The sequence below is a fragment of the Bufo gargarizans genome, chromosome 5 (genome assembly GCF_014858855.1).
Source record: "Bufo gargarizans isolate SCDJY-AF-19 chromosome 5, ASM1485885v1, whole genome shotgun sequence".
NCBI classification, from domain to species: domain Eukaryota; kingdom Metazoa; phylum Chordata; class Amphibia; order Anura; family Bufonidae; genus Bufo; species Bufo gargarizans.
This window is the reverse complement of record NC_058084.1, coordinates 328,508,787-328,652,965: the sequence shown is the minus strand read 5'-3', so window position 1 is coordinate 328,652,965 and position 144,179 is coordinate 328,508,787. Positions and strand designations below refer to the sequence as shown.

Genomic DNA, 144,179 nt, shown 5'->3' with positions numbered 1-144,179 from the left:
TACTGGGGTGAAAAAACCCTCTAATATATCGCACATCTGGGATTACACATGCATAAGTGACTGTCACATTTAGGCCATAAATACGGCTTTGGCTTACTGGGGTGAAAAAACCCTCTGATATACTGCACATCTGGGATTACACTTGCATAAGTGACTGTCACATTTAGGCCAGAAATACGGCTTTTTGGTTACTGTGGTGAAAAAACCCTCTAATATATCGCACATCTGGGATTACACATGCATTAGTGACTGTCACATTTAGGCCATAAATACGGCTTTGGCTTACTGGGGTGAAAAAACCCTCTGATATACTGCACATCTGGGATTACACATGCATAAGTGACTTTCACATTTAGGCCAGAAATAAGGCTTTTTGGTTACTGGGGTGAAAAAAACCTCTGATATACTGCACATCTGGGATTACACATGCATAAGCGACTGTCACATTTAGGCCAGAATTACGGCTTTTTGGTTACTGGGGTGAAAAAAGCCTCTAATATACTGCACATCTAGGATTAGACAAGCATAAGTGACTGTCACATTTGGGCCAGAAATACGGCTTTTTGGTTACTGGGGTGAAAAAAACCCCTCTAAAATACTGCACATCTGGGATTACACATGCATAAGTGACTTTTTAATTTAGGCCATAATTACAGCTTTGGCATACTGGGGTGAAAAAAGCCTCTGATATACTGCACATCTGGGATTACACATGCGTAAGTGACTGTCACATTTAGGCCAGAAATATGGCTTTTTAGTTACTGGGGTGAAAAAACCCTCTAATATACTGCACATCTGGGATTAGACAAGCATAAGTGACTGTCACATTTAGGCCAGAAATACGGCTTTGGCATACTGTGGTGAAAAAAATAATAATTTGTGCAATACCCTACATCAGGGTTTTTATTGGCGGTTAATTATTTTTAACAGACTTAACCACTTACTTTGCTTTGTAAACGCTAACTATGAGTCAAACATCTAATAAGGAACGCGGTCATGGTCGTGGTGTTGTTGGAGCCTCTAGTGCAGGGAGAGGACGTGGCCGTTCTGCCACAGCTACACGTCCTACTGAACCTACTACCTCAGGTCCCAGTAGCCTCCAGAATCTACAGCGATATTTGGTCGGGCCTAATGCCGTTCTAAGAATGGTAAGGCCTGAGAAAGTACAGGCGCTAGTCAGTTGGGTGGCCGACAGTGGATCCAGCACGTTCACATTATCTCCCACCGAGTCTTCTGCAGAAAGCGCACAGGTGGCGCCTGAAACCCATGCCCATCAGTCTGTCACATCACCCCCGTGCATATCGGGGAACCTGTCTGAGCCTCAAGTCATGCAGCAGTCTCTTATGCTGTTTGAAGACTCTGCTGGCAGGGTTTCCCAAGGGCATCCACCTAGCCCTTCCCCAGGGGTGGAAGACATAGAATGCACTGACGCACAACCACTTATGTTTCCTGATGAGGACATGGGAATACCACCTCAGCACGTCTCTGATGATGACGAAACACAGGTGCCAACTGCTGCGTCTTTCTGCAGTGTGCAGACCGAAAAGGAGGTCAGGGAGGAAGACTGGGTGGAAGACGATGCAGGGGACGATGAGGTCCTAGACCCCACATGGAATGAAGGTCGTGCCACTGACTTTCAGAGTTCGGAGGAAGAGGCAGTGGTGAGACCGAGCCAACAGCGTAGCAAAAGCGGGAGCAGGGTGCAAAAGCAGAGCAGCCGTCGCCAAAACAGTTTGCCTGCTACTGGCCACCGTCACCAGGGACCGAGCACACCAAAGGCAGCTTCAAGGAGTTCCCTGGCATGGCACTTCTTCACACAATGTGCTGACGACAAGACCCGAGTGGTTTGCACGCTGTGCCATCAGAGCCTGAAGCGAGGCATTAACGTTCTGAACCTTAGCACAACCTGCATGACCAGGCATCTACATGCGAGACACAGGCTGCAGTGGAGTAAGCACCTTCAAAACCAAGAAAGGGCTCAGGCCCCTCCTGCTCCCTCTTCTGCTGCTGCCTCGGCCTCTTCCTCCTCCTCTGGAGGAACGTTGGCACCTGCCGCCCAGCAAACAGAGGATGTGCCACCAACAACACCACCTCCGTCACCAAGCATCTCCACCATGTCACACGGAAGCGTTCAGCTCTCCATCTCACAAACCTTTGAGAGAAAGCGTAAATTCCCACCTAGCCACCCTCGATCCCTGGCCCTGAATGCCAGCATTTCTAAACTGCTGGCCTTTGAAATGCTGTCATTCAGGCTGGTGGAGATGGACAGCTTCAAACAGCTCATGTCGCTTGCTGTCCCACAGTACGTCGTTCCCAGCCGCCACTACTTCTCCAGGAGAGCCGTGCCCTCCCTGCACAACCAAGTATCGGATAAAATCAAGTGTGCACTGCGCAACGCCATCTGTGGCAAGGTCCACCTAACCACAGATACGTGGACCAGTAAGCACGGCCAGGGACGCTATATCTCCCTAACTGCACACTGGGTAAATGTAGTGGCGGCTGGGCCCCAGGCGGAGAGCTGTTTGGCGCACGTCCTTCCGCCGCCAAGGATCGCAGGGCATCATTCTTTGCCTCCTGTTGCCTCCTCTTCCTACTCGGCTTCCTCCTCCTCTTCTACCACCTCCTCATCCGGTCAGCGACAGACCTTCACCACCAACTTCAGCACAGCCAGGGGTAAACGTCAGCAGGCCGTTCTGAAACTGATGTGTTTGGGGGACAGGCCCCACACCGCGCAGGAGTTGTGGCGGGGTATAGAACAACAGACCGACGAGTGGTTGCTGCCAGTGGGCCTCAAGCCCGGCCTGGTGGTGTGCGATAATGGGCGAAATCTCGTTGCAGCTCTGGGACTAGCCGGTTTGACGCACATCCCTTGCCTGGCACATGTGCTGAATTTGGTGGTGCAGAAATTCATTCACAACTACCCCGACATGTCAGAGCTGCTGCATAAAGTGCGGGCCGTCTGTGCGCGCTTCCGGCGTTCTCATCCTGCGCCGCTCGGCTGTCTGCTCTACAGCGTAACTTCGGCCTTTCCGCTCAACTGCCTCATATGCGACGTGCCCACCAGGTGGAACTCCACCTTGCACATGCTGGAGAGACTGTGCGAGCAGCAGCAGGCCATAGTGGAGTTTCAGCTGCAGCACGCACGGGTGAGTCGCACTGTGGAACAGCACCACTTCACCACCAATGACTGGGCCTCCATGCGAGACCTGTGTGCCCTGTTGTGCTGTTTCGAGTACTCCACCAACATGGCCAGTGGCGATGACGCCGTTATCAGCGTTACAATACCACTTCTATGTCTCCTTGAGAAAACACTTAGGGCGATGATGGAAGAGGATGTGGCCCAGGACGAGGAGGAGGAAGAGGGGTCATCTCTAACACTTTCAGGCCAGTCTTTTAGAAGTGGCTCAGAAAGAGGATTTTTGCAACAGCAGAGGCCAGGTACAAATTTGGCCAGCCAGTGCTCACTACTGGAGGACGAGGAGGATGGGGATGAAGCATGTTCACAGCGGGGTGGCATCCAACGCAGCTCGGGCCCATCACTGGTGCGTGGCTGGGGGGATACGGAGGACGCAGACGATACGCCTCCCACAGAGTACAGCTTGTCCTTACCTCTGGGCAGCCTGGCACACATGAGCGACTACATGCTGCAGTGCCTGCTCAACGACTGCAGAGTTGCCCACATTTTAACGTGTGCTGACTACTGGGTGGCCACCCTGCTGGATCCCCGTTACAAAGACAATGTGCCGTCCTTAATTCCCTCACTGGAGCGTGATCAGGAGATGCGCAACTACAGGCGCACGCTGGTAGACGTGCTCCTGAGAGCATTCCCGACTGACGCCGGGGGACAAGTGGAAGCACAAGGCGAAGGCAGGGGAGGAGGAAGAGGTCGCCAACGCAGCTGTGTCAGCGCCAGCACCTCAGAAGGCAGGGTTAGCATGGCCGACATGTGGAAAAGCTTTGTCACCTCGCCGCAACAACCGGCCCCAACTGCTGATATGGAGCGTGTTAGCAGGAGGCAGCATTTGAACAACATGGTGGAACAGTACCTGTGCACACGACTACACGTACTGACTGATGGTTCTGCCCCATTCAACTTCTGGGTCTCCAAATTGTCCACATGGCCAGAGCTTGCCCTGTATGCCTTGGAGGTGCTGGCCTGCCCTGCAGCCAGTGTACTCTCTGAACGTGTATTTAGCACGGCAGGAGGCGTCATTACAGACAGACGCAGCCGCCTGTCCACAGCCAACGTGGACAAGCTCACGTTCATTAAAATGAACCAGGCTTGGATCCCACAAGACTTGTCTGTACCTTGTGCAGAATAGACATTTATACCACCATCAAACATACATTCTTGTACTCAAGTCAAGTGCAATGATTCTTTGTTGTTTTTTTTTGTTTTTTTGTCCCAATATTTTGGGGGCTACCTTCCCCAATAAAAAATAAAAAATAAACATTGTTGGCTACCTCCTCCTCCTCCTCCATTGCTGCCTCCACCTACAACACCACATTCACCGCCTCCTCAACCTCCGACTCCATATCCACCTCCTTCTCTGAGTTGCAAGTTAATAATTTGTAATTTTTTGTTATTTTATTTCCCTATCCACATTTGTTAGCAGAGCAGTGTCCATGCTCTTAAGCACATTTTACTGCCTTTTACATCCCTCTAGTCTTTTCAAGGACTATTTTAGAGCAATTTTAATGCAAAAAATACCAATTTTAGTGCCCTAAATTGAAAAAATTCTTATTTTCAATTGTCGGGTGACATTTTACCATTTTTGGCGTATACAAACCCCTGCTGTGCCTGGGTGACAGGGGCCTAAATCTCTCAAAATACTCTGTTCTATTGCTGGGTGACATGAACCCCCTTTTGCCGTGAATTAACCCCTGCTGTGACTGGGTGACAGGGGCCTAAATCTCTCAAAATCCTCTGTTCTTTTGCTGGGTAACATGAACCCCCTTTTGCCGTGAATGAACCCCTGCTGTACCTGGGTGACAGGGGCCTAAATCTCTCAAAATCCTCTGTTCTATTGCTGGGTGACATGAATCCCCTTTTGCCGTGAATGAACCCCTGCTCTGCATTGCTGACAGGGAACTAAATTTAGTGAAAACATCTGTTACTGATCGGAAGATGCACGACTACAAGCACACACTGCTGATGGCATTCCCACCTGACAGCGGGGGCACAGTGGAAGCACAAGGCGAAGGCAGAGGAGGAGGAAGAGGTCGCCAACGCAGCTGGGGCACCACCAGCACCTGAGAAGGCAGGGTTAGCATGGCCCAAATGTGGAAAAGCTTTGTCAGCCTTGGAGGTGCTGACCTGCCCTGCAGCCAGTGTATAGTGTGAACGTGTGTTTAGCACAGCAGAGAGCATTATCACAGGCCACAGCCAATGTGGACAAGCTTACGTTTATTAAAATGAACCAGGCATGGATCCCACAGGACTTGTCCGTACCTTGTGCAGAATAGACATTTATACCAGCCTCAACCATCCATTCTTGTACTCAAGTGCACTTATTCTTTGTTTTATTTTGCTATATGTCCCAATATTTTGGGGGATACCCCAATTTAAAAATAAAAAATAACACAAATCAGTGTTGGCTACCTATTCCTCCTTCACCGCCGCTTCCACCTACACCGCCACGTCAACCTACACCGCCACATACACCCATCCACCGCCTCCTCAACCTCCTACTCCTAGATCCAGATTGTTATTTTTACTTTTTCTATATTTTATGTTATTTTAAGTCATTTCCCTATCCACATTTGTTTGTAGAACAGTTGCCATGCTCTTAAGCACCATTTGATGCCTTTTGCAGCCCTCTAACCCTTTCCTAGGACTATTTTAGAGCCATTTTAGTGCCCAAAAGTTCGGGTCCCCATTGACTTCAATGGGGTTCGAGGTCAAGTTCGGGTCCCATACCCGAACCTTTTTTTTAAGTTCGGCCGAACTCGTCGAACCCGAACATCCAGGTGTCCGCTCAACTCTATTCATAATGCAATATTTATGGAAAATCCTAAAGGGAGAGACATAACCAAATGCTTAGTGGTTGTAATAGAAGGTTACCTTACACTTCAGATGGGAGGTTTTCATGATAAAAACCTATGGGGATAGATGGCAAATGGATGATGACAATTGGAAGCATCTGTGAGACGTATGTGAAACCAATAAAATAAATTATATGGTAAATGTATGTTTTTTAACATGAGCGTATGGACCCCGGAAGACCTTCAAAGGTGTATTACAGTATGGCAGGGCTCATTATCGTGCAGAAAGTGGTAACTTTCATTAGAGAATTCTGTTGCCATGATAGGTTGTCAAAATGCAACAGTAAAAAAACAAAAAAAATGTAGCTGAAAGTTGTAGTTTCACCACAGCTGAATTAGAAGAGACCTTTGGTCGCTGTATTTCAGATTGTTATAGTCGTTGTTAGCATTGAACTATTCTTCAGAGCATGTAATATTTATATGCTGAATGAAGTCAGTGTGCAGGTGAAAAACTATTTTGATCGAATATTCTCTGAATATTTGAAACCTTAAAGCAAAATAATTTCCTACAGTTGCAGTTTACTGTTATATGGCTTTTTATTATTTTATGATACTACTCATTGGAATGATCGGCTATTAAAGGGGTTGTCCAGGTTCAGAGCTGAACCTGGACAGCCCTCCATTTTCACCCAGGCAGCCCCCCTGACATGAGCATCGGAGCAGTTCATGCTCCGATGCTCTCCTTTGCCCTGCGCTAAATCGCACAGGGCAAAGGCATTTTTCAGAGTTCCGGTGACGTACCGGGGCTCTCCATGGGGCTGACAGGAACCCCGGTGACGTCACCGGCACTGATGGGCGGGATTTGGCTCTGCCCTAGCCAGTAAAACGGCTAGGGCAGAGCTAAAGCCCGCCCCTAAGAGCCGGTGACGTCACCGAACACACTGCCGGGCGGAAGTTACCGCCCGGCAGTGTGTTATTGTAAACAAAAGAGCCCGTGCCCTGCGCGATCTAGCGCAGGGCACTGGAGCGCATCGGAGCATGAGATGCTCCGATGCTAGGCTCAGGGGGGCTGCCGGGGTGAAAATAAGGGTATGTCCGGGTTCAGCTCTGAACCCGGACAACCCCTTTAAGGAGGGCTATTGGCCAAGGACCTTCATCTAGTCATTGTCCGGTAGCCCCTAACGTATAATGCTGTACATGGCATAATGTGCCTTCAATTGCACAGAGCAGGCTGCTGCATTGAATCAGCTCTATACGCAGCGGGTGCCAGCTGTATAATAAAGCATGTACCCGGCCACAATGACGTTGAACGGTGGCCCGTGCCAAACCCCGTCACTTAAGCCCTCAGATGCTGCGATCAACAGTGATCATGGCATCTGTGAGTTAAGGCAGAGGGTGGTGGCTCCCTCTGCCTTTTGATCAGAACCTCTGCAGTGAAATCATGGGGCTCCGATTGGTTACCATGAGAGCCTGGGGCCGGCTGAGGCTTCCCAGGGCTATCACAGTAACCTCCCTGCTAAGCTGTGCATAAAGCACAGCTCAGCAGGGAACATGTCAAAATCCCATTCATCCTAATAGATCTCTATTAGTGTGAATGGGATAAAAGAGCAAAAGATCCCAGGTTCTAACCCCCTAAGGGGGCTTACACTTATTAAGTGAAAAAACATTTAAAAGAAATAAAACCGCCAAAATATTAAAAGTTTAAATCACCCAATTTTACATATAAAAATATATAAACAATAAAAAAATAAACATGTTGGGGGTCATTAATTATATTGAAATACGCCCATATTTCAGGCGCTGATTGTGGAACAACGATTAGTTTCACCACAATCTGCGACTTTTCCCCTCTCACGTCAGGTCTAAAAAATTGGGCGTGGTATGGGTGGGGAAGAGCACGGGCCGTCTCATATATCATTTTCTACTACTGTTTTAGGCTAAATGTAAGCCAGCAAGGAAGCTAGCTTACATTTAGGGTCCATTCACACGTCCGCAAAATGGGTTCACATTCGTTGCAACCCATTCATTTTCAATGGGGCCGCAAAAGGGCCCAGACAAAAAATAGAACATGTCCTATTCTTGTCTGCGGCCACAGACAAGAAAAAGCATTTCTATCATAGTGCCAACCATGTGCGGTCTGAAAAACATGGATCGGACATGACCGTTGTCTGTGTTTTGCAGATCCGCAATTTGCGGACCGCAAAACAGTTGCAGACGTGTGAATGGACCCTGGATAGTGCTGGATATGCCTAAGTTATGTAGATGCCTGGGCCTCTTGATAACTGTGGCGGATCCACCACCAGAGATAGGGGTTATTAAGAACGGCCTCTAAAACGTCGGTCTTAGTAAATGAGCCTCATTAGGTATTGCAATGTCCGAAAATGTCTGAACTACTAAAATAAAATAAAAAATTCCTGTAGTGAACACAGTAATGAACCCTTGTCTCCTCAAAAAAATTAAACAGTGAACAACAAGTCGTACATACCACAAAAATAGTACCAAAAAAACCTACAGTTCATTCTGCAAAAAACATACAGCTCTCTAGACCAAAATATATATAGTTATGGCCGTCAGAAAATGGCGATGAAAAGATTTTTTTTTAAAGTTATAAAATAAAAACTATACAACTGTGGTATTGCCGTAATTAAATTGAGCTGCAGAATAAGGACGTCATGTCCTTATTAGTGCACATTAAACGCTGTGATGTAAAAACCCTATAAACCTTGGCGGAATTTATTTTATTTATTTATTTTATTTTTCAATTTTCGCCCACAAGGAATTTTTTTCCTGTTAAGTTCAAGACATGGTAAATTAAATGATGCCATTAAAAATGCATCTTGTCCCGCAAAAAAATTAGCTATGTGAATGGAAAAATACAAAAGTTATGGCTATTGGAATGTGGGGAGGAAAAATCAAAAATGCAAAAATGAAAATAGGCCCGGTCTTTGAGGGGTTAAGCAAGTGCCCATAGCTTTTCCCTTAAATATAAGGTTCATACTTACCTGCTCCACGCTGCTCTGGTCCTCCATGCTGCCTCTGCTGGTCCCCGCACTATTTACATCTGGCAGTGCATGAGCATGGTCACATACAGGCTCGGACTGGTCCACCGGGGTATAGGTGGATCCCGCTGTGGGCCCCTGAGCAAGGTGGACCTCTTGTTTCCCACCCCCTGCACAAATGGCACATAACACAGTAGACTTACTGCACTATATACATACATTCATTGTACAGCACTTCAACCAGCCTATGTTCATATAAAAAAAACTGGATAGATTATTAAAGAATCTCCCAGTTTATTATTATAGACCTGATCAGAGCTGAGATGACTTCTAGGTATAGAGGAAAGCTACCAGTGTCCACTTCTCCCCAGGACCTACCTTCTAAAAGTTGCTGCAGGGACCCCCATATTTAATCATCTGGTAGCATCTTGCTGCTGTGTGAGTAGGTAATATTTGAATGTATCAGTAAAGTGTTTTTTACTGGTGAGCCCTGGGCACCCCAGTCCGACGCTGATTATGAATCTCTCTATAACTTAAACAATGACCATTCAATAACTCAACCTAACACAGAAGCAATCCAGTCATTTCTGGACTCGGTACACTTACCCAAACTCTCCACTTCTTTCTTACCTGTTTGGGACACATGATGTACCAGTACGGCATGATGTCCCGGTACTTAAGGACACATGACGTACCGGCGGGCGGTGATCGGAACAAGGTGCCTGCTCAAATTATTGAGCAGGTACCCGGGGACAATGCACGGGGGGGTGTCGGTGATCGCCCCAAACCGCAGGTCAATTCAGACCTGCGGTTTGTGGCTTTTACAGGTTGCGGCGGGCGGCGGTGCCATCGGGTCCCAGTGGGTCTGTAGAGGCATCTATTAAGATTAGTGATAAGCAGCAGGGGCAATATTCAAATTTGTGATATATCATGAATATTTAGGCGAATATTTGCCAAATATTCGTGATTTTGTGATATTCGTCATATTCTCTTCGATTGCGATATTATGCGCGCACGTACACAAGCACACACTATTAGTTACATAAATTATGAAAATGGTTGGCAGCAACTTTCGAGATAGTGAGGAAGAACTCCTGATCACGGTAAGTAATTGTACAGTACATTACAGCACTGTTGTAGATTAAAATTCCATGCATGTCATAGCAATAACTTTATATGCAGATAGAGTTTTTCAAAGTATTCGAGATCGCGCAAATCGCCACTATTGATTCAAATATTTTATTGCAATACATACAACTTCACCTTTAATCAAGTCTGACAACATAATACTGATGCACTATGTATTGTTGTGACATCACAGCACTATTTCTGTAGCATGTATGTATGGGCATCAGAGAAATCTCTCTCACATGCACATTGCACATTTATTTTCCTGCCGCGCACTATACCAGGCATCCTCAAACTGCGGCCCTCCAGCTGTTGTAAAACTACAACTCCCACAATGCTCTGCTGTAGGCTGATACCTGTAGGCTGTTCGGGCATGCTGAAAGTTGTAGTTTTGCAACAGCTGGAGGGCCGCAGTTTGAGGGTGCCTGCACTATAACCTATACTATCTAACACTAACTATATGGATTATATTTTTCAGCTAACTATCTCTATAACCTACACTACATCCTACACTGGACCCTATCAGTTATTCAGCTACACAATTCCCTATTCCTATCTAATAGTGATGGACGAACATCGGCTGGGACAGTTCGCGAACTCGATCAAATGTTCATGAACCGCAAGTTCGCAGCAGGCCCCATTCACTTTAATGGCAGGCGAACCTGAAAACCCTTCAGGTCATATTTGCAGCCACCAAATACTTAGTAGAAGTGTACAAATAGTCCCACAACATGGACAGTGACATACCAGATGGGGACCAATGACAATTATTCCAACAAAAAATATTTATCTTAATCAGAGGACATTTGTATGCGTCTTAAAGGGAAATTCTATAAAATGTGTCCTGTTGTAGCCTAGAAAAATATTTTTTTAGGCCACGGGAGTACGTTGTTCCAATGTCGTTTGTCCCTATCTGTAGCTGAGGTAACGCAGCAAAACCGCAAACCAATGCTGCACTACCCAAATGCACTATATAGAAAGTATATAAATGGTATATAACACTCCTGCTTCAATCAGTGTTTTGGGGGACACTAGTATATCACACCAGTAGACATTATTTGTTCCAATAGCTTTGGCACTCTGTGTGGCTGCAGTATCGCAGCATAACCGCAAACAAATGCTGCACTACCCAAATGCACAATATAGAAAGTATACAGGTCCTTCCAAAAAAATTTGCATATTGTGATAAAGTTCATTATTTTCTGTAATGTACTGATAAACATTAGACTTTCATATATTTTAGATTCATTACACACCAACTGAAGTAGTTCAAGCCTTTTATTGTTTTAATATTGATGATTTTGGCATACAGCTCATGAAAACCCAAAATTCCTATCTCAAAAAATTAGCATATCATGAAAAGGTTCTCTAAACGAGCTATTAACCTAATCATCTGAATCAACTAATTAACTCTAAACACCTGCAAAAGATTCCTGAGGCTTTTAAAAACTCCCAGCCTGGTTCATTACTCAAAACCGCAATCATGGGTAAGACTGCCGACCTGACTGCTGTCCAGAAGGCCATCATTGACACCCTCAAGCAAGAGGGTAAGACACAGAAAGAAATTTCTGAACGAATAGGCTGTTCCCAGAGTGCTGTATCAAGGCACCTCAGTGGGAAGTCTGTGGGAAGGAAAAAGTGTGGCAGAAAACGCTGCACAACGAGAAGAGGTGACCGGACCCTGAGGAAGATTGTGGAGAAGGACCGATTCCAGACCTTGGGGGACCTGGAAGCAGTGGACTGAGTCTGGAGTAGAAACATCCAGAGCCCCCGTGTACAGGCGTGTGCAGGAAATGGGCTACAGGTGCCGCATTCCCCAGAAACAGCAGCAGAAGCGCCTGACCTGGGCTACAGAGAAGCAGCACTGGACTGTTGCTCAGTGGTCCAAAGTACTTTTTTCGGATGAAAGCAAATTTTGCATGTCATTCGGAAATCAAGGTGCCAGAGTCTGGAGGAAGACTGGGGAGAGGGAAATGCCAAAAGTCCTGAAGTCCAGTGTCAAGTACCCACAGTCAGTGATGGTCTGGGGTGCCATGTCAGCTGCTGGTGTTGGTCCACTGTGTTTTATCAAGGGCAGGGTCAATGCAGCTAGCTATCAGGAGATTTTGGAGCACTTCATGCTTCCATCTGCTGAAAAGCTTTATGGAGATGAAGATTTCATTTTTCAGCACGACCTGGCACCTGCTCACAGTGCCAAAACCACTGGTAAATGGTTTACTGACCATGGTATTACTGTGCTCAATTGGCCTGCCAACTCTCCTGACCTGAACCCCATAGAGAATCTGTGGGATATTGGGAAGAGAAAGTTGAGAGACGCAAGACCCAACACTCTGGATGAGCTTAAGGCCGCTATCGAAGCATCCTGGGCCTCCATAACACCTCAGCAGTGCCACAGGCTGATTGCCTCCATGCCACGCCGCATTGAAGCAGTCATTTCTGCAAAAGGATTCCCGACCAAGTATTGAGTGCATAACTGAACATAATTATTTGAAGGTTGACTTTTTTTGTATTAAAAACACTTTTCTTTTATTGGTCGGATGAAATATGCTAATTTTTTTAGATAGGAAATTTGGGTTTTCATGAGCTGTATGCCAAAATCATCAATATTAAAACAATAAAAGGCTTGAACTACTTCAGTTGGTGTGTAATGAATCTAAAATATATGAAAGTCTAATGTTTATCAGTACATTACAGAAAATAATGAACTTTATCACAATATGCTAATTTTTTTAGAAGGACCTGTATTATAGGTATATCACACCCCTGCCTCAATCAGTTTTTTGGGGAGGGCAACTGGTATATCACACCATTTGCAATTATTTGTTTCTATCACATTTGTCCCTCTGTATAGCTGCAGTATTGCAGCAGAATCGCACACAAATGCTGCACAATACAAATGCACTATATAGAAAGTATATTATAGGTATATAACACCCCTGCCTCAATCACTTTTTTTGGGGGGGGGGCAACTGGTATATCATACCAGTTGCAATTAGTTTTTCCAATAGCGTTTGTCCCTCTGTATAGCTACGGTATCTCAGCAGAACCGCACACAAATGCTGCACTACCCAAATGCTCTATATAGAAAATATATTATTGGTATACAACACCCCTGCCTCAATCAGTTTATCACACTAGTAGAAATTATTTGTTCCAATAGCGTTTGCCCCTCTGTATAGCTGCAGTATCGCAGCAGAACCGCACAGAAATGCTGCACAATACAAATGCACTATAATATACTTTCTATGTTAGAAAGTATATTATAAGTATATTACACCCCTCAGTATGTCACACCTATTGATAGAACACCTTTACCAGTCCTTTTGTGGCCCTATTAGCTAGGGTTTGGTGTCCCTAACAGTCTGTCCCTGCTCCACACAGCAACCTCTCCCTACACTGACAAAAGACTGAATGTAAAATGGCGGCCAGATCAGGTTTATTTATAAGGTAGGGGGTATGTCCATGTGCTGAAAGGTCTCAATTGGCTGTCCTGTACCACCTGATGGATGTGTCATGAGTCAAAGTTCTTCACAATGTAAAAGAATATGGCACCGGCGGACATCTCCATATGTTTGCCTGTTCGGCGAACCGCGAAAGAGCAAAGTTGGCCGCGAAACGACCGCCTGGCGAACCGCAAGGCCATCTCTACTACCTAACACTAACTATCTGGAATATTTATCGGCAATTTGGAATGTAATTTGAAAAAGCACAGCACAGTATTCAAGCTCCTCTCTCTCTCACATGAAGCGCCACAAAATGCCTGATGGGGAGTGTCTTAATTTATATAGTGAAGGGGTAGGTAAGCATAGCAGGCAATTGGAAGTCAGCCACAATTCCAGATACCTCTCATATAATCAGGAAAGTGAATACTAATTGCAGACACAAAAAAATGTCAGCTACTTACGTACTTGGGCACTGTGGACATCTTCAAGTCTTATGTCACAGATGGACTATAGCTTGTAACCTGGAGATTAAAGTACAGGGTTACCCACCAATTATGGTTGACAGTTCTTTTTCCCCTCGTTCTCTTACCTCTGCAGATTTTTTTTCTTTTTGTTTTGTTAACTTTTTCTTCTTCCTGTTTATCTTCGTTTATTTCATCCTTTTCCCTTCACATGCATATAGAACATCCAATCTTTTAGAGAATGCCTAAGAAGACATAGGTTACAAACTCTCCTGAAATTACATATAGACATACAGTTAAAGGGAGTCATGATATCCATTACATTCCCCATATTATAATCTTACCTTTCATATTGCTGTCCGTCGCCTATTCTCTCTTAAAAACGCTTTTAATCCATATGCTAATTAGGTTCTGAAGGTGCCCAGGGGCGGCGTTTATGCGGCCGGTGCCCAGGCTCCACGGCGCTGTTCAAATCAAACCCCTCCCCCTTTCACCCCTCTGGCCCGCCCTCGGTTCTTGAGATACCATCCTCCAGTCAATGACAGATCCGGCGCCTGCGCCTGCGCACTCCATTACCCACTAGGGCAGAGGCAGCAGAGCGTTTAATCCGCATGCGCCGGCCCGATCGAGCCGGCGGAAGTAAACTGCCAAAATATCGGCATGTACGGGCCGGCGCATGCGCATTAAACGCTCTGCTGCCTCTGCCCTAGTGGGTAATGGAGTGCGCAGGCGCAGGCGCCGGATCTGTCATTGACTGGAGGATGGTATCTCAAGAACCGAGGGCGGGCCAGAGGGGTGAAAGGGGAGGGGTTTGATTTGAACAGCGCCGTGGAGCCTGGGCACCGGCCGCATAAACGCTGCCCCTGGGCACCTTCAGAACCTAATTAGCATATGGATTAAAAGCGTTTTTAAGAGAGAATAGGCGACGGACAGCAATATGAAAGGTAAGATTATAATATGGGGAATGTAATGGATATCATGATGTTTGTGGTGTATAATGGTCATTTTAGGTGAAAGACTCTCTTTAAGTTATAAGTAAGAATAATAATTTAGACTTGTCAACATAAACAAAAAAGTATTGTCAACCTACTAAATCACCAGTCTATTATGTTTACGCATCCGTCTTAGATTTCTTCTTGGACTGTTGGGTCAAGATGGGACAACCAATATAAATGGATTAATATCGGGATCTGATGAGAGTTTCGCTGTAAGGATCTATCCTTTCTTTTGTACTGAAACTAAATGTATATGTTGTATTTTATACTTCTCGTATTGTCAAAACAATAAAAATTATTGAACCAGAAAAGAGAAAAAAGTTATGGTTCCTGAATATTACTTTTATTTTAAAGATTTTATTGTGCAAAAGTATTAACACTATTATGACCAAACTAAATGACATCCTTAGAGCTCATGCACATGGCCATAGCCGTTTTTGTGGTCCGCAAAAGGCGGAGCTGCAAAACACAGGTACCGGCCGAGATCCTGGTGCCATTTTTTATTTACTCCTTCAGAAATGTCCTATCCTTGTTCTCAAATTGGACAACAATAGGACACGTTTAATTTTTTTGCAGGGCTGTGGAATGAACTTGTGGGTGTGAACAGCCCATGGATGTGCTGTCCACATCTTTTGCGGCCCCATTGATATGGGTCCACATCTGCTCTGCAAAAAATGCTGATCGGATGCGGACAAAAACCATGGCTGTGGGCATGAGGCCATAAAGGAGTTGTCCCATGAAAAACATTTTACAGTTTTCAAACCAGCACCTGGATCTGAATTCTTTTGTAATTGCATGTAATAAAAAATTTGCACTGAGTTGCGCATTTAAATGTAAAGCGCCACCTGCTGTTTGTTTTTTTCTTATTTCTTTGACCTGCTCACTTAGAAGGCCGCACATGCTCAGTTTCATACTTCAACTGCCTCCTGAATTGTGATAGGGAGAGCATGGACACGCCCCTGAGCTGCAGCAGAGAATACACTCCCCTTGAGCTGTCAGTTTGATATAAATCTAGCAGAGCAATGAATATGGAGATCTCTGGACCCATATGAGGTACAGGGCTGGTTCTAGCTTGTCATGTACTAGATTATGTATGATTTTTGTTTTTTACATTAATCATGGGATAACCCCTTTAATATGACAGTTCCCCTTTCAGAAATAAAACTGCCGTAACTATGAGAAGTGATGTCGTCATAGCAACCAGGCTATTGTCTACTATTGTGTAATAGGTTCTAGAACACGGACACCTAGAACATATGTGAATTACACGCAGCTTTTCCTCAGACCACACACTACAGGTGACGCGAATACTTACCTACCGTGTGATTGCTGCAATATTACCAGAAGAGAATTTACTAAACATCTACTCACTAAGACAAAAGGGATCTCTGGAGCTAAGGAGGTAAAGTATAATAAGCGTAATGTACCGTAATATATAATCAGATATTGGGGGAAATGTATTAAGACTAGTGTTTCATATGCTGGTAATAATATGTATTGCATTGTAGTGAGATGTGTAAAATTTCTTAGTGCCACCTATAGGGAGCTACCCTATACGTCTGTGTCCTAAATATGAATACAGTAGCTCCCTCTAGTGATGGCTACCATTTTTGCGCATTCATTTCAGTGCATTATGTTGTGGATGTGTTAGTCGCTGTGACTGGTGAATTCTATAGAAATTACATAGCTGCCAACATAATTTGGGATATATAAATGCTGCCAGAAAGACGTCCAGGAAACTCCCACAAATTGCTCACTTTGGGATACATTTTTTACAAACCATGCCCTTTGTCATTGGCTCCACCCCCTTTCTGTCAATTTACTGGGACTGTTGGCTACTAACTTAAAAGTAAAACGTACATTAACTAAACCTTTAGCAGTGTTGGTATTAAATTATTGAAAATTCTCTTTTTTAAAACCATGAATAAAATCCTCATCTGATTGTACAGGAAAGTTGGTGTTACCATGACAACCAGACCACTCGCTATTGTTTTATAGGTGATTCTAGAACTCACTGGTTTACATTTCTCTGGTAACTTAGTTTCCATAAATGAGAGATATTCGTTGTTTGATGAAAATTATAAAATGTCTCAATATACTTTCTATATAAATTAATTGCATTTTTTAAGATCTCTGCTTGCTGTTATCCAGTAGGAACCTTATTGGTTATTCCCAGTGTATGAATAACTGTCCTGGTAATGTGATGGGCACAGGGCTCTATCACCTGTGTATGTATCACATGTATACCAGGACAGATTGTATTTTCTTGCAGTAAACAATGAGTGTGTATAGCAATTGATGTCCAGTTTTGCTGGATTTTACAGTTTTTTAGTTATTTTTTTTTAAATGTGATTATTGACTTTGTCATTTTTGCAGGTAAAACATATAAAAACATGTGGCTGATTACTGCCTGGCAAAACTACAACCAAACTGCATGTTATTTTGAATGCAGTTCTAACTGCACCTCTACGTAATAGTACAGCTACACCACATAAAGTTTCTGATAAGTGAGGGGGCACGCCCGAAACCCACACCTATCTAAAGAACGGGGCCCTGTCTTGCGGTCGCAGTGAATGGAGAGGTGCATTGCATTTGCTGCTCTCTTCCTTCACTTCTATAAAATAATAATCAGACGTGCTTACTCAGCTAATTTTGACACCCATAGATTGTGAATGGAGGGAGTCATGAATGTGCGGCCTAGACAACATTCACTGTAGCTTCTAGATGTGGCCCTGTTCTTGAAAAAAGGTGTGTGTCCCAGTGGGGGAAGCCGCATGTACTGAGCTATTTCATGAATTTCTACATGGAAATACTCTTTCAATGTATACCAGAAACCAGGAGACCAATCCTTCACATGACACCACCTTTACATTGACTTGGATGGTCCATCACATTCTTCTATGGCCTTTGTAATTATAACAGGAAGAACAACTCTGCATGTGTTATGTGACTAGATCCTCACATAGTATTTTATTGTCTATAATGTATTGACTTGTGAGCGTTATATTGTATATATTGGATTTTTGTCTTTGAAGGGAGTGTGAGCTGCTATATAACAATGGCGGACAACGAGCCTCAGAAATCCAGGAAGAGACCCTACTGCTGTCCTGAAGTACCAGCCAAGCGGCGTCTGATTGACCAAGCACAATCATCCCAGAGACGTCTTGTGCTGTACACCCCATCCAGTGAGCTCCTGAGGTGTCTCGGACTTTTTCTACGTCGGAGATGTTATAAGATCGATCTCTCCCCTACAGATCCTGTAAGATGGCTAAGGAATATTGACAATTATCTCCTTAGTATGGGCTACCAACCCGTAAGTTTCCTGAGCTCAGGCAGTGTCGTCTTCCTCTATATGCTGTGCCGAGACCTCATCTCCCCAGAGGCAGACACCATACAACAGCTTCAAGTGTCCTTCCTTACCTGCTACTTCGTCACCCACTGCTACACCGGCAATGAGAATTGGTACCCAGTAACACCATTCCTGGTGGGCTCAAGGATGGCCTTTTGGGACCGATGCTTATCATACATCAGAATCATGAGCTCCAAGATGATGCAGATCAATGCCAACCGACAGTTTTATAGTGAGACACTCGCTGAGCTGAAAGCTGTAGGAAGATGAGGAACATCCTGTGACCTGAAAGGAGGAAAGAAAATGTACTGGAAAATTAGTGTCCGGAATGTGAAATCTTGTTTTGAGGAGGTATGAACATTGGAGGTCTCCAATTTACTATGAGATGAAGGCGCCTGGAGATTTAATATCAGGATATGAAAGGACTGCATGGTGCATGATATTCTGTATGAACATCTGGTTTATTACATGTCCCCCTCACAAGCCACTCTGGTACCAATTCTATGACTGAGGAATTTTTACTTTTTGAGTTGATATCTCTTAGAGATTTCAGCATAGGAATGATACTGTATAGCTCTCTGAGCAGACATTGATTTTATTTTAATTTTTTACTGCACCACAGTGCAATGACATGAGTAGTCAGACTGGACTTTCCAATTAATGCATGATTTTTGTCTCAGGGCATTTCCTTATATGTAGGTGACAGCTGGAGAATCCCAATGACCAAGCTAGTAACTTTGTAATTACCTTACATTACAAAATTGGCCCCTGTTCCAGTCAAAATAACAAAATAACGTGGTCATAAAAGTCAGAAAGATGCTCAAAACCCCACATGAAGTTGCACATATATAATCGGGGAGCAGATCCTGCACAAGTGATCCGTTGCTAACAGCAATCCCCAGGAATAATCCATACAATGGAGGATACATTTTAAACTGATACTCTCTACAACTTCAGAGCCTGGGTGTCAGCAGACGGTGCATGACAAGGAGGCAGATAGCAATGGAAACATCAATTAAAAACAAGTGAAGATTAACACATTGTCTTCTGAACAGAAGAAAGCACCTAGAAGCTTTGATGAGACCTGAACTGTGTCCTATATACATCCAGTGGACTTAGGTTACTTAGGTAACTTTGCTTTTGTAGCATGCTGTATTTTCTTTTATTAAACTTAAACAGCGTTTTACCATTTTAGTTGTTTCTATTTTCTAGAATTTTAGGTTTTCCGAAGTTCTGAGTAATAAAGATAAGATATTAAAAACCACACACTATATGCTAAATAATGAATATGTAGTGCAATCATGATAAAGAAGTATTCTTAACAAGACAACAACCCGTTACCTGTATAAAAACTCTCGGGGGTCATTTAATGTGGGTAGACTTATATTATCAGGGCTCTTCAGATCACCTCCCCTGCAATAATCGCTGTAGTATTATTAGGACTGGACTATCATGACACGAGCGGGGTGAGTCTGCTGGAAAAGCGGTTGTGAGAAAACTCCTGAGAAAAAGTGAATTCTTCAGGATAGCGTTCCCCGGACAAGAGGAAGGGGAATTCATTAAAGGCTGTATGAACTGTCAGACAAACATTATAAATATTAGTGCAAGCAGCATTTTACACCAAAAAAAAATTCTACTTTTTTTCAATTTTCCACTCCTGTTATGAATTTTTTTAAAAAGTAGTCAGGTCTAAGCAGGAGGTGGTAGAGGCGTCCGTCAGTCAGTCAGTTACTGTAATGTAATGCCAGCTCTTAGTCACCAAATATTGGCTTTCTTGGTTCAGACTGTCTGAAGATGATAATAATCTTTATTTATATAGCACCAACATATTCTGCAGTGCTGTACAAACTAGAGGATACACGTACAAACAAAAGTAATCACCAATTGATATAATAGGAATGAGGGTCCTTCTCAAAAGAGCTTGTAATCTACGAGGGAAAAAAAGGTAAAAAATGCCCCAAATTTATTAGGAAGCCTTCACACATCACATAACAAGACCAGTGTTTGAAATGCCAGTCGTAAAGGGGTTGTCTCACTTTAGCCAATGGCATTTATCATGTAGAGAAAGTAAACACAAGGCACTTACTAATATATTGTGATTGTCCATAATGATTTCTTTGTTGGGTTGATTAATTTTTCCATTTCATTATACATTTCTCATTTCCATGGTTACGACCACCCTGCAATCCAGTAGTGGTGGCCATGCTTGCACACTATAGGTAAAAGTGCCACCTCTGCTGCATCATCACAGTTTCACAGCACAAATTCATATGCATTATTCATAGCAATTGAAAAAACTGCAGCATCTGAAAACAGTCCAAGACACTCCATTAGTTCTTATCCATTCAAAAAACCAGTTCAGTTCAGGTGGAGAGGCAGCGTGTTCACACAGGCAGTCTCCAATGTTTTGGGCCTTTCTCAGGCGTGAGCTGTATTGGTCCTTTAGGATCCCTTCTATCTTCATTCAGCAAACAAGCGCAGCAGGACCTGCGCTTGTTTTTTTTAACCCCTCAATCGATATTTTAGTAAGCATTCTGTATTAAGAATGCTATTATTTTCCCTTATAACCATGTTATAAGGGAAAATAATAGAGTGAATTTACTTTAATGGGGTTTAGGGTTGCTCATTCCTATCATCTCCTAGCAACCATGCATGAAAATCGCACACAGACGCATTCATTTCTATGGGGCCTGCATTGCGTGAAAAATACAGAATATAGAACATGCTGCGATTTTCACGCAACACATTCATCTGCACAGCCCCATTGAAGTGAATGGGTCCGGATTCAGTGCGAGTGCAATGCGTTCACCTCACGCATTGCACCCGCGTAGAAAACTCGCCCGTGTGAAAGGGGCCTAAGTATTGTTATGACATCACAGCACTATGTCTGTAGTATGTATGTAACACATATGTGTGCACAGTAATCCCTATCACACTACCTAACACCCTGCGCTACACTATATCACTAACTCACCTACACTGACTATCTGTATTATATATATATGAGCTAACTAACTATGTAATGTAATTCAATAAGGATCTAGATGACTCAGCAAAGCAGAGAGCACAGCAATGACACTGCTCTCTCTCTCAGAACTGCAAAAACTGTAGAAAAGGACTGCTGGGGAGTTTCTTATATAGTAAAGGGGTAGGCAACTTTCCTATTGGTTGCTAGAGATGTTGCTCTGACAAAGATATTGCAGCCTTCTCATTGGCCCACAAGCAAGAACGGAGGTTACTGATGAAAAATAAATCTAGAATATTCGAGATTACGAATATATAGCACTATATTCTACATCGTCGCAAATTCTCAAAGTGTCGATATTCGCAATAAAAATTTGCAATCGACACTAATCTGCAATAATTTAAAGGTTTTAATATAGGGCAGAAAGATGGTGATTGAAGAATATTTGTTGGTAAGGGATACATAGCTGTCTGCTCTGCTAAGGCAAATGTATCTGTGGTCAGTTATGGAGGCAGACATGGGCGTAGCTATGGGGGGTGCAGAAGTAGCAGTCCCTAACGGACCCAGGAGCCTGAGAGGGCCCAAAGACCCTTAAGACACTGGTATTATAGAAAGTGCATTCTGGTCAAGTTACATCTATGGCTGGAGGGAAGGGGTTAGGTCAAGAATTTGGCATGGGGGGATTGCCGTTTCAATTTTTGCCTTAGGCAGCATTAAGGCTATGTGCTTCCCTGCCCCTGGCTACAAAGCACTGAGGGAACTCTTGCACCAGGGCCCATGAGCCTTTAGCTATGCCCCTGGAGGCAGATATACCATATGTGTAATCTGTCCAGTTGCACAGAGGTCCAGTAGGTTAGCGGTTACATTAAATAATGTTTTATCACCATTGTTTTTTGTTATTTATTAGCTCAGCAACAGATTTGATGCAGAAATGAGTACAATGGTTCCATGTATCTGAATAAGTCATGCAGAAATACAATCCCATACAGATATATGGAATGGATTGGCACTAGGAGAAATTTTGGCAACAAATCTACTGCATGTAAACTCTTATTGGACAAAGGTTACATTATTTTCCGTTGGGAGAGGATATGTTTAAATACTCTAAACAATATTCAGACATATCCTTTAATTGATTCTGAGATGTGCCTGAAATGCGGATAACAACCTAATGACCACAACTCTTTGGTACAAACATGTTTAATGTTTCAAATTGATTAGCAGTTTAATCTTAAAGGGGTTTCCATGGTTAAGACCACCCTGCAATCCATCAGTGGTGGCCATGCTAGCATACTATAGAAAAAAGCACTAACCTATGTGAGCTCCCACAGTCCCAGCCACCAGAGAGGCCAGAGCTTTTTCCTATAGTGTGCCAGCACAGCCACCGTTGATGAATTGCAGGGTGGTCGTAACCATGGAAATGAGTAGCGTGCTGATCCAGGGACTCTGACCCCTTCCTGGCCAGTAATAGTCTTGTTTGGGCTCACTAGCTAGGTTCCTGGTTCTTTGCTGATTTGGATTGCTCATCTTTTTTATCTCTGCTCGTCCTTTGACCACTCTCTGTCTCTCGTGGTTTGTACTGTGCCGTATGGCTCTGACCTCAGCTTGTCTTTTGACCACTCTCTGTCTCTTGTTTTTCTACTGCGTTGCCCTTCTGGTTCTGATCCGTTTAAATACAACTCTGTCTTTGTGTTGTTTGTCTCTAGGTGTTTGTCTGTCTCTGCACCTTAATGTAGGGACTGTCGACCAGTCGCGGTCTTGCTACCTAGGGCTTGCACTGCAAACAGGTAGAAAAAGTGGGCTGGGTTCTAGGTTAGGGCTCACATATTTTACTTTAATTATTTACAAATGGTCAGTGAGACCAAAAGAGCCTACTATTACATGTGCCTATTAGCTACTCACATAAAACGTAACTTTTATTGTGTCTTATACACCTATTGACTACTAAAAATGTAAAAAATATCAGCTGTGTCACTTGGTTTCTTTGGAATTATTATTTTTGTAACACGATTATAGGGATGTGACGAGCTGTTTTACAAACTTGCTACTATCATCCTCTTAATCTATACCTGCGCTACTTGTATTTATCCTTATTGTTCTATTCCTAATACCTAGTGCACACACGGTCTAAAAACAGATTAAGCACTGCCCCCCGACATGTTTCACCAGCTGATCTGGCATCTTCAGGGGATTCGGGCAGAATGTGTGTTGTAGGGACATGGATGGTCTTTTAAATCCTCTGTTATGACCTCATTTAATTCTACCTCGTATCGCTCTCCTTAAACGGGTTGTCTGGGTTCGGTGATTATTAGTAAATAGTGGGTTCTACCTTTATTTCTTTATTCTGATTCCCCAATTCCTTAGACTGGATTTACGGAACGGAAGTGTTATTTTTTTGTTCAGCTGGTGACGTACCGGGCTCCTTATTGGTGTGCTAAGCCTTGTCTTCCGCTTAGCAAAGAGCCCGGTGACGTCACCTGCACAGATTGGAGTTCTAGAGCGCTCAAGGAGGCTGTTTTGTGGGAGGGAACTGGCATCGCTAGAGAACGCTCCTCTGTGCCGGTTACATCACCGGGCACAGATGGGCGTTATTCTGGGCTGAAGAAGGTTGATTTGGAGGCAGGGGACGCTGTTTAGCATAGTGCATGCCTCCCATCTGCATTTACACTCAATAGGGCCGAATGGATTATGCATATTCAAGTACTGTAGGCACACCTCCCATGTCCTTACAGATGAGCGGGAGGAATGGCAGGAAAAGGAATATTGGTTGGGATTGAGACGTCAATCTACAGAGTCGTACTGCCTTGCGGGACCTATAAGGCAGTGCGGCAGGAAATGACATAGAGGGAGCGCTGCAATGTAAATAATACCGAGCACAGCTTTGGGGACCTGTAGGAGCCCTGGAGGAGTGAAAAAAAAAAACTTCGGGGGACCTTATAGATACATTTAACGGTGAATACTAATGTTAGTTAAAAATACTGTGATCCCGGACAACCCCTTTAATGCTAGTATTGGAACCAGTGGAATGAATAACGGGAGCGCTGATTGTAGCTCTCTCGTATTATTCCTCCCTCTTCCTAAGTGTGACGTGCCGCTTCGCTTTTGCAAGCCCTTCCTTCCCTTGATTGCTGCGCATGATTTGGCACTTATACATAAGAGTGAAATTAGATCCAAGGCGAGGGGGCATACTCTACATAAAAAATTACAACAGGAGGAAACAAAATGACTTAAAAGTCTTACTCCCCTGGGACTAAATGAGGGATTTACGTATGTGTCTTTTCTCTGTCTCTAACAGTCCTTATTCTGTACTATGACGTTAAATTAATGAAAGGTGAATAGTTCTATCTGACTATAAGGATAAATAACAGTAAAAATAAGGGTTGTTTTAGTTGACACTTTGGAAAAATAGAGAGCTTCCTACAAATCCTCCTATCTGCAATGATAAACATCAACAATGATAAAATTACTATCTATACTAAAATATGTGTTGGGATCGTTACCAACCAATCAATTCAAATAAAACAATAATTCTGGGAGAACAGAAAATCAGAAACAATAATAAAACACAAGAAAAATTGTGGAAAATATCATAATTGAATAAGGTGTAAATAATGAACCCATGATTGAAAGAAAATAAATGAGATAAAATATACTGATTAAAAGCTATAAAAATAATTTATGAAAAATAAGGGATGATTGATATGTTGACATGAAAATATGGGAAACCATAATACAAGCTAAATATAATTAGACTTGCAAACTTCAAAAACAGAGAGATAAAAGAGCTAATGTATTGGAATTAATGAGAAGTTAATATTTGAGTACAAAAATGTAGGTACTCAGAGTGTATATATAACTCATGGTAACCTATTTTAACTTAGAGAGCTATGAATACATTAAGTCTCCCTGTGTAAGAAATACATGTATCCTAAATTATGGGAATAATAACTAAGAGTCTATATATGTCAGTAAAGTATATTCTAAACATGTATGATCCCAGTTTCCATCGATAATAAATAATAGACAAGTTGAAGGTTTGTCCCTCAGAAATGAGACTAAGTTAAAAGGCATGCGCAGAAGTGACCCTTGATCGCTAATGGTAAAGTATGAGGTCGCTGAACAAACCCCTGGACAAATCAAAGTCCTTTGACATTCGCATGATACATCTAAGCACAGCGCGATGTATAAGTGCCAAATCATGCGCAGCAATCGAAGGGAGGAAGGGCTTGCATAAGCGAAGCAGCACGTCACTTAGGAGGAGGGAGGAATGATACGAGAGACCTACAATCAGCGCTCCCGTTATTCATTCCACTGGTTCCGATACTAGAATTTAGGAGAGCGATAGGAGGTAGAATTAAATGAGGTCATAACATAGGATTTAAAAGACCATCCCCGCCCCCACAAAGCACATTCTGCCCGAATGATCTAAAGACCCATCAGGATCATGTGAGACAGGTTTTGACGATCCTTCGGGAGAATAAATTATATGCCAATTTGGAGAAATGTTTGTTTTCGGTGCAGGAGCTTCCGTTCTTGGGATATTTGCTTTCTGATTCTGGTTTTCGTATGCACCCCGAAAAGGTCCGGGCGGTTCTGGAGTGGGACCGACCAGAGAATCAGAAAGCTTTGATGCGGTTTTTGGGGTTTACGAATTATTATAGAAAATGTATTTCGAATTATTCTACCATAGTAAAACCTCTTACTGATATGACCAAGAAGGGCGCCGATGTCTCTGTCTGGTCAGATGAGGCATTGCAGGCCTTTTCGGCTATTAAGGAGCGTTTTGCGTCTGCTCCCATTCTGGTGCAGCCGGATGTGTCTCAGCGAAACATGTCGGGGGGCAGTGCCTAATCTGTTTTTAGACCTTGTGTGCACTAGGTATTAGGGATAGAACTATAAGGATAAATACAAGTAGCGCAGGGATAGAGTAAGAGGATGATAGTAGCTGTAATCGCTACACTACACTGTGTCAGTAGCAGTGCTACAAAAATAATAATTCCAAAGAAACCAAGTGACACAGCTGATATTTTTTTAATTTTTTAGTAGTCAATAGGTGTATAAGACACAATAAAAGTTATGTTTTATGTGAGTAGCTAATAGTCACATGTAATAGAAGGCTCTTTCGGTCTCACTGACCATTTGTAAATAATGAAAGGACCTATTCTGAGGCCCTGACAAAATGTCTGAGACAGTCCATTTTTCTTTCACAGACCCAAAACATTAATAAAAATAGCTGAAACTCAATGTCACTGTGTTTAGTTTTCACAATCCATTATGGGCACTTTTTGGCAGCCTGCAGTATGAATGTTTCTTTACCGGAGCCCTGCATCAGTCCTCCGCATGGTCCTTTAGAGGAGGATGTTTGTGACTTTTTAAAATAATTTAATTGTTTAAAATATTGTGAAATCTTATTCAACAAACTGAGAAATCTTGGAGTGAGAAATTGGAAGAATGATCTTTATTCCTTCTGATGTAACAGAATCCAAATAACAAAGGTCTTTTTGTTTTGGATGATTTATGTAACTTTAATCTTCTCTGATCTTGCATGAAGCTTTACAATCCTCAGCCTGAAGTTCTTGGGTGCTTTTAATTAGCACAGGAGAATCAATTTCTTCCAAAGCTGTTTTTTTTTTCCCGTCAGATTAAAACTCAGTACCCCTCAGTGGTTCCCATGAGACAAGTACAGCAAGAAGAGCTCAAGGGACAGCTGCTGAGTAGTCACTAGGCCTCTTTATTATATTGCTGCATCATGGCCACTGCTGTTCTCCTTTTGTACCACTTCTCTGTGTTTAGCTGGTACTTTTTTCTTGCGTATTGTCTTTTAACAGTTAGTTCAACAGAACAACCGGCTGGAGTTTTCTTGTATGGTGGGCCGTGGAAATACTTAACAGTGCTTAATGTGGTAAGTTTTATGTTTCATTGAAATATAGCATTTGTTTTAAAAGCTATGGACACCTTTGGGGTAATTATTTTATGATTGCATTCGGTTTATCTTGGGCTGAAAATATTTTTTCCAAATGGGCTTTATTAAAAATGTTCAACAGTTTGTCTTCCACAACCTTCATTTTTACTTTGGAAGGTCAATGTGTGGCCATTATCTCTAGCTCTCTAAAGGTGCGTTTAGATGGGCTGAGGAGCACTCGATTGTCAGGAAGAAAGCGTTCCTTCCGAATAGTAGGCTGCTTGTTAAGTGAAGGTGAAGTGGTGCATTTAAATGCAGCGATCTCCCCCACAGTATGAGAATGAACAATCGCTGTTGTGATCCCTCGTCCTCATACAGCTGTATTGTTTCTGCACAGCAGAGTGTTGTTCAGATCTGCACAATCTGCTGCCCAGGAACTATTATTTACTTGCAAGCACTAATGATCATTTCACCTGATGAACAAGCGTTTTGATCATTCATCGGGTGATCACCTGCACCTTTAGACAAGCAGATTGTTTGCAGGAAGATTCTTTCCTGATAATCTGCCGGACTATCACCCAGTCTAAATCCATCTTAACACTCATTTAAGATGAAGGCTGAACAAACTGATAAGAAAGCTTAAATGGGTGTCAGAAGTAAAGAGATAAGAGATAAGCTCTTGCAGCAGGGCCCTGACTCCTAGTGTTTCAGTTGTATATTAGCCAATTACTTTTGTTTTGTACACGAACCCTATGAATTTGCTAAGCGCTGCGGAATATGGTGGGGCTATATAAATATTATTATTATTATTACTACACATAGAGCCTCCAGAGCAGCTCTCTGGTGGAATTTAATGACAATGAGAAGCAACAGCCTGCAGATGCAGTGAAGCTAGAGACTGTAGAAGACAAACTGTTGTACATTTTTAATAATGTCTAATTGGAAAAATGATTTACAGCTCCAGATAAGCGGAATGCAAATAATAAAAAATCGTCCTTAACGGATTAAACCAAACATAGGAGTGGATATAAAAGATAGAAGTATACGTTTTTTTCTTTTCCTTCCTTTTGGGGTCATTCATATGTATGGCTGGTCTTAAAAACTGCATTTTGCAGAAAAATGCCAACCTGAAATAGCTAGTCTCGAAAATGCAGTGATTTGAAAAAATTAAAGTATATCAAGAAATTGCTGATAACACATTACCCTAACACATTAAGGGCTGTTTCACACGAGCGACACTGTGATTTCGTAGTAAAGAGATCACAGAGAGGCACAGAGCATTATCAGTCATGTTAATGCTGCATGCCTCTGCAGTCTGCATCGGGTTTTGGCACTCTTTCACGGAGCGGATGCCACGCACGGCATCCGCTCGTGTGAAACAGCCCTAACACTGAGAAAGTACCTCTCCTATAAAAGGTTACCACCCATGATGGCAGCTTGTGGTAATTATAATTTGCTTATACAGTAAATTATTTATTGTTTATTCTTCTCATTTAATTACTAGCCACAATATACTTTTACATTTTTCACTTTGTCTCATATGAGACATTTGCTTTTAGAAATTTCAATTTCAGTATTTCTTCAGTTCTTTTATTCTCCTTTAAGAAAAAAAAATGCTTCAGTATATTTTCCCTCCTGGCATGTGGCATTTTTGTGACACTATTTTAGATGTTCATAAGAAGATTTAGGAATTCCTGTTCAAACATTTTTAGAATTATCTGCCAGTTGTTTGAAGTCAGAAAATATACTATATACAGTACTGATTACTACTACTACTTAAAGGGCTTCTGTCACCCCACTAAAGTGATTATTTTTTTTTGGGCTACTGAAATTAGTTGTATTGCGATATATGACAATATAATTATGTTACTTACTTTGATCCAGCAGTTTCTGCAAAAAACGAAGTTTTATAATATGTAAATTCGGTCTCTACCAGCAAGTAGGGCGGCTACTTGCTGGTAGCTGCTGCAGAAATCCGCCCCCTCGTCGTGTTGATTGACAGGGCCAGCCGGGATCTCCTCCTCCTGCCAGCCCTGTCTGCATTTCAAAAATCGCGCGCCTGTGTTGATTCGGCGCAGGCGCTCTGAGATGAGGAGGCTCGTCTCCTCAGCACTCCCTCAGTGCGCCTGCGCCGATGACGTCTTCTATTTCGGTGATGTCATCGGCGCAGGCGCACTGAGGGAGTTCTGAGGAGACGAGCCTCCTCATCTCAGAGCGCCTGCGCCGAATCAACACAGGCGCGCGATTTTTGAAATGCCGACAGGGCTGGCCGGAGGAGGAGATCCCGGCTGGCCCTGTCAATCAACACGACGAGGGGGCGGATTTCTGCAGCAGCTACCAGCAAGTAGCCGCCCTACTTGCTGGTAGAGACCGAATTTACATATTATAAAACTTCGTTTTTTGCAGAAACTGCTGGATCAAAGTAAGTAACATAATTATATTGTCATATATCGCAATATAACTAATTTCACTAGCCCAAAAAAAAAAAAATCACTTTAGTGGGGTGACAGAAGCCCTTTAAAAGGTCAAGATACATTTTTGCTTATATTTTTTAAAATATTTTAAATGTAATGCAAATTAACTAAAACGCTGGTCTTAATAAATGACCCCTTATATACAGTAGGGAAAATAAGTATTTGATACACTGGCGATTTTGAAAGTTTTCCCACCTACAAATAATGGAGAAGTCTGTAATTTTTATCGTAGGTATACTTCAACTATGAGAGACAAAATCTAAGAAAAAATTCAGAAAATCACATTGTATGATTTTTAAATAATAAGTTTGCATTTAATTGCATGTAATAAGTGTTAGCCCTGTGGTCTGTGCCGGCGCTGCTGCCCCTACCCGTGGGCATGGCCGCCGGGCTCCCTCTTTCTCTCCTGCTGCCATGCACCGTGCTGACAAGCGCAGGTAGGTTAACTGTTGCATCTGTGCTCCATGCCAGAGTTTACTTCTTGCTGGAGACCTGTACTGTTTGTTAGGGATTGCATGGGTGTGTCTCTCCTCCCTTGTGTGACAGCACATATACGCCCTCTGTCTCACCAGCCTATGGCTGGATTGCAATAAGTATTTAAAGGTGCTTCCTACCACAAGAAGATGCTTGAGCAACTCATGGTCACTAGCTTTTTCAGCGGGCTATTGCCAGTGTCTGGAGTATCCCTTGCCCCTTAGGAGGTTTCTATGAAATATGTGCCTCTTATAGAGCAAGTAATTGTGACGCCAGTTGCACTTAAGCAATGAGGACATGGAGTCCCCTTTGTAGATGGTAGTGTGGATACCCAGATGTAGGGTTGCCAGAGTGGTGTAAAGTGGCCTATGCTCTCTGAAGGTGTTGTATGCCCATGTCACGGTGCTCCTACCTTGATATCCTTGGATCCCAGACGCAAGTCCGAAGCAAGTGCAAAAGGAGGTTGTTGAACTTGGGTGATGAATAAGTTGAATAAATGGAGTCTAGACTTTGCATTATACCATTGAACACTACTTTACTGTCACGGACGGTGTACAGAAAACAAGACAAAGCAACATGCATATATGACTCACTGGATCCAAAGCTAAGGAACCAAAAGGGAGACCCCTGCAACAAGACCTGGCACTTTCCCTGGCTGCTCAGCCTATGCAAAGATCCCAAAGGTGGATGGTTGCATATCCACGTACCTCGACTATATAACCCCTGAACACCCTACAATAGTGAGGGGTCACGACCACCGGCTCCCTACACCAGACACGGAGGGAGTCAGGGTCACCTGGGATCCAGCAAACAGAAAATAACAGATAAATGTACAGCACTTAACTTTGTAGCAGACTGGGAAACAGGATCAGTATGCACACACACTCCAGGAAGAAGTATAAGCCGCCCAGTAATGCATTATGGGGCGGAATTTAAAGGGATGCAATCAGTCCAACTACATGACAGCTGAGAGAGGCTAACGAGATGAGGAACTGAACATAACAACAAAGAAAACTCAAGGAGGAGGTTCTGAAAGGCTTCTTTCAGAGCTTCTCAGCTGTCTGGTTGTGACAGTACCCCTCCCTCTACGAGTGGACTCCAGACACTCAGAGCCCACCTTCTCAGGATGGGACCTATGGAAAGCCCTGATGAGATGAGAGGCCTTAATGTCCGTCACTGGGACCCACATCCTCTCCTCAGGACCATAACCCTCCCAATGAACAAGGTACTGGAGAGAACCGCGGACAAGCCGAGAATCCACAATCCTAGAGACCTGAAATTCAAGATTCCCATCAACCATAATCGGAAGAGGAGGCAAAGGCGAGGGTACAATGGGTTGAACATAAGGTTTCAATAAGGACTTATGAAAAACATTATGGATCTTCCAAGTCTGAGGAAGATCAAGACGGTAGGCAACAGGATTGATGACAGACAGGATTTTGTAAGGCCCAATAAACCTAGGACCCAACTTCCAGGAGGGAACCTTCAATTTGATATTCTTGGTAGACAACCACACCAGATCACCAACATTCAGGTCCGGACCAAGCACACGTCTCTTATCTGCCACACGCTTATATCTCTCACTCATGCTCTTTAGATTATCCTGAATCTTTTGCCAAATAGATGACAAAGACGAGGAGAATCTGTCCTCATCAGGTAAACCAGAAGACCCCTCTCCCGAGAAAGTCCCAAACTGCGGATGAAACCCATATGCACCAAAAAAATGGTGACTTATCAGAGGACTCCTGACGACGGTTATTTAAAGCAAACTCAGCAAGGGACAAAAAAGAATACCAATCCTCCTGATTCTCCGCCACAAAACAGCGCAGATATGTCTCCAGATTCTGATTGACGCGCTCCGTCTGGCCATTCGACTGCGGGTGGAAAGCAGAAGAGAATGACAACCGAACACCCAAGCGAGAACAGAAAGCCTTCCAGAATCTGGAAACAAACTGCGTGCCCCTATCAGAGACTATGTCTGAAGGAATACCGTGCAATTTGACAATGTGATCAATAAATGCCTGCGCCAGCGTCTTAGCATTGGGCAAACCAGGAAAAGGGATGAATGCACCATTTTGAAAAACGGTCCACCACCACCAGAATCACAGTCTTCCCCGAGGAACGAGGCAGGTCCGTTATGAAGTCCATGGACAGATGTGTCCAAGGACGGGAAGGAATGGATAAGGGAAGGAGAGGACCTGACGGCCGTGAATGAGGGACTTTGGCACGAGCGCAAGTCTCGCAGGCTGCCACAAAACCCTCAACCGACTTACGAAGTGCAGGCCACCAGAATCTCCGAGCGATGAGATCCAGTGTGGCTCTTGCCCCCGGGTGCCCAGCAAGGACCGTATCGTGGTGTTCCTTAAAAATCTTGTGTCTTAAAGCGAGAGGCACAAACAACCTCCCAGGAAGACAAAGATCAGGAGCCTCTGACTGGGCTGCCTGCACCTCTGCCTCCAATTCAGAAAAAAGAGAAGCGACCACCACACCTTCGGCCAAAATGGGACGCAGGTCTTCAAAATTCCCGCCTCCCGGAAAACAACGTGACAGGGCATCTGCCTTCACATTCTTAACCCCAGGGTGGAACGTGACAACAAAATGAAATCTTGAAAAGAACAAAGACCATCTGGCCTGTCTCGGGTTCAGACGCTTGGCTGACTCCAAGTAGGCCAGATTTTTATGGTCAGTAAACACGGTAATAGGGTGTCTGGCTCCCTCTAGCCAATGGCGCCATTCCTCAAAAGCCAACTTGATGGCCAACAATTCCCTATCTCCCACATCGTAATTTCTCTCTGCGGAGGAGAGTTTTTTCGAGAAAAAGGCACACGGTCGCCATTTGGCAGGAGAGGAACCCTGAGACAAGACCGCACCCACATCCACCTCAGAAGCATCAACCTCAACTATGAAGGGTAAAGAAATATCAGGTTGCACCAAGATGGGAGCGGAAGCAAAACTCTCCTTGATATTAGAAAAAGCCTTACGCGCCTCTACCGACCAAGAAGAAAAATCTACCCCCTTTCTGGTCATATCAGTGAGTGGTTTAACAATAGAGGAATAATTCAAAATAAACTTCCTGTAATAATTGGCAAAGCCCAAAAAACGCATCAGCACCTTCTGATTCTCAGGAAGCTCCCACTCAAGCACAGCGCGGACCTTCTCGGGGTCCATGCGAAAACCAGAAGCGGAGAGAAGAAACCCCAGAAATTGAATTTCTGGAACCGCAAACACACATTTTTCCAGTTTCGCATATAATTTATTCTCCCGCAGAATGAGCAGGACCTGACGTAAATGTTCCTTATGAGTTTTGAAATCAGGAGAAAAAATCAAAATGTCATCCAAATACACTAATACAAATTTTCCCATCAAATGATAAAAAATGCTGTTCACAAAATGCTGAAAAACGGCTGGGGCATTCATCAAACCAAAAGGCATAACCAAATTTTCAAAATGGCCCTCAGGGGTATTGAAGGCCGTCTTCCATTCGTCTCCTTCTCTGACCCTGACCAGGTTGTATGCCCCTCTTAGATCTAATTTGGAAAAGACTTTAGCCCCAACAACCTGGTTAAACAGGTCCGGGATCAGAGGAAGCGGATAAGGGTCACAAATAGTAATACTGTTCAGCTCCCTGAAATCCAGACAAGGTCTTAAAGAACCATCTTTTTTCTTAACAAAGAAAAAACCAGTGGCAACAGGTGACTTCGAGGGTCGTATGTGTCCTTTTCTCAGACTCTCAGAGATATAAGTACGCATATCGATCCTCTCAGGTTGGGAAAGATTGTATAAACGAGATTTAGGCAGCTTGGCGCCTGGGATGAGATTAATAGGGCAATCGTACTCCCTGTGCGGGGGCAAATCCTGAACTCCACTCTCAGAGAAGACATCCGAAAATTCAGAGAGAAAAGATGGTACAGTCTTAGTAGCAACCTCAGAAACAGATGTCGTGAGGCAATTCTCTCTGCAAAAGTCACTCCAACCATTTATTTGCCTCGCTTGCCAATCAATGGTGGGATTATGTTTAGTGAGCCAGGGTAGCCCCAACACTAGAGGAGTAGGCAAACCGCTAAGGACGAAACATGACACATCCTCAACATGAGCATCACTCACAATTAAACGGATATTGTGAACTATGCCCTTTAATGATTTCTGAGAAAGTCGAGCGGAATCAATAGTAAAAGCAGGAATATCCTTTCCCAAAGTGTACACCTGGAAACCATGAGTTATTGCAAATTGATTATCAATGAGATTGACCGCTGCTCCACTATCCACAAAAATCTCACAAAAAATTATCTTGCTCTCTAGCGCCACCCTAGCAGGCAGGACAAAACGGGAACTACAAGCAAACGGAAAACCTTCAATTTCCGCCTCAACCCTGCCAATAGTAACAGACGGAACATTTTTAAAAGATTTTTTCCTCTTTGTTTCTTTATTACTCCCAGAGAACTGCCTTAATCTTCTAGAGGGACAAACATTTGCCAAATGATTTATACCTCCACAACAAAAACAAACCCTCCCATGCGGGCTGAATCTTCTATTGTCAGAAGCAATCAACCCCAGCTGCATGGGCTCCTGCTCAGAAGGGGCTGACAGCGACTGAGACCCCTGCGCACAGAATGGGACCGCTGCACTGTCCTGGGACTGAGTATGACAGGAAGGAGAGATCTCTCCTCTCTCTCTAAGACGCCTGTCAATACGAACGGCCTGAGACATAGCAGAGTCCAAGGAAATAGGCCTTTCATGAAAGGCAAATGCATCTTTCAATCCCTCTGAAAGACCATGGCAAAATTGACTTCGGAGTGCAGCATCATTCCAACCAGTATCAGCTGCCCATCTCCGAAATTCTGAGCAGTATATCTCTGCGGATTGTTTACCCTGGCATAATAGACGTAGTCTAGACTCAGACAGAGCAATACGATCCGGATCATCATATATCTGACCCAGGGCTAAAAAGAATTCATCCACTGAACGGAGGGGCCGTGCCCCCTCCGGCAGCGACAAGGCCCAGGACTGAGCGTTACCCCTGAGCAGCGATATAATGATCTCCACCCTCCGTTCCTCATCACCAGAGGAAGGGGGAAGAAGGCGAAAATGGAGTTTGCAAGCCTCTCTAAAACGCACAAAATTCTCACTACCCCCGGAAAACGTATCCGGGAGCGAGATCTTAGGCTCAGAACAAACTCCATGAACGCCAGCTGAACCGGTCACTTGAAGCTGAGAAAAAGTCCTGCGGAGATCAGCTACCTCCAATGAAAGACCCTGAAGGCGTTCAGCCAAAAGTGAAACCGGATCCATGCTTGAGATGGTTTTGGGCGGCTTATAATGTCACGGACGGTGTACAGAAAACAAGACAAAGCAACATGCATATATGACTCACTGGATCCAAAGCTAAGGAACCAAAAGGGAGACCCCTGCAACAAGACCTGGCACTTTCCCTGGCTGCTCAGCCTATGCAAAGATCCCAAAGGTGGATGGTTGCATATCCACGTACCTCGACTATATAACCCCTGAACACCCTACAATAGTGAGGGGTCACGACCACCGGCTCCCTACACCAGACACGGAGGGAGTCAGGGTCACCTGGGATCCAGCAAACAGAAAATAACAGATAAATGTACAGCACTTAACTTTGTAGCAGACTGGGAAACAGGATCAGCATGCACACACACTCCAGGAAGAAGTATAAGCCGCCCAGTAATGCATTATGGGGCGGAATTTAAAGGGATGCAATCAGTCCAACTACATGACAGCTGAGAGAGGCTAACGAGATGAGGAACTGAACATCACAACAAAGAAAACTCAAGGAGGAGGTTCTGAAAGGCTTCTGTCAGAGCTTCTCAGCTGTCTGGTTGTGACATTTACTTTGCATAAACGGTAATCCCAACCGTTTCCAAACTTTATCTTGGTCATCAGCAAGGCCTTAGGACATACTCAACCTTGGCTAGACACAAGGTGCAAATTAGGAGGAGGAGCCCTTTCTCCTACTACTCCAGACACACATAATAGCAGCGGGTCACCCTTAGCGGTGTTAGATCTGCTTGGCACATAACCACTTAGTTTTATAATTGTACTCAGAGGCAATCCATAATGAGCAAGGCGATGTTAGATCTGCTTTTGACGTGCCAGCCGTCCTCAGAGGCAGTCCATAATACTAAGCAATACAGTGCGGACTATCTGGTGATCTAAAATAAGTGCAAACATAATCCATACAATAAGTGCATATAATATATCATATTGTTGTACCTGAAAGAGAAATACACAATGGGCAATATTCTTGAACGTTGCTGAAAATGTAAAACGTTAGTGCAAATTTTAATAAGGCACATTTTTAATGCAAGAAAATAATGCAATAAGGTAATAGAGTCACTTTAGAGTCTCTTCTTTGATGTTTGAAGGTAAAGTGCATCACACTGTCACTTTAAGTGCAACAAAAGTATTTTGTAATCCATGGGAATAGCAATGTCACTTTTTGTAATCCAAATGAGGTAATAGAGTCATTTGTAATCCACATTAGGCACAAAGTCACTTGTAATCCACATGGGTGTAAATGTAGCAGCACAGGTCATGAGAATTGTTAGCAGAGGCTCCCAAATAACCTGAAAAGGGGGGAAAAGAAAGGAAATGGGCACTATCCAGTGCAACTGGGATGTAGATGATAGTTGGGGGGAGTCCTAAGAAATGATGACCATCTAGGTGAGGGCTAAAAACAAGGGGCAACCTGTAAACAAGAAGCATATTAAAATACATAGCATATGCCAACAGGCCCTCACACTTCAGGAGTAGTCCATGCGTTGCCTCCCAAAGTCAATGTTGCTTTAAGATGAAGGTGATGAGGCTCCTTAGAAGAAGGACCTCAGGTCCTCCTCGCTACTGAAGCTGTCGCTGGAAATGGACATCAAGGGGTCTGTCCTGCATCCTGTAATCAAGCTGTGCCTGGCTAGTGGAGCGCCACTGCTCTCCTGTGGTGGAATTAGGTAATGACCGGGTGGTCATCTCCCTGACTGCAGCTGACATCCTCTGTTTGTAGGCTGCGGCTGCTCTTTTCATCCCAAAAGGATCCAGCAGGGGCAGGTAGGCCAGGGATGAGCAATGCCGGCTCTGAGCGGGGTTGTTGGCAGCAGCGGCTCGGTCGCCATCTTGCAGCACTCTTCTTTTGGTAAGATAACTGGAGAAGGAGGGGCTTTTGCTTCAGGGAGCTTATTCTTCCCGCTCAGATGAGGTTCCGCCATGTTGTCTTCTCTGGCACTGGAACAGGCAGGAAATGAATGCGGGACTTCAGAGGCAGAGTTTATTCTTTCCTCTTCCATACAGTGAAGTGGTTCCCTGTAGGCAGGGCTAGGTTTTCGCGCTTCCAGAGGGAGCGTTACTTTAGTTTCCCACTTCTGGGCATGAAGAATATACTGCACCATAAGTGTTAAAGATGGCGAATTAACTCTTCGGACGCCAGCGCACAGCGTTTTGTGCCGGTCGGTCCGCAGTAAACACATTAAAGTCATTTTCAAAGGTAATTTGTAAATCCAATAGGCTAATAAAGTTGGTAGGCACACAATCTTGTTGTTTGTATCCTGTTCTCAATAGCACACAGTCTTAACATTGCACGAATCCTGTTCTTATCTAGTGATGAGCGGCTGGGGAGATATTCAAATTCGAGATATCTTGCGAATATTTTGTAGAATATTCGCCATATATTCACGAATTCGAGAATTCGCAATTATATTCTTGTTTGCGAAAATCGGCAATGTAATTTGTGCGTATTGAATGCGCAAAACAGGCATTGGTCACTTATGCTACATTTTTCAAGCTGGCATAAGTTTCCTGAGACTGGAAAAAATGGTTGGCACAGCAGAACATTACAATAGCTTTATATGCAGATAGAGTGCTCCAATATATTCACGATTGCGAAAAACGGCAATATAATGCGCATATCTTTTCGCAATACGTGCAACTTGTGACATCACAGCACTATGTCTGTAGCATGTATGTATGGACAGCAGAACCTATCAGCTACACCAGTGGTCCTCAACTCCAGTCCTCAGGGCCCTCCTGCTGGTCATGTTTTCAGGGTTTCCTTAGTATTGGGCAGCTGATGTAATTAGTGTCTATCCATCAGGATTTCCCACAGGTATTCATTCTGTGAGATACTCCTAAATCCTGACCGGCAAGTGGGCCCTTAGGACTGGAGTTGAGGAACCCTGAGCTACACTATATATCAATCTAACCTACACTGACTAGCTCCCCCTAACTATCTGAATTATATATATTAGTTAACTGTCTAATGTAATACAACAAAGCACAGAGCACAGCAATGACCCTGCTGTCTCTTTCATAACTGCAATAAACTTTAAAAAATGGCTGGTGGGGAGGGTCTCATATAGTAAGGGGTAGGCAACTTTCCTATTGGTTGCTAGGGATGTTGCTAAGCTCTGAAAGAGATATTGCAGCCTTCTCATTGGCCCACAAGCAAGAAGGGAGGTTACTGATGAAAAACAAATCTAGAATATTAGTTTTTACGAATATATAGCACTATATTTTGCATCTTTGCGAATTCTCGAAGTTGCGATATTCACGATTAATGTTCACAATACAAATATTTGCGCCCAACACTATTCTTATCCTGTTTGTGTGACGCCAATTGATTGCAGCGGGCTAGTTCCAGCGTCTGGGGTATCCCTGGCCCTTTAAGAGGTTTCTACGAAATATGTCCCTCTTATAGAGCAAGTAATCGTGACGCCAGTTGCAGTTAAGCAACGAGGACATGGAGTCCACACTGTAGATAGAAGTTTGGGTACCCAGATGTAGGATTGCCAGATTGGTGTAGAGTGGCCTACGCTCTCTGAAGGTTTTGTATGCACGTGTTATGGTGCTCCTACCTGGATATCCTTGGATCCCAGGCGCAAGTGCAAAAGGGGGAGAGGAGTGAACTTGGGAGAGGAGTGACCCAGCCGTTATGAATCTACAGGCCTTCCTAGAGGCTTTCTGTAGGGTGTTTGACGAGCCAGGATGCACCACCTCAGCCGCGTCTTCTATACTGCGGCGGCTCCAAGGAAGTCAGTCGTTTACGGACCTTGCTTGATCGCTGCCTGCCCTGACCCCAGACTTCCTGATCACGTACTTCCCTTTGGTGCTTGCACTGGTATCTCTGACCCCCTGGTCAGCTGCCACTGACTTGGGGACTGCTCTGGAGTAGAACCTGGCAACTACCCTAACGGCCCAAGACTATCCTCACCATCAGAGGCTCTAGTAAAGACCAGGTAGTTTCTTCGTCGTGCCCCTCCAGAGTATAGCCAGTCAGTGGCTCAGTGGGTTGTCCATGCCCGCTTGCATAACAATAAGTATTTAATCACCTACCAACCAGCAAGAATTCTGGCTCTCACAGACCTGTTAGTTTTTCTTTAAGAAGCCCTCCTACTCTGCACTCATTACCTGTATTAATTGCACCTGTTTGAACTTGTTACCTGTATAAAAGACACCTGTCCACACACTCATTCAATCACACTCCAACCTCCCCATCATGGCCAAGACCAAAGAACTGTCTGAGAACACCAGAGACAAAACTGCAGCCCTGCACAAGGCTGGGCTACAGGACAATAGGAAAGCAGCTTTGTGAGAAGGCAACAACTGTTGGCACAATTATTAGAAAATGAAAGAAAAATAATATGACTGCCAATCTTCCTTAGTCTGGGGCTCCATGCAAGATCTTTCCTCATGGGGTAAGGATGGTTCTAAGAAAGGTCAGGAATCACCCCAGAACTACACGGGAGGACCTGGTCAATGACCTGAAGAGAGCAGGGACCACGGTCTCAAAGATTACCATTAGTAACACACTACACCATTATGGATTAAAATTCGGCAGGGCACACAAGGTCCACCTGCTCATACCATCACATGTCCAGGCCCGTTTGAAGTTTGCCAATGACCAGATTGATGATCCAAAGGAGACATGGGGGAAGGTCATGTGGTCAGATGAGACCAAAATAGAACTTTTTGGTATCAACTCCACTCGCCGTGTTTAGAGAAAGAAAAAGGATGAGTACTACCCCAAGAGCACCGTCCCAGCCGTGAATAATGGGAGTGGAAACATCATACTTTGGGTGGTGCTTTTCTGCAAAGGGGACAGGACATCTGTACCGTATTGAAGGGAGGTAGGATGGGGCCATGAATCACAAGATTTTGGCCAACCACCTCCTTCCCTCAGTAAGAGCATTGAAGATGGGTTGTTGCTGGGCCTTCCAGCATGACAATGACCCAAAACACAGCCAGGGCAACTAAAGAGTCGCTCCATAAGAAGCATTTCAAGGCCCTGGAGTTGCCTAGCCAGTCTCCAGACCTGAACCCAATCAAATCTTTGGATGGAGCTGAAACTCAATGTAGCCCAGCGACAGCCCCGAAACCTGAATGGTCTAGAGAAGATCTGTATGGAGGAATGGGCCAAAATCCCTGCTGCAGTGTGTGCAAACTTGGTCAAGAACTACAGGAAACATTTGATCTCTGTAATTGCAAACAAAGGTTTCTGTACCAAATATTAAGTTCTGTTTTTCTATGGCATCTATTGCAATAAAATGCAAATTAATTATTTAAAAAGTTGAAGTGTACCTACGATAAAAATCCATTCTCTCCCTTCTTCGTAGGTGGGAAAACTTGCAAAATTGTCAGTATATCAAATGCTTATTTTCCCCACTGTATATATATTGAGATATAGTTTTATGGGAAAAGATTCAGTAAAAATTGTGGTTTATTCATTTAAATGTCTGCTCATTTTGTGCTGAGGAGTCATGTGGGCGGTCTCAACTAACTTCATGACACAGAGATAGCTGTCAACCAGTAAGTAGAACTACCCACACAACTCTTAACTATAAAAGAGCAGAGGTTTAAATTGTTCTACTGAATCTTTTCCCATAAAACTACAGTATCTCACAAAAGTGCGTACACCTCTTGCATTTATGTAAATATTTTATTATATCTTTTCAGGGGACAATACTGAAGATATGACACTTTGATATAATGTAAAGTAGTCAGTGTGCAGCTTGTATAACAATGTAAATTTGGTGTGCCCTCAAAATAACTCAACACACAGCCATTAATGTCTAAACAGCTGGCAACAAAAGTGAGTACACCCCTAAGTGAAAATGGCAAAATTGTGCCCAATTAACTATTTTTCCTCCTCTGTGTCATGTAACTCATTAGTATTACAAGGTCTCAGGTGTGTTAAATTTGGTGTTATCCCTCTCACACTTTCTTATACTGGTCCCAGGATGTTCAACATGGCACCTTATGGCAAAGAAGGCTGAGGATCTGAAAAAAAGAATTGTTGCTCCACATAAAGATGGTCTAGGCCAGGCATGCTCAACCTGCGGCCCTCCAGCTGTTGCAAAACTACAACTCCCAGTATGCCCGAACAGCCTACACCTATCAGCCTACAGCAGGGCATTGTGGGAGTTGTAGTTTAACAACAGCTGGAGGGCCGCAGGTTGAGCATGCCTGGTCTAGGCTATAAGAAGATTGCCAAAACCCTGAAACTGAGCAGCAGCACAGTGGCCAAGACCATAACAAGACAGGTTCCACTGAGAACAGGCCAAGCGAATTGACCAAAGAAGTTACCATATTTTCACCCTATAAGACACACCTAGGTTTTAGAGGGGGACAATAAGAAACAAAGATTTTTCATTACACCTCAGGTCAGACCACCAATCAGACTTCCAATGTTAATCAGATCTCAGCTGATAGCCCCAATAAGACCCCCAATGTTAATAAGACCCTAATAAGACCTCAGATCAGACCCCCAATCAGACCTCAGTTCAGACCCTAATGTTAATGACCCCCAATTAGACCTCAGATAAGACCCCCATGCTTCTCATCAGCCCCCAGTAGCTTCATATCAGCCCCCAGTAGCCTCATTTCACCCCCCAGTAGCCTCAAATCAGCCCCCAGTAGCCTCATTTCAGCCCCCAGTAGCCTCAAATCAGCCCACAGTAGCCTCATTTCAGCCCCCAGCAGTGTTTAAGCTCCATCAGCCTCATATGGGTTAAAATAAAAAAAACACTTACCTCTCCTGCTCCGGATGCCGCCGCTGCTCTACTCCAGCGCACTCTGTCTTCCGGCTGTGCTATGAAGGCTGCACACAGCGTGAGATCACAGAGCGCAGTCACGCTGTGTGCAGCCTTCACAGCTGACAGCCGAGGACAGAAAGCGGTGAGTACAAAGCCTTCACCGCTTCCCGGTCCTCCGGTACTAATGAGCACTTCCATAATGGAAGCGCTCATTAGTATTCACCCCATAAGACGCAGGGGGAAAAAATGCGTCTTTTGGGACGAAAAATACGGCAAGTGCGCGTGCTCAGGATTATATCCAGAGGTTGTCTTTTTAAAATAGACGTATAAGTGCTGCCAGAATTGCTGCAGACGTTAAAGGGGTGGGGAGTGGGCTCCGCCTGTTAGTGCTCAGACCATACGGAGCACACTGTATCAAATTGGTCTGCATGGCTGAAGGAAGCCTCTTCTAAAGATGATGCACAAGAAAGCCCACAAACAGTTTTCTGAAGACAAGCAGACTAAGGACATGGATTACTGAAACCATGTCCTGTGGTCTGATAAGAACAAGATAAACTTATTTGGTTCAGATGGTGTCAAGCCTGTGGTGGCAACCAGGTGAGGAGTACAAAGACAAGTGTGTCTTGCCTACAGTCAAGCATGATGGTGGGAGTGTCATGGTTTGGGGCTGCATGAGTGCTGCCAGCTGTGGGGAGCTACAGTTCATCGAGGGAACCATGAATGCCAACATGTATTGTGACATACTGAAGCAGAGCATGATCCTCTCCCTTCGGAAACTGGGCTGCAACATAATAACGACCCCAAACACACCTTCAAGACGACCACTGTCTTGCTAAAGAAACTGAAAGTAAAGGTGCTGGACTGGCCATGCATGTCTCCAGACCTAAACCCTATTGAGCATCTGTGGAGCATCCCCAAACGGAAGTTGGAAGAGCAGAAGATCTCTAATATTCACCAGCTCCGTGATGTCTTCATGGAGAAGTGGAAGATGATTCCAGTGGCAACCTGTGAAGCTCTAGTTAACTCCATGCTCAAGAGAATTAAGGCAATGCTTGAAAGTAATGGTGGCTATACAAAATATTGTCACTGTGGGCATAATTTGGCCATTTTCACTTAGGGGTGTTGCCAACAGTTTAGACTTTAATGGCTGTGTGTTGAGTTATTTTGAGGGCACACCAAATTTACACTGTAATAAAAGCTGTACAGTGTCTTATATCAAAGTGTCTTATCTTCAGTGTTGTCCCATGAAAAGATTGAATACAATTTTCAAAAATGTGAGGGGTGTACTCACTTTTGTGAGATACTGTATATATTAGCTCAAGTCCTCAGGCTGCCTGCAAATTAAACTGCATGTTCATGGTGACAGGTTCTAGTTAAGGCTGGGGCTACATGGCTTGTGACTCGTGTGGTCAGAAACATTTGTGTAACTTGTCTGCAACTTGCTATTACATGACTATTTTAGATCTGTGATTTGGCTGTAAAGGAACAGCCAAGTCATAGAAAAGTTGCAGGCAAGTCACATGTGACATGGTGGTCTATGATGGCAAAGTGTTGCATTTTCGTTGATTACTGTGTTGTAATCATGGCATATCATGTGTCACATTGCAGCACTATTGTATTCATTAGATGCAGTGTTGTACAATTTCCATCTAGCCCCGACCTAAAGACTAGTGGCTTTTTCTTAGGATAGACAATGTTTGTTTTATTGGTGAGGGCCCCAAACTCTGGGATCCCTGCCAATCAGCAAAATGTTAATACAGGCACAGTTAATACAGACACATTACTGCAGCTTAGTAACACTTCTAGTAGTTGGTCTAAACATCTAGTAGTTGGTCTACATTAAAGGCGTTTCTGAGATATTTTTACTGATAACCTATCTTTTGGATACTACTACTGCGATTGCCGAAGCCTTCTACAACAGCTGATCAGCAGGGATTCCGGGTGTCATACCCCCCAATCAGATACTAATGAAGTCATCAGTAAAAAAAAAATATATATCAGAAAACCATTTTAAACAATGTAACGTTATTTTTTTCTAAAAATAAAATTTAGGTAATGTCTTATAAAGTACTAGTGTTTGTAAAATCTTTTTCTTTTTTTTTTTTAGGTTTTGCAGACTTTATTCCATGCTGTCACTTTTCTGACGGATCTGCTTCTTCCAATAAGAGGGATTAAGTTAGTAAAGTGTATTATCTATTGCAGAGACCTTCTCTTCTCAGTTTTGGCTTTTCCAGCAGCAACTGTAAGTTTCAATTGTATAAAATGTAAAGTGGTCTCCGCTTAGGATTAGCATCAGTGTCAATCATATTGTAGCTTCCAAGGCTTCTATATTGATATCTTGATTTCGCATTGAGAACTTCTTGTTTAAGGACTCATACTTGAAGTTATTGATTACTGCTGAAGCTTTTCACTGACACAACTAAAGATGGGAGCATAGGAGGCTAATAAAGGAAGGCACAGGTGCCAGCCAAGAAAGTTTTTTATAGCTCATATCCTATTGTATCTGAAGAATGAGTTTTCCCTGAAACATATTATATGTTGGACCACTAAAAAACTTTCTGGATCGTTCTTGGATGGCTCCTGTGTAGTGACTCAGAGGCCATTGCTAAAAATAGGAGTTATCCTACTGCCCCCGATAGCCAAGTCTGACATCAGTTGTGCCCATTTGCTGTCAAGGTGAGGGGGCAGATGGCATAGGAAGTAGGCTCCACAGGTGCTCCAGCCTCAAAGCCTATAGTGATAACATTTCACATCTCCAGCAACCGGACTGGAAGAAAGCTCCTTTGACAGTATGATAAGCCTGCAGGGGGGCCTGGGCTGGCTACCTACAACGAATAAAATCCCTAGACATCATGGAACTGGGAGATCATAAGGAATTATGAAATTACCCCACATCTTAGCAATACACTGTTTACATCTTCAAGACCCTGGGTCTGAGCCAAATGTTGCCCTACACCTCGCTCGCTTATAGCACCCAGGGAAGGGGATATATGGATAACTTATGGTAGAAGTGCAGCAGCAACGCCGTGTTTGGTCTCTACATGTACCAGGAATATGGCCGCATCCATTGGCACCAGAACCATCTCCCTTTGACCCTCTGGTTAGGGGGTTAAGATCCGTATTGGGTTTTTGGTTTTCTACCTACCTTACCCAAGGAGAGGGGGAGTGGAAGGGGTGTGACCGACCAAGGGTTCCGTGCCCGTGCTGGGCAGTAGCCATGGTCTTACTGTGAAGGGAGGTCATGCCGTGTATCGTGTTTGGAGAGACCTGGGAACCCCGCTGACATCACTGCCGCCCATGTGAATACAGCATAAAAGTAGTATACCCATATCCGGTAACTGACTTTCATATTATCTGTTAACTGTGACTGTACCATCACCTGTATTGGCACATCTGACCATTCTATATATCCTGTGTGTATTGTGGGGATTTGCTCTGGTAGACAGGGTGTGCAGAGGCAGTACAGAGGCAAATTACCCATTCTTAAATCAAACTTCAGTGTTTATTCACACATAAAGCAAAAACAAAACGCCACTTTGCAGTCTTGGTGTTCGTTCACACACAATGGAAAGTCCACAAAGCAAAAAATTACCTTGTTGGCAGTTCTGCCTCCAGCAGTCCATAGCAGGCTTTAGGGGGCCCGTTTACCTTACAGACAGGTCTCATCACAGCAATCCTAAGCTCCACTGTCAGACTGAGGTAATCCTCCTTACCTGGCAGTGCTGGCTGGTTTTTAGGCCTGGCCAAACCCGGCCTGGATCATGGGGAGTAGTCACCAAGCCAGCACTTTGACTACTCCCAGTAAGAGCCGTCTCGGATCAGCTATACATCCATACTAAGTATCAAGGTGTCAAACAGTAACTGCTGCTGACACATAAAAACCGGCTCTTACTCTACCGAGGCCAGGAACCTTGGTGACACGTACCTATCATCCACAATGATTCCTTGTACCTTCTTACAGTATATAGTGTTGTGTCTAGTGTGACCTTAAGGCGATTAAATAATTTAATTTTGCGCTGTTCTTTTGACTCGATACGCGAATCCCACAAGTCTATTTCTCAGTATAACATTATATGCTACCCGGGCCGCTTTCTGGCCCGATATAATACTATTAATTGACTGGGCTTATATCTAACGAGGAACTTGTAGCAGTCTACCAGGATGACAGGGCTCTGTGTCACTGGGGGAGTGAAAGGGTTCTCTCAGATGTCAGGTTTGTGAGCTAGTGTTGTGTCACGCCGAAGGTTGCATGGCCCACCCTCTCTCACACCACGTGCCTCCCTGTGCCCGTGTGGACAGGGAGTGTCTGTGTATAACTGTGCCAAGCTGACCTTACGTAAGTGTGGGTAGATATAGTACCATGCAGCAAACAGTAACGTAACTTATACATTACTGACATATTCTTGAGTACTTTGCCATGTTATATTTACATAGTTCAACAGTTTGTAAATGAGGTGGAGTGGCCACAACAGGGTCCGATGGTAATCTATAGCAACAAATTAGTAGTAAAAGATATAGTTAGTTTGCAAGAGGAGTGCATTTTATTTCAACCCTCTTACAGACAGTATTAGTCTACTGACATTTTTCTGACCAATATTTCCCATTAATTTCAGCTAACATAAAGCATGCACCCTGTTGGATTTATGTGCTTCCAATATACCGGTAGCCACCCAGGGAAATAAATGGCTAACACATTATAGAAAAATACATTATTTTTATCCTGATCAGACTAACATCTAATCATGAAATAAAATGACATACGTACATGAGACATTCTTTTTAGGGATATTGAGGCCATAGATAAATAACAACCATGTAATCTTTTTCTACCTTATTGCAGCTCCATTGAACACATTCCTAACTAATTCAGTAACATTGCACTCAAGATCTTGTGTCGTCACATATCCTGCAAATATTGCATGTGAACAGAACTAAAATACTCACTTTACATATACTCCTTTTTATCTTTAACTTTTGATGTTGTGTGATTTGGATGAAACCTGCTCAGGGCTTGGACTCCATACGCTGCTTTGGACTTTAAAGGGGCACTTCCATCAGAAAGGGGTATTTTTTAATCTCAGAATTTACAAATAAAGAAAAAAAATGGTTTGTTTTTCATTTTGGAAGTATTATTGAAAATTAAATAAATACAAATATTGTGCTCCTGGGGTAGTCAGCAGAGAGAGATAAAACTCCAATTTAGATAGGTAACCCGTGATTTAGTTTACTGCTGCTGTGAGGGGGGATGTTTTTTGCTAGTATAGTAGTATATTAGTAGAATTTGGATGACAGTATGACAGTTCTTTTGGTCTATTGATAGACATAGATAAAGATGCTGCAGTTGCAGAAGACCTTGTTCTGTGGCTGGGATCCTGACCTCCGCTGACAGGGGTCCTAGCATCTCCTGTGCATGCACAGTGAGCGCTTGAAGCCGAGGTGTATGCACCTCTGCTCTCTGCACATGTCAGGATCCCGGAGGTGGAACAAGGTCTTCTGCGCCTGCACAAGATTTTGCACTGCCAGGTGCTGACGTTAGGAAGCCAGGGGAGGTCTGTGAGAGTAAGATGACCCGGCTAGAGGCGATGACTCTGTGACTCGCTTCATCCAGTGATACGCCCCAGTGACTCCCTACGCTACATTCTGATGACATCAGGTACATTTTAAAAGTGGATTTTTCACACCAACACCCTAATTGTGAAATTCAACAAAACCAGTTTCTGAAAGCTGGCAGCTTGAACAGTAGGAGCATGTCAATAGTTCAATAGGCCAGTTCTGATGACAGTGCTGATCCATTTCTTAATAACTAACACTCTGTTGGAGACCTTCAGATCCAATATAGTAATATTTCTAGTAAAAGATGTAAAAGAAGATAAAAGATGTGTAGGCTGTGTTTTATTTTACATATGATATGAAAGAACACCATAAAGTAGTGATCTCCATGCTGTGATTCTCCATCTATTGCAACACTAAGGCCTGTTTCACACGGGCTTCCCGGATTTGCTCTGGATGCGTCGCGTGTGCATTGCGGGAAATCCGCGCGAGTAGGCACGCAATTGCAGTCAGTTTTGACTGTGATTGCGTTCCGATGTTCAGTTTTTTCCACGCTAGTGCAATGCATTTTGCACGCGTGTGAGAAAAAGCTGAATGTGGTACCCAGATCCGAACCTGGACTTCTTCACTGAAGTTCGGGTTAGGGTTAGGTGTTCTATTTATTTTATTATTTTCCCTTATAACTTGGTTATGAAGAAAAATAATAGCATTCTTAATACAGAATTCTTATTAAAATGTGCCTTGAGGGGTTAATTTATTTATTTTTTAAATTAACTCACCTCACCCACTTGTTCGGGCCGCAATGCATTGGCCCCGGACCGTCGGTTCCAATATAACGTTGGAGCTGAGTCCGGATGTGGAGTCAGCTCAAAGGCAAAAAGGGGAGCGAAAAAGCCTCTTTTCATCGCCTGCAAACACTAGGCCCCTAGTCAGGGAGGATTGAGGCCATTATCACATGCCATCAATATCGCTCCCCTTTTTGCCTTTGAGCTGACTCTACATCCGGACTCAGCTCCAACGTTATATTGGAACCGACAGTCCGGGGCCAATGCATTATGGCCCGTACCGCGGCTCCTTGACAACCACATTTCAGCTCCCCATGTTTCCCCTGATGACTGTTCTTCTGAAGGTAAAACATACATGTAGGGATAGATAGGAGCAGGGCTTACTAGGGCTACTTATTTCAGGGCAAGGTTCCTGACAGGGTCGCCCTTATCAGGGCGGGTGCTCTGCTGTTAGGCTGCTACCTTTGTTTAGCTATCAGGGCCAGAACAGTACCCCCCATTTAGGGCTCAATTAGGGATTTTTCTCCCCACCCTGTCTTATACAATTACTACGTCATCTAGCCCAGGGACAGCTTCTACCTCAGTTTCAGCTTCCTTCCTGGGATCGTCGATGATCATTGGAACCTCCCGGGTTGTGGTAGGACATTTGGTTATCGATATTAGGTGCCGCCGTGCACCGGCCTTTTCCTACCACATTTTTGGTGTATTGTGATATATCATTTTCAGGGATATCTTATATTAATAATATGTATTAAAAGTTATGTTTTAGGCTTTACATACTTCACATGATTGCCTCTCCAGGTTGTTTTCCTCTTTCACATGAGCGTGACGGATTAGGTCCGGATGCGTTCAGGGTGCGTTCAGTGAAACTCACACTATTTTGCAAGGTCAGTCAGTTTTGTCTGCGATTGTGTTTAGTTGTTCAGTTTTTTCCGCGCGGGTGCAATGTGTTTTGATGCGTTATTCACAAGCGTTATAAAAAACTGAAGGTTTACAAACAACATCTCCTAGCAACCATCAGTGAAAAACGCATCGCACCCGCACTTGCTTCAGGAAGAAATGCGTTTTTCACTGAAGCCCTATTAACTTCTATGGGGCCAGGGCTGCATGAAAAACGCAGACTATAGAACATGCTGTGTTTTTCACGCAACGCACAATTGATTTGTGAAAAAAAAGCTCATGTACACAGACCTATTGAAATGAATGGGTCCGGATTCAGTGCGGGTGCTATGCTTTCACGTCTCGCTTGTGTGAAAGGGGACTAACTCCCAGCATCCTCTGTCTGGGCTTTGTGGGATTTTTAAATAGCTGAAAAGTGTTTGGGAATTTTTTAACAGCTCGAGTCACAGGTTGGAGAGCACTGTTCTAATGTAAGTAACCTATATACGAATGTGTTATGAATGAATTGATGGGAATTTTACTGCTGTAAACCTATTCAATTTCTCTCTTTTGTTACAGTTTGTCTTTCTGTCCTTTTGGGCTTTGTATTCCTATGACAGACAACTGGTTTACCCTGAAGGCCTAGATAAAGTCATTCCTCAATGGCTTAATCATGCTGTGGTAAGAACGATTCAGCGTGCCTTATTTTACAGTTTCCACCAACTAAAATGGTGTAGGCTAATATGGCCACAGTTGGATTTATAATGTTGGTTCAAAGAAGTTCAAAACTTTGGGGCTCACTGAACCTTACTAATAATGTCCTGCAGGATCAGGAGCAGACATGAACAATGAGCAGAGGTCTCCTGTGAAAATAGTATACAAGGGCCCCTTATTCTCATACAGTTCAACATAGAACACTCCTCTTGTGTCTCCATATCAATGTATCTGAAATTGTAAGCTCTGTCCTTTATATGCAGTGGGTAGCTACTTTTAAGGTGTCATTGACCCTCCAATCTACTGTGCCTTTGTGTAACTGCAATGGTTGCACACATGGTATATCTGTCTATGACTAGCAGGAGATATACAGTATATATATCTGTAATCAACGCAGGCTAAGGTATCAGGCCCTGGCCTAGATGGAAGATAGCCTGAAATTTAAAGTGGTTCTCCGGGAATGATTTAAAATGGCCGCAAGCAATCAGGACCGCTTGCCTCCACTTGCAGAGCTGCCTACGGGGTTAGGGGGCGAAGCCAAACTACACTACAATACATAGTGATGATGTGATCCTGCCAATGATATGTCATTATGAATGAGTAGCCTGACAGGAACGCTCACCAATGTGAAGTATATGCAAGTGAAGCCCACAGTGTAGTGAGGCCCTCATACTCCTAGGCAGCTATGCAAGTGGGAAGTAACCGGTCCTGCTCACAATGTAGGACAGGTTGCTAGCAGCCATATTAAATAATTCCTGGTTAACCCCTTTAAGAGGTTTTTTAGAATGAGAAATGTTTTTTTTTTTTTTCAATTATCCAAAAAAAGAGAAAAACACATCCACATGCTATGCATTGGTCTATCACTGCTTCTCAGCACAATTAACATCGCTTCTCAGAGTAATAAATAGTATACAGCCCCCTGACATACATACTGTATGTGAGGGATTGGTATAGGTTTTGATCAAAATACATAAGCCCAGGCCAGGGTTGCCTCCTCTAATTGTACCTACTTTAATTTGGCGTAGCACCAAGCAGCAACTCCAGCCGCTGCAGCACTGCACCAGCAGGCGGCAGGACCTAGCAGTCAAACAGCACCCCTGCTGCTAGATAAAGCCACCCTGGCACTGGGCCCACCAACCCGCCAGCATGGCACCACAGGAACAGTGGCAACTATGCAGTACCGCACTGAACGGATGTCAAAAGCTCACCTTTCCATGTTCTCTCAGGAACTCCAACGGAGAACTGGTAATTTATTTAACCTTATGCAGTCTCCTGCTAATTAAAATGCCTCCAATGCCTCATGTATGTTATGTAGATTATGGCTTGGTATACCATTATTTACACAGAGCAACTATATGAATTGTGCTGAGAAGCAGTTATAGATCAATGCATGATATGGAGATGTGCCATCCATGCTTTTTTCGCTTTTTTTTTTTTACCAGGGTCTGTCTCTTTCCCATGGTATCAGCACTCCTTCCAGTTGCCCTAAGTGATTTCAATACCTACTAGGCCTCAGTTTGTAGTTTATGAGACCACATGAAAAAGTGAGATTTTGATATCTGTTCACATGGTACGGTGCTGCATGGTGGCTGTTGTTGTTGGTGCTGTTCCTGTGGATTGGTGCTGCCCAGTGCCAAAGGAGGCTAAGTCTGAAACTGCTGTTGGACAACTGGGTCGCTCCACCTGCTGGCGTAGCGTTGCAGCAGTTGCCATATGGTAGCGGCCACCTTGGCGTGGTGAGTGGGCCTATGCATTTAACTCAAAACGTATACTAATGCCTTATGTACATTATGTAGATTAGGGCTTGCTATACTATTATTTATGCTGAGAAGTGATATGAATTGTGCTGAGAAACAATAATAGATCAATGCATGGCATAGAGATGTGGAATCCATGCTTTTTTCTCTTTTTTTCTTTAGTTTTTAGTTTCAATAACTACACTCTTGCCCATGGTTGTGCCTGGTGTAGCAGCTCATCCCAATTCAAGTGGATGAGGCTGAACTGCAGTACCCAACGCACCCAATGAACAAGAGTCCCTGTTTCTGGGGGGGGGGAAAATCCAGGGCAATCCTGTTTTGTTTGGTAAAATTGCCATAGAGTGCTATAATACCACTTATCATTTGAATTAATAGGGCTGGGGGTTGTATCAATGAGTTGACAGAGATGTAACAGATCTCATCCATATTTTGCAGATGCTTTTCTTTTTGATCCCTGCATGGGAGGTTTTACTGTTCCCACCTTATTTGTTTATCCAACAACCTGTTGAACCAGATGCAGAACACTTTTATTTTATTGGCATGTTTCGAAAGGGTGTGCAGCTAGGAATCCATATAGTCAGGTAGACAGATATACTTAGCTACATTGTGGAAAAATGTATGTTCTTCAACAGGAACATAAATGAAAGCAGTGAACTGGAACGAGAAGTTACTTACATCTGAATGCGCAAGTAATTTTAACTTCCATCTCTTTAATTCCTTCACACTAGATAAACACTGCCACAAATCCAGATTTTTTATTTATTTTTATGGAGAGCACTTGAGTCTATCTTTTATATAAGTATCTAATACCAGGACAAATGAGAACATTTTTCTACAGCAATATTTTCATATTGTGACATTTAGAGAAATCTATTCAAGTGAATAAGTAGTCCTCTGCAAATGGCAGATAAAGTTTTCTAAGACTGTGAATAATCATGTAAAAGAGCAAAAGTCATTGGGATTTTGCACTTAAATAGCCATCCAAATAGTGGAAAAAACTGAAAGAGTTATAATGAGAAATATATGACTGTCCATCACAGCGCTACATATCTCGTCAACATAAATCATTTACGTAAATACTCTTAAAGGGGTTGTCTGGTTTCAGTAATAAACCAGACAAAACTGGGAAATAGGCTGCAATAAAGGAGAGAAATGTCCTTAGTTAGCGTATCTAGTGCCATCCTTCAGTTCTTCCAGCAGGCCCGGCTGCAGCAGTGACGTTGCATGAAGAACACATGACTGCTGCAGCCAATCACTGGCCCAAAAGATGTACCCTTTAAAATGGATGTCTCAAACAGACTTTCATTGTCCGATTGGTAGAGGGCTAAGGGCATTAAAGGGTTTCTGTCATCAGAAATAACGTTATGTAGCTGACTGACATTAGCGATGTGCTAATGTCAGCAGTACATAACAGCATGCTTTATAACTCCCTGCCTGCTGCCGTTCTCTTAAATAAAGACTTTTGAAATATGCTAATGAGCCTCTAGGTACTACTGGAGTGTTGCTTCAGCTCGGTCTACTCACCCTTTGGCACGCCCAGGTCCCGTTGATTGACTGTCGAGTTCTCCTCGTCGTCACGTAAATCCCACGCCTGCACTGTCCCGTTTAGTATTCGGCGCAGGCGCAGTGAGTGAAGGACGCGCTCCTGCTGCCAGCTTACTCACTGCGCCTGCGCCGAAGGAAGGAAGCCGGCACCAGGAGCTATAATACGACACCGTAGAAATATATAGATCCACCTGTACCTTTCATAGTGTTTATTTTTTACAAGCATTGTTGGCGTTTTATTTAAATTTATTACATACGCAACATGCATTTTTCTGCCATTATTTATGCCCTGTAAAGAAGCCTATTGGCGAAATGTGATAAAAACATCATACCAAGAGAAAAAGCAGAAACAAAATCTCCAAACGCCACAAACAAAATCACTTGGTTTGTAGTGCATTTAAGATTTCTCTATAGACTGTAAAGAAATATCTAGAAAATGCTCAGAAACAACATAGTTTGCCATGAAAAGTATTTTCACTAGTAGTTAGACAGCCTAAACTTACACTAGTCAAGTTAACAACACCTACTAGTAGGCTTACTTTACACCAAAACATTTCTGCCAAAATTCTTGTGCACAATGTCACATTTTAACCAATGCACCCTATATACAATATATAACTTTGATACTGGTGTTTTCCGGCATAAATGCCAGGTCTCACCCAGAAAAAAAATATGGTGCATGCACTAAAACACTTGATAATAAATGTGGCGCATGACATATGAACCAGCACTCTAGAATTCTGGTTCTGTTTGATTAGTAAATCTGGTGTTTTTGTTTTAAACACTGGCCCATATGGTCACCACTAGAGATGTCGCGAACATAAAATTTTCCGTTCGCGAACGGCAAACGCGAATTTCCGCAAATGTTTGCGAACGTGCGAACCGGGCGAACCGCAATAGACTTCAATAGGAAGGCGAATTTAAAAACCCACAGGGACTCTTTGTGGCCACAATAGTGATGGAAAAGTTGTTTCAAGGGGACTAACACCTGGACTGTGGCATGCCGGAGGGGGATCCATGGCAAAACTCCCATGGAAAATTACGTAGTTGACGCAGAGTGTGGTAAGTTGAAATCGCAATGCGATTTATAGAACTTGAATTAATCGCATTGCGATTTCAACTTTCTCAAATCCGACAGTACATTCTAGCATGGAGCCGTTCCCATGGTGATGGGGACGCTCCATGAGCACGGAAGACGGCAGAAGTTCTAAGTTGAAATCGCACTGCGATTTATAGAACTTGAATTAATCGCATTGCGATTTCAATTTAGAGCTTCTGCCGACTTACGTGCTCATGGAGCGTCCCCATCACCATGGGAACGGCTCCATGCTAGAATGTACTGTCGGATTTGAGAAAGTTGTAATCGCAATGTGATTAATACAGGTTATATTAATCGCATTGCGAATTCAACTTAGAGCTGCTGGGTTCCTAATAGTTGTATTGCTAGAATATAACGAAGATTGAGAATATAGTGCTATATTCGTTATATTCGTCAATTCTAGCAATACAACCATTAGGAACTTACCTTGCATTCGCTAGCTTGAATTTGCAATGCGATTAATGTAACCTGCGTTATTCGCATTGCGATTACAACTTAGATCTGAGTTCCTAATGGTTTTATTGCTAGAATTGACAATGAATATAGCACTATATTCTCAATCTTCGTTATATTCTATCAATATAACCATTAGGAACCCAGCTCTAAGTTGTAATCGCAATGCGATTAATATAACCTGTATTAATCGCATCGCGATTACAACTTTGTGACACTGCAGCTTCAGAATTAATCTAAGATGGATGCTGTCCTTGCTTTTTCATAGGCGGTGGGAGGGTCTGGGAGGGAGGGGCTGCTGCTGATTGGCTGGAATGTGTCTGCTGACTGTGAGGTACAGGGTCAAAGTTTGCTCAATGATGAAGTATAGGAGGCGGACCGAACATCGCATATGTTCGCCCGCCGCGGTGAACGCGAACATGCGATATTCGCCGGGAACTGTTCGCCGGCTAATAGTTCGGGACATCTCTAGTCACCACATCTAGGCTGTACTAACTTATTACAAAATTACTTATTTTTATTATAGCTATAGCTTATAAACTGTAAAATTATGAGTTAATAATTTAAGTTAATTAAAGTAATGTGGGAACAAAAAGATATGTATTTGTTCTGATGCAGATTAATAGATATTTTAGATAAAGTCAATACCTGGGTGGCCATGTATGTTCTGGTGTTCTTAGCGGCACTGTAATAGCTGTTTCAAGTAACTGGGGATTTCCTGACTGTTTAGTCCTATTGCTTTCCAATGTGCCAGTATTAGGTCTCCGTTCATGAATCAATACTTAAGGGGGTTGTCCCACGAAAAATATTCTACAATTTTAAACCAGCACATAGATCTGAATGCTTTTGTAATTGCTTATAAGTAAAAATAATTTAGCATAGACATTGAGGTATTCAATAAAAGGTATCTGTATAGGGCCACCTGCAGTTTTTTTTTCTTTTCTTATTTATTTGTCTGGCTCACTGAGGTGGCCGCACATGCTCAGTTTAATCTTTTAACTGCCTCCTGAGCTTTGATAGGGAGAGAGCAGCAGCAGAATGGACACACCCCTGAACTACAGCAGAAAGGACACTCCACTTGAGCTGCCAGCTTTCAGTTTCCGTTATGCAGGAGAGGACTCGCCTGCATAACGGAAATGGACCGAATCCGTTTTGCAGCCCATAGACTTCTATTATGACAGAATGAATAACGGAATATGCATTCCGTCATAGAATTGCGTTATGGTCTGTTGTAACGGAATCTGTAATGCAATTCTGCTTTTACCGCCAAAGCGGGAACGAATTTCAAAATATGAAATTCGCTCATCTCTAATTGTCATGTACTTTATTATGTCTGATTTTCATTTTTTACTTTAGTCATGGGATAACCCCTTTAATGAGGTCCTGTAACCAGGAAATCCAGTGCAATCTGCAGGCAGTCTGTTATAGAGCAGGAGGAGAAGAGCAGATTGATATATAGTTTTGTAGTAAAAGAGTCTGTAAAACATGTAGGTTGTACATTTATACCTCTGGTATCTCATTGTTCACAGGGGAGGGAAGTGTTATGAGTATACACACAGATAATACTATCACCTCTCCTTGTACAACTAAAGTCAGGAAGAGCAGAAGTTTAAATGTATAAATTACAAAATTTACGGAATCTTTTTCCCTCTCTCTCTCTCTCTCTCTATATATATATATATATATATACAGTACAGACCAAAAGTTTGGACACACCTTCTCATTCAAAGAGTTTTCTTTATTTTCATGACTATGAAAATTGTAGATTCACACTGAAGGCATCAAAACTATGAATTAACACATGTGGAATTATATACATATTCTAGGTTCTTCAAAGTAGCCACCTTTTGCTTTGATTACTGCTTTGCACACTCTTGGCATTCTCTTGATGAGCTTCAAGAGGTAGTCACCTGAAATGGTCTTCCAACAGTCTTGAAGGAGTTCCCAGAGATGCTTAGCACTTGTTGGCCCTTTTGCCTTCACTCTGCGGTCCAGCTCACCCCAAACCATCTCGATTGGGTTCAGGTCCGGCGACTGTGGAGGCCAGGTCATCTGGCGCAGCACCCCATCACTCTCCTTCATGGTCAAATAGCCCTTACACAGCCTGGAGGTGTGTTTGGGGTCATTGTCCTGTTGAAAAATAAATGATGGTCCAACTAAACGCAAACCGGATGGAATAGCATGCCGCTGCAAGATGCTGTGGTAGCCATGCTGGTTCAGTATGCTTTCAATTTTGAATAAATCCCCAACAGTGTCACCAGCAAAGCACCCCCACACCATCACACCTCCTCCTCTATGCTTCACGGTGGGAACCAGGCATGTAGAGTCCATCCGTTCACCTTTTCTGTGTCGCACAAAGACACAGTGGTTGGAACCAAAGATCTCAAATTTGGACTCATCAGACCAAAGCACAGATTTCCACTGGTCTAATGTCCATTCCTTGTGTTCTTTAGCCCAAACAAGTCTCTTCTGCTTGTTGCCTGTCCTTAGCAGTGGTTTCCTAGCAGATATTCTACCATGAAGGCCTGATTCACACAGTCTCCTCTTAACAGTTATTCTAGAGATGAGTCTGCTGCAAAAACTCTGCGTGGCATTGACCTGGTCTCTAATCTGAGCTGCTGTTAACCTGCGATTTCTGAGGCTGGTGACTCAGATGAACTTATCCTCCGCAGCAGAGGTGACTCATGGTCTTCCTTTCCTGGGGCGGTCCGCATGTGAGCCAGTTTCTTTGTAGCGCTTGATGGTTTTTGTGACTGCACTTGGGGACACTTTAAAGTTTTCCCAATTTTTCGGACTGACTGACCTTCATTTCTTAAAGTAATGATGGCCACTAGTTTTTCTTTACTTAGCTGCTTTTTTCTTGCCATAATACAAATTCTAACAGTCTATTCAGTAGGACTATCAGCTGTGTATCCACCTGACTTCTCCACAACGCAACTGATGGTCCCAACCCCATTTATAAGGCAAGAAATCCCACTTATTAAACCTGACAGGGCACACCTGTGAAGTGAAAACCATTTCAGGTGACTACCTCTTGAAGCTCATTAAGAGAATGCCAAGAGTGTGCAAAGCAGTAATCAAATCAAAAGGTGGCTACTTTGAAGAACCTAGAATATGACATATTTTCAGTTGTTTCACACTTTTTTGTTATGTATATAATTCCACATGTGTTAATTCATAGTTTTGATGCCTTCAGTGTGAATCTACAATTTTCATAGTCATGAAAATAAAGAAAACTCTTTGAATGAGAAGGTGTGTCCAAACTTTTGGTCTGTACTGTATATACACATTGCTGCCCATAATTATTCATACCCCTGGCAAATTTTGACTTAAATTAACTCTTATTCAACCAGCAAGTAATTTTTTGACGGGAAATGACATGGGTGTCTCCCAAAATATAATAGGAGGCATTATTGCAGAAAAAAAAGCATTTCTCAGCTTTTATTTACATTTGAGCAAAAAGATGTTCCGCACTGTGGAAAATCTCAGAGGACGTGGTCGGAAGCCAAAAGTGACACCTATGCTGGCCAGGAGGATAGTTAGAGAGGTGAAAAAGAATCCAAGGATCACCACCAAGGCCATCCTGGTGAATCTGGGCTCTGCTGGTGGCAAAGTCTCAAGGCAGACAATCCAACGGACACTGCACACTGCAGGCTGCTGGGAGACAAAGGAGGACGCCACTTCTCCAGATAAGGCACACAGAAGCTCGCTTGGCCTTTGCAAAAAGCTAATCTGGACAAAGAAAAAGACTTCTGGTCTTCTGTGTTATGGTCAGATGAAACAAAAATTGAATTGTTTGGTCACAATGATCTTTCCTTCATTTGGCGTAAAAAAGGAGAAGCCTTCAACCCAAAGAACACCATCCCCACTGTCAAACATGGTGGTGGGAACCTAATGCTTTGGTGGTGTTTTTCAGCCAATGGACCAGGGAACCTAATCACAGTAAATGGCACCATGAAAAAAGAGCAATACATGAGGATTCTCAACGACAACATCAGGCAGTCTGCAGAGAAACTTGACCTTGGGCACCAGTGGACATTTCAGCCTGACAATGACCCAAAACACACTAAAAAAAGTGGTGAAGAAATGGTTAGCAGACAACAACATTAATGTTTTGGAGTGGCCCAGCCAGAGTCCAGACTTGAATCCAATTGAAAATCTGTGGATGGAGCTAAAGATCAGGGTGATGGCAAGAAGACCCTCCAACCTGAAAGATTTGGAGCTCATTGCTAAAGATGAATGGGTAAAAATACCTGTGGAGACATGCAAAAAGCTGGTCTGCAATTATAGGAAGCGTTTGATTGCTGTAATAGCCAATAAAGGCTTTTCTATTGATTATTGAGAAGGCTATGAATAATTTTGGACTGGACACTTTTTGCTCAAATGTAAATAAAAGCTGAGAAATGTTTTTTTTCCCCCACAATAATGCCTCTTGTACATGTCATTTCCCGTAAAAAAAATTGCTTGCTGGTTGAATAAAAGTAACTTTAAGTCAAAATTTACCTTAGGTATGAATAATTATGGGCAGCACTGTATATACACTGCCTGTCTAAAACAAATAATCGCCACCTGCATTTAACTAAGCAAATAGTTATGAGCCTTCTATTGGAAAATTACTGCATGGGCGATTATCTTTCAGCTGGCATTAAGTTATTTAACCCCAACTGGTGCAATGAGTTGCTTCTTATTTCTTAAACAACCATGTCGAAAGACACATCTCGTGGTCATGGAAAAGATGCTAGTCTGTTTTAGAAGGGTCAAATCATTGGCATGCATCAAGCAGAGAAAACATCTAAGGAGATTGCAGAAACTACTAAAATTGGGTTAAGAACTGTCCAACGCATTATTAAAAACTGGAAGGATAGTGGGGATCCATCGTATTTGTGGAAGAAATGTGGCGGGAAAAAAATCCTGAATGATCACTTAAACGTTTGGTGAAATCAAATCGAAGAAAAAAAACTGTAGAACTCAGGGCTATTTTTAATAGTGAAAGTAAGAGCATTTCCACACGCACAATGCAGAGTGAACTCAAGGGATTGGGACTGAACAACTGTGTAGCCATAAGAAAACCACTAATCAGTGAGGCAAACCAGAAAAAAAAAGCTTCAATTTGCTAGGGAGCATAAAGATTGGACTCTGGAGCAATGGAAGAAGGTCATGTGGTCTGATGAGTCCAGATTTACCCTGTTCCAGAGTGATGGGCACATCAGGGTAAGAAGAGAGGCAGATGAAGTGATGCACCCATCATGCCTAGTGCCTACTGTACAAGCCTGTGGGGGCAGTGCTATGATCTGGGGTTGCTGCAGTTGGTCAGGTCTGATAGGTTCAGCAACAGTATGTGCTCCAAGAATGAGGGCAGCTGACTACCTGAACATACTGAATGACCAGGTTATTCCATCAATGGATTTTTTCTTCCCTGATGGCATGGGCATATTCCAAGATGACAATGCCAGGATTTATTGGGCTCAAATTGTGAAAGAGTGGTTCAGGGAGTATGAGACATCATTTTCACGCATGAATTGGCCACCACAGAGTCCAGACCTTAACCCCATTGAGAATCTTTGGGATATGCTGGAGAAGGCTTTGCGCAGCAGTCAGATTCTACCATCATCAATTCAAGATATTGGTGAAAAATGAATGCAAAACTGGATGGAAATAAATCTTGTGACATTGCAGAAGCTTATCGAAACAATGCCACAGCGAATGCGTGCCGTAATCAAAGCTAAAGGCGGTCCAACAAAATATTAGTGTGCGTGACCTTTTTTTTTTTTTGGTGGCAACTTTTTTTTTTGGAACAGGCAGTGTATATAATATATATATATATATAATATATATATATATATATATATATATATATATATTGCATTGAAAAAGTATTCATGCCCATTGAACTTTTCCAACTTAAGTGTATTTTATTGGGATTTTATGTGATAGACCAACACAAAGTAGTAAGTATGTGTGAAGTGAACAGAAAATAAATCAAAATCTAAAAAGTGTGTTGTGCGCTTGTATTTAGCCACCTTTACTGTGATACTCCGAAATAAATTCCAGTGTCAACAATTTCCTTCAGAAATCACCTAATTAGTAAATAGAGTCCACCGATGTGTAATGTATTCTCTGTATAACTACAGCTGTTCTGTGAAGGCCTCAGAGGTTTTTTAGAGAACATAAGTGATCAAACAGCATCATGAAATGACTCTGTTTTTATATTATGCACCCCACTTCTTCCAGGTCTGCTTCTTTTTCTTGAAACACACAGTGAAGAGTGCATCCTCTGTCATGTGATGCTTGTGAGACAGACAGAACAATAAATAGAGAGAGATATGGAAAACAGTGAGAGACACAGTGAAAAACATACATATATACTGTAAGATTTGCAGACAGAAAGACTCAGATTGACAGACACAAAGTAATACAGACACAGACAAATACAGACAGACAGCTATGTAAAAGGCAGAAACATACAGCATCAAGACACAGAAAGCAGTTTGAAACAAGCAACAGATGAAGCTGTATATAGAGATCCACAGCCCAGGTGGGAGAATCTGTCCACAGGACAACTATAAGATCGACAGCTCGGGTGGGAGAATCTGTCCACAGGACAACTATAAGATCGACAGCTCGGGTGGGAGAATCTGTTAGTCGTGTACACAAATTTGGCCTTAATGGAAGAGTGATAAGAAGAAAGCCATTTCTGAAAGCAAGCCACAAGAAGTTCCATTTGCAGTTTGCCACATGTCATACAGGGGACACAGCAAACATGTGGAAGAAGGCCCTCTGGTCAGATGAGACCAAAATTGAACTTTTTGGCCTAAATGCAAAATGCTGTGTGTGGCAGAAAACTAACACTGCATATCACAGTAAACACACCACCCCCACTGTTAAACATGGTGGTGGAGAATCATGCTGTGGGGATGATTTTTTTCAGCAGGGACAGAGAAGCTGGGCAAAGTTGATGGGAAGATGGATGGAGCTAAATTCAGGGCAATGCTGGAGGAAAACCTGGTAGACGCTCACCTTCCAGCAGGACAACGACCCCAAATATACAGCCAGAGCTACAATGGAATGGTTTAGATCAAACAGTATTCATGTGTTAGAATGGGCCAGTCAACGTCCAGACCTAAATTCCATTGAGAATCTGTGGCAAGACTTGAATTTGCTGTTCACAGACGCTCTCCATCCAATCTGACTGATTTGCAAAGAAGAATGGGCAAAAATGTCTCCTTCTAGATGTGCAAAGCTGGTAGATACATACCCCAAAAGACTTGCAGCTGTAATTGCACTGAAAGGTGGTTCAACAAAGTATTGACTCAGGGGGCTGAATATAAATGCACACCACACTTTTCAGATTTTTATTTATTAAACATTTTGAAAACCATGTATTATCCCAATAAAATACATTTAAGGCTACTTTCACACTAGCGTTCGGCTGTCCGCTCGTGAGCTCCGTTTGAAGGGGCTCACGAGCGGACCCGAACGCTTCCGTCCAGCCCTGATGCAGTCTGAATGGATGCGGATCCGCTCAGACTGCATCAGTCTGGCGGCGTTCAGCCTCCGCTCCGCTCGCCTCCGCACGGACAGGCGGACAGCTGAACGCTGCTTGCAGCGTTCGGGTGTCCGCCTGGCCGTGCAGAGGCGTGCGGATCCGTCCAGACTTACAATGTAAGTCAATGGGGACGGATCCGTTTGAAGATGCCACAATATGGCTCAATCTTCAAGCGGATCCGTCCCCCATTGACTTTACATTGAAAGTCTGGACGGATCCGTACGAGGCTATTTTCACACTTAGCTTTTATATGCCAAAATAATGCAGACGGATCCGTTCTGAACGGAGCCTCCGTCTGCATTATTATGATCGGATCCGTTCAGAACGGATCCGATCGAACGCTAGTGTGAAAGTAGCCTAAGTTTGTGGGTGAAATGTGAAAAAATGTGGAAAAGTTAAAGGGGTATAAATACTTTTTCAAAGCTCTATCTATCTATCTAAAATGAAAAAATGGCAACGCTGGATAAACATGGAAAAAATAATAGCAGAGGTGAAAGCCAAATTGGACTAGGATTATCGTCCAAATACACAAAATAAAAAATCATCAGTACTCCCATCAAGTAAAAATAAGAGCAAATTTATTCACCCATGTGGATGCGACGTTTCGGCTCAAAAACTAGAGCCGTTCTCAAGCAACTTGTAAGCATGTGTTCAACATATTTAAACATAAAGTGCAAATAATCAATCATTAATAGATATGATTCCATAAAAAAGGGGAATTACAAAGTGTACAGAGAATCAATAGAAATACATAATTGTGTAAGTAAAATCTTATTGTTCCATAATTATATTAACACATATGAAAATAAATAATGTGTGCGTGATCTCGTGTTTAATTGATAAAATACATAGTTAGTGATGATAAATAACATATGAATGGGACTCACCCTGGGTAAACCGCATGGATAAACACGCCGTTTATCAGCGTTCAGTGCTGGCCAGTGCGCATGTCAGATGAGACCGTTTTATAATGTGTCTAGGTGCAGAAGTTTGTGCTGCACTGTGGTATTTGGTTCTGCTGGGGCAGTATTTTGTGCTGTACTGTGGTATTTGGTTCTGCTGGGGCAGTATTTTGTGCTGTTCTCTGGTATTTGGTTCTGATGGGGCAGTATATTGTGCTGTACTGTGGTATTTGGTTCTGATGGGGCAGTATATTGTGCTGTACTGTGGTATTTGGTTCTGATGGGGCAGTATATTGTGCTGTACTGTGGTATTTGGTTCTGCTGGGGCAGTATTTTGTGCTGTACTGTGGTATTTGGTTCTGCTGGGGCAGTATTTTGTGCTGTACTGTGGTATTTGGTTCTGCTGGGGCAGTATTTTGTACTGCACTGTGATATTTGGTTCTGCTGGGGCAGTATTTTGTGCTGCACTGTGGTATTTGGTTCTGCTGGGGCAGTATTTTGTGCTGTACTGTGGTATTTGGTTCTGCTGGGGCAGTATTTTGTGCTGTTCTCTGGTATTTGGTTCTGATGGGGCAGTATATTGTGCTGTACTGTGGTATTTGGTTCTGATGGGGCAGTATATTGTGCTGTACTGTGGTATTTGGTTCTGATGGGGCAGTATATTGTGCTGTACTGTGGTATTTGGTTCTGCTGGGGCAGTATTTTGTGCTGTACTGTGGTATTTGGTTCTGCTGGGGCAGTATTTTGTGCTGTACTGTGGTATTTGGTTCTGCTGGGGCAGTATTTTGTTCTGCACTGTGATATTTGGTTCTGCTGGGGCAGTATTTTGTGCTGTACGGTGGATTTTGCTGGGGCAGTATTTTGTGCAGTACTGTGGTATTTGGTTCTGCTGGGGCAGTATTTTGTGTTGTACTGTGGTATTTGGTTCTGCTGGGGCAGTATTTTGTCCTGTACTGTGGTATTTGGCTTTGCTGGGGAAGTATTTTGTGCTGTACTGTGTGTGGCAATGTGAATAGTGATGGGTGCAGTAAAGTCCTGGGGAAGCATGAAAAAGGGGTGTTGTTTGCACCAGGAGCGTGTCACCAAGAGGCCCGGCCTTGGTAGAGTAAAGGCCCTAGATATACAGTAGGGGGCCACCAAGTTAGTTGGTGGACACCAAGATAGTTAGCTTAGCTAGCTCCAGGTAGTCCGGGCGGGCTTTTACTGGAAAAGGCAATGTGTTGGGTGGGTGCCTGTGCCCCATGCTCCAGTCCAGGATTTTGGAATATGCCCATGTCCAGGGATGCTATTTAATCCTCTTTCTGGACTTGGGTGTGGCTCCCAGTCTAAGGGAAGGAGACAGAGTCTTTGTGAAACAGAGTCCTGCTGTAGGCTCTGTACGAATGGTCTGGCTGAGGGGGCATGGGGATAGGTGCTAGCCAGAAGATTGGGGGACACCGTGACACCTGGGTGCAAGGGTCACGAGGCCGGAGTCAGGAGTAGTACTGGGCCACACTCCCCCATAAAGGTACTGGACTTGAGACCGTGTGTGAACGGTGCTCTGTATAGCCAGGAGGCTGAAGGACATTGGGCTGGGAAAGTCGCATGTTATAACCTTGTGTGAACGATGCTTTAGGTGAGTCAGGGATATACTTTGTTTAGTTAAAGCCCAGCCGGGCAGGTGTTTATTTTGTATGATTTATGTTTGTTTTGCTAAGGTGCCAAATAAAAGCGATGTTTGGACCTTAAACTTGGTGTCTGGCAAAAGTACTTGTGTGAATGACCCCCGGAGAAGAGCTAACCCCCTACATGTGGTATTTGCTTCTGCTGGGGTGGTATTTTGTCCCATACTGTGGTATTTGCTTCTACTGGGGCATTAGTTTCTGCTACACTGGGTTCTGCTGGGGCGGTATTTTGTCCTGTACTGTGGTATTTGGTTCTGCTGGGGCAGTATTTTAAGCTGTACTGTGGTATTTGGTTCTGCTGGGGCAGTATTTTGTACTGCACTGTGATATTTGGTTTTGCTGGAGTGGTATTTTCTGCTGTACTGTGGATTTTGCTGGGTAAGTATATTGTGCTGCACTGTAGTATTTGGTCCTGCTAGGGCAGTATTTTGTACTGCACTGTGGTATTTAGTTCTGCTGGGGCAGTATTTTGTACTGCACTGTGATATTTGGTTTTGCTGGGGCGGTATTTTCTGCTGTACTGTGGATTTTGTTGGGAAAGTATATTGTGCTGCACTGTAGTATTTGGTTCTGCTAGGGCAGTATTTTGTGCTGTACTGTGGTATTTGGTTCTGCTAGGGCAGTATTTTGTGCTGTACTGTGGTATTTGGTTCTGCTGGGGCAGTATTTTGTGCTGTACTGTGGTATTTGGTTCTGCTAGGGCAGTATTTTGTGCTGTACTGTGGTATTTGGTTCTGCTGGGGCAGTATTTTGTGCTGCACTGTGGTATTTGGTTCTGCTGGGGCAGTATTTTGTGCTGTACTGTGGTATTTTGTTCTGTTGGGGCAGTATTTTGTACTGCACTGTGATATTTGGTTCTATTGGGGCATTAGTTTGTGCTGCACTGGGTTCTGCTGGGGCAGTATTTTGTGCTGCACTGTGGTATTTGGTTCTGCTGGGTCAGTATTTTGTACTGCACTGTGATATTTGGTTCTGCTGGAGTTGTATTTTGTGCTGTACTGTGGATTTTGCTGGGAAAGTATATTGTGCTGCACTGTAGTATTTGCTTCTGCTGGGGCAAAATTTTGTGCTGTACTGTGGTATTTGGTTCTGCTAGGGCAGTATTTTGTGCTGCACTGTGGTATTTGGTTCTGCTGGGGCAGTATTTTCTGCTGTACTGTGGTATTTGGTTCTGCTGGGGCAGTATTTTGTACTGCACTGTGGTATTTGGTTCTGATGGGGCAGTATATTGTGCTGAACTGTGGTATTTGGTTCTGCTGGGGCAGTAATTTGTGCTGTACTGTGGCATTTGCTTCTGCTGGGGCGGTATTTTGTCCTGTACTGTGGTATTTGGTTCTGCTGGGGCAGTATTTTAAGCTGTACTGTGGTATTTGGTTCTGCTGGGGCAGTATTTTGTGCTGCACTGTGGTATTTAGTTCTGCTGGGGCAGTATTTTGTGCTGTGCTGTGGTATTTGCTTCTGCTGGGGCAGTATTTTGTCCTGTACTGTGGTATTTGGTTCTGCTGGGGCAGTATTTTAAGCTGTACTGTGGTATTTGGTTCTGCTGGGGCAGTATTTTGTGCTGCACTGTGGTATTTGGTTCTGCTGGGGCGGTATTTTGTGCTGTGCTATGGTATTTGCTTCTGCTGGGGCAGTATTTTGTCCTGTAATGTGGAATTTGGTTCTGCTGGGGCAGTATTTTGTACTGCACTGTGATATTTGGTTTTGCTGGGGCGGTATTTTCTGCTGTACTGTGGATTTTGTTGGGAAAGTATATTGTGCTGCACTGTAGTATTTGGTTCTGCTAGGGCAGTATTTTGTGCTGTACTGTGGTATTTGGTTCTGCTAGGGCAGTATTTTGTGCTGTACTGTGGTATTTGGTTCTGCTGGGGCAGTATTTTGTGCTGCACTGTGGTATTTAGTTCTGCTGGGGCAGTATTTTGTGCTGTACTGTGGTATTTTGTTCTGTTGGGGCAGTATTTTGTACTGCACTGTGATATTTGGTTCTATTGGGGCATTAGTTTGTGCTGCACTGGGTTCTGCTGGGGCAGTATTTTGTGCTGCACTGTGGTATTTGGTTCTGCTGGGTCAGTATTTTGTACTGCACTGTGATATTTGGTTCTGCTGGAGTTGTATTTTGTGCTGTACTGTGGATTTTGCTGGGAAAGTATATTGTGCTGCACTGTAGTATTTGCTTCTGCTGGGGCAAAATTTTGTGCTGTACTGTGGTATTTGGTTCTGCTAGGGCAGTATTTTGTGCTGCACTGTGGTATTTGGTTCTGCTGGGGCAGTATTTTCTGCTGTACTGTGGTATTTGGTTCTGCTGGGGCAGTATTTTGTACTGCACTGTGGTATTTGGTTCTGATGGGGCAGTATATTGTGCTGAACTGTGGTATTTGGTTCTGCTGGGGCAGTAATTTGTGCTGTACTGTGGCATTTGCTTCTGCTGGGGCGGTATTTTGTCCTGTACTGTGGTATTTGGTTCTGCTGGGGCAGTATTTTAAGCTGTACTGTGGTATTTGGTTCTGCTGGGGCAGTATTTTGTGCTGCACTGTGGTATTTAGTTCTGCTGGGGCAGTATTTTGTGCTGTGCTGTGGTATTTGCTTCTGCTGGGGCAGTATTTTGTCCTGTACTGTGGTATTTGGTTCTGCTGGGGCAGTATTTTAAGCTGTACTGTGGTATTTGGTTCTGCTGGGGCAGTATTTTGTGCTGCACTGTGGTATTTTGTTCTGCTGGGGCGGTATTTTGTGCTGTGCTATGGTATTTGCTTCTGCTGGGGCAGTATTTTGTCCTGTAATGTGGAATTTGGTTCTGCTGGGGCAGTATTTTGTGCTGCACTGTGGTATTTGGTTCTGCTGGGGCGGTATTTTGCCCTGTACTGTGGTATTTGGTTCTGCTGGGGCGGTATTTTGTCCTGTACTGTGGTATTTGGTTCTGCTAGGGCATTATTTTCAGCTGCACTGTGGTATTTGGTTCTGCTGGGGCAGTAGTTTGTACTGCACTGTGATATTTGGTTTTGCTGGAATGTTATTTTGTGCTGTGCTGTGGATTTTGCTGGGGAAGTATATTGTGCTGCACTGTAGTATTTGCTTCTGCTGGGGTGGTATTTTGTGCTGCACTGTGAAATTTGGTTTTGCTGTGGCAGTATTTTGTGCTGTACTGTGGTATTTGGTTTTGCTGGGGCAGTATTTTGTGCTGTACTGTGGTATTTGGTTCTGCTGGGATAGTATTTAGTGTTGTAGGACAGTATTGCAGGCCCAGTCTACTTATATTGTCCCTGTCTACTTGTGTTGACCCACCTTCAACATGGGGCCACTTTTAGTTTTTTTTCAGGGCCACTTTAAGTTCCCAGTCCACCCCTGCATACTACAGACTTCATGGTTTTGACATACTAGGCCAAATTTACTATTAAAAATGTGCTCTTTTTTGGTGCAATTTGCACCAAAATACATGATTTGCACTGCATTTATCACTGCTTTACATGCATTTTCTAACTTTTTTATGCCTTGCCCGACAAGGGACATGGCTTCAGTGTTTCTACACTTACGGCCTTCTTTTATACACCAGAGCTGAGAGAAAATGTAAGAAGAAACTCCAGAAATATCACGAATAAACGTAGATTATTTGATCATTTGTGTAGTTTTATTGAATCTGCAGCCAGTGTTACGTTTCAGCCAAATTGGGCCTTTATCAAACTGGTGCCGCTGTGGGAAACAAAGGTAAGAGGATTAGGTTATCAGCTCTCAGTAGGAAGGCTTGCGTCCACACTGTGAGAAAGGTGAGCCGAGAGAAAAGTAGTTCCTGTTCAGGCAGACTTGACTTTTCTACAGGGAGTGCAGAATTATTAGGCAAGTTGTATTTTTGAGGATTAATTTTATTATTGAACAACAACCATGTTCTCAATGAACCCACAAAACTCATTAATATCAAAGCTGAATATTTTTGGAAGTAGTTTTTAGTTTGTTTTTAGTTTTAGCTATTTAGGGGGATATCTGTGTGTGCAGGTGACTATTACCGTACATAATTATTAGGCAACTTAACAAAAAACAAATATATACCCATTTCAATTATTTATTTTTACCAGTGAAACCAATATAACATCTCAACATTCACAAATATACATTTCTGACATTCAAAAACAAAACAAAAACAAATCAGTGACCAATATAGCCACCTTTCTTTGCAAGGACACTCAAAAGCCTGCCATCCATGGATTCTGTCAGTGTTTTGATCTGTTCACCATCAACATTGCGTGCAGCAGCAACCACAGCCTCCCAGACACTGTTCAGAGAGGTGTACTGTTTTCCCTCCTTGTAAATCTCACATTTGATGATGGACCACAGGTTCTCAATGGGGTTCAGATCAGGTGAACAAGGAGGCCATGTCATTAGATTTTCTTCTTTTATACCCTTTCTTGCCAGCCACGTTGTGGAGTACTTGGACGCGTGTGATGGAGCATTGTCCTGCATGAAAATCATGTTTTTCTTACCTTGCAGACTTCTTCCTGTACCACTGCTTGAAGAAGGTGTCTTCCAGAAACTGGCAGTAGGACTGGGAGTTGAGCTTGACTCCATCCTCAACCCGAAAAGGCCCCACAAGCTCATCTTTGATGATACCAGCCCAAACCAGTACTCCACCTCCACCTTGCTGGCGTCTGAGTCGGACTGGAGCTCTCTGCCCTTTACCAATCCAGCCACGGGCCCATCCATCTGGCCCATCAAGACTCACTCTCATTTCATCAGTCCATAAAACCTTAGAAAAATCAGTCTTGAGATATTTCTTGGCCCAGTCTTGACGTTTCAGCTTGTGTGTCTTGTTCAGTGGTGGTCGTCTTTCAGCCTTTCTTACCTTGGCCATGTCTCTGAGTATTGCACACCTTGTGCTTTTGGGCACTCCAGTGATGTTGCAGCTCTGAAATATGGCCAAACTGGTGGCAAGTGGCATCTTGGCAGCTGCACGCTTGACTTTTCTCAGTTCATGGGCAGTTATTTTGCGCCTTGGTTTTTCCACACGCTTCTTGCGACCCTGTTGACTATTTTGAATGAAACGCTTGATTGTTCGATGATCACGCTTCAGAAGCTTTGCAATTTTAAGAGTGCTGCATCCCTCTGCAAGATATCTCACTATTTTTGACTTTTCTGAGCCTGTCAAGTCCTTCTTTTGACCCATTTTGCCAAAGGAAAGGAAGTTGCCTAATAATTATGCACACCTGATATAGGGTGTTGATGTCATTAGACCACACCCCTTCTCATTACAGAGATGCACATCACCTAATATGCTTAATTGGTAGTAGGCTTTCGAGCCTATACAGCTTGGAGTAAGACAACATGCATAAAGAGGATGATGTGGTCAAAATACTCATTTGCTTAATAATTCTGCACTCCCTGTATGTGATACATTTACATGGCTGGTATGTAATACCACTCCTTCCTCTGGCGAGAACAGTTGATTGCTGGGGGTTTTAGGAACAGATTTATAGTGACTTATTGCTGGGGTGGCTGCAATTAGAGAAATAGTTGTCTTCAAGAGAAAATCTCTTTCCAGAATTTGTGTTCTCCTATAACAATTGAAAACTATAAAAATATTTTCCATCATTATTTGTAATGTCATCATTGTGTAACTTCAAAGGGCTAGCTGTGTAATTAAAAAAGAAAAAACGGCTTAGGCTAGTCTTACACCCGCGGCTGTCATCTCCAACAGGCTGTTTCGGCCGAATCGTCCAGACAAAAACCATTGCATGCAGCGTTTTTTGTCCAACTGATTCCCAGCATATTTGCCAGGTAGTGGCCGAATCTCTGCCAGACCCCATTATAGTCAATGGGGTCCAGAGGGCAGGCAGCATGACCGCTGAAACCAATTACTCTCAGTAGCAACACGACTGAGGTCATGGTCCTGGCCAGCGATGTCCATGTCTGGTCAACATAAATGGATCGAGAGGAAACGGTGACTGGAAAGGGACCTGGTACCATTAGAATGGGACTTGAGATAGAACCGTAAGGTGAGTATGACATGTGCAGACAACATCTGAATGGAGTTTGTATGTTTTCCCCGTATCTGTATAGGTTTCTTCGGGTACTCCGGTTTCCTCCCACACTCCAAAGACATACTGATAGTGAACTTAGATCGTGAGCCACGTTGGGGACAGGTTGATGATAATGCTAGTAAAGCGCTGTGGAATATGTTAGCGCTATATGGCCTCATGCACACGACCGTTGTGTGCACCTGTGGCCGTTGTTCCGTTTTCCGTGATTTTCTGCGGACCCATTGACTTTCATTGACTCGGAAAATGCACCGTTTGTCATCCGCCTTCGTGATCCGTGTATCCTGACCGTCAAAAAAATATGACCTGTCCTATTTTTTTGACGGACAACGGTTCACGGACCCATTCAAGTCAATGGGTCCGTGAAAGAACACGGATGCACACAAGATTGGCATCCGCGTCCGTGATCCGTGGCCGTAGGTTACTTTCACACAGACGGATCCGAAGATCAGTCTGCATAAAAGCTTTTTCAGAGCTGAGTTTTCACTTCGTGAAAACTCAGATCCGACAGTATATTCTAACACAGAGGCGTTCCCATGGTGATGGGGACGCTTCTAGTTAGAATATACTACGAACTGTGTACATGTCTGCCCCCTGCTGCCTGGCAGCACCCGATCTCTTACAGGGGGCTGTGATCCGTACAATTAACCCCTCAGGTGCCGCACCTGAAGGGGTTAATTGTGCATATCATAGCCCCCTGTAAGAGATCAGGGACTGCCAGGCAGCAGGGGGCAGACCCCCCCTCCCTCCCCAGTTTTAATTTCATTGGTGGCCAGTGCGTCCCCACCCCCCGCCCCCTCCCTCTATTGTATTAATATCATTGGTGGCCAGTGCGGCCCCCCCCGGCCCCCCTACCTCCCTCTATTGTATTATCATTGGTGGCCAGTGTGCGGCCCCCCCGGCCCACCCTCCCTCCCTCTATTGTATTAATATCATTGGTGGCACAGTGTGTGCCCCCCCGGCCCCCCTCCCTCCCTCTATTGTATTAATATCATTAGTGGCACAGTGTGCGGCCCCCCCGGCTCCCCCTCCCTCCCTCTATTGTATTATTTTCATTGGTGGCACAGTGTGCGGCCTCCCCTCCCCCTCCCCCGATCATTGGTGGCAGCAGAGAGTTCCGATCGGAGTCCCAGTTTAATCGCTGGGGCTCGATCGGTAACCATGGCAACCAGGATGCTACTGCAGTCCTGGTTGCCATGGTTACTTGGCAATATTAGAAGCATCATACTTACCTGCGGCTCTGTCTGTGACCGGCCGGGAGCTCCTCCTACTGGTAAGTGACAGATCATTAAGCAATGCGCCGCACAGACCTGTCACAGCAGGTAAGTATGATGCTTTTAATATTGCTAAGTAACCTTGGCAACCAGGACTGCAGTAGTGTCCTGGTTGCCATGGTTACCGATCGGAGCCCCAGCGATTAAACTGGGACTCCGATCGGAACTCTCTGCTGCCACCAATGATCGGGGGGGGGGGAGGGGGGGAGACGGGAGGCCGCACACTGTGCCACCAATGATATTAATACAATAGAGGGAGGGAGGGGGGCCGTGGGGGGGGCCGCACACTGTGCCACCAATGATATTAATACAATAGAGGGAGGGAGGGGGGGCTGGGGGTCCGCACACTGTGCCACCAATGATATTAATACAATAGAGGGAGGGAGGGGGGCCGGGGGGGCGCACACTGTGCCACCAATGATATTAATACAATAGAGGGAGGGAGGGGGGGCCGGGGGGGGGCCGCACACTGTGCCACCAATGATATTAATACAATAGAGGGAGGGGGGGGCCGCACACTGTGCCACCAATGATATTCAAACTGGGGAGGGCACCTGAGGGGTTAATTGTGCTGATCATGGCCCCCTGTAAGAGATCGGGTGCTGCCAGGCAGCAGGCGGCAGACTTGTACACAGTTCTTTTAATCTATGCTAACTTGAAGCGTCCCCATCACCATGGGAACGCCTCTGTGTTAGAATATACTGTCGGATCTGAGTTTCACGATCTAACTCAAATCCGATGGTATATTCTAACATAGAGGCGTTCCCATGGTGATGGGGACGCTTCAAGTTAAAATATGCTATCGGATTGGAGAAAACTCAGATCCGATGGTATAAAAGGGACTCCTGACTTTACATTGAAGTCAATGGGGGACGGATCCGTTTGCAATTGCACCATATTGTGTCAACGTCAAACGGATCCGTCCCCATTGACTTGCATTGTAATTCAGGATGGATCCGTTTGGCTCCGCACGGCCAGACGGACACCAAAACGCCTTTTTTTCATGTCCGTGGATCCTCCAAAAATCAAGAAAGACCCACGGACGAAAAAAAGGTCACGGATCACGGACCTACGGACCCCGTTTTTGCGGACCTGAAAAAAAAACGGTCGTGTGCATGAGGCCTATAAGTGAGCATAATAAATAAATAATCAGTGTATATGCTGAAATAGGTAACAAAGTATCAGTTCATCTGATGCAACATAAATGTGTTTGTTTTTCAGCACACGGCTGTGTTTCCTATTGCGGTCTTAGAAATTCTAACATCTCCACATCGCTATCCTCCGAAGAGAAAGGGACTTGCCCTCTTGGGAATTTGTTCAATATCATATATAAGCTGGTAAGTAAACAGGACGGCTTAAGGGAATGACAGTAAATGGTCTAAGATATAACATTGTGTATGCGGGTTTTCTATCTAATTCACAGGCGGTGAGCTGTGGCATAGGAAGACATTCGCTTTACAGAGTTGCTACGTTTTCTGTATCATGCACCTGTTATAGAATCAAACCACACATTTACAGCATAATAGCTTACTTAATTCATGGTGTAAATTTAGCTTCGTATATGAAAACTGACAGAGCTGAGATTATTTAAAGCTATGTGACCTATACAGATGCTAATCCTCAACAACTGCTAAAGGGCAACATGCGAGGTGGCACCCTACAGAATATAATGCACACAATGTTCTTGAATGAGCCAGACATTTTGATTAATGGGTTTGTGTCACTCACACTGCATTCTGGTGACTTGTCTACCTTAATGTTACATTGAGGCCCGTGGTTTTACCTGTCTAAAAAGCGCACTCTTGTATCACCAGTTTGGCAAGTTTTTAGACTCTAGAAGCAGTGTGAATTCACGTTGCTGTCTTGTTGCCTACTGTCGATAGAAAATGGTCTGCAGCGCTAAGCACTTGGGCATAATCAGAGGGAAATTATATGGCAGATTACAGGTACATTACATTTTCCCAGTTCACATGATGCTCATAAATCAAGACAGAGGGCAATACATACTGTATAAAAGCATGGTTATGTGATGTGTACCTTATTTGTCAAAAATATCTTGCTATAAAAGATACTTTAGAATTTTATCTTTCATAAGGCAACATTCACATGCACTGAGGGGATAATATTGATGCTGGCAAATGGTATGTCAGTTATTATTAGTGCAGTATTCTCCATACTAGCACATGGCCAGAGGTAAGCCTGACCTGGGGTTGTTTTCTGACTCTTATCAGAAAAAAAACCCACAAAACATTATTGGATATCATGAAGCATTGAAAAACTGGTAGATATTTTCTTTGTGTGTTATATGGCATTAATAGTAGTAAGAAAAGGTTCTGATCAGGCGCAAATTCACAGGTTCCAGTACGTCTCTGTAGGTGAATCTTCTTTATTTTCATAAAAGGTAAAATGGTGTATAGAACAACGTGTTTCGGGGCTCAAATTGTCCCCTTCATCAGGTTAACAGTAGTGGACTACTGATCAGAACCTTTTCTTACTACAAGCATCCTTTGGGGGATTGGGCACCCATTCCCAAAGACACTCCTTCTGCGGCTGCATCCACGGATCCAAAAGGTCTTGATATACCTACATATCTACAATAGAGTTGTGTCTATTATTGCACCTTCATACTTCAAACAATTCAGTTCGTATTTGAACATACTACCCTATTGTGTGCCCCCCACCCCTCTTTTCTTTTGTCTCTACGTTCCCCCCCCCTGACCGAGGGAAATTTAGATTCGCCCGTGGTTATCAAGATATGGCATTAATAGGACACTTTTTTATCGCAAATATTTTTATCGCAAATATTATCGCGAATTTTACTATTGCCGATTTTCGCAATCAAGAAAATAATGACTGGAGATCACAAATTCTCAAATTTGCAAATATATGACAAATATTTGCCTAAATATTCAAAATATCGCGAATTTGAATATTGTCCCTGCCGCTCATCACTGCTTTGGACAGATGAGACCAAGATCAACCTCTACCAGAATGATGGAAAGAAAAAAGTATGGCGAAGGCATGGTACAGCTCATGATCCAAAGCATACCACATCATCTGTAAAACCCGGCGGAGGCAGTGTGATGGCTTGGGCATGCATGGCTGCCAGTGGCACTGGGTCCCTAGTGTTTATTGATGATGTGACACAGGACAGAAGCAGCCGGATGAATTCTGGGGTTTTCAGAGACATATTGTGTGCTCAAATGCAGCCAAACTGATTGGTCGGCGTTTCATAATACAGATGGACAATAACCCAAAACATAAAGCCAAAGGAACCCAGGAGTTTATTAAAGCAAAGAAGTGGAATATTCTTGAATGGCCAAGTCAGTCCCCGGATCGGAACCCAATAGAGCATGCAATTCACTTGTTAAAGACTAGACAGAAAGGCCCACAAACAAACAGCAACTGAAAGCCACTGCAGTAAAGGCCTGGCATAGCATTAAAAAGGGGGAAACACAGCGTCTGGTGATGTCCATGAGTTTAAAGGGATTCTGTCACCAGGTTTGGGGCTATAGAGATACGGACATGCACGGCTAGATTGCCGCTAGCATGTCCGTAATATATGTGTCCTATAGGGCTGTGTGGCTTTAATTTCTTTAAAGAAGAATTTTATAGATATGTAAATTAGTGTTGAATGTGTCCAAGGGGCTGTACTAACCTTCCTTGTTCCCAGCCACGCCCGCCTGTTAAGGAGCCCAGCACCGCCTATGTCTCCTCCTTTCATCAACGATAGATAGCCGTAATCTCGCGATGAGCGAGGTCGCGCATGATCAGTTCTTTTCCTGAGGCTGATGCCAGCACAGGGAAGGAACACTATACCGGCACTGTGCATGCGCGAGCTTGTGCATCGCAAGATTACGGCTATCTATCGTTGATGAAAGGTGGAGACATAGGCGGTGCTGGGCTCCTTCACAGGCGGGCGTGGCTGGGCACGGCTGGGCACAAGGAAGGTTACTACAGCCCCTTGGACACATTCAACACTCATTTACATAGCTATAAAATCATTTTTTAAAGAAATTAAAGCCACACAGCCCTATAGGACACATATATTGCGGACATGCTAGCGGCGATCTAGCCGTGCATGTCCATATCTCTATAGCCCCAAACCTGGTGACCGAATCCCTTTAAGAGTAGACTTTAGGCCGTCATTGCCAGCAAAGGTTTTTCAACCAAGTATTAGAAATTAACATGTTATTTACAATTATTTATTTTGTCCAATTACTTTTAAGCCCCTGAAGTGAAGGGATTGAGTTTAGAAATGCTTTAATTCCTCATAGTTTATGCAATTATTTTGTTCAACCCACTGAATTAAAGCTGAAAGTCTGAACTTCAACGGCATCTGAATTGTTTCATTCAAAATCCATTGTGATAATGTACAGAACAAAAAAATTAAAAAAATTCTGTCTCTGTCCAAATATATATGGACCTAACTGTAGATGGGGAACTGTAATGACTAACAGAATTGGAGTTCTACTGTTCTCTTGTTCGGCCTAGAAAACATTCAGACAGAACAATAATGCATTAATTAGAATAATCTGAGAATACATAACCAGCCCCATTACTAGGAGAGCACAGGGGGAGGTGTGGAGCTGTAATTGAGTCACCACCCCTAACCTCACCATGGGCTGCAAAACAGTGTAAAAGAGGGCATCTGTCAGCAGATTTCTACCTATGAAACTTGCTGACCTGTTACATGTGCACTTGGCAGCTGAAGGACTCTGTGTTGGTCCCATGTTCATATGTGCCCACATTGCTGAGAAAAATAAAGTTTTAGTATATTATTTTATTATGTTCAAATGAGCCTCTAAGAGCAACAGGGGCGTTGTCCTTACACCTAGAGGCTGCATTTTGACAGGGCAGTTGCAGAGACCCGAAACGCTAGGTGTAACGGCAACGCCCCCATTGCCCCTAGAGGCTAATGTGCAAATAATAAAACTTCAGTTTTCTCAGTAATGGGGGCGCATATGAACATGGGACCAACACAGATGTCTTCAGCTACCAAGCGCACATGTAACAGGTCAGCCAGTGTCCTAGGTACAAATCTGCTGACAGATGCCCTTTCAGTAAGAGTCTCTGTTATGCTCAAAGTCTAGACGTACTGCCAGTTTTATGGGTTGTGCCACTAAAAACACTTATTCCCTATCCCTAGCATGGCGTGTATGGTGTCCGTGTTGTATCCGTGGTTTTTATAGATCTATAGACGTTAAAGTGTGTGAGGGATCCAAAATCATAGACAAAAATGGGGCACGCTTCCATAAAGTCACCACAGACCCAGAGTCAGTGCAAAGACAATGATGTGTGAATATACACATTAATGTCAAAGGGTTAATGTGTATATTTTTCATGTGCGCTGTCCATGGAGACCATGGATAGCGCACATCTGTGATCCACTGACCTGTCAAAGAGTCCTAAGAATGTTATGAAATGTCACTCAGATATACCATTCCTTTATGATCCGTGGTTGTCCGACTTCTGGGACTCCCACTAACTACCCCTTAAACAAAGAGACATAGGGCCAGATTTATCATTAGCTCAAGTCAAAATAATGGAGTGAAAAATTTACGACTTTTATTGGTTCTGCTCTATGCTCGCCAGTTTTCTGAAAGTGGGCGTGTTTTCTTATGTAAATGAATCTCTAGACAGATTTACTATTGCGACTTTTTAAAAAGTTGCAAAAAATTGCGCAAGTTCACTCTAGTGGGGACCATGCTTATCTTATGCGACTTTTTAATAGAACAAGCGACTTTTTCATAAAGACTTTGCAACTTTTGTAAAGCCGCTTACTGAAGGATAAACTGCTACCGTCAAACCCCATTTATCACAGTATTAAAGGACCATTAACAAATCTGACTTAGCCAAAAGTGACTTTGGACATATGTAAAAGTGGAGTAAGATGTCAGTGTAATGATAAATCTGGCCCATATTCTATATTTTTCAAGCCAGCACCTGGATCTGAATCCTTTTGTAATTGCCTGTGATTAGGAATTTAGTGTAGCCAGTGAGCTATCCAATAAAATGTATCTGTATAGCGCCACCTTCTGTTTGTTCTTTTCCTTATTTTTTATGTATCTGTATAGCGCCACCTTCTGTTTGTTCTTTTCCTTATTTTTTATGTATCTGTATAGCGCCACCTTCTGTTTGTTCTTTTCCTTATTTTTTGTCCATCTCACTGAGCTGGCGGATTTATCTCTTCAACCGCCACCAGCCATATGTTCTGTTAGAAGCTCTGGCTTGTCATGTACAACCCAGTTCCTTTCAAGTGAGTGGGACAGCGGTGTAGTTCCATGCACGGTGAATGGCTAGGAGCATTGTTGTGCCGTAAAATCCGTGAAATAGCAGCAACACTTTCTTTGTGATTTATTTCTATGTAATAAAAACATTTTTCTATCAAACTTTATGAAGACAACAATTCTCAAAGCTAAATGAACTACTGGGGGGGGGGGGGGAATATGTCAGTGGGTGTACACCTGTTTGCTGGCATTCAAAAGTTGTACATTTTTGCACAAAAGCAACATTTTCTGCAAATATACGTGACTTTGCTATTTTTCTGTTTTGTGCTGTATTTTTGACATTATCTAGTAAAATCTCTGCTTACAGGTGGCAAATCCACATGCACAAAAATAAAAGTTTTTTTCACTGTTTAAAACTCTGATAGTTGATATGTTTTCTAAATGGCAAAAAAGATATCTTACAATCTAAAGTGCAGCAGCTGCAATTTAGTGCTTACTCTGACCAATAAGAGAGTCATTATTTTGCTATCAGTTCTCTATGTGTCAGATCAATTTCCTAGTACACATGATAGCAATAATTTTGTGTTCTGAAGAGACTGAACTTTCCCATTTTGGTCATGGAATTGAAGCTGTTCTTCTGCTTTGTACACTGACCGAAATTCTCTAAATACTGAAAGATAGCATTGCACGTTCAAAACCCTTCACCATATAATTACCGTTTAATAAATATATACTGTGGCTTTATGTCACATCAGAATGCACAGTGACATTTCTTCTAATTCAGCTCACAGTAAGGCCCCCTTTCACACGACCGTATGTATTTAGCGGTCTGCAAAAAACGGATCCGCCAAAAAATACGGATGACGTCCGTGTGCATTCCGTATTTTGCGGAACGGAACAGCTGGCCCTGCATAGAACAGTATTATCCTTGTCCATAATGGGGACAATAATAGGACATCTTCTATTTTTTTGCGGAATGGAAATACGGAAATGGAATGAACACGGAGTACTAAAAAAAAAAGTTTGTGTGCAAGAGCCCTAATTTATAAAATCTAATAATTTGCTTTTACCAAAACTAACCAATTTCCAAAATCCTAATAAACAAAGTTAGGCCTCTTTCACACGGGCGTCATGTTTTTTGCCCAGATAAGAGGCGGGTGCGTTGCGGGAAAATGCACGATTTTTCCGCGCGAGTGCAAAACATTGTAATGCGTTTTGCACTCGCGTGAGAAAAATCGCGCATGTTTGGTACCCAAACCCGAACTTCTTCACAGAAGTTCGGGCTTGGGATTGATGTTCTGAAGATTGTATTATTTTCCCTTATAACATGGTTATAAGGGAAAATAATAGCATTCTGACTACAGAATGCATAGTATAATAGTGCTGGAAGGGTTAAAAAAATAAAAAGTTAACTCACCTTATCCTCTTGATCGCGTAGTTCCCGGTCGGTCTCTTCTTTAGCTGTGGGCTAAATGACCTGTGGTGACGTCAGATCACATGCTCCATCGTCCATCACCACAGGTCCTTTAGCCCAAGCCCACAGCTAGTAAAGAACAGACCGGGAACTACGCGATCAAGAGGATAAGGTGAGTTAACTTTTTTATTTTTTTAACCCTTCCAGCACTATTATACTAAGCATTCTGTATTCAGAATGCTATTATTTTCCCTTATAACCATGTTATAAGGGAAAATAATACAGTGAATAGACTGTCACCTAGAACCCATGCGTGAAAATCGCACCGCATCCGCACTTGCTTGCGGATGCTTGCGATTTTCACGCAACCCCGTTCACTTCTATGGGGCCTGCGTTGCGTGGATTATCGCACCGCAACGCACAAAGAGGAGCATGCTGCGATTTTCACGCAACGCATAAGTGATGCGTGAAAATCACCGCTCATGTGAACAGCCCCATATAAATGAATGGGTCAGGATTCAGTGCGGGTGCAATGCGTTCAACTCACGCATCGCACCCGCGCAGAATACTCGCTCGTGTGAAAGGGGCCTTAGGCTGGTTTCACACGGGCGTTGCGGATTGGGGCCGGATGCGTTCAGAGTGCGTTCAGTGAAACTCGCACTATTTTGCCAGCAAGTTCAGTCAGTTTTGTCTGCAATTGCGTTTAGTTGTTCAATTTTTTCCGCGCGGGTGCAATGCGTTTTGATGCGTTTTTCACGCGCGTGATAAAAAACTGAATGTTTACAAACAACATCTCTTAGCAACCATCAGTGAAAAACGCATCGCACCTGCACTTGCTTGCGGATGCAATGCGTTTTTCACGCAGCCCCATTCACTTTTAGGCTGGTTTCACACGGGCGTTGCGGATTGGGGACGGATGCGTTCAGGGTGCGTTCAGGGAAACTCGCACTATTTTGCAAGCAAGTTCAGTCAGTTTTGTCTGCGATTGCGTTTAGTTGTTCAGTTTTTTCCGCGCGGGTGCAATGCGTTTTGATGCGTTTTTCACGCGCGTGATAAAAAACTAAATGTTTACAAACAACATCTCTTAGCAACCATCAGTGAAAAACGCATCGCACCCACACTTGCTTGCGGATGCAATGCGTTTTTCACGCAGCCCCATTCACTTCTATGGGGCCAGGGCTGCGTGAAAAACGCAGAATATAGAACATGCTGCGATTTTCACGCAACGCAGAACTGATGCGTGAAAAACAGCGCTCAAGTGCACAGACCCATTGAAATGAATGGGTCAGGATTCAGTGCGGGTGCTATGCGTTCACGTCACGCACTGCACCCGCGCGGAAATCACGCTCGTGTGAAAGGGACCTTATGGGGCCAGGGCTGCGTGAAAAACGCAGAATATAGAACATGCTGCGATTTTCACGCAACGCAAAACTGATGCGTGAAAAACAACGCTCATGTGCACAGACCCATTGAAATGAATAGATCAGGATTCAGTGCGGGTGCTATGCGTTCACGTCACGCACTGCACCCGCGCGGAAATTACGCTCGTGTGAAAGGGACCTTAGGCTACATGCACACAAACGTATTCTATTTCCGTGTCCGTTCTGGTTTTTTTTGCGGATAGGATGCAGACCTATTCATTTCAATGGGTCCGTAAAAAATGCTGACAGCACACCGTGCACAATCCGCTACCGTATGTCAGTTCCATAGCCCCGCAAATAAATTGAGCATGTCCTTTTCTTGTCAGTTTTGCGGACAAGGATAGGCATTATTACAATGAATCCGCAAAAAAAATAAAAAATAAAGGCTGCCATACGGACGTCATCGTTTTTTTTTGGGGAGGATCCGCAATTTGCGGACTGCAAAACACATACGTTCGTGTGCATGTGCATATTTTCTTCTCACTGAATTTGGGCTGCAATACCAAGCACAGCTGCTATAAAATGTACGGCACTGTGCTTGGTATGCTGTGAGGAGGCCGCAGCGCTCACCAGGGCACTGTGGCCTCTACAAACAACTGATTGGTGAGTGTGCCAGGTGTTGGACCCTCACCGATTGGGTATTGATAACTTGTCCTCATAATAGGCCGTTAAACTTGAACTCCTGGAAAACCCTTTAAGATTAAATTTGGGCATCTGTTCTGTCGCATATATACATTGGTCATTACTTGCAAAATCACTGTGTGGGATATATCCGTTGCTGTGCAGAAATCAGAACCCATCTGTGATGGATATACCTGTAATAAGGTCTAGAGTATGTAAAAAAAAAAAAAAAAGTAGAATTGAGTTGTTTTTTCATTACCCCACAAAAAATAAAATAATTAAAAATAACTAAATTAAAAGCTTCCCAAAATTTGTCCTGCAAAAGAAAAGCCTTCACACAGCTTCATCCTGCCCTAAACACTAAAATAAGCTCTGGCCATGGGGTGCTTCCACAAATTTTGTGCGGTGTTTCTTTAGCTTGTAAAAACGCTATGAAACTTATGTATTTTCATAAGTATTTTTTTGTAGTGGCATTTTTTTAAATTACATGTATTACTAGCATTTTGTTTCCCAAACGTTTTTTTTCTATAGAGAAATCTATCATAAAATGCCTGAAAAAACACGACATCCAGACCATGCATCAATTTGCTAAAAAGACACTAAAACATGTAACATCTGGCTACAGCAGACAAAAAAATGCAGCATTTCTGGGATTTTAAGAAAATGGCCTAAGCGCAGGACATGATAGAAAATGGGAAACATTATTTATTTAAATAATTATTATTTAACCATTTTTCTGTACAACTTATTGAAAAAAAAAACATGGAAAGAGAACATTTTTTATGCACACACTGGCAAACCATGATGAGACATAAAGATTATAAGTAATGCATGTCTACAGCCTAGAATACTGATATGAACACATTAGTAGCATTTACTGTGAACTGTAATATGAAAGATACTTCCATAATAACCTAATAACCTGCTCCAGCATCATAAAAAAAATCTAAAAAAATCACAGAAACATTTTTTTCTTTTATTTTAAAGGGGTTTTACGAGGAAAGGGATAAGTAATCAGTATGTGATCAATAGACGATCAGCTGTTTGAGGAGGCCTTGCAGCTCACCAAGCACAGCACTGTACATTGTATAGCGGCTGGGTTTGGTATCGCAGTTTAGCCTTATTTACTTGAATGTGACTTGAGCTGTTCCTAGGCCATGTGACTGATGAACGTGACATCCCTGACCTAGGGTAAGCTGTGCAGACCCCCACTCATCAGATATTGATGATCAATCCTGAAAATAGGCCAAGAGTATAAAACACTCAATGGACTGTCCAGGAATGTATGGACATTTGGCAACCTTGGCTTTACAGCCATCACTCCAGTAGTTCCCGCCAGTCCAGCCATCATGTCTTTTTGACATGACTGCTATTGGTTATTTTTTATTTTTTTTATACCTTTTCCTGCATTTAGGCCATAAATCCCAAACAACCCATTCAAGGTGTAAAATGCCTACAATCCATGTTCAAGACTATAAGTTTAGTTTACATTTACACCATATATTGTTATACATTTGGTGTTTGCATATGCTGCTGGACACCTAAAAACCCAGCATATCAAAAGAATGTCCTTTTGGAGGTACACCTTTTTCAGCTTTATTGTAAAGTGCAATCAACTGCACATTTCAGTATAGAGAGATCCCATTAAGAAACATACATACATTTTTCTTAACATAGGAGCCTATGGGTGACTGCATATAATAAAGCTACATACGTTGGTTTATGATTGGGACATACTGTATGTTTAGAGATTTTCCTGGTGTACGTGTTGAACATGAACCAGAAACGGTATGTGAGCAACCCTAATGTCTCTGTCTGGTAACATGTGAAAGAGAGGAACTCCAGTTTAGGTTACTTTCACACTCGCATTTTGGGCCGATCCGTCATGGATCTGCAAAAACGGATCCGTTACAATAATACAATTACATGCATCCGTCATGAACGGATCCGTTTGTATTCATCTGTAACATAGCCACGATGGATTCGTCATGAACTCCATTGAAAGTCAATGGGAGACAGATCCGTTTTCTATTGTGACAGATTGTATCAGAGAAAACGGATCCGTCCCCATTGACTTACATTGTGTGCCAGGACGGATCCGTTTTGCTCAGTTTCGTCAAGCGGACAGCAAAAGGCTGCAGGCAGCGTTTTAGTGTCCGCCACCAGAGCGGAATGGTGACTGAACGGAGGCAAACTGATGCATTCTGAGCGGATCCTTTTCCATACAGAATGCATTAGGGCAAAACTAATCAGTTTTGGACGACTTGTGAGAGCCCTTAACGGATCTCACAGACGGAAAGCCAAAACGCGAGTGTGAAAGTAGCCTTACCTAAAATTGGGATAAATTTTGTCAAAGATGTAAAAACCAAATACAGAAGACAAGCAGCGTCAAGAGTTCCTTTCTTTCACATGTTACCATATGATCCAGGCAATTCCGTTCTTCCAGGTGCCCTCAGGTGAGCTGGACTGGTGCTGTTTATTAATGTGTCTGTCTGCACCCGTTCTCTCATGTTTACCATAGAGTCGGACCCACTTTGGTTGTGTTTGCGCTGTAATACTAAAATCTTAAAACTGGCCTAGTAGTGCATGCAGTTCTAGTTATTTAAAGTCATTGATTCTGTATTTTCCATTTTCTTCTACCTGTTGACATTTATTCCTAACAAGCAATAGGAGATAGTTCCCACATTGATAATATATTCCAGACTATCTGCAGGTTCCCATAAATAATGGATGAGAAGTTAAGACAAGCCAAGACATTGAAAACCTCAGTGCATCCACTTCTATTCCCTACGATCATTAAAGGGAACCTGTCCCCTCCAAAAACCACCCCAAGCCGCCAGCAGTACCTGAGAGTAGCCAGCAGCGTGTTTCCGATGATCGTTTTCTTCCTGAAGGCAGATGAAGCAAAAGCTCAGAAAACGTTCTTTTATCCACTGCCCATGTGATTTTCTGGTCATGCTTCAAGTCAAGGTAACCGCCCCCCTTCCCCACCCCTTCGCCTGTGACTGACAGCCGGCTGTCAGGCATGAGCGATGTCAGTCACAGCGAAGGGGCAGGGAAGGGGGCGCGGTTACCGTGACTTGGAGCAAGGAGGCCGCTGCCCCCTTGACTTCAAGCATGACTAGAAAATCACGCGGGGAGGGGATAAAAGAATGTTTTCTGAGCTTTTGCTGCATCTGCCTTCAGGAAGAAAACGATCATTGGAAACACGCTGCTGGCTACTCTCAGGTACTGCTAGCGGCTTGGGATGGTTTTTGGAGGGGACAGGCTCCATTTAGGGGTTAAATGAAATATAATGGGAAACAAACAGGATCTTTGTCAAAATCTGTCAAACTAGATATTATTAAATGTGAAATGATGAAGAAATGATAGCATATCCTGGTCCTCTATGTATCCACTATATATCATCTATCAGAATTAATTGTAAATATTTCATTGTAATCAGTACATGAATGAAAATGCTATTTACAAATTTAAAAAAGCTGTCTACTCTCTATCTCTACCATTGATTAAAAGCATGTGCATGCAGACTCTAAGGCCTCTTGCACATGAAAGTGTGCGCCCCGTGACCACGCCACGGGCCGCAATGCACGAACACCCACCGTGGGGCAGCCGCAGACGATCGCGGACCCATTCACTTTAATGGGTATGCGATCCGGCCGTTCCACAAAAAGATAGGACATGTTCCATCTTTTTGCGGAACTGAAGTACGGGACGAAATCCCACGGAAGCACTCCGTAGTGCTTTCGTAGGGTTCTGTTCCGTGCTTCCGTTCCGCACCATTCCGCATCTCCGGATTTGCAGACCCATTAAAGTCAATGGGTCCGTATCCGTGAGGTGGAATGCACACAGAATGGTGCCCGTGTATAGCGGATCCGCAAATGCGGTCTTCAATATGGCCACGGAGCGCACACGTTCGTGTGCAAAAGGCCTAACTCTGATCCCAAATATGATGGCTGTGATAGATTCTGTCTTGCGATCTCCTGATCTACATTTAGGCCTATCAATTAGACAGCATTAGTAAATGTGGGTCAGTTTATATACTGTTTATATACTGATGTGATGTCTTATTTTAGCGTCACGGTTGAAGAGCTTTTACACTCAAATGTCTTTATATAGTAACAGATATATTTATTTTATGTCTTTCAGGGTAATATGGATTTACTTTGCTGATGGGAACTGGGTTTATCCTTTTCTTGGAATACTTTCTCCTTTTGAATTTTTTATATTTTTATTGAGCAGTCATATATTGGCAGCCTCTGTCTATATTGTTGGAGAAACACTTAACTATGTAGTATGGGGTAAGTTTTTACAAAAGAATTAACATAATCAATATTGTTTCCGTTCCAATGAATTAATAGATCCAATGTCAAATTATTCACCATTATATTATAGAAAACATAAAGCTTAAGGGTAGGGCTACACAGCGACTCTCTATCAAAGTTGGATTTTTGCGTCGCAGTCGCAGCATGTGACATGTTGTAGTGCGACGCCATTGACTATCATTATAAAGAATGTCGTGAGTCGACTTTGGTGCAACACATGTCGCAATGTAGTTGTAGCCCTTTTGTTGCACCACTTATTGTCGTGTGACACATGTCGCAATATAAACCTACCCTAAGGCCTCTTTCAGACGGGCGTTGCGGAAAAATGTGCGGGGTGCGTTGCGGGAACACCCGCGATTTTTCTGCGCAAGTGCAAAACATTGAAATGCGTTTTACACTCGCGTGAGAAAAATTGCGCATGTTTGGTACCCAAACCCGAACTTCTTCACAGAAGTTCGGGTCTGGGATCGTTGTTCTGTAGATTGTATTATTTTCCCTTATAATATGGTTATAAGGGAAAATAATAGCATTCTGAATACAGAATGCATAGTAAAATAGCGCTAGAGGGGTTAAAAAAAATAAATAAATTATTTAACTCACCTTAGTCCACTTGATCGCGTAGCCCGGCATCTCTTCTGTCTCCTTTGCTGAACAGGACCTGTGGTGAGCATTCATTTCAGGCACAGGACCTGTGGTGACATCACTCCGGTCATCACATGATCCATCACATGATCCATCACCATGGTAAAAGATCATGTGATGGAACATGTGATGACCGGAGTGATGTCACCACAGGTCCTGTTCAGCAAAGGAGACAGACGAAATGCCGGGCAGCGCGATCAAGTGGATTAAGGTGAGTTAAATTATATATATTTTTTTTTTTTAACCCCTCCAGCACTATTTTACTATGCATTCTATATTCAGAATGCTATTATTTTCCCTTATAACCATGTTATAAGGGAAAATAATAATGATCGGGTCTCCATCCCGATCGTCTACTAGCAACCATGCGTGAAAATCGCACCGCATCCGCACTTGCTTGCAGATGTTTGCGATTTTCACGCAACCCCATGAACGGTGAAAATCACCGTTCATGTGAACAGCCCCTTAGAAATGAATGAGTCGGTATTCAGTGCAGGTGCAATGCGTTCAACTCACGCATCGCATCTGCGCGGAATACTCACCCGTGTGAAAGGGGCCTTAAGGGTTGACCATACATGACTTTTAATCACTGCAACTGTCTGCAATAGATTTTTGGGAACCTGCTTATTTCAGGTTTAAGATACACTATTCATTGACACTTCTTACAAACGTTTTTACTACAGAAAGATAAAATAACACTTGTGGTCCAGTTTGTAGTAGTCGGGGTGTCATTGCACCTACTAGTTAAAGATCTTAAGGCCCCATGCACATGTCCACATCCGTTTTGTGGATACAGTCCTTGTTGCATCTGCATTTTTTTTGCAGACCCATTGACTTCAATTAGTCAGCAGACAAGTTTGCAGAACAGATATATGGATGCGGATAGCACACTGTCTGCATCGGTCCACGACTAAAATGCGGCAGCACACAGACCACATCTATATTTTGCCGTTCCGTGATTTGAGGACTGCAAAGCGGATATGGTTTTCTGCATGGGGCCTAACTAGCATTTTTACAAAATTTTTGCGCGCAAGGATAGCCACAAAAATGAAATGCAAAAAACAATGGTGGAACTTGTCCCACAAAATACAGTGGGATGCGAATGTTTGGGCAACCTTGTTAATCGGCATGATTTTCCTGTATAAATCGTTGGTTGTTACGATAAAAAATGTAATTTAAATATATCATATAGGAGACACACACAGTGATATTTGAGAAGTGAAATGAAGTTTATTGGATTTACAGAAAGTGTGCTATAATTGTTTAAACACAATTAGGCAGGTGCATAAATTTGGGCACCACAAAAAGGAAATGAAATCAATATTTAGTAGATCCTCCTTTTGCAGAAATTACAGCCTCTAAACGCTTCCTGTAGGTTCCAATGAGAGTCTGGATTCTGGTTGAAGGTATTTTGGACCATTCCTCTTTACAAAACATCTTTAGTTCATTCAGGTTTGATGGCTTCCGAGCATGGACAGCTCTTTTTAAGTCACACCACAGATTTTCAATTATATTCAGGTCTGGGGACTGAGATGGCCATTCCAGAACGTTGTACTTGTTCCTCTGCATAAATGCCTTAGTGGATTTTGAGCAGTGTTTAGGGTCGTTGTCTTGTTGAAAGATCCACCCCCGACGCAGCTTCAGCTTTGTCACTGATTCCTGGACATTGGTCTCCAGAATCTGCGGATACTGAGTGGAATCCATGCGTCCCTCAACTTTGACAAGATTCCCAGTCCCTGCACTGGCCACACAGCCCCACAGCATGATGGAACCACCACCATATTTTACTGTAGGTAGCAGGTATTTTTCTTGGAATGCTGTGTTCTTTTTCCTCCATGTATAACGCCCCTTGTTATGGCCAAATAACTCAATTTTAGTTTCATCAGTCCACAGCACCTTATTCCAAAATGAAGCTGGCTTGTCCAAATGTGCTTTAGCCCACCTCAAGCGGCACTTTTTGTGCTGTAGGCGGAGAAAAGGCTTCCTCTGCATCATTCACACATACAGCATCTCCTTGTGTAAAGTGCGCCGAATGGTTGAACGATGCACAGTGACTCCATCTGCAGCAAGATGATGTTGTAGGTCTTTGGTGCTGGTCTGTGGGTTGACTCTGACTGTTCTCACCATTCGTCGCTTCTGTCTATCCGAGATCTTTCTTGGTCTGCCACTTCAAGCCTTAACTTGAACTGAGCCTGTGGTCTTCCATTTCCTCAATATGTTCCTAACTGTGGAAACAGACAGCTGAAATTTCTGAGACAGCTTTCTGAATCCTTCCCCTAAACCATGATGGTGAACAATCTTTGTCTTCAGGTCATTTAAGAGTTGTTTTGAGACCCCCATGTTCCTACTCTTCAGAGAAAATTAAAAGAGGAGGGAAACTTACAATTGACCCCCTTAAATACTCTTTCTCATAATTGGATTCACCTGTGTATGTAGGTCAGGGGTCACTGAGCTTACCAAGCCAATTTGAGTTCCAATAATTAGTTCTGCCTAATTCACCTGCCTAATTTTGCCTTAAACAATTATAGCACACTTTCTGTAAATCCAATAAACTTCATTTCACTTCTCAAATATCACTGTGTGTGTCTCCTATATGATATATTTAACTGACATTTTTCATCGTAACAACCAACGATTTATACAGGAAAATCATGACAATTAACAAGGTTGCCCAAACTTTTGCACCCCATTGTAACACGCTCTCATATACAGGTCCTTCTCCAAAAATTAGCATATTGTGATAAAGTTCATTATTTTCTGTAATGTACTGATAAACATTAGACTTTCATATATTTTAGATTCATTACACACCAACTGAAGTAGTTCAAGCCTTTTATTGTTTTAATATTGATGATTTTGGCATACAGCTCATGAAAACCCAAATTTCCTATCTAAAAAAATTAGCATATTTCATCCGACCAATAAAAGAAAAGTGTTTTTAATACAAAAAAAGTCAACCTTCAAATAATTATGTTCAGTTATGCACTCAGTACTTAGTCGGGAATCCTTTTGCAGAAATGACTGCTTCAATGCGGCGTGGCATGGAGGCAATCAGCTTGTGGCACTGCTGAGGTGTTATGGAGGCCCAGGATGCTTCGATAGCGGCCTTAAGCTCATCCAGAGTGTTGGGTCTTGCGTCTCTCAACTTTCTCTTCCCAATATCCCACAGATTCTCTATGGGGTTCAGGTCAGGAGAGTTGGCAGGCCAATTGAGCACAGTAATACCATGGTCAGTAAACCATTTACCAGTGGTTTTGGCACTGTGAGCAGGTGCCAGGTCATGCTGAAAAATGAAATCTTCATCTCCATAAAGCTTTTCAGCAGATGGAAGCATGAAGTGCTCCAAAATCTCCTGATAGCTAGCTGCATTGACCCTGCCCTTGATAAAACACAGTGGGACAACACCAGCAGCTGACATGGCACCCCAGACCATCACTGACTGTGGGTACTTGACACTAGACTTCAGGCATTTTGGCATTTCCCTCTCCCCAGTCTTCCTCCAGACTCTGGCACCTTGATTTCCGAATGACATGCAAAATTTGATTTCATCCGAAAAAAGTACTTTGGACCACTGAGCAACAGTCCAGTGCTGCTTCTCTGTAGCCCAGGTCAGGCGCTTCTGCCGCTGTTTCTGGTTCAAAAGTGGCTTGACCTGGGGAATGCGGCACCTGTAGCCCATATCCTGCACACGCCTGTACACGGTGGCTCTGGATGTTTGTACTCCAGACTCAGTCCACTGCTTCCGCAGGTCCCCCAAGGTCTGGAATCGGTCCTTCTCCACAATCTTCCTCAGGGTCCGGTCACCTCTTCTCGTTGTGCAGCGTTTTCTGCCACACTTTTTCCTTCCCACAGACTTCCCACTGAGGTGCCTTGATACAGCACTCTGGGAACAGCCTATTCGTTCAGAAATTTCTTTCTGTGTCTTACCCTCTTGCTTGAGGGTGTCAATGATGGCCTTCTGGACAGCAGTCAGGTCGGCAGTCTTACCCATGATTGCGGTTTTGAGTAATGAACCAGGCTGGGAGTTTTTAAAAGCCTCAGGAATCTTTTGCAGGTGTTTAGAGTTAATTAGTTGATTCAGATGATTAGGTTAATAGCTCGTTTAGAGAACCTTTTCATGATATGCTAATTTGAGATAGGAATTTTGGGTTTTCATGAGCTGTATGCCAAAATCATCAATATTAAAACAATAAAAGGCTTGAACTACTTCAGTTGGTGTGTAATGAATCTAAAATATATGAAAGTCTTATGTTTATCAGTACATATCAGAAAATAATGAACTTTATCACAATATGCTAATTTTTTTAGAAGGACCTGTAGATATGTGAACAGAAAAGTAAAAAATTAAAACTAAGAAGCAAAAATTGACCTGGTACCACATGAGTTAAAGCCTGATCTACATTTTACACGTGGTTAGTAAAAAATGATTGACAACAATAAGTAGTGGGACATGAGCTAAATCACAGGTAACATTAGGTTCTAGTAATGTCCACAAGATTGGCGGTGGTGTTTGTACAGCATTATAATCAACATATACTTAGTTAACTAGTTCACTATTGAAAATAAATGTTTTGAAATTTCCTACATTTTTGTGTTAACTTTTTTGCCCTAATTATAAGACACCTATCCATAAGACACACCTAGGGGCACATTTATTAAGACTGGCGTTAACGGTCTTAATAAGGGCCCTGTGCTGGTGGTGGATCCGCTGAAATTATGAGGAGGCGCAGGCCTCTCCAACTTCGTCGCATCGAGCGCCAGTTCTAAATGTAAGACAGCTCAGACCTCAGATCAGACCCTCAATATTAATCAGAGCCCCAAACAGATCTCAAATCAGAACTCCAATGTTAATAGACTGCAGCTAAGACCCCCAAAAAGACCTCAGATCAGACCCTCAATGTTAATCAGAGCCCCAAACAGATCTCAAATCAGAACGCCAATGTTAGACTGCAGCTCAGACCCCCAAAAAGACCTTCAGATCAGACCCCCAATGTTAAGTAAACCCCCAGTCAGACCTGAGACCAGACCCCAATGTTAATAAAAAAACCAATCAGACCTCAGATCAGACCCAAATGTAAATCTGAACTCAGACCAGACAAAAAAAAAAAAAAATCAACTCGTCTCTCCTGTTCCAGACTCTGCCACCGCTCCTCAGTTCCAGTGCACGCCTAAGTTTTCAGAGCACCAGCAGAAGAAGACCAGGGAGCAATGAGTACAGAGCCAGCACAAGGAGCAATGTATTCAAGGTTCCCCGGTCCTCCTGTACTAATGAGCACTACCATAATGAATGCGCTCATTAGTATTTGCCCTATGAGATGCACTGACATTTTCCCTCCACTTTTGGGGGGGAAAGTGCATCTTATAGGGTGAAAGATATGGTAAATAAATGTTAAAGAAGCACTTAAGGATTTTTTCTTTTCTTTGCCTATATAGTTTAAAATAGGCCATCATTAAAGAATAAGAAATTGGTTTTTGTGCATGCCTTGTATGTGATGGCCAACTTGCTTCCTTCTTCCCTCAGATATAGTTTTTCTAATGAATTCTACATTTCCCATCGTGTCTGGCTTTGCAGAGTCAGGGATGCTGGAGTCTCACCGCACTGCACTGCTCTGTGTATTGGCAGCCATGACAGATTAGTGACAGCTGCTGTCCTCTCACTGTTTTCCTATGTGATACAGCTTGAGCCTGTATCCCCTCTCTGCCCTGTCATATCTCTTCTCGGTCAGCTTTTACATACAGCAGACAGGGAGACCAGTGTGAGGCTGCATCTCATAGAACTACACTGGAGATTCAGCACACACAGATAGTACAGACAGTGTGAGTCAGGAAGATTATATAACCACAGTTACCTACTATATATTTGCACTTCAGGTCTTTTAGATAGGGGAGCCATTATATCTTCAATATAATTCTGATATATACAGAACATTGAGGGAGGGGAGGGGCCTGTGAGCTGTCAGGAGGGATTTGATTGGTGATGATGTCATCCTGTAGTTCACAGGAAGTCAACCATGGGGACCAAGTTCCTGTTTGCACTAGAGCAAGGTGTCAGACTAGAGCAAGCAGTGAGGTCACATGACCAGGTTCCGATAATGAAAAAGTTCAAAATGTATGATATGTATGGATGCAACTGATTTAGGCACCTGGCTTCCCATTACCGAGCCCAGTGGGAGCAACACCATCGGAACCCACAAAGCCACACTCCCGTTGCGCCACATCCTGCCTCTTCTCCTTGTCCTCTTTCCTCCTATTTGTCCTCCACTCCACCTTCCAACTGTTCGAACGTAAAAAGTTGATGCCGGATAATCCTCTTGCCCAACGGCTGACACCAATTGCCCGTCAAAAGTCTGATTTGTGACTGCCCGACGCGCTGAAACTCCACCTTGTATATGCTTTATAGGCTGCTCCAGCAGAAACGTGCCGTTAACGACTACCTGTACGAACTCTGCGGCAGGACAGGTTCTGGGGAGCTTCTTAAGGCGGTCGTCCCTAGGTGAGTGTTGGGCTTACCGCGACTTATGCGTTGACAGCACAGGATTAAGATACACTCCCCCCCCCCTCCAAAAGTGGAGTAAAAATGTCAGTACATCTCATAGGGCAAATACTAATGAGCGCATTCATTATGGTAGTGCTTATTAGTACAGGAGGACCAGGGAAGCTTGAATACATTGCTCCTTGTGCTGGCTCTGTACTCATTGCTCCCTGGTCTTCTTCTGCTGGTGCTGTGAAAACTTAGGCACGCACTGGAACTGAGGAGCGGTGGCAGAGTCTGGAACAGGAGAGATGAGTTGATTTTTTTTTATATCAAACCAGTTGCAATTAGCCGTTGCAATAGCATTTGTTCCTCTGTATAGCTTCGGTATCTCAGCAGAACCGCACACGAATGCTGCACAATACAAATGCACTATATATAAATTATATTATAGTTATATCACACCCCTGCCTAAATCATTTTTTTGGGGGGGGGGGGGGGCAACTGGTATATCACACCAGTTGAATTTAATTGTCCCAGTAGCGTTTGTCCCTCTGTATAGCTGTGGTATCTCAGCAGAACCACACACAAATGCTGCACATGCACTATACATACATTATATTACAGGTATATCACACCCCTGCCTCAATCAGTTTTTTTTTTGGGGGGGGGGGGCAACTGGTATATCACACCAGTTGAAATTAGTTGTTCCAGTAGCGTTTGTCCCTCTGTATAGCCGCGGTATCTCAGCAGAACCGCATGCAAATGCTGCACAATACAAATGCGCTATATATAAATTATATTATAGGTATATCACACCCCTGCCTAAATTTGTTTTTTTGGGGGGTAACTGGTATATCACACTAGTTGAAATTAGTTGTTCCAATAGTGTTTGTCCCTCTGTGTAGCTGCGGTATCCCAGCAGAACTGCACACAAATGCTGCACATGCACTATATATAAATTATATTATAAGTATATCACACCCCTCAGTATGTCACACCTATAGATAGCACACCTAACCCAGTCCTTAAAAGGACTTTTGTGGCCCTATTAGCTAGCGATTGGTGTCTCTAACAGTCTGTCCCTGCTCCACACAGCAACCTCTCTCTACACTGGCAAAATACTGAATGTAAAATGGCGGCCATATGGGGTTTATTTATTGGGTAGGGAGTGTGTTTATGTGCTGAAAGGTCTCATTTGGCTGTCCTGTCCTATCTGATGGATATTTCATGGGTCAAAGTTTGGCACCATGCAAAAGAATATGGCACCGGCGGACATAGCTATATGTTCGCCTGTTCGGCGAACCGCGAACGAGCAAAGTTTGTCGCGAAACGACCGCAGGGCAAACCGCAAGGCCATCTCTAGTGCAGACGACTAGAGTGTGCAAGTGATTGAATACGGGGAAAAAAGGTAAGGTCTTAGTCAAACATGACCCCAAGACAGCTTGGTGCAAACCCTTTAAGCTACAGTTGAGTCAGATCAAACAAAGACAACAGGCAAGGAAAGAACACGTGAGCACCTCAAATTGTTGTGTAGCATTTTATGTAGTACAGAGTTCGCTCTAAGATCCCAAAATTTAATGATATGAGTCACAATGTTCCTCTCCTGCACCAACAGTAAAGCACCTGTGGCCCCTTTCTTACAAATGATGGCGGTAATGGGTTATGCAGTTCACAGCTTTGACACTCTGTCCTTTAAGAAGGATGGAGTATGATCGTTACTAAAGTAATACTACATTGTAATAGTAGTTTTTTCTTCTCTCTAAGCAGGTGAAGTACAGAATGTGAAAATGAAAATGTAAAACCCTCCACAAGTCAAACCCTCCAGGGAGAGAAGAGAATGGACGTGTTAACATATCCCTTTTTTGTAATGTATAGTTTAGTAGCAATCAGTCATAACTGACAGCATGTGAAATTGGTCTATTAAAGAACAAAGAAACAGTCAAAGCATAAGCCCAGTCCATCAATTCCATTGAAAACTACTATATTCTGTGCTTTGTGAATTCATTATTCTCATTTACAAATGTATTTAACTAAATAGACTTTCCTATGTGGCTCCAGCCATCTGCCCCAGAAAATATAAACTAGAGTCAAGTACTTATATAGATCACTTTTCAAACATGTATAGACTTTTGGAGTCATTTATCAAACTGGTGTAAATTAGAACTGGCTTAGTTGCCCATAGCAACTAATCAGCTTCCAACTTTCATTTTCAAAAATAAAAGGTGGAATTTGATTGGTTGCTATGGGCAACTAAGACAGTTCCAATTTACACAAGTTTGACCCCATATATTCAAAACCCATAAGTTGCTATTTTCAATTGTGTAAGGAATTGATGAAATTTTGAATATATCCAACTAAGGTGTTTGAAGCAAGAACTAAAGGCTATGTACACCTTTAGTGGTAATTTTTATTATTGCAGTGTACTCATTTTGAGCTAAAATAATTTTTGTAATTGGTCTTTAGTAAAAATGATGAGCTGTTCACCCTGCACAGCTTTGAGTTTATCTACTAGCAGGATCTGTATTTTCTCTCTGCTCTGTCAGGCAGGGAGCTGACAGGCTTCTTATCTCTGCTCTCTGATCTTATAAACACTCTTTAAAGCTCAATACTTATCTTACTGATAAGAATGTGGCTTAAATAAGTAAGGCCTTGTTCACACGTCAGTTACTTGATCAGTTATTTCCATCATTTTGTGTGAGCCAAAAGAAGGAGTGGAGGCTACACAGAGATAAGATATAATGAAAAGATCTGCAACTGTACTGTGTTTTTGACCTGAATCTGGTTTTAGCTCACAATAACTGATGAAAATATCTGATCAAAAAACTGATGTGTGAACAAGACCTAATTATGACCTTTTAGTAATGGTTATAAGATGACCGGCACAAAGTGAAAGTACCATTCACACAGCTAGAAAAACTGAAAAACTGCAACCCTTTGTGACAGAACGGCTCAATATTTTAAATAAAAAACTAATGAAAAAAAAAAGATTTTTCGCCCTATAGTAGTAAAATGCTAAATTTGTCCCCGAAGGTGTGCATAGACTTTAAGTGGTGGAAATTACTGAATGAAACTAGAGAAGGGTTAACTCGTGTCCCATGACCCTTACCTAAGGTTATACACTGGATATAGAATTTTACAGAATTAAAGGGATTCTGTCACCAGTTTTATGGTGTCCTAACTAAGGGCAACATAAACTAGTGACAGATTTACTTAGTAAAAAGCTGGGTCATTTTCTTTAATTGATGAAGCCATTTTGCCAAAACAAGTGCAGGGAAAGATTATTCAAGGTGCAGGGAAAGGATAGGGAGGAATCATTCTACTGCATTTATGTAGAACAGGGTTCAGTAGGGGAGGTTACAGCCTGGGTAATAGGAACAATCCTATTACACCTTGCTGCACTGACTGGGGATCCAAATTATCATTATACAGCTCAGTAATTCCAGCAAACAATTATTGTTATTGGGGTGCAAGTGTTGTTTGATACAGGCATTTACAGGGTTTATTACAAGGAAATATTTCTATGTCTTATTTCGCCTTGTGCAGTGCAGTTATATGTTCTAATGCATTTTTTGGCTTGTATTAGTGGGGGGAAAAAAGGCTCATTAGCCGTTGTGTGGTGAAGTGCCAAAATTACAGCCCTTTTTGTTGGGTATTAGTGGCAAAGTAAAATATATTTGCCATTCAGCAGTGCAGTTATATTTTCTAAAGCCCTTTTTGTTGTGTATTAGTGGCAAAAGAAAAATATATTTTCCTTTCAGCGGTGCAGTTATATGTTCTAAAGCCCTTTTTGTTGTGCATTAGTGGCAAAAAAAAACACATTTTAAAATAGCAATCTGTAGTTGGGTTTGGTACCGGCTGGTACCTCGGTACCAAACACGACTTTGCATTGCTATTTTAAAATGTTTTTAAAGAAGCAGATGTGATTACCGAATTAATTCACCATCAGACATCTATACAGATATATTTTTTATTGAATTAGGCCTTTTTCACATGAACAATACAGATTGTGTCAAGATCTGTTCAGGAAAAGAAGTGATGGTTTTGCACGCAACATTTGCGCGATTGCGTTCAGTGTTTCAGTTTTTACCACGCAGGTGCAATCAGTTTTGGATGCATTTTTGAAGAATAACAATCACATCTAGCAACCATCAGTGATTGTTTCCGGATGCAATGCGCTTGTCACGCAAGCCCCATTCACTACTATGGAACCAGAGCTAGTTGCACAAAATAGAACATGCTGCGATTTTTTTCCTGAACGCAGAAATGATGCGTGAAAAACAACGCTCATGTGCACAGACTCATTGAAATGAATGGGTTAGATTTAGTGCGGGTGCTATCTGTTTGCTTCAAGCAACACACCTGGATGGAAAACTAACCCGTGTGAAAGAGGCCTAACTCAGTGGCTACACCAAATTTTTTATTACATACAATTACAAAAGTATTCAGTTCCAGGTGCTGATATGAAATCAGTAGAATATTTTTCATAGGACAACCCCTTTAATGATTTCCCTGCCCAGTAATGCTCCCATCTACCTGCTGAGCAGGGAATTGCTGCACTACACCATTCATTTAAGGCCTCATGCACACGGCCGTTGCCTGGCCGTGCCTGTATTGCGGCCTGCAAACAGTGGGTCTGCAATATGCGGACACCGACCTTGTGCACCCCACATCAAGGATAAAAACTCATTCACTTTAATGGGTCCACAATCCGGAAGATCCAGTGTGGAACAGAGGCTTGGAACCGTGCCTCCACACTGCAAAAAATGGACCACGGACCCATTCAAGTTAACCTCTTAAGGACACAGGATGTACAGGTACACCCGAATGTCCTGGTACTTAAGGACACTTAAGTTTTCCCCCCAAAAAATTTTAAGTTTAAAGTAAAAATAAACAAAACATTTTCCACAAATAAAGTAAAAACAAAATAGGGAAAAAATAGGGAAAAAAGAAAAAGTTGACATATTAGGTATCACCGCGTCCATATCAACCGGCTATATAAACATATCACATGACCTAACCCCTCAGATGAACACCGTAAAAAATAAAAAATAAAAACTGTGCTAAATAAACCATTTTTTTGTCACCTTACATGACAAAACTACAACAGCAAGTGATCAAAAAGGCGTATGCCTACCAAAATAGTACCAATCTAACCGTCACCTCATCCCGCAAAAAATGAGACCCTACCTAGGACAATTGCCTAAAAAATAAAAAGCTATGGCTCAGAATATGGAGACACTAAAACATCATTCTTTTTTGTTTTAAAAAAGCTGTTGTTGTGTAAAACTTAAGTACATTTTAAAAAGTATACATATTAGGTATCGCTGCATCCATATCAACCGGCTATATAAAAATATCACATGACCTAACCCCTCAGGTGAACACCGTAAAAAAAAGGTGTAAAAAAAGCAATTTTTTGTCATCTTACATCACAAAAAGTGTAATGGCAAGCGATCAAAAAGTCATATGCATCCCAAAATAGTGCCAATCAAACCATCATCTCATCCTGCAAAAAATGAGACCCTACCCAAGATAATCGCCCAAAAGTTGAAAAAACTATGGCTCTCAGACTATGGAGACACTAAAACATGATTTTTTTTGTTTCAAAAATGAAATCATTGTGTAAAACTTACATAAATTAAAAAAAAGTATACATATTAGGTATCGCCGCGTCCGTATCGACCGGCTCTATAAAAATATCACAAGACCTAACCCCTCAGGTGAACACCGTATAAAAAAAGAAAACTGTAAAAAAAGCTATTTTTTGTCATCTTACATCACAAAAAGTGTAATGACAAGCGATCAAAAAGTCATACGCACTCCAAAATAGTGCCAATGAAACCGTCATCTCATCCTGCAAAAATGAGACCCTACCTAAGATAATCGCCCAAAAACTGAAAAAACTATGGCTCTCAGACTATGGAGACACTAAAACATCATTTTTTTTTGTTTAAAAAATTTAATCATTGTGTAAAACTTACATAAATAAAAACATTGTATACATATTTGGTATAGCCGTGTCCGTGACAACCTGCTCTATAAAAATACCACATGATCTAACCTGTCAGATGAATGTTGTAAATAACAAAAAAATAACTGTGCCAAAACATCTATTTCTTGTTACCTTTCCTCACAAAAAGTGTAATATAGAGCAACCAAAAATCATATGTACCCTAAACTAGTACCAACAAAACTTCCACCCTATCCCGTAGTTTCTAAAATGGGTTCACTTTTTTGGAGTTTCTACTCTAGGGGTGCATCAGGGGAGCTTCAAATGGGACTTGGTGTCAAAAAAACAGTCCAGCAAAATCTGCCTTCCAAAAACCGTATGGCATTCCTTTCCTTCTGCGCCCTGCTGTGTGCCCGTACAGCAGTTTACGACCACATATGGGGTGTTTCTGTAAACTACAGAATCAGGGTCATAAATATTGAGTTTTGTTTGGCTATTAACCCTTGCTTTGTAACTGGAAAAAAATATATAAAAATGGAAAATATGCCAAAAAAATGACATTTTGAAATTGTATCTCTATTTTCTATTAATTCTTGTGGAACACCTAAAGGGTTAACGACGTTTGTAAAAATCAGTTTTGAATACCTTGAGGGGTGTCGTTTTTAGAATGGGGTCATTTTTGGGTAGTTTCTATTATGTAAGCCTCACAAAGTGACTTCAGACCTGAACTGGTCCTTAAAAAGTTGGTTTTTGAAAATTTCAGAGAAATTTCAAGATTTACTTCTAAACTTCTAAGCCTTCTAACGTCTCCCAAAAATAAAATGCAATTCCCAAAATGATCCAAACATAAAGTAGACATATGGGGAATGTAAAGTAATAACTATTTTTTTAGGTATTACTATGTATTATAGAAGTAGAGAAATTGAAACTTTTTTTGGCAAATTTGGTATTTTTTTATAAATAAAAAAGATTTTTTTTTTACTTCATTTTACCAGTGTCATGAAGTACAATATGTGCCGAAAAAAACAATCTCAGAATGGCCTGGATAAAGAGTTTTAAAGTTATCACCACTTAAAGTGACACTGGTCAGATTTGCAAAAAATGGCCTGGTCCCTTAAGGTGAAAATGAGCCCGGTCCCTAAGGGGTTAAGTGGGTCTGAATCCGTCTGCGGAAACCGCACGGATGTTGCCAGTGCATGGGGGACCCCAAATTTCGGCCGATCAACAGCTGTGTCTATGAGGCCTAAATGTGTCGCAATTTCTTGCTCAGCCGGTGTCCCAGAGGTTGGACCCCCACCAATAAAAATGTTATGTTAAATGTTATTATTGAGATATTTGAATTTATTTCATTTAAAATAAATTATGTTAACTACTACTGGATGAATGAACAGCGGCTGTATGCAGTGAATGGGAAAGTCAAGCTTTCATTTCAAAAGTAACTAGATACTAATGACTTTGCTTTGCCAAATTATGTCTAATGAGCATCGACATACGATGAAAATGGCTGCAGTGTAATGACCATTGACTTTGTTCTTCATACAAAGCTAGTAATTGCCTGAGTTTGGGCCTGGAATAATATGGTTGTCCAAACACATTAATACCTACATTTCCAATTGACACTGGCATTTTCTTCCCTGTGAGTTTTTTTAAGTGTCACTCTAATTACTATGCTTTCTTGATGACATATTTCATTGTGATGTGCATGCCATAACCCCTGTTAATAAAGATAAAAAGATGCCATAGCTTGCCTTGTCTCCAAGTTCATCCACTGGGTCCTCTCTGGTCAATAATATGAGCATAAAAATTACATTACAGAATAACTAACAAGAAACACGCGTCTATTCTGAACTTCTAAAGTCACAGATTTTTTTTACAACCATGTACAGTGGGTATTTTTAGCGATGAGTCGTACATGTTGCATAAAATAGAAGTCATTCTGAATGAATTTCCCACCCACAGACAGTGAGCTTCTGGATGGGAAACTGGTTGCACATTTTTATTAATACACATTAACAAAGGAACTGAAAAATATTCTAACTAAAAGCCCAGCAGGAAGGTAACATATAATTATCTTTTCTTCATGTGCAAAACATACAATACAAAAAGAAGATTAACACCATTAGATACTGTTTAATAATGTACAGCTGTTAAGGAAAACAGGCTATGGATACACTGTAGTCAATGATCTGGATAAGTGGAGATTAAATGAACTCCAGTAAATAGTCCTCATTCATGGAATTTATTATATTTATTTCTCTTGCTTATATAGCACTGACACATTCCACAGCACTTAGACAGACATTTTACTTTACATGCTGTCCCCAGTGACTCACAATCTAAATTGTCTAACAGGATGTCTTTTGGAGTATGGGAGGAAACCCATGAAATCTCTTTGTCAGATTTCAAGTCAGGACCCCAGTGCTAGGTCACTGAGCCACCATACTGCAATTCACAAGGAGAGTGGGTGAAAGATTTTGAGAAAGTGGACCTCAAAAGATGGGCCCATAAGTGACAGTCCTGTAGTATATATTGAGGGTAGCGCCTCTTTTAGACTGAGTAACGCCTATCTGCCTGGGGCTTCTGAGCAGAGTATAAATGTAGCTGGTTCCTACACTGCCCTGAAAATTGTAGGCTTAGGTAAGTCCAAGAGAGGCAGTATATTAATGCTAGGTACCCATCTGCGGAAGCCACCTTGACACCTGGTAGATGGGCCCGACACACGTTTGATCAAAAATGTGCGCAAAGAGCTTATATTTTTCCATTTATAGTATGTATAATACTACTTTAATTTAGAATGATCCCCATTTCTCAGCTCTATTGTTTGCATGTGAAATTTTGTGCAGCCTTTTTTTTATCAACCATGTTTGCTTGATGGATATGCACCTGTGACTATGTATATGAATGTGCTAGTCTAAATTTTCTTGTAGTATATATTGAGGGTAGCGCCTCTTTTAGACTGAGCAACGCCCATCTGCCTGGGGCTTCTGAGCAGAGTATAACTGTAGCTGGTCCCTACACTGCCATGAAAATTGTAGGCTTAGGTAAGTCCAAGAGAGGCGGTATCCTAGTGTTAGGTACCCATCTGTGGAAGCCACCTTGACGCCTGGTAGATGGGCCTGACACACGTTTGATTAAAAATGTGCACAAAGAGCTTCTATTTTTCCATTTATAGTAGGTATAATACTACTTTAATTTAGAATCCCCATTTCTTAGCTCTATTGTTTGTATGTGAAATAATGTACAGCCATTTTTTTATCAACCATGTTTCTTGATGGATATGCACCTGTGACTATGTATATGAATGTGCTAGTCTAAATTTTCTCGTAGTTAGGGTTGAGCGAACCCAAACTGTAAAGTTCGGGTTCGTACCGAACTTTTGGATTTTTTGACCCCAGACCCGAACCCGAACTTTTTAGTTAAAGTTCGGGTTTGGGTTCGGTGTTCGGCGAGTTAATGGCATTTTTTGAAAGGCTGCAGAGCAGCCAATCAACAAGCGTTTAACTCATGTGCTCTTAGAAGCCATTACAGCCATGCCTACTAATTGCATGGCTGTGATTGGCCAGTGCAGCATGTGACCCAGCCTCTATATAAGCTGGAGTCACGTAGCGCTGCACGTCACTCTGCTGTGCTTAGTGTAGGGATAGGATGCTGCTGCTGTGAGGGAGAGAATAGGACAGAATTTTCAGAAGTGCTTGTTAACTCAGCAATCTACCTAGATTTTGCTTTGTGGGTGCAGTGCACAATCTTTTTACCCTGCCCTGAGCCCAGTTACCCAGAAAAAAATGTATGCAAGTTCTGTGCACCAGCACAGCATATGTGCATTTGTGACAGTCAAATAGAAGCTTGAAATACTGCAATTATATTCTGGGTTTAAAAAAATCACTAATTTTTGGCAAGACCCTACATCTGTGGCCTTTGCAGCATTTGTCTGTGTGCAATTTAAGCTTGAAATACTGCAATAATTTTCTGGGTTTTAAAAAACACCCTTTTTGGGCAAAATACTCAATTTTACAGCCCTTGCATCCGTCAGTGTGAAATTCAAGCGTTATATACTGCTGTCATATTCTGTTATTAAAAAAACACCCATTTAGAGCAAAATCCAAATTTTGCGGCGTTTGCTGCATCTGTCATTGTTTAAAACAAGCTTGAAATACTTCAATAATTTTCTGGGTTTTGAAAAACACCCTTTTTAGGCAAAACACTCAATTTTACAGCCCTTGCTGCATCTGTCAGTGCGAAATTCAAGTGTTCTATACTGCTGTCATATTCTGTTATAAAAAAAAACACCCATTTTGGGCCAAATACAAAATTTGCGGCCTTGTCTGCATCTGTCATTGTAAGATACAAGCTTGAAATACAGCAATAATATTCTGGGTTTAAAAAAATCGCCCATTTTGGGCAAAGCACTTTAATATTGCAGCCTTTGCTGCATTTGTCATTGTGAGATACACACGTTAGATGCTCGTGTTCTATTCTGTTATTAAAAAAACACCCATTTTGGGCTAAATACAAAATTTGCGGCCTTGTCTGCATCTGTCAGTGTAAGATACAAGCTTGAAATACAGCAATAACATTCTGGGTTTAAGAAAACACCAATATTGGGCAAATATGCTGCGGAACAGCACCACTTCACCACCAATGACTGGGCCTGGATGCGAGACCTGTGTTCCTTGTTGCGCTGTTTCGAGTACTCCATCAACCAGTGCCGATAACGCTGTTCTCAGTGTTATAATCCCACTTCTCTGCCTCCTTGAAAAAACGCTGCTGGCGATGATGGAAGAGGATGTGTCACAGGAGGAGGAGGAAGAGGGATTATTTCATAGGGTTTCCGGCCAGTCATTCACAAGTGGCTCCAAGGGTGGGTTCCTGCACCCACAAACGCCAGGTACACAGGTGTTCAGCCAGGGCACAGTTCTGGAGGATGACGAGGAGGAGGAACCATGTTCACAGCAGGGTGGCACCCAAACCAGCTCATTGCCATCACTGGTGCGTGGCTAGGGGGATACAGAGGACACAGATGATACACCTCCCACAGAGGACAGCTTTTCGTTGCCTCTGTGCAGCCTGGCACACATGAGCGATTACATGCTGCAGTGTCTCCGCAACGACCGCCGAGTTGTTCGCATTCTAACTTGTGCTGATTGCTGAGTGGCCACGCTGCTGGATCCTCTTTACAAGGACAACGTACCGTCCTTAATTCCATCACTGGAGCGTGATTGTAAGATGCGCAAGTACAAGCGCATGCTGGTAGACGCGCTGTTAGATTGTGAGATCAGAAGGCAGGGTTAGCATGGCCAAAATACCACTTTAATTTAGAATGATCCACATTCCTCAGCTCTATTGTTTGTATGTGAAATGTTGTGCAGCCATTTTTTTTTATCAGTCCTAGGGGAATGACCTGGAAGATGCATTGTGGGGAAAGAAGTATGCTTACTCCTCCACCATGCCTGTTTTCAGGTCTGGGAGTATGATAAAAATGTAGACTCCCAAAATATAGACCGGCAGGGAAAGTGGTATCAGGTGGTGATTCCAAGCTTCAATGAGAGCCAGCAGGTTAAGTGATTTTGAGAGAAAGAAATCCTGAACATAGGGGAATTTGTTGCACACAATTCAAAGAGGCTTTTTGACTTTGACGGCATATCTCTTCAATATGCCATCAATGTCACAGATAAAACAACCCCTTTAAAGGGTTTCTGTCACCTGAAAAATGGGTAATAAGCTGTCTGACATTAGCGATGTGCTAATGTCAGCTGAACTTAACTATATTAGTGCCATCTCACTGCCTGAAGCCTTTATTGAGAAAAATGAACTTTTATAATATGCTAATTAGCCTCTAGGAGCAGAAGGGGGGGGGGGGGAGTTGCACCTGCTCCTAAAGGCACCTTTTGCCCACCTCTTTTCACGCCCTTCTTCTCTTCATTGGCAGGGCTAGGGCAGTGCTGATCTCCTCCCGCTGGCCATGTCTGCAGTGTAAATCTCGCGCTGTTCAGTATTCGGCGCAGGCGCAGTGAGAGAAGGACGCTCTGTGGCTGCTGGCTTCCTCATTGCGCCTGCGCCAAATACTGAACGGCTCAAGATTTACACTGCAGACACGGCCGGCGGGAGGAGAGCAGCAATGTGCTAATGTCAGCCAGCTTAATACCCATTTTTCAGGTGACAGAAACCATTTACTGAAGTTAGCATTATTACTTTGTGTGGTGGGAAAGAAGTTGGCTTGGGACTACATGGAGATCAAGTTAACAGAACCAAAACCCCAGAATCACAAAAAAAAAATCTGACACTGCTAGATTCTTTGAGGTCGCCAAAGCCTGCCAATTGCACTGTGACCCCATGTAGTTAAGTTGCTGCACTGTAGTGATCTTTGGTTGTGTGAGGAGTGTCAAAGACAAGATCACTGTGTAGCCTCAGCCTTCAAATTAACAAAGGAAGAAGGTGGACCAGCGTTTGAAGAGATCTCCTCTCAAGTTAAAAGCATAAGAATGGCTTAGTGATATATCACAGTGCTGTTTGTGCTGCAAATTGAAACATGACAGGTTAAGATGATTTAAGAAGGTGAATAATGCATGTGAGCTGCATGTGGGTGAAGTAAGGAGAGAGGGACTGATGTGGGTAGAGGGACTGATGTAGGAGGTTTTATGGGCAGATTTTGCTGCAGAAATTTTTGCGATGAGTCCTTAATCTGAATAGGGTGGTTTTACGCCTCTTTTGGACAAACGAGTTCCACACTCTGGACTTGCAGCGTGAGTATGCAGCAGCTCTCATCCTGACCTCCCAGCACTATATTGATTTATGTTGCTCTGTAACCCTTAGCCCTCTTTCACATGAGCGTGACGGATTAGGTCCTTATGCGTTCAGGGTGCGTTCAGTGAAACTCGCACTATTTTGCAAGCAAGTTCAGTCAGTTTTGTCTGCGATTGCGTTCAGTTGTTCAGTTTTTTCCGCATGGGTGCAATGCGTTTTGATGCCTTTTTCAAGTGCGTGATAAAAAACTGAAGGTTTACAAACAACATCTCTTAGCAACCATCAGTGAAAAAACGCATCGCACCTGCACTTGCTTGTGGATGCAATGTGTTTTTCACGCAGCCCCATTCACTTCTATCGGGCCAGGGCTGCGTGAAAAACACAGAATATAGAACATGCTGCGATTTTTAGGCCCCTTTTACACGTTCGAGTATTCCGCGCGGGTGCAATGCGTGAGTTGAACGCATTGCACCCGCACTGAATCCTGACCCATTCATTTCTATGGGGCTGTGCACATGAGCGGTGATTTTCACGCTTCACTTGTGCGTTGCGTGAAAATCGCAGCATGCTCTATATTCTGAGTTTTTCACGCAACGCAGGCCCCATAGAAGTGAATGGGGCCGCGTGAAAATCGCAAGCATCGGCAAGCAAGTGCGGATGCGGTGCCATTTTCACGCATGGTTGCTAGGTGACGATCGGGCTGGGGACCCGATCTGTATTATTTTCCCTTATAAAATGGTTATAAGGGGAAATATTAGCATTCTTAATACAGAATGCAAAGTAAAATAGTGATGGAGGGGTTAAAAATAAATAAAAATTAACTCACCGAGTCCACTTGATCGCGTAGTTGCGGGTCTCTGTCTTCTTCTGTAATGTTGAGCTGCCGGCTAAGGACCTGTGGTGACGTCACATCACATGATCCAATCACATGGTCCCTCACCATGGTGATGAACCGTGTGATTGGACCATGTGATGAGCACAGTGACGTCATCAAAGGTCCTATTCCTGTGCACAGCAAAGAAGAAGACATAAGAGATGCCGGCTGCGTGATCAAGTGGATTAAGGCGAGTTAAATTATTTTATTATTTTTAACCCCTCCAGCCCTATTGTATTATGCATTCTGTATTAAGAATGCTATTATTTTCCCTTATAACCATGTTATAAGGGAAAATAATACAATCTACAGAACACCGAACCCAGACCCGAACTTCTGTGACGAAGTTCGGGTACCAAACATGCTGATTTTTCCTACGTGCGTAAAAAACGCATTACAATGTTTTGCACTCGCGCGGAAAAATCGTGCATGTTCCCGCAACGCACCCGCACCTTTTCCCGCAACACCCGTGTGAAACCAGCCTTACGCAACGCAGAACGGATGCGCGAAAAACAACGCTCATGTACACAGACTCATTGAAATTAATGGGTCAGGATTCAGTTTGGGTGCTATGCGTTCACGTCACGCATTGCACCAGCGCGGAAAACTCGCTCATGTGAAAGGGGCCTTAGGCCCCTTTCACACGGGCGAGTTTTCCGTGCGGGTGCGATCCGTGCGGCGAACGTATGGCACCCGCACTAAATCCTGACCCATTCATTTCTATGGGGCTGTGCACATGAGCGATGTTTTTAATGCATCACTTGTGCGTTCAGTTGAAATCGCAGCATGCTCTATATTGTCCGATTCTGACGTGACACAGGCCCCATAGAAGTGAATGGGGTGTGTGAAAATCGGATGGCATCCGCAAGCAAGTACGGATGCCGTGCGATTTGCACGCACGGTTGCTAGGAGACGATCGGGATGGAGACCCGATCATTATTATTTTCCCTTATAACATGGTTATAAGGGAAAATAATAGCATTCTGAATACAGAATGCATAGTAAACCAGCGCTAGAGGGGTTAAAAAAAAATAAAAATAATTTAACTCACCTTAGTCCACTTGCTCGCGAAGCCCGGCATCTCCTTCTGTATCCTCTGCGCTGAAGTTAAACAGGACCTGGGGTGAGCTGCTCCATTAAATATCGGTTAAGGACCTTCGATGACGTCACTCCGGTCATCACATGGTCTTTTACCATGGTGAATCACCATGGTAAAAGATCATGTGACGTACCATGTGATGACCGGAGTGACGTCATCGAAGGTCCTTAACCGATATTTAATGGAGCAGCTCACCCCAGGTCCTGTTCAACTTCAGCGCAGAGGATACAGAAGGAGATGCCGGGCTTCGCGAGCAAGTGGACTAAGGTGAGTTAAATATTTTTTTATTTTTTTTAACCCCTCTAGCGCTGGTTTACTATGCATTCTGTATTCAGAATGCTATTATTTTCCCTTATAACCATGTTATAAGGGAAAATAATACAATCTTCAGAACATCAATCACAAGCCCGAACTTCTACGAAGAAGTTCGGGTTTGGGTACCAAACATGCGCGATTTTTCTCACGCGAGTGCAACGCATGACAATGTTTTGCACTTGCGCAGAAAAAATCGTGCATTTTCCCGCAACGCACTCGGCTCTTATCCGGGCAAAAAAACTGACGCCCGTGTGAAAGAGGCCTTAGAGTTCTGGAATGCATTGGATAACACTGAAAGCATTATGTCAGTGTTATCCAATCCATTCCAGAACTCTAAGGGAACTTGTTAATCTGAAAGAGGCCTATGTGGCAATCCGCATCGATTTTTGCAAGTCTCATTTAGATGAATCGTGCTAATTTTCAGTTGCAGAACTTTCTGCAGCACAAACTGCTACATGTAAATGCACTCTAAGAGGGCAGTACATTTGAATGCAAATAGTAGCTACAATAACAATAGATGAAATCAATCTGGTGACTGAAATAGCACTAAAATTTGTAATTTGTGGTTGAGTCCTTTTACAATGCATGAGCTGATTATCTGCCTGTTAACAAGCACAGATCGATGATATAGCATGTGTAATAGTAGTAAGGGTTATGAGATCAGCACTCCTATGTATCAATTCTGGGTGCTGCTCATAGAGGACAAGCATCACATAAAATATGTTGAGAATTCTATGGCACTTCAGTTAATTTTAGATGACGCATCCAGACTATGCTGTTTCACTCTGGCCACAGATCCCTTGACAAAGGTCTCTTCACACACAGAAACGTTGGGACAATTTAAATGGCTTTCTACCTTGAAACAGTTGTGGATGGATGTTTGGCTCACTTACCTACCTCTTTTACCTAGTCTTGTCTCAAGGTTTGTTAAAAAGCTTTGACTCATAGGGAACCACTTACAAAAGGTGGCACTACAGAGATGGATAGATACCTCTTTGCATAGCAATCTCATAAAATTGTGGCTTATCTTCCCATAAGCCAATTGCAAGAAGTCATGTGAAGTTATCAGATGATGTCTAATGGAGAACTCTTACGTTACAGTACATTGTTCACAGTGTGCAGTTTTTACATTCTCCTGGGCTGCAAAACACGAATTAGGCAAGAAAAAAGTGGGGGACCTTTATCAGGTAAATATTCCCTAAGGGTAGGTTCGCACATAGGTTTTTAAATCTGTATTTGTGGTAGTTTTTTTGAGCCAATGCCAGAAGTGCACAAAAGGGTAAGACTAGAGGAGAATGATGTTATCTCCCCACAATACTCCCACTAACAACAGGAAAATTAGAGAGACCTTCAGAATTAGAGGTATGGGAATTTTAAAACATAATCTTTACTAGTGATTATTTAAAATATCTTAATAGAGACATACAATAGATATAGAAAACTTGTGTGCAGTAAGCCACACTTTGGCTACTACTTACTAAAATACGTCACCAAGCAAAGTTTAGACCACCATAATGCCCCCCAGTAGTAATAATTCTCCTTATAATAGACAGTGCAAAAAATACCCCCTTGTAATGCACCCAGTTGAGCTAATGTTATCATAGTGTCCCCCATAATGTGCCAGTATAAAATACCCCTATATAGTGCCCCCAGTAAATTCCCAATAGTGCTCTTCTCCCCCCTTCCTCCTAGTGCCCCCATAATGTACCATTATAAAATGCCCCTATATAGTGCCCCAGTAGATGCCCTCAGTGTCCCCTATAATTTGCAAGCATAAAATACCCCTTCTTAGTGCCCTCTGGAGATGACCCCATAGTACTCCTCTCCCCCCTTTCCCATAGTAACCACCATAATGTGTCCCGGTATAAAATGCCACTGCACAGAGCCCTCCATATAACATGATGCCCCTATAGTGCCCACCAATAATGTGCCAATAAAAAGTGCCCCCAATGATGCCCCCCGGCCTTAATGTCACATTACTCCCCCTCCATCCATGTCATATTTCTCCCCCTCCATGTCACATCACCCCCTCCTTTTTACATCACCCCCTTCATGTCACATTCCCCCCCCCCCTCTATTGCAGCACTCCCAGTGGCACATTTCTCCCCCTCCATGATGGGACTGGCAGTGCAGCAGCACATCTTACCCTTCCCCCCTCCATGGCACATTTCTCCCCCTCGATGGGCCTGGCAGCAGCACATCTTTCCACCCGCCACCCCACACGGTACATTTCTCCCCTGACCCCTCCATGATGGCACAGAGATGGGCACTAGTAAGGTATTATCATCATGACTCACTGCTAACAGCCTCTCACTGGCAGCTGCAGCAGGCCCTAATGTTCACAGTAGCCAGCAGGCAACAGGCAGGGGGGGGGGGGTACAGCAGCCAGCAGGCAAGGGTGGGGGGGCACAGCAGCCAGCAGGCAACAGGCTGCCTGCCTGCTGCGCTGTTTTTTACTGCTGGCTGCTGCTGTGGCCAGACCAGGAGTGGGCACTGGCAGAGCAGCAGCAGTGAGACACACACACACACACCTTGGTCTTTGGACACCACTGTCTGTCTGTGGGTGGCAGCCAGACACGAAATGAGGAGAGGGCCCTGGCTCCTTCTTCTCCCCTGCGTGGCTACGCAGCGCTCTGGGGCGGGGCTGGCAACGTTCAGAAGACGTGCCTGTGCGCCATAACGCTCAGAGCCCCAGCAGCCACTGTTCTCTTAAAGATGCAGAGAGGGGCTCAGAGTGGCCGCTGGCTCCGCCCGCCGGCCGTGGAAGCCAATAATTGTACTTGCAGTGGTGTCAGGTGGGAGCCAGAGTGAGGCCCCCACCAGCGCGAGGCCTTAGGCAGTGGTCTAATGGAAGAGCCGCCTCTGCACCTCTGCATAGACGTTCAAGAGCTACCCTGCTTTGTTTGTGTGATATATTGGAGAACTCCTACTCTCCACTTGGCGGTATTTGGACTACGCACCTGAGCTGGCATTGACGGCAATCTAGGGGCCTTTGAACGACCCACATCCGAAGTAACCATCCATCACTTCCGGACCGGTGAGATTGTTCAATTTTTTTCTTCCCCTATGTTGTATCCTATGGTCTAAACCAGGGCTGCACTAGACTTGGTATAAATTTCACGGGCCGGAACCAGGTAGCTTTGCCAGAAAGAAATGCAAACGCTGTGAGGGGGCACGTGTGAGCATTACTACTGTGAAGGGGGCACATATATCTGGCATAACTACTGTGAGGGGGCAAATATCTGGGCATAACTACTTTGAGGGGGCACATATCAGGGTATAACTACTGTGAGGAGGGCACATATCTTGGCATTATTACTGTGGGGGCACATATCTGGGCATAACCACTGTGAGGGGGCATGTGTTAGCATTACTACTGTGAAGAGGGCACATATCTTGGCATTATTACTGTGAGGGGGCATGTGATGTATACATGTGTGTAATGTATGTAGTGCAGTATGTGATGATCACACACTGCACTACATACATTACACACGTGTATACATTACATACTGTGCTGTCACCTTCTTCTGCAGGTCTACCTTGATGTCTGGTCTTTAGGCTTCAGTTATATCCTCCACCGCCATGCTTGCGCCGTGTGCCCGACACCACCAGGAGCTGGCCCCTCCTCCTTTCATCTCCCGCCGGCTTCTCCTACAGCAGGGCGCTCTATCGCTCCAGTGCCCGCCCAATCTTACCATTCAGGGGCGTAGCTAGAAATGACTGGGCCCCATAGCAAAAAAAATTTAGGGGCCCCCCTCCCGGATCTCCCACCCCCACGTACCTATCAGACCTCCCACCCCTTCCAGAGCTCCCACCCAAACACCCCTCCAGGACCTCCCATTCCATCATCCCTCTCAGTGTCATCCACAGATATCCCCCTCAGTGTCATCCACAGATATCCCCCTCAGTGTCATCCACAGATATCCCCCTCAGTGTCATCCACAGATATCCCCCTCAGTGTCATCCACAGATATCCCCCTCAGTGTCATCCACAGATATCCCCCTCAGTGTCATCCACAGATATCCCCCTCAGTGTCATCCACAGATATCCCCCTCAGTGTCATCCACAGATATCCCCCTCAGTGTCATCCACAGATATCCTCCCCACCCAGAGCCACTTTCTAGCTAATTTATTCACTACACTTGCCTCTGTAAAATTGAAGAGAAGCGCCGTAATCTCACACAGGCGCACTGGCAGAGGCCAGAAAGACATTGCATACGCACTTCGATGCCTCTGCCAGCGCGCCTGTGCGAGATTACGGTGCTGCCCCTCAATTTCACAGAGGCAAGTGCAGTGAATAAATTAGCTAGGAGGCAGCGCTGGGCGGGGAGATTGCAGGCACAGGCAGCATCGCTTTGCTGCCTGTGCCGTTCGCAGCGCGCCCTGCGCTGATAAAGTCCTGTTACTGGATCCAGCAGGAAGGAAAAGTTTAAGTTTTTCGTTTATATTTTTTATTGGCTTTCAATGCACTTCTGGATTTGGTTAACCGCCTCCGGACCGCCTAACGCAGATGTGCGGTCCGGAGGCGGCAGCCCTGCGCACGACGACGCATATACGCGCGCGCTCACAGGAACGGAAGGTAAGCGAGTGGATCTCCAGCCTGCCAGCGGCGATCGCTCGCTGGCAGGCTGGAGATCCGAATTTTTTAACCCCTAACAGGTATATTAGACGCTGTTTTGATAACAGCGTCTAATATACCTCCTACCTGGTCCTCTGGTGGTCCCTTTTGTTAGGATCGACCACCAGAGGACACAGGTTGGTCAGTAAAGTCGCACCAAACACTACACTACACTACACCCCCCCCGTCACTTATTAACCCTTTATGAACCCCTGATCACCCATGATCACCCCATATAAACTCCCTGATCACCCCCCTGTCATTGATCACCCCCCTGTCAGGCTCCGTTCAGACGTCCGTATGATTTTTACGGATCCACGGATACATGGATCGGATCCGCAAAACACATGCGGACGTCTGAATGGAGCCTTACAGGGGGGTGATCAATGACAGGCGGGTGATCACCCATATACACTCCCTGATCACCCCCTGTCATTGATCACCCCCCTGTAAGGCTCCATTCAGACGTCCGTATGATTTTTACGGATCCATGGATACACGGATCGGATCCGCAAAACACATGCGGACGTCTGAATGGAGCCTTACAGGGGGGTGATCAATGACAGGCGGGTGATCACCCATATACACTCCCTGATCACCCCCCTGTCATTGATCACCCCCTTGTAAGGCTCCATTCAGACGTCCGCATGTGTTTTGCGGATCCGATCCATGTATCCATGGATCCATAAAAATCATACGGACGTCTGAATGGAGCCTTACAGGGGGGGTGATCAGTGACAGGGGGGTGATCACCCTGATCACCCCCTGTCATTGATAACCCCCCTGTAAGGCTCCATTCAGACGTCCGCATGTGTTTTGCGGATCCGATCCATGTATCCGTAAAAATCATACGGACGTCTGAATGGAGCCTTACCAGGGGGGTGATCAATAACAGGTGGGTGATCCGGGAGTCTATATGGGTGATCACCCCCCTGTCATTGATCACCCCCCTGTCATTGATCACCCCCCTGTCATTGATCACCCCCCTGTTCATTGATCACCCCCCCCCTGTAAGGCTCCATTCAGACATTTTTTTGGCAGAAGTTAGCGGAAATTTTTTGTTTGTTTTTGTTTTTGTTTTTTCTTACTAAGTCTCATATTCCACTAACTTGTGTCAAAAAATAAAATCTCACATGAACTCACCATACCCCTCACGGAATCCAAATGCGTAAACATTGTGACCCCATTTTGGAAAGAAGACACCCCAAGGTATTCCGTGAGGGGCACGGCGAGTTCCTAGAATTTTTTATTTTTTGTCACAAGTTAGCGGAAAATGATGATTTTTCTTTTTTTTTCTTTTTTCCTTACAAAGTCTCATATTCCACTAACTTGCGACAAAAAATAAAAAATTCTAGGAACTCGCGGTGCCCCTCCCGGAATACCTTGGGGTGTCTTCTTTCCAAAATGGGGTCACTTGTGGCGTAGTTATACTGCCCTGGCAATTTAGGGGCCCAAATGTGTAAGAAGTACCTTGCAATCAAAATGTGTAAAAAAATTGGAAAAGTTGTCTTTTGCCAAGATATTTCTCTCACCCAGCATGGGTATATGTAAAATTACACCCCAAAACACATTCCCCAACTTCTCCTGAGTACGGCGATACCAGATGTGTGACACTTTTTTGCAGCCAAGGTGGGCAAAGGGGGCACATATTCCAAAGTGCACCTTTCGGATTTCACCGGTCATTTTTTACACATTTCGATTGCAAAGTTCTTCTCACACATTTGGGCCCCTAAATTGCCAGGGCAGTATAACTACGCCACAAGTGACCCCATTTTGGAAAGAAGACACCCCAAGGTATTCCGTGAGGGGCATGGCGAGTTCCTAGAATTTTTTATTTTTTGTCGCAAGTTAGTGGAATATGAGACTTTGTAAGAAAAAAATAAAAATAAAAAATCATCATCATTTTCCGCTAACTTGTGACAAAAAATAAAAAGTTCTATGAACTCACTATGCCCATCAGCGAATACCTTAGGGTGTCTACTTTCCGAAATGGGGTCATTTGTGGGGTTTTTCTACTGTCTGGGCATTGTAGAACCTCAGGAATCATGACAGGTGCTCAGAAAGTCAGAGCTGCTTCAAAAAGCGGAAATTCACATTTTTGTACCATAGTTTGTAAACGCTATAACTTTTACCCAAACCATTTTTTTTTTGCCCAAACATTTTTTTTTAATCAAAGACATGTAGAACTATAAATTTAGCGGAAAATTTATATATGGATGTCGTTTTTTTTGCTAAATTTTACAGCTGAAAGTGAAAAATTTCATTTTTTTGCCAAAAAATCGTTACATTTCGATTTATAACAAAAAAAGTAAAAATGTCAGCAGCAATAAAATACCACCAAATGAAAGCTCTATTAGTGAGAAGAAAAGGAGGTAAAATTCATTTGGGTGGTAAGTTGCATGACCGAGCGATAAACTGTGAAAGTAGTGTTGTGCCGAAGTGTAAAAAGTGCTCTGGTCATGAAGGGGGTTTCAGCTAGCGGGGCTGAAGTGGTTAAAGGTTGTCTTAAAAATGCACCAGTCTGAAATAACATAATTCTGTTGAAATTTTTTACAAAAATAACTTTTATAAGTCTTAATGGCCAATTAACGATATAATTATGCTTACCACAAAGGAAAACTTTAGTCATGTTTATCAGTTGATATAAAGCAGCTACAGTAATTAAGACTCTACACCTTTATGTTATTTCGTTTTACTGGCACAGGTGTCAGTTGGTGCACAATCATTTTGTAACCAAACTCTAACCGGGGCAGAGAAATTTGGAATACAGCAGTTGAAGACATTGTCAGAGGGTGATGAACGTCCACATTGTATTGTATTACAACAACTTGCGCACCCAGGACATATGATCAATAATGTCTAATATTTGTCAATCAACAATATGAAGTAAACTCTGATGCAAAGTGATCAGCTCCAAAAAAGAATGTCTTCTGCTGGATGTTCCGTCCCATTATTGTGCTGGAAACTGATTTAAAGAGGACCTTTCATCAGTTTTACTTATAGGAGCTAAATACATGTACTTGCGGGGTACCCCCCGCTGATGCTGCCACCCAGTTTTTTTTTTAAAACATCGCCCCTACGCCCCACTGTGCCCGCCTGAAGTTTTCGCGCTCAGTATGTAATTACTGAACATCGGAATAGGGCGGAGGAGACGCCAGGGAGGAGAAACCCTGGCGTCTCCTCTTCCCTAGTCCGATGCTCAGTATTTACATACTGAGCGCGAAATCTTCAGGCGGGCGCAGTTAAAAAAAAAAAAACTGGGTGGCAGCATCAGCGGGGGGTACCCCGCAAGTACAGGTATTTAGCTCCTATAAGTAAAACAGATGAAAGGTCCTCTTTAAACTAAAATAGACCCCAGGCAGCTTTCTGCTGTCCGTGTGCCAGAACTAAAATTTACTCCAGCCAGGAGATGGAGTAGATTTCTGGTGTAATGTGCTCCACTGTTAAATGAGTCGGGACACGGAAGTGTCACAGTTGTTGAAAAAAGTTAAATGTTTTTTTTTACACCAGAAAACTGGTGTAGAGCCCTAATAAAAGACCCCCCAATGTGTGCAAGAATAATTTGCTTGACAATTACTGCACAATGACTACTTTTTCTCACTTATTGATCATTAAATTTATACCTTATTTCTGCTTCACATTCACTCCAAGTAACTATGAGTTATTTAGATTTTAAGATATGAACATTTTGTACACTATTTCTTGAACAACCTATCCACATTCAAGTATATTGATTATAGTACTCAAAGCCTACAGAACTGCAAATACGTATTATCTGTAATTCCCATGAGAAGTGTTTCATATCCAAAAATAAATAATTTACTCACTTTCTATTAAATTGTAAATGCTAAGAATAGAGGACAAAAGAGAACACAATTTATTTATAAATCTATGCAGATCATAAATTTTTCTTTTTTGTTTTCTGATTATAAAGCACATCTGCAGCAACCCTAGTTTTTTTTTTATCAGCAAAGCTAGTTGAATATCTTTTTATCTGCCTGCGCCGTTCACTTCTGTATTCGGCGCAGGCGCAGCGAGTGAAGGCCGCTCTCCTGATGCCGGCCTCCTCACTGTGACGTAGTCAGCGCAGGGCAGAACAGGGGACCTGAGTGGGATAAAGAGTGAGTGGATGGAGCCTCTAGGTGCTGATTCTACGCCCACATAGCACCTAGAGGCTCATTAGCATATTATACAAGAGCTTATTTTATCAAAACGGCTGCAGGGAGAAATGTAAAAAAAAAAACCATAGTGTTATGTAGTGCTGACATTAGCGCATCGCTAATGTCAGTCAGCTACATAACAGTAATTCTGATGGTAGAAACCCTTTAAACATGTATTTTATATTTTGGTCTTAAATGTTCAAATAAAGATATGTTTTGATATATTCTGGTGGCTACTTTTGTGTACAGGTGGTTGGGTTTTCCCACATTTGAGTTGCTGGTTATTGTCACCTGTGATTTATTTTCGGTTGATAATTTGGGTAGAGTTGAGCGAACACCTGGATGTTCGGGTTCGAGAAGTTCGGCCGAACTTCCCGGAAATGTTCGGGTTCGGGATCTGAACCCGACCCGAACTTCGTCCCGAACCCGAACCCCATTGAAGTCAATGGGGACCCGAACTTTCCGGCACTAAAAAGGCTGTAAAACAGCCCAGGAAAGGGCTAGAGGGCTGCAAAAGGCAGCAAAATGTAGTTAAATCCTCGGCAAACAAATGTGGATAGGGAAATGAATAAAAATAAAAATAAAATAAATAAAAATTAACCAATATCAATTGGAGAGAGGTCCCATAGCAGAGAATCTGGCTTCATGTCAGCAGAGAATCAGTCTTCATGTCATAGCAGAGAATCAGGCTTCACATCACCCAACACTGGAACAGTCCATTGTCAGATATTTAGGCCCTGGCACCCAGGCAGAGGAGAGAGGTCCCATAACAGAGATTCAGGCTTCATGTCAGCAGAGAATCAGTCTTCATGTCATAGCAGAGAATCAGGCTTCACGTCACCCACCACTGGAACAGTCCATTGTCATATATTTAGGCCCCGGCACCCAGGCAGAGGAGAGAGGTCCCATAACAGAGATTCAGGCTTCATGTCAGCAGAGAATCAGTCTTCATGTCATAGCAGAGAATCATGCTTCACGTCACCCAACACTGGAACAGTCCATTGTCATATATTTAGGCCCCGGCACCCAGGCAGAGGAGAGAGGTCCCATAACAGAGATTCAGGCTTCATGTCAGCAGAGAATCAGTCTTCATGTCATTCTCTTGGAGAAGTAGTGCCGGCTGGGAACAACATACTGTGGGACAGCAAGCGACATGAGCTGTTTGAAGCTGTCTGTGTCCACCAGCCTAAATGACAGCATTTCATAGGCCAGTAGTTTAGAAATGCTGGCATTCAGGGCCAGGGATCGAGGGTGGCTAGGTGGGAATTTACGTTTTCTCTCAAATGTTTGTGAGATGGAGAGCTGAACGCTGGCGTGTGACATGGTTGAGATGCTTGGTGACGGAGGTGGTGGTGTTGGTGGTACATCCCCTGTTTGCTGGGCGGCAGGTGCCAACGTTCCTCCAGAGGCGGAGGAAGAGGCCAAGGCGGCTGCAGCAGAAGAGGCCGAGGCGGCAGCAGCAGAAGAGGTATCAGGGGGAGCCTGAGTGACTTCCTTGTTTTTAAGGTGTTTACTCCACTGCAGTTCATGCTTTGCATGCAGGTGCCTGGTCATGCAGGTTGTGCTAAGGTTCCGAACGTTAATGCCTCGCTTCAGGCTCTGATGGCACAGCGTGCAAACCACTCGAGTCTTGTCGTCAGCACATTGTTTGAAGAAGTGCCATGCCAGGGAACTCTTTGAAGCTGCCTTTGGGGTGCTCGGTCCCAGATGGCGGCGGTCAGTAGCAGGCGGAGTCTCTTGGCGGCGGGTGTTCTGCTTTTGCCCACTGCTCCCTCTTTTGCTACGCTGTTGGCTCGGTCTCACCACTGCCTCTTCCTCCGAACTGTGAAAGTCAGTGGCACGACCTTTATTCCATGTGGGGTCTAGGACCTCATCGTCCCCTGCATCGTCTTCCACCCAGTCTTGATCCCTGACCTCCTGTTCAGTCTGCACACTGCAGAAAGACGCAGCAGTTGGCACCTGTGTTTAGTCATCATCAGAGACGTGCTGAGGTGGTATTCCCATGTCCTCATCATCAGGAAACCTAAGTGGTTGTGCGTCAGTGCATTCTATGTCTTACACAGCTGGGGAAGGGCTAGGTGGATGCCTTTGGGAAACCCTGCCAGCAGAGTCTTCAAACAGCATAAGAGACTGCTGCATAACTTGAGGCTCAGACAGTTTCCCTGGTATGCATGGGGGTGATGTGACAGACTGATGGGCTTGGTTTTCAGGCGCCATCTGTGCGCTTTCTGCAGAAGACTGGGGGGGAGATAATGTGAACGTGCTGGATCCACTGTCGGCCACCCAATTGACTAATGCCAAATATCGCTGTAAATTCTGGCGGCTACTGGGACCTGAGGTAGTTGGTACACTAGGACGTGTGGCTGTGGCAGAACGGCCACGTCCTCTCCCAGCACCAGAGGGTCCACTAACACCACCACGACCATGTCCGCGTCCGCGTCCCTTACTAGATTTTTTCCTCATTGTTACCGTTCACCACAATAAGAAAAATATTATTTGGCCCAATGTATTGAATTCAAATTCAGGCCTTTTTTTTACAGACACCTAACACTATCTGGCTATCTATTTAGGTACCGTATTACACTAATACAGGCACAGCAGTAATGACAGATTTAGCTGACTATAAATTTGAGGCCTATTATTTAGGCGCTGGGTGACAGGTATACGTTTACGGACAGAATTAGACTTGGAAATGCACTGTAGCGTGTGTGTGAAGTTATTGAGAATGACCCTATCAGCACCTTGAATCTAATATACCCTTTCATGGATAGATTTAAAGTAGGCCTGATACAGCAGAAACCACTAATTTAGGAAATTGCTAAGTTGGGAATTGTATTTCAACCCAGAACAAAAACTGTGCTTTGACGGACACAAAATAACTTGACCAGCTACAGCAATAACCACAGATTTAGATAAATATATATTTGAGGCCTATTATTTAGGCGCTGGGTGACAGGTATACGTTTACGGACAGAATTAGACTTGGAAATGCACTGTAGCGTGTGTGTGAAGTTATTGAAGTTACCTTGAATCTAATATACCCTTTTAATGAATAGATTTAAAGTAGGCCTGATACAGCAGAAACCACAAATTTAGGAAATTGCTAAGTTGGGAATTGTATTTCAACCCAGAACAAAAATATATCCTTTGCCAGACAATTGGCTGGCCACAGCTGAAACACCAGATTTAGGGTACTGCTATTTTGGCAATTGTATTTCACCCCTCAATAAAATAGCAAGCACAGCCAAGCCCCTGATGTAGGATATAGCAAAAAAATAACCACACTATTGATGGTTAAATGGACTTGGTGGCAGCTTGCCCCTGATGTAGGATATAGCAAAAAAATAACCACACTATTGATGGTTAAATGGACTTGGTGGCAGCTTGCCCCTGATGTAGGATATAGCAAAAAAATAACCACACTATTGATGGTTAAATGGACTTGGTGGCAGCTTGCCCCTGATGTAGGATATAGCCAAAAAATAACCACACTATTGATGGTTAAATGGACTTGGTGGCAGCTTGTGCTGGCGCACCACAAGACACAAAATGGCCGCCGATCACCCCAGAAAAAAGTGACTGAAAAACGCTCTGGGCAGCCTAAAAACAGTGAGAAATTGAATAGCAGCAGTTCAATGATCCACAGCTGTAGATCGATCACTGACTTAAGTGTTTTGGAGGAGTTAATCACTGCCTAATCTCGCCCTAACAGTCGCAGCTGCAACCTCTCCCTACACTGATCAGAGCAGAGTGACGTGCGGCGCTACGTGACTCCAGCTTAAATAGAGGCTGGGTCACATGCTGCACTAGCCAATCACAGCCATGCCAATAGTAGGCATGGCTGTGACGGCCTCTTGGGGCAAGTAGTATGACGCTTGTTGATTGGCTGCTTTGCAGCCTTTCAAAAAGCGCCAAGAAAACGACGAACACCGAACCCGAACCCAGACTTTTACGAAAATGTTCGGGTTCGGGTCAGTGTCACGGACACCCCAAAATTCGGTACGAACCCGAACTATACAGTTCGGGTTCGCTCATCCCTAAATTTGGGCCCTCATTTGGGGTTCCCATTTAGTTTAGGTATGTTTTCAATAAAACAACCAATCAAGTCTGCCACTGTCCAAGAACATAAAAACTAATCAGGTTTGAATATTATACATGTAAATCTATAACACAATAGGGGAAATTGATTAACACTGCTGCCCAGTGCATGCGCACCACATTGCCAGTAGAGTGTGTGGGTTTGTCTTCCATCAGTGCCAAAATATTAAAACAGGTCAACCTTTGGTGCAGTTTTGAAGTGAGTGATGTACCTACGATAGTGAAAGACTACACGCCTTTTAAGGGACCCATGCGGGAGAGGAGGAGAGGTGACCCAGAGCTGAATCCCTCTTCTCTCCTCAGCATATATCTACCGCATTTTCTTGCACCCACCAGGGAGAGCTAAGTGCACAGAGATTTTAACACCTGCTATTGACTTAAATGCTAACTGTATAGACTCCTTTGCACTGAGCTCCCCACTATGGTGGCTGCTGCTGCCAGATTTATAATATTCTATGTGAAAGAAGCACATAGAGGTTTATGGAGAGCTTTATCAGTCCATGTATGCCAGTTGTGAGGTGTAAATACATTGAGAAATATGGCTTTCAGAATTAGCTCCATATTTAAGAAATATCTGGTCCACTTTTTTCAGCATAGAAGTTGAACAATAAAGTGAGTGAGGTGGGGCACAACTTTTTTTTAAATAACACTTTTTTTAATTAAACATTTCTGTTATCACAAATTTTGGGAGTTGTGCAGCGACCCAGAGGGGAGGCGAGAAGAATGGGAGGAGTAATAGTGGCTATGGGTCACGGTCCCTCAGGTGACTAATGACCACTTCCCTTTTCTCAGCTGTTGCTCAGTGGTTATCACTTCTACCATTTATAGTCTGACCCCAACATTCTGACTATGCGGTAGATAGCTTAATTAAGGTTTGGCTGAGCTGGTGTGAGTTTGTCTCTGGTGTTCCTGCTCATCCATCTCTACAGAAGTTAAGTGTCACTTTGTTTGTGTTTGTTATATTCCCTGTTTGTATCTGGGCCTGAGACAGAGACTTCCATTCATCCATCTGGGGAGGAATGGGTTGTCTCTGGCCCTAACTTTTTCCAGGGCCTAATCGGGATATAAAGGGCTAGGTATCCTGCATATAAATATTCCTACCTTCCGGGTCTATTCATATTGATAGATAGTTAGGGCCCTGATTAGGGTTGTCTAGGGTGTGACCTGTTTCTTCTCTAGTTCCCCCCCCCCCCCATACTGATTGTGACATTATCTACCGCCATTTCGTTCAGGTCAGTGCAGCTATGAATCCTATGGAGGTAGCTGACCTCCGCGCGACAGTCTTAAGGATTCAAAGACCACAGGCAGCTGGTTCTGATGGTGGGTAACAGGCCTGTACTGAACCTAAGGTTGCCCTCCTGGACAGATTTTCTGGGGGTTGTGACAATTTCATTCGGTTCAGAGAATAGTGTAAGTTGTACTTTAAGCTGCGTCCATACTCTTCTGGGGATGAGTGTCAACGTGTGGGTATGATCATTTCTTTGCTTAAGGATAATGCACAGTCTTGGGCTTTTTCTCTGCCGACCGGATCACCATCCCTCCAGTCGGTAGATGAATGTTTTAGAGCCTTGGGTCTTATTTATGATGACCCGGATCAGATCTCTTAGGCAGGCTGAGACCAAGTTGCGTGGTTTATGGCAGGGAGAACGCCCCACGGAAATCTATTGCTCTGAATTTAGGAGACGGACTACGGATATGGAGTGAAATGATCCTGCTCTCCGTAGCCAGTACTATCAGGGTCTGTCTGAAAGGCTGCAGGACGCATTGGCCTTTCATGAAAAACCTGAGTCATTGGAAGAAGCTATGTCCCTTGCTGTACGTCTGGATAGACGCTTGAAGGGGAGATGTAAGGGTCCTCACCCTCAGGACGTACTGTCAAATAAGGTGGCAGCTTCCTTTGACACTTATGGTAAAGAGACACCTGTAGTTACGCCTTGTGTGGAGCTAATGCAGATGGGGGGAGCTACTCCTGGGACTGCTGGTAAGAGCTCTGGTCATATGAAGGGAGTCGGTTTTTGTTGTGGAAAGAAGGGACATTTTGTGAATATTTGTCCGTACATTCAGCGTCAAGGTGTAAGCAAAAAAAAAAAAAACACTTAATCCCCAAATTACTATTGGTGGTGTGGATGGGAAGCAAGAAAACTTACTTTTGTAATTTACTGGTAGTACCCGATTTCTCCTGTCTGCCGAGGTGGCGCTAGAGTCCAAAACTGTGTAAATTGAGGTATTTATCGACAGTGGGGCTGGGGTTAACCTGATTGATGGACAGTTTGTTCGTATTCATGGGTTGACTACTAGTGCACTAGAGAAAAGCATTTCTGTCTTTGCAATTGATTCTGCACCTCTTACCCAAAAATGCCTGTCACAGGTGGTAAATTACATCCATTTAAGAGTGGGTGATTTCCATCAGGAATCTGTCTCGTGTTATGTGTTGGAGGGTCTGCCTGCTCCGATGGCTTTGGGCTTACCATGGTTAAGCAAACATAACCCTACCATCGACTGGCAAGTGACACAGATTCTCGATTGGAATGATTTTTGCATGGACAACTGTCTTAATGCATCTTTCTCTGTGGTCACCACTAAAACTGTACCCTCGTTCATTTCCAAATTTTCTGATGTGTTTTCTGAGACTGGTAACCAGGAGTTACCTCCACATCGGGAGTATGATTGTCCTGTCAATCTTATTCCTGAAGCTAAACTGCCCAAATCTCGGTTGTATAATCTTTCAGAGCCAGAAAGAAAGGCTAAGCGAGAATATAACATTGAGAGCTTGGCGAAGGGTCATATCAGACTTTCCAAATCCCCAGTGGCTGCTGGGTTGTTCTATGTAAAAAAATAAAATAAAAAAAAGATGGTACCCTTAGACCATGTCTGGACTTCCGTGAGCTCAACCATATTTCTGTCCGTGATCCTTACCCCCTTGCTTTGATTCCGGATTTGTTTAGTCAGATTGTCGTTGTCAGGGTGTTCTCCAAATTGGATTTGTAATCTGGTAAGGATCAGGGAGGTAGATGAGTGGAAGACCATATTTAATACCCCTGAGGGTCATTTTGAAAACCTGGTCATGTCCTTTGGGTTAAACAGAGCTCCAGCGGGTTTTTTCAACACTTTATCAATGATATATTTCATCATCTGGTGGGGAGATTTGTTGTTGTATATCTGGATAACATACTAATTTATGTTCCAGACATGGAGACTCATAAGGATCATGTGAGACTGGTAACATAGTAACATAGTACATAAGGCCGAAAAAAGACATTTGTCCATCCAGTTTGGCCTGTCATCCTGCAAGTTGATCCTGAGGAAGGCAAAAAAAAACTGTGAGGTAGAAGCCAATTTTCCCCACTTTAGGGGAGTAAAAAATTCCTTCCTGACTCTAATCAGGCAATCAGAATGACTCCCTGGATCAACGACCCCTCTCTAGTAGCTATAGCCTGTAATATTATTACACTCCAGAAATACATCCAGGCTCCTCTTGAATTCCTTTATTATACTTACCATCACCACCTCCTCAGGCAGAGAGTTCCATAGTCTCACTGCTCTTACTGTAAAGAATCTTCTTCTATGTTTGTGTACAAACCTTCTTTCCTCTAGACGCAGAGGATGTCCACTCATCACACTCACAGTCCTGGGGATAAATAGATGATGGGATAGATCTCTGTACTGACCCCTGATATATTTATACATAGTAATTAGATCTCCCCTCAGTCGTCTTTTTTCTAAAGTGAATAACCGCTGCTTCAGGGAAGGGCGGCATGTGGGCGGGCGCACGTAGGTGACGCACGCACCTCCCTCCCATCCATGGAGCTCCCAGTCTGATGAGAAGCTGTGACCCTGGCGAACCGATGGACATAAGGCGCAAATCACAACCCAAGCTCGGATACAAGGTTTTTTATTGAAAAGATTACGCGTTTCGGGGTACAGCAGCGCCGCTACAGCAGGACACTCTTCAGCAACAATTACCAGCGCTGACCAGTATTCCTTCTGAAAGGGACTCTTCAGGAGAGTCCACCAGCGGGCTCACGGTGCCAAGGATACAGACTTGATAAAGGGGTCCTGAGTTTCCCGAAACGCGTCATCTTTTCGATAAAAAACCTTGTATCCAAGCTCGGGTAGTGATTAGTGCCTTATGTCCATCGGCTCGCCGCACGAATCCAGTGCAGACGAGACCTTTTTATATATACAAATACCCACCCAAGTGGCGGTTTGGCCCCCACCCAGGGTTGTTTCGGACACCATCCGGCAGCACCAACCCAGACAACCTCCACCCTTCGAACCTCCCTCTACTAAGGTTGCACCACATTCAGTGCAACCGAACCAGGTGAGTAATTTCACTCATCCTGGTTAGGGGAAAGGGACATTAATTTGTTTACCCTCACCTATGAGCGCCTTCTCTCCTCTCTTGGCCATCTGATTGCTGTGTCCCTGGCGAGGCTGCCCTGCCGCTGTGCTGATTCCCCTCCCATCCCGCCTGCTGCCTGGACATGCCGTGGAAGCCGTCGGACCTACCGCCGCTTAACATCTGACGGTCTGGTTCGCACTACTGACCTGCCCTGCCGCCTCTTGTCATCCGACTGCCGTGGGCCTGCTGAGCACGCTGTGGTGCACAGGCGGCTGAACTGGAGCTGATCGCTGGGCTGTGACTGAAGGAAGGCTGGGCCGACTTGGTGGTTCATGAGTGCCTCGCCCCCCCCCCCTCCTCCTCTGAAAACGGGATGTGAGATGTTTGCTGCCTCTCTTTTCACTTGGAGATCTTATGGTCTGCTGTTTGGTGGTCCAGGACGACAGTGGAGAGAGGGAGCAGGTTGGGGATTGCTGGAAGGGGGCCACGGAACGGAACCTAAAGGTATATGTGTGGGATCTGTGTGGCGCCCCCCCCTCCCGCCCTGAAGGTCTGTGGAGAGGTAGTGGAGAACTTTTCAGACTAGCAGAGCTATGAAAAGCGATTGGTATTGATTGTTACTGTTTGCATGATACTAACAGTTTGAGCTGCTAACACTACAACTATTGGAGCCTGATACAGGGATTAATATTGCAAATTAACCGAGGCCTACCAATCCCCATGTTTAATTATCCCTGCTGTAAATATCAAAAGCAGGATAGCCCTGCTATAGGCTACATATATTGTAAATAGTGTTGATCACGAATATTCGAATTGCTAATTTTAATTGCGAATATCGGCACTTCGAGAATTCGCAAATATTTAGAATATCGCTAAATATATTCGTAATTGAGAATATTCGATTTTTTGGGAAAATATCAGTTCATGTGAATTTTTATGCGATACTTTGTATGCGAATTTTATGCGAATTTTCGCAATCAAGAAAATAATGCCTGGAGATCACGAATTCTCTAATTTTCGAATATATGGCGAATATTCGCCCAAATATTCACAAAATATTGCGAACTCGAATATTGCCCCTACCGCTCATCACTAATTGTAAACAGGGGATGGCTGGATGACTTGAGGGTTTGAACTAATCCAACTTTGCAAATAAACTGAGCCAATTGAGTGACTGCTACTGACTTTATGGTATTAACTGTTTGAGCTGTGGACATATGGCTGAATACGAAATGATTGGATAAACAGATGGCTCAAATTTATTCACCAAACCTTCTAAAACAACGGAGTCATTGTTAATGATTTTCAGGCCACCAACCGACCAAGTGTGAGCTCTAAAATAACGCAATCTTCAACCCACCTTTTTGCATTATAACGGACTAGATAGAGATGGTCTATTATTGAACGTATGGGTCTAGTAATTACTGTAGCAGCTGATCATTTTTTAAATATCTGATTAATGTACTGTGGTTTTGGGGCTATACGATTTTTCTCTCTTGGACGTTTCATTTGATAGAAGTCTAAGGGGCTGTAAGGGGGGGAAGTGGAGGAGGAGAGGGTGTGGGGGAGAGTAGGGAAAAACTACAGATGGCTAGACAGAGGTGGGAAAAAAGCGTAAGGGGCAAGTTGAGTTAAATACCTCAATCTCCCCAAAGGTAAAAAAAAACTGAAAGAACCAAGCAACTACTTTTGATTAATATGCGTGGTCAGACTAGTCCTCCAAAAAAAAAGAAAGGAGGATGTAGTGGTGGGTGAAGAGGAGGAGTCTATTCTAGAGGGAAATTTTGCCCTTAGGGCACCCGAGATTGGCTTCCAGTCTGGGGGGAGCGGTAGTAAACAGTTAAAGGAGTTGGAGGAGAATTATTTTGCTAAAGAGGAACAGGCTCCTAGCCTGCAAGATATATTCCAAGAAATAAAAAAATGTAGCTTGGCAATACAGGACCTCTCACTCCAGACTGGAAATATTAGGGAGTTGGTGGGGCTCCTCCGAGCGGATGTGCAAAAATATAAAGAAAGGTTGATAGAAATCGAGAAAAGAGCATCTGACTCTGAGGACCTCTTACATATAACAATTAAAGAAAAAAACTCCCTAAAGGAAGAAAATAGGGATCTGAAAAATAGACTTCTTGATTTAGAAAACAGATCCAGAAGGGCAAATCTGAGATGTCTTGGGATCCCAGAGGGTGCAGAGGGACAAGTTCCCTGCACTTTTTTACAAACTTGGTTGATGCGCCAACTGGGCCAGGACGTCTCGGATTATAAGAACTTTGTAGAACGGGCATATAGACTCCCGAAAAAACTGCCCCTACCTGGTATGAGACCGCGACATATAATATTTAATCTATTATCGGTTAGGGATAAGGAGGGGATATTGCGTAGGTCAAGGGAAAAAGGGAAGTTAGAATACTTGGGTACAACTGTAATGTTATTCCCTGATTTTGCTAAAGAAACGGTAAAAGGAAAGAAGTCGGTTTATTGATGTGAAAAAAAAATTGCGCTTGAATAACGTGAAATATTCTATACTGTTTCCGGCTAAATTAAGGATTGAATGGGAGAATAAAAATTGGGTTTTTGATACAGTGGAAGAGGTTGAAGTATGGATTAAAGAAAAGATAAGGAGCTGAGGGATAAGTGGGCTGGGGGTTGGCTGGGAGGGTGAACTGCCAAGTTAGAGAACTAGGACTGTAGTTAGCCTGGCTCATTTAGAAGGGAGATCAGGTGGGTAGGTTAGCTATTATATTATACTGCTTGTTCTTGTTGAGATGGACGTTTTTTAGTTTTTTCTTGACTGGCAGACCAGACGTGGTAGCCAAGGAAAAAATAAATATTCTGCACAGGGGTGATCTCTGCACAGGGGAAGGTGTCGGTTGTTTTTGTCTTGTTTGTGTCACGGCGGACAAGCACTCAGACACACAGAAAAACCAACAACCAGGCTCTGGACGAGAAGCAGGGGAAGGGTCACCTCCTAGCTAATCCCTGACCTCTCTCCCTGCACTGCTCATGCCACATGTGGACCTTGGTGGTAGGAATGCTGTGTCCTCGTGCCTGGGCTAATACACCCTAAATTCCCTGAGATGGTGAAAAGGGGAAATATGAGCAGCCTGCCTGATTTCTATAACCCACTCAGAGCATTGGAATTGAGAGCCATTTAAACTAATGACCCCACCCAGTGCACCTGATGGGAGGCGGATCCAGCACGACTCCAAAACAAACACTAAACACGTGCTGCTAATCTGGCCGACCTCCGCACATAGTCAGAGCCGGGCATGACAGTACCCCCCCTTCTACGGGTGACCTCCGGACACCCCGGACCAACCTTATCCGGATGAGATCTATGAAAAGCCCTCATCAGTCGGCTGGCACTGACATCCAGTGCAGGAACCCACATCCTCTCCTCAGGGCCGTATCCCCTCCAGTGTACCAGATACTGAAGGGAACCCCGAAGAACTCTAGAGTCGAGAACCCTGGAGATCTCGAACTCCAAATTTCCATCGACCAGAACAGGAGGAGGAGGCAATGGCGATGGTTCCACCGGTTTCACGTATTTTTTCAGTAAAGACCTGTGGAACACATCATGAATCCTCCAAGTTTGCGGAAGATCCAGCCGAAACGCTACTGGGTTGATCACTGCAGATATTTTGTACGGACCGATAAATCTTGGACCCAGTTTCCAAGATGGCACTCTCAACTTAATATTTTTAGTGGACAACCATACCAGATCACCCACACACAGGTCTGGACCAGTCACACGTCTCTTGTCAGCCATTCGCTTATACCTCTCACCCATCTTCTCCAAATTCCCTTGGATCTTCCGCCAGATGGAAGACAAGGCAGAAGAAAATCTCTCCTCCTCTGGCATCCCAGAGGAACCAGTCCCAGAAAAGGTACCAAACTGAGGATGAAAGCCGTATGCGCCGAAAAACTGCGACTTACCCGTGGACTCCTGCCTACGGTTATTCAAAGCAAATTCTGCTAGAGACAAGAATGAGGACCAGTCCTCCTGATTCTCAGCCACAAAGCACCTCAAGTAGGTCTCCAGGTTTTGATTAGTACGCTCTGTCTGTCCATTCGACTGCGGATGAAAAGCCGAAGAGAACGAAAGTTGAATGCCAAGCCGAGAGCAGAACGCCCTCCAAAACCTGGAGACAAACTGCGTGCCCCTATCGGAGACCACATCCGAAGGAATACCATGCAATTTCACAATATTATCCACAAAAATCTGCGCAAGGGTCTTGGCATTAGGCAGACTAGATAAAGATATAAAGTGAGACATTTTACTGAAACGGTCAACTACCACCAAAATTACTGTTCTCCCGGAGGAACTCGGTAGATCCGTAATAAGTGCGTCCAGGGACGAGACGGAATAGACAATGGAAGAAGTGAACCAGCCGGTCGAGTATGAGCAACCTTTGACCGAGCACAGGTTTCACAAGCTGCCACGTAATCCTCAATGCTCTTACGTAACCCTGGGCCACCAGAACCTCCGGGACACAAGATCAAAGGTCGACTTACCACCAGGATGCCCAGCAAGGACAGTATCGTGATGTTCCTTAAATACCTTGTATCGCAGGCCCTCAGGAACAAACAACCTCCCTGGGGGACAAGAACCAGGAGCCCCCTCCTGGGCTCCCAACACCTCCATCTCCAATTCGGGGTACAGAGCGGAGACCACCACCCCATCAGCCAAAATCGGAGCAGGATCCTCTGAATCACCTCCCCAGGAAAGCTGCGAGACAAGGCATCTGCCTTGACGTTCTTAACCCCTGGGCGAAAGGTAACCACAAAATTGAACCTGGTAAAAAACAGTGACCATCTGGCCTGTCTAGGGTTCAGACGCTTGGCAGATTGCAAGTAAGCCAAATTCTTATGGTCTGTATATACCGTAACGGGGTGAGACGCCCCCTCCAACCAGTGACGCCATTCCTCAAAGGCCAACTTGATAGCCAGCAACTCTCTATCTCCAACATCATAATTCCTCTCGGCGACCGAGAGCTTCTTGGAGAAAAAAGCACACGGGACCCATTTGCCAGGAGATGAACCCTGCGACAGTACCGCTCCAACCCCCACTTCAGATGCATCAACCTCCACAATGAATGGCTGAGACACATCGGGCTGCACCAGAATGGGAGCAGACGCAAAACGCTCCTTAATAGCCGAAAAGGCCTGCAATGCCTCATCCGACCAGACAGAGACGTCAGCGCCCTTCTTAGTCATATCCGTGAGAGGTCTTACAATGGTGGAATAGTTTGAAATAAATTTCCTATAATAATTAGTAAACCCCAAGAACCGCATCAAAGCTTTCTGATTCTCTGGTCGGTCCCATTCCAGAACCGCCCGGACCTTTTCGGGGTCCATACGAAAACCAGAGTCAGAAAGCAGATATCCCAAGAACGGAAGCTCCTGCACCGAAAATAAACATTTCTCCAATTTAGCATATAATTTATTCTCCCGAAGGATCGTCAAAACCTGTCTCACATGATCCTGATGGGTCTTCAGATCAGGAGAATAAATTAAAATGTCATCCAAATAAACCACCACGAACCTCCCCACCAGGTGATGAAAAATGTCATTGACGAATCGCTGAAATACTGCTGGCGCATTCGTCAACCCAAAAGGCATAACCAGATTCTCAAAATGACCCTCGTGCGTATTGAAGGCCGTTTTCCACTCATCCCCCTCCTTGATTCTGATCAGGTTGTAGGCCCCTCTCAAATCCAACTTGGAGAACACCTTGGCTCCCACAATCTGATCAAAAAGGTCAGAAATCAAAGGCAGGGGATATGGATCCCGGACCGTAATACGGTTCAATTCCCGGAAATCCAAACACGGTCTCAGCGATCCATCCTTTTTCTTTACAAAGAACAAGCCTACTGCCACCGGAGACTTAGATGGCCTAATATGACCTTTTGCCAAACTCTCGGCGATATACTTTCGCATGACCTCTCTTTCGGGTTGAGAAAGGTTGTAAAGCCGAGATTTTGGCAATTTAGCCCCAGGGATGAGATTAACTGGACAATCATAGTCTCGATGAGGGGGTAATTCCTGAGCCCCACCCTCCGAAAAGACATCCGCAAAATCTGAGAGATACTGAGGTAAAATCGTAGTGGACACCCCAGAGATAGATGTGCCAAGACAATTATCCGAACAAAACTCACTCCAACCAATGATTTGTCTCGCTTGCCAATCTATAATTGGGTTATGTTTAGTCAACCATGGCAACCCCAAAACTATAGGAGCTGGCAAATCCTTCATGACAAAACAAGAAATAATTTCAACATGTGCATCACCCACCCTTAAGTGAATACCATGAACAATGTGAGTAAGACTCCTTTGAGAAAGAGGGGAAGAATCAATTGCAAAAACTCGAATCTCATTCTCTAAAGTGCAAGTACTTAGTCCTAGATTTTGAAGAAAAAGAGAGTCAATTAGGTTTACCCCAGCACCACAATCAAGGAATACTTCAACAACAAAAAATTCTTGACTCTAGCGCCACCACAGCTGGAAGGAGAAAACGGGAACTGCAGGGAGCTTGCATACCTGCCTGCTCCACCACACCATTCACGCTACCAAGTGACAGGGAAGTTTTTTTTTCTTTCTTTTTCACTTCCACCTGCGGTTTAACATAAGGACAAGCAAAAATAAAATGACCACTCTTTCCACAATAGTAACACAGTTTGTGCAATTTCCTAAAGTCTCTACTATTAGAATGGCAAGAAACCTGACCCAGCTGCATGGGTTCCTCCGCTATCCCAGAGTTACCTGTAACATCACCCGGGGAGGTAGTAGAGACGAAACCACTCGCAGAAGGGATCCCTTGCGCGGAGGGAGCCCTACACCTTTCTCTGATACGTCTATCTAACCGTACTGCTAAAGACATGGCATTCTCCAAAGAGTCTGGGTATTCATGAAAAGCAAGGGCATCCTTCAATCTCTCAGATAACCCTTGACAAAACTGACTACGTAACGCAGGATCATTCCACTCTGATTCCGTAGCCCATCTCCTAAACTCAACACAGTAAGCCTCTGCAGTATGTTCACCCTGAAATAAATTACGTAACCTCGACTCTGCCATCGAGACCCGATCTGGGTCATCGTAGATTAATCCCAGAGCCTTAAAAAATTCCTCCACCGACCGGAGGGCCCGAGAACCGGGTGGCAGAGAAAAGGCCCAGGATTGCGCGTCCCCTTTAAGCAGAGAAATGATTATTCCTATCCTCTGACTCTCATCACCTGACGACGATGGACGCAGCCGAAAATACAATTTGCAGGATTCTCTAAAACGGATAAAGTCATCCGTACCCCCTGAAAATCGATCAGGAAGAGCCACTTTAGGCTCCACACAAATTTGACCTGCACCTGATGCCAGAGCATTCTGACACCGTGTGACCGAACCACGTAGCTCCGCAACCTCTAGGGATAGCCCCTGCATGCGGTCAACTAACGCTTCAATTGACGCCATCACAAAACCGCTGAGCAATGACAGTCAAAGTTTGGCGGGTTATAATGTCACGGCGGACAAGCACTCAGACACACAGAAAAACCAACAACCAGGCTCTGAGCGAGAAGCAGGGGAAGGGTCACCTCCTAGCTAATCCCTGACCTCTCTCCCTGCACTGCTCAGCCCACATGCAGACCTTGGTGGTAGGAATGCTGTGTCCTCGTGCCTGGGCTAATACACCCTAAATTCCCTGAGATGGTGAAAAGGGGAAATAGGAGCAGCCTGCTCGCACAGAACCTGGATGGGAGAGATGACACAAACACAACTAAAACAGCAAACAACAAAAACAGAAACCACACTTATCTGAGCTGGGACAGACAACCTTCCTTCCTTGCTTGCTTCCTAGGCCAGACTGATTTCTATAACCCGCTCAGAGCACTGGAATTGAGAGCCATTTAAACTAATGACCCCACCCAGTGCACCTGATGGGAGGCGGATCCAGCACGACTCCAAAACAAACACTAAACACGTGCTGCTATTCTGGCCGACCTCCGCACATAGTCAGAGCTGGGCATGACAGTTTGTGATTGAGTGGTTAAGCTCATTTATTGTGTGTCTCCCCTGAGAGGAAGGACTGTCAAGAGTTAGGTCCGATTGTGGTCCTCAGGGAGTGTCGTGTGTCACGGGTAGAGTCATGGGAATCAAGATAGAGCAGAGGTGCACCCCCTGAGCTGCCACACAGTCCCCTGTCCCTGCCTACTTGCACCACCCGCCCTAGGTGACGGAGCGCAACTGGGTGACAGTCCCTAACCTACTAAGTGCAAGCAGAGAGAAAGAGACAGCAGGGAAGAGGACAGCCACTGAGAAGTTACAATAAGCGGACAAGAGGTAGAACAAAAACGGAAGGCGAGGCGGGTCAACTAGCCAAGGTCAGTCCAGGAGGTCACGTCAGAACAAGGGAAGAGGCAAAGACAAATTCGTAAACAAGCCGAGGTCAAAATCCGAGAGGTAGCGTCAAGGTACAGGAAGCAGGAAGAAGAGGTGTTGTCAAGAGGCGGATCAAGGTTCAATTCCAGAGGTAGCAATAAAGTACACAGCCTATAGGACGAAAATCACAGGCAACCTGTAGCCAGCAGGCAGTCTGTATTTATAGTGGGGAGTGAGGGTCATGTGACGTGGCCAGCGTCACATGACCAACAGACAGACAAGTCGAGCACCGAGTGATCAGCTCGGCGCTCAAGGCAGACCTAGGAGCAGGGAGCCTCCTAGCTAGCAAAGCCGCCCTGGGAACGAGGCCAAACACAGATCTTTGCTCCCGAAGCTAAGCAGCAGGTCTGCAGCTGATGGGAGACCGAGTGCGCCTTCGGCGCCCCGTTACAGTCGTGTCTGTCTGTGTACCATGGCGGGCGCCATGTCTTTGTTGCCTGGTGAATATACGGCCCCGCAGCTGGTGGCTGGTGTGTATGAAGGGAGAGAGTGGGGGCCGCAGCTGTGAGAAGGAATGACGTCACGATATTGGAATGCATCATAGCGAGTACAATGTCTGCAATACTAACAAACTAACAAGGCAATGTGTGCGAGGTACTTAGTGTGCGTGTATGAAGCTCCAGAAAATGTTATTTATTAATAAGTTCAAAGACTTGTGTGTGTTAATGTATGGGAAACTTTTCTTTCTATCTATTCTACATTGAATGTTATGTCAGTGCAGTTTCTAGGTAAAATTTCTCTCAGGGCGAGTGTCAAAAAAACTCCCCCCCCCCCGGTAACAGACAGGCAGGCAGTGCGGGCGGCGGTGCTGACCTCACTCACTGTACGTCACGCAGTGCGTGAGGTACAGTGAGTGAGCGCCCCCGCCCGCACTGCCTGCCTGTGGGGGGACATTATTTTGATAATGGATCACTATTATTTTGATAAGGATCACTATGGACATTATTTAGAATGGAGGCTGCTGTGGATGTCATTATAACTGTATAATGTCTGATAGGCCTAGTCCTGAGTTATATTACCCTGCCCTGTATAATAATGTACCCTGATACCCCTTAGTTATATTACTCCAGCGGGGTAATATAACTAAGGGGTATCAGGGATGGGTACATTATTATACAGGGCATGGGCAGGGTAATATAACTCAGCTCAGGACTAGGCCTATCAGACATTATACAGTTATAATGAGTAATGACACCAACAGCAGCCTCCATTCTAAATAATGTCCATAGTGATCCTTATTAAACTTAATGTCCCCCACAGTGACAGTGGCCCCCATTTTCATGTCTCCCACAGTGGCCCCCCCATTGTAATTAATTCCCCCCATTGTAATTAATGCCCCCCCCATTGTAATAACCCCCATCCCCCCATTGTAATTAATGCCCCCCCAGACCATCACTCGCCTCACAGCAGGCATCAGCACTGTTCAGGGGCTCAGGGCGGGCGGTAACAGGCAGGCAGTGCGGCGCTCACTCAGTCACTGTATGTCACGCGCCTGCGCCGCCTAGTGGGAGGATCAGGCGCGTGACGTCAGTAAGTCTGACCAGGGCCGGTGCAAGGATTTTTGCCGCCCTAGGCAAGATAAAAATTGGCACCCCCGCCCCCCCTTATCAGATCCGGAATTGCGGACCCGGATCCGCAATTCCGAACCTGAAAAAAAATAGTACATGTCCTATTCTTGTCCCCAATAACGGACAAGAATAGGCATATTCTCTTAGTGCCGGCAATGTGCGGTCCGCAAAATGTAGTATTAATAACTAAACAATTAAATAATACACATATTGCATTGTCTACTTACCACCAGGACAATTAGATGATCTGGTCTCTGGCTGCAGTTGGCTCTGCGGACTCCCTTGTCACTCTCTTCCCCCCCCCTCCCTTGTCACTCTCTTCTCTCCCCCCCTCCCTTGTCACTCTCTTCTCCCCCCCTCCCTTGTCACTCTCTTCTCCCCCCTCCCTTGTCACTCTCTTCCACCCCCTCCCTTGTCACTCTCTTCTCTCCCCCCCCTCCCTTGTCACTCTCTTCTCCCCCCCTTCCCTTGTCACTCTCTTCTCCCCCCCCTCCCTTGTCACTCTCTTCTCCCCCCCTCCCTTGTCACTCTCTTCTCCCCCCCCTCCCTTGTCACTCTCTTCTCCCCCCCTCCCTTGTCACTCTATTCTCCCCCCCCTCCCTTGTCACTCTCTTCTCCCCCCCATCCCTCCCTCCCTTGTCACTCTCTTCTCCCCCCCCCTCCCTTGTCACTCTCTTCTCCCCCCCCCCTCCCTTGTCACTCTCTTCTCCCCCCCCCTCCCTTGTCACTCTCTTCTCCCCCCCTCCCTTGTCACTCTCTTCTCCCCCCCTCCCTTGTCACTCTCTTCTCCCCCCCCCTTTGTCACTCTCTTCTCCCCCCCCTTTTCACTCTCATTCTACTCCCCCCCCTTTTCACTCTCATTCTACTCCCCCCACCCCCCTTGTCACTCTCACTCTACTACTCCCCCCCCTCCCTTGTCACTCTCATTCTACTACTCCCCCCCCTCCCTTGTCACTCTCATTCTACTACTCCCCCCCCTCTTGTCACTCTCATTCTACTACTCCCCCCCCCCCTCTTGTCACTCTCATTCTACTACTCCCCCCCCCTCCCTTGTCACTCTGTCTCATTCTACTCCCCCCCCCCTCACTCTCATTTCCTCCCCCTTGTCAATGTCACCTCTAATGTAGCGTGGCCGAGCTCTGTTCGCTCCGCGGTACAGGAGCTTTTGTTTCCTGTACCCGGCTGACAGGAAGTGCTCACTCGGCCATGCTACACTAACAACTCAGCAGTCTGCAGCGCAGGCAGGCTGCGCAGCACTGAGCCGGCCGCTCAGGAGGCTCAGCATGAGGGGCGCCGCCGGCCGGCCGCCCGATCCTTTACCTTCATAACGAAATTTGTTTTTTTTTTTTTTTGTTTTTTTTTTTTTTACCTCAACGGGCGCCCCCTGCTTCTGACAGCGCCCCGGGCGGCCGCCCGCCCCGCCCGCCCCTAGAAACGGCCCTGTGTTATGTCTCTGTGGACCAGGAATGTAACCTTGTGTGTTGCCGAATAGAAAACTGACTAGTAAAGGAAGGTCACACAGCCAAGTTTACTGTGAGCGAAATCACCTCTACTGATGTGATGATGAGGCCAAATTAAGAGTTAAATCGAGAGTGAAAAAATAATCGTCACAGAGATATAGGGAAGTGTGTGCTCTGGTTTTAGGCCAAAAAGGAGTGAAATTATCACAAAGTTTCTCACAGGAGTGAACACAGGACATGCGGCCTTTAATTTAGAGCATTCTGTTCTAGATATTATGAAAAACAATGCAAGCACCAGCACAAAAATAATTAAGTATAAGAAATTAGGCTGGACAAAAATGTATGATGAACAGACAAGTAATTATTTTTACATGCCGCTGATACTACCCTCCAAGATGGCGCTGAGAGACCCTACCACACCCCAGTGGCTAAGGTACTTTTTTCACCAGCTGCCATCTTAACTAATCCAATTTCCGGCCTGGCTGCTATCTTAACTCCTGTAACTTCCAGCCGGCCCAGCGACCATCTTAACTGAGGGAACTTCCTGCCTGGCAGCCATCTTAGTTACTGGTATTTTTCCTGATACGGCTACAAGCACAAGAAAATACACATAGATCTATGTAGCACTACATAGAGTTCTGAACTGAGTAAATGAAGGATACACATATTCCTATAATTAGGTATTACTGGTAGTATTGTTTAATTGTTTAATTAGATGAAATGCCTTAACTCTATGTTTTTTCTTTCCTTTACTAGGATTAAGTCAGCACTTGGGGGGCAACTTCATTTTGATTCATAACAGTTTGTTGTGGTTGGTGCAGATGTCCAGGACTCCAGGTAAAATGAAGTATTTGGCCCTGGGGGTCCTCCCCATCTGCTAAAAGGGATGGCTGGGGAGGCAGTGAGGATGACACAAAGACAGGTGAGGGGAAAAAGTTAGACCACGATTAGGAAACAGGCAATCCAGTGTCGGCTGTGTCCCTAAACATTTTAGAAGATTCAAGTCAGGCCCCAATGATATCCCTCACTCTGGGTGATAAAGAAGTAGTCACATTTTTGACTGATACTGGAGCAACCAAGACAGTTGTGCACAGCAAACATGTCCTCCTCTGACTTAATCTCCATGGACACCAGTCCTTGGGTCGAAGTGGATGGGAAAGTAGTACACTCCCCTTTTAACAGAACCCATCTGTGTTAGATTTGCCCTTACCCAAGAAGTGCATGCCTGGTTGCTGGTCAGTGATAACGCCCCCTGTTGCCTCCTGGGTGCAGACTGGCTTGCAAAAGTACGTGCCAGCATCTCATACCAGGAGGATGGCACTGTGAAGCTCCCAGGTGCCCTCAATGTCCAGGAATTTTGCTTGTTGGCCGTTAGTGATAAAGCTCTTTGATCCATGTGTCACGGTACCTTCTTTGACAGAGGTTAGAAGATCAGAGAGACTGCACGTGAGGTTAACTGACAGTCTCTTGATTCTCAATGTTGTTGTTTGGTAATGACCACACCTTGTCAGGTGCAGCTTGCGGTCACTACTTCTTCCCTATTTAGTTTGGTTTCAACACTCCCATCAGACCTCAGATCAGCCCTTTAATTTAGACCCCCATCAGACTTCAGATCAGCCTTCATTGTCACACTCCCATAAGACCTCAGATCAGCCCTCATTGTCAGACCCCTCAGAGTTCTTTGCCAGACCATCAGACCTCAGATCAGAATAAAATAAAAAAAACTCCTCTTACCTCTCCTGGGCTGCGGCTCCTCTCCATCTATGGTAGCGCTCCCATGTCTTCTCTGGCCTGTGCTACACTGTCACCTGACTGCGTGCAGTGTCAGGTCATAGTGTGCACACTACGTTCTGGCGCTGTAAAGAGTCGGGACAGTGCAGCGCCAGCCACAGGAAGGAAGACCTGGGAGGGTGAGTACCAGAAGCGCTTGCAACGCTTTACTCCCCGCTACTGGCACCTAATGCATACTGGAAGTGCTCACTAGTATTCGCTTTATTAGACACACTTTTGGAGGAAAAAAGTGTGTCTTATAAAGCAAAACATATGGTATATATTTCCCCAAGTTACATTTCCACAATATTCCTCTCATGTGTATAGTAGGATGGGCAGCACATTACCACCTAGTTTCCTCAATCCCTTTGAGGACATGAAACAATTGAACTCAGTCTACTACAAATTTCTTCTCCCTGCCTCTCTGCAGATACCTAATTCTTTTCATGTTTCTCTTCTCAAGCAAGTAATTTTCAACAGTTTTTCAGAAGATCTATCCCTCCTACCTCCCAGGTCAGTTCTGATAATGTGGATATGGTGAAGAACATCCTGGGTAGCAACGTAACTCGAGGTAAAGAGTACTTCTTAATTTACTGCAAGACCTTTGGCCCCCAGGAAAGGTTGTAGGAGCCTGCTAGAAATATTAATGGTCTTATTCTTATTATTCTTATTATTTAAGAAATTATTACAATTATTTGGACCAAAGAAGAAGGGGCATAAGGAAAGGGGGTACTGTTAGTTTGGCGGCCTGTGCCTGACGCTCTTCTGCTCAACTGGCGTCCCAGACCCACTGTGGGCGAGGAAGAGTAGTGGCAGCGGTTCTGGGCTGCTAGGCAGGACTGGGTAGGTGAGCAGGCACCTGCCAGGGCCTCGTTCTGCTCCAGCAGGCCGCAGCCCGTGCTTCTCAGGCTTCTCATGCCTGTAGGGCATGTGCGCACTCACTGGCTCTTAAATGGCCTGTCTGCACATGTTTTAATTTTTCTCTAGCATATTACTGGAGGTTCTTGGTTATTTTAGATGCCTTCCCTAGTATGAGGGTGCCTAAGCTTAGGTTCCTAGTTAACTAGTTAACTAGTCAACGTGTGCTATTTTGGTTGTCTGCTCATGTAATGAACCTCTGCCTGTTAACCAATTCTGATACTCCGCTACCTACCCTGAACTTAGCCTGTCTACTGTACTGCCCTTACCGTAATGCCCTGACTTAGGATTGTTTTATGGATATGCATAAACCCTGTCTGCTCTGAACTCTGCCTTTTCATTGACTATGAGTGTTTCAGCCGCCAACTAGACCGGGACTATTCCAAGAGGTAGTGGCCCACTGACTCCTCTGCAGCAAAGACCACATCCATTTTTAGGGATTAAAGGGTGAAACCAGGTAGTACATATGACTTTTTGTTCACCTTTTTTTTTTCCCTTTTTTTTGGACGGGAGGCTACATGACCAATTTTTTTTTATTTTTTTATGTTACACTGTTCACTGCACAGGATAAATATTGGTATATTTTAATAGTTTTGAAATTTTTCGGGTGCAGCGATAAATAATATGTATGTTTTTTATAGTTTATTTCTTTCTATATATAAAATTGGGAAAGGGGATGCTTTAAATCTTAAATATTTTTGTGTTTTTTTAAAAACAAACTTTTTTTTAAACTGTAATTTTTTGTCCTCTTAGGGGACTTGAACATGTAGTCTTCTGATCATGTGTCCTATAAACTGCAGTAGAAAACTATTTCAGGCAGCTCACTATGACAGCGCTGGGAGCCATCACAAGGCCCCAGGTTGTCATAACACCCAATTTGAGCCCAGCGATTTTGCTGCAGTGGCTCTAATCAGAAGGCAGAGGGAACCCTCTCCCTCTGTCTAACCCCACAGATGCTGCGGTTATATTCTACACCAGAACAGTGAGACATGTGCAAGAATCCAAAATCGTGCAGAAGAAATAGTAATATTTCCAGATGAAAAATTTATATAATCTAAAAGGCAATTTGTCATAAAGAAGGTCCAATCGGATGGCAGAATTTTATAGTGGAAGTGGAGCTGTGCTAACTGTTATGCTGACTCTATTCTCATACAATTGAGCAACTCACAATTTATAGATATAAATCATTGCTAACACTGAGTTTAGGAGCACCATGGATGGTCTCATTCATTTACCCAAAGTCTCTCTATATTGGCTTATGGACTGGTTGCCCAAACATATCCTGACTGAGCTTGTGGTACTGGGGAAATTTCAGAGACCGAGATGTGTGGGCGCTTCACTAACGTTTTCTCAGGTGAAAGGTGCAGACTGTATGGAAACTATATTTGCTATATTTCTTCACCTTGATTCCCTTATCTCATATGGTTTCCATAACAGTCTCAGAGAAGAACATTTACTAATCCTATACACCTTTTACAGACCGAGTACCCAAACTATAACCCAAAACCCACATATTTAGCGCAAAATGCCAACACAGCAATTTAACCTGAATACCAATATAGTATATCTTCCGTGTACTTTATCATTTAGCTATAATAGCCTGCCTACAGTCAGTGTGCTGCCTGTGCTGTTCATAGTGCGCCCTGCGCTGATGAATGGCAGGAAAAGTCTAAGGCATATTGGTACGCCTTAGACTTTTTTCAGGGTGTGGGTGCCCACACAGAGGGCTCTGAATGCCGCCTCTGGCACCCGTGCCATAGGTTTGCCACCACTGCTATAGAATGGTGTAAACTTAAACTTGTATTATATTGCACAATCCTACAGGCGATTGACGGGAGGGAAGCGTTCCTTCCCGGAAATCGCCTGCTGATTAGTGTAGGAGACCTCTGCTATTACATGCAGCGATCTACTCCACAGTATGGGAAAGAGCAATCGCTATGCCATCGCTCGTCCTCATGCTGTCTAGTTGTTTGCCAGCAGCAGATTTTGATTAGGCAGCACAATCTGCCGCCGGCAACTGAGGATTTTTAAGCATGCTGAAAGATTCTGATTGCCTGATGAACACGCGTTTGCTCGTTTATTGGGTAACCAGCGACAGTGTTAAACTGCCAGAACATCGTTAATGAGTGTTCTTGCGAATGTTCATTAATGATAAACTGGCCGAAAATTGGCCAGTCTAATACAGCCTTTAGTCAGGCTGCCTAGATCTGTGCAGCCAGCCAGTCGCAGGGGGAACACGTGAGGTTCACAGTAGACCAATGAGGGGTCAAATGGTATAACACACAGTTCATCAGTTTACTCACGGTTAGCAGATAGCCTCCCTGGGCCAGCAGCACAGTGTTGAGGTGGACAGCACGAAATCCTCCGGGGCACGCTCTGTGGTAGGAAGCATCAGCCAAGATGGTGGTTGAGGTGCCCTTGATGTTAAGGGTGCTTGTTGCGGCTGAGTCCTTTGATGTTTTTTTGTCGTGACGCCAGTACCGTTAATGGTGGTACAATAATAGGTAGTAATAATGAGGTAGACAGTGGTATAATGCAACTCACAACTTTTACTTTAAAGGTCTTTCAGTTGCAGTAGTACAATTATGCAGTTTTTAGATGATACAGAGATAATCCTGCAAATCCACTGTTTAAGGCTTGTCAGGTTTTTTATGGGTTTTGGAGCAGTGGGTTAGGTGTACCTGGTTCCGTTAGATGATTTGGATCCTATTCCTTGTCTTTCCCTACAAGCTGAATATGTGTAGACAGGAAAACTCAACTGTCCCTCAGAAGGTTGGTGTGGCTGCTTGAAGCTAATAAACCTCCACCATGCAAAGGTGTCTGTGGCCCTCAATAATGGCTCTTATCACCGATGAATTCCTAGGAATGCTTGTTTCTTTTCCAGGGAGGCAAACTCTTCTCCTACTGGTCAGGGATGCAAGTCTATAGTCCAGCTACAGAAGGAAAACGCTCTTCTGTGCCTAACATCTAAGTAAACACCTTCTAGCGAAGTTGGCTCCACTCACTAATCTGTGTTGTGAAGTCTTCACTCTATCTTTCCTCCCACTAACTTGATCTGACTACCTCAGATCTGCTCACTCCTGAACTACATCCTAGTTTCAACTCCTCTGTACTCCCTCCTGGTCTCAACTGACTAACTAGGCCTAACCTAGGTATATATAAGACCTAAGCTCTATCCCCATCTAGTGGTGGGATGTATAAATTGCACCTAATAGGCCTGTTAACAGGGATTTAGCAGTTACACAAATGCTAAATTATACATGACAACCTAGTGCTTGTAATAATATAAAAAAGTGCTTTTAAGCAGTGCCCACACACACGTAGTGGGATGCTGCATACCCCCATGGGAAAATGTAAGTCACCCTCGACGTTGGCATTGTCTGAAGCTGTGGATCTCTAAGCCGTGTCCTGAAATACACCAAATACACTCCACCAAATATGCACATGTGAATATAGACATTGCAATGCATTATCATGACTCTTCAATAACCTCCTGTAAATAAAGGGTTATGCACAAAAATACATTCTAGGCAATTATATAAAATATATCACATACATTTTCCTTTTTATGGTAGATGTGTTACGGCCAAAATGGTTATTAGAGAATGATCTCACATAAGGGCCGTAAAGTCCATACCTAAAATGGGGTATAAAACATGTATAAAAACATTTTAAAGTGCAAAAATGTTGTTGTAGAACGGTTAAGCACAGAAAAGTCTTTCTGGATATTTTACTTTAAACGTTGCGTTAACAAAGTCCATTGATAATCTGAAAATGGTGTAAAAAGGGGTTAGACATGGTAAAACACAACATTAGTGAAATAGGTGGAGTCCTGGATGGAGTCCTTGCAAAAGAACTTAGAGAGGAGAAGTCCTCTCAAACAATTAGCAGCTCCTGCTCCCTGTAATGGTTGGTGAATGGCCTACTTAAGTGTAGGAATCTGAACAGGAAGACACATCCGTCGGAATAGGGCTCCCAGAATCCCAGGAATCAGAGGATGATCTTTCAGGATATCCCTCCATCACTTTCCGTTGAGGGGTAGCTGCAAGTTAAGATCTTGCTTGACTTTCTCAAAGACAGGGGGTGGTTCTTTTTTCTCTCTGTAAACCAGCCCAGCAATAGGGTCACTCCTGGTCACAGGATTGGTATTCTTTTCTGGTATTGAGGGATCAGCCGATTCCTCTCCATGAAGTGGAACTACAATCACCTGTAATGGCTGCACAGCTAGCTGCTGAAACATCTCACAGTCTGCTGCGGTAGTGGCAAGGTTTTGTGGCTCGGGCCTTCTTCTCCTCACCCGTTCTC

The 144,179-nt window shown here is 43.8% G+C and overlaps 1 protein-coding gene across 1 annotated transcript; it reads left to right on the top strand.

The window, feature by feature from the left end:
* The first annotated feature begins 27,074 nt into the window (after positions 1-27,074).
* LOC122939442 (androgen-dependent TFPI-regulating protein-like) lies at positions 27,075-139,676 on the top strand. Its single transcript, XM_044295511.1, has 8 exons — positions 27,075-27,227; positions 44,324-44,458; positions 50,010-50,111; positions 73,626-73,741; positions 86,240-86,391; positions 137,943-138,023; positions 139,420-139,527; positions 139,636-139,676. The coding sequence occupies exons 1-8, from the start codon at positions 27,075-27,077 to the stop codon at positions 139,674-139,676; spliced, it is 888 nt and encodes a 295-aa protein (XP_044151446.1).
* The last annotated feature ends 4,503 nt before the right edge of the window (positions 139,677-144,179 follow it).

Coding starts and splice junctions, on each gene's coding strand:
- LOC122939442 (XM_044295511.1), top strand. CDS start 27,075: ATGGCCACTGCTGTTCTCCTTTTGTACCACTTCTCTGTGTTTAGCTGG. Junction 73,742..86,239: donor TCAATATCATATATAAGCTG/GTAAGTAAACAG, acceptor TATGTCTTTCAG/GGTAATATGGATTTACTTTG. Junction 139,528..139,635: donor GGGTAGCAACGTAACTCGAG/GTAAAGAGTACT, acceptor TTATTATTTAAG/AAATTATTACAATTATTTGG.